Source organism: Rhinatrema bivittatum, chromosome 17 (genome assembly GCF_901001135.1).
Source record: "Rhinatrema bivittatum chromosome 17, aRhiBiv1.1, whole genome shotgun sequence".
Lineage (NCBI taxonomy): Eukaryota > Metazoa > Chordata > Amphibia > Gymnophiona > Rhinatrematidae > Rhinatrema > Rhinatrema bivittatum.
The window spans coordinates 6,928,762-7,072,374 of NC_042631.1; the positions used below are offsets into that span (position 1 = coordinate 6,928,762).

The window sequence follows — 143,613 nt, forward strand, 5'->3', positions numbered from 1 at the left end:
TTTATTTTACAACCCACTGAAGCCAGCGACGAGATCTCTAAAGCAATCATTACAGAACTATTTCTCAGGTCTGAATTTCACAGGCTGCATGGAGCCCCAGTTGGGAAGCCAAGGAAAGTCCTGGTGATGGGTTTTCCGTCACTTACGCCGAGCACAGCCTGAAACCGAGAAGAGGGCACATGCTGCCTGCCGCAAGGTATGAGGGAGGCACACGTGGGCACCCTGATGTATGCAGCCTGGCATGGGCAATTACAGACCTGAACAGAGGGGGGAGACCTCCCTAGTCCTCAAAATGCTACTTAATATTTCCATCCTGTCCATAGCACTACTAGGCCTATGCGATGCTTTTGGTCCCAAAAACTTCTCACTGGAGACATTACTTTATTATGCTTTATTAATGCTTGGAAGGGACCTCTACTGGCCAGTTTTAGATAAGTGTAAAAGGTGACTGACCAAGTTGGTGCATCAGCAGGGGCCTAGCCCCCACCAAAGGTGAGCTGAAAGAGGATATTTTAGCCAAAACATCTTCATTCAAAAACTGGAAGAAGGATCCATCAGAAGAACATATGTTTTATCCTAAGTATTGGCAAGTTAAATGTAAGATATTTATAAGACAGGCTAAGAGAGAATTTGAAAAGAAGTTGGCCATAGAGGCAAAAACTCATAATAAAAACTTTAAAAAATATATACGAAGCAAAAAAACCTTTGAGGGAGTCGGTTGGACCGTTGGATGATCAAGGGGTTAAAGGGGCACTTGGAGAAGACAAGGCTATCGCGGAAAGATTAAACGATTTCTTTGCTTCAGTGTTTACTGCAGAGGATTTTTGGGAGATACCCATTCTAGAGAAGATTTTCATGGGTAATGATTCAGATGAACTGAACCAAATCACGGTGAACCTGGAAGATGTGGTAGGCCTGATTGACAAACTGAAGAGTAGTAAATCACCTGGCCCGGATGGTATACACCCCAGAGTTCTAAAGGAACTAAAAAATGAAATTTCAGACCTATTTCAATTAATTTAAGAACATAAGAAAATGCCATGCTGGGTCAGACCAAGGGTCCATCAAGCCCAGCATCCTGTTTCCAACAGTGGCCAATCCAGGCCATAAGAACCTGGCAAGTACCCAAAAACTAAGTCTATTCCATGTAACCATTGCTAATGGCAGTGGCTATTCTCTAAGTGAACTTAATAGCAGGTAATGGACTTCTCCTCCAAGAACTTATCCAATCCTTTTTTAAACACAGCTATACTAACTGCACTAACCACATTCTCTGGCAACAAATTCCAGAGTTTAATTGTGCGTTGAGTAAAAAAGAACTTTCTCCGATTAGTTTTAAATGTGCCCCATGCTAACTTCATGGAGTGTCCCCTAGTCCTTCTACTATCCGAAAGAGTAAATAACCGATTCACATCTACCCGTTCTAGACCTCTCATGATTTTAAACACCTCTATCATATCCCCCCTCAGTCGTCTCTTCTCCAAGCTGAAAAGTCCTAACCTCTTTAGTCTTTCCTCATAGGGGAGTTGTTCCATTCCCCTTATCATTTTGGTAGCCCTTCTCTGTACCTATCATTAAAATCATCCGATGTACCTGAAGACTGGAAGATGACCAATGTAACCCCAATATTTAAAAAGGGCTCCAGGGTGATCCGGGAAACTATAGACCAGTGAGCCTGACTTCAGTGCTGGGAAAAATCATGGAAACTGTTATAAAGAACAAAATAACAAAACATTTAGATAGACATGGTTTGATGGGACACAGCCAACATGGATTTACCCAAGGGAAGTCTTGCTTCACAAATCTCCGCCATTTTTTTGAAGGGATGAATAAACATGTGGACAAGTGCGAACCGGTAGATGTGGTATATTTGGATGGGATAGGATGCGATGTCCTTTTGTGGATTGAAAGTTGGTTAAAAGTCAGGAAACAGAAAATGGAATTAAATGGTCAGTTTTCACAGTGGGAAAAGGTAAACAGTGGTGTGCCTCCGGGATCAGTATTGGACCGGTGCTTTTTAATATATTTATAAATGATATGGAAAGGGATGCAACGAGTGAGGTAATCAAATTTGCAGATGACACAAAATTATGTAGAGTAGTTAAATCTCAAGCGGATTGTGATGAATTGCAGGAGGATCTTGTGAGACTAGAAGATTGGGCATCCAAATGGCAGGTGAAATTTAATGTGGACAAGTGCAAAGTGATGCATATAGGGAAAAATAACCCTTGCTGTAGTTACACAATGTTTGGTTCTATCTTAGGAACGGCTGCCCTATGAGGAAAGGCTAAAGAAGTTAGGGCTGTTCAGTTTGGAGAAGAGACGACTGAGGGGGGATATGATAGAAGTCTACAAAATCATGAAAGGACTTGAACAGGTTAATGTAAAATGGTTATTTACTCTCTCAGATAACACAAGGACTAAGGGGCACTCCATGAAGTTAGCAAGTAGCTCATTTAAAACAAATCGAAGAAAATTCTTTTTCACTCAGTGCATAGTTAAGCTCCGGAATTCATTGCCAGAGAATGTGGTTACAGCAGTTAGCGTAACTGGGTTTAAAAAAGGTTTGGATACATTGCTAGAGGATAAATCTATAAACTGCTATGACAGTAATTAATAAGCAATAGTAGTTTGTATACTTGCCAGGTACTTGTGACTTGGATTGGCCACTGTTGGAAACAGGATACTGGGCTTAATGGACCCTTGGTCTGACCCAGTGTGGCATATTTTATATTCTTATGTACCCATTCCATGCATAGAAAAAGGGGCAGAAGGGATGCCCACTTGCCTCCTGCCCTATTGACATTCCTTAAAAATAGCACTGTTTGACTGTGAGACTGGCACCATAGTCACATCAAAATGGCACCAGTCTCAGGGCCGGCCGACGTCATTTTGTTGATTGGCCATACAAGGAAATGGCATCAGCCAGCTTTGAGACCGGCACCATTTTGACCCCAGAGAAGCTCCAAAGATGCATCAGGTCAGGCCCAGGGTCAGTGCAAAGGTATTAGGCACCCTAGGTGAACTTTATGATCTTACACACACTCTCTCCTCCCCTCGCACACAAAATATTATGCATTTATAATAACAGATTTTACATGAAAAAGGATACTGACAGTACATTCTTCCGAGGCAAAAATATTACTTATATCATATGTTTATTATATTTACATGCACTGTTGGGTCACCCAGAAGACCCTGCCTAAAGACACTTGGAAGCCATATAGTATTAGCACTATTGTAATGTGTTTTGGGAGTGGGCTTGGCCCTCAGAAAGCCATGAGGAAACTGAGTTACAATTAAAACATATGCCAGCACTGGAAATATTACACCAGGCCCTAAACACCAACACACCTCCTGTTAGAAAAACAGAACAAGCCAGACTCTAAAGATCCCTACACAGAAACTACACGCTAGCAGAATACCTCATCGCAGTCATACATGTAGAACGACTGACCTTACTTTGGGTACCTACATTGATTCTTTATCTGATGATCTGCGTTCAAAATTCAAAATATAATTACTTCTCAGTGTTTTCGTGGAAATTTGCTGCTAAGATAGGTAAACAAAAGGCAGGAATTATTCTAACATCACAATGAAAGATGAATTTGTTACTTGATATGAGAAGGGTTGTAACTGTATTTGTTTATTGTTCGTTTGGGAAATTAATAAACATATGATAGGAAAAACTCATAGAAAAAATGTTCACATATCTGAATAATTTTATTGAACAGGCCCAAATAACATCCAATAATTAAAACAAGGATTAAAAAAATTCCCCACTCTCCATCCTGGGAACGTTTGATTTCCAGATGCCATGAGATTATCTTGGATTAGCAGAAAAAGAGAGAGGATTGTTGCATACAAACTTTCTCCTCTCCCTCTCACATACACACTCTCACTTTCGCTCCCACTCTCTGGCTCTCATACACACTCTCACTTTTGCGCACACACACACTCGCACAGTCTCTTGCTCTCATACACATGCTCACACACGCGCACTTGCCCTCTTGCTCACACACACACACTCTCTCTCGCTCTCTCTCACCCCACTAGAAAGACACGCAGCAGCAGCCTCCTCATTAAGCTCTCACCGACGATGGGAGCTTTCTATTTCTTCAGGCCGTGGGGGCCACAACTCTGCTCTTCCTCCTGCTGCTCCCCAAGCCACAGCTGGGTCCCGCGACCCTCCCCCTTCCCTTCTGCCCCTAACGCTGGACGGGCCCCATAGCTCACCGTTTTGCTGCCCCTGCTCCTTACTGCGGCGTGCTCGTGCTGCAGGTCCCGGTGGTGCGCAGCGGGGGCCACACCATTTCCTCCTTCCCGCCTGCAAGGGCCCATGCTACGCTACTTCCACTTCCGGGCCCGCACAGGCAGGAAGGAGGAAATGCCACGGCTGGCACCAGCCCCAGAGCAATGGCTCCAGTGGAACTTGGCGGCGCACGGCCCTGCGCTTTTCTCAGTTGGCGACGCCTGTGCACTATGGACGGCATGCCCATGGTCTTAGGGCGTGCAGGTGCCAGGCTCTGAAGGGAATCGTGGTCCCTCAGCGGGGGGGGGGGAATCAGGGGGCAGGGGTAGGACAGGGAAGAGGACGTGGCAGAAGGAGCAGTAGGGGTAGGGGGTAGAGCAAGAAGGGATGGGAGTGAGGGAACGGCTATTGGCTTCCGAGCTTCCTTGGGTTTCCAGTTCTAGCTCCCACTGCTATTCGTTGGAGGAAACAAAAGTAAATAAAGACGAGCAGTGAAAAGAGAAAGGGAACATTTCACCAAAATTCCTTCCTTTACACATTTCCACCTCTGGCATCCCCTCCCCCTCCCCCCTCCCCACTGAACCGCGCTGTTTCTCCACCGATCTGAGGAGGAGAGAACTCCTGAAAACCAGTCACAAACGTTTATTTGCTTAAATGTGATCCCTTGCCCTGACCTGGCGGCCCAGAGCGAGTTACAAAAACATCTAGAAGCGCGCAACATAAAACAAGCAAAACAACCCCCACACCCCCCTAAATTGCACCTACCCAGCCCAGCAAGAAACCCTCACCTACAGCTTTGCTTGTTGCCCCCTAACTCTACCTAAAGGTAAAAAGCTCAGATTTGTCTGCAATCATTTTCACAAATCGCCAATCCTTTGTGATGCCGATGCCATGAAATAAATCTTCGGCTCCGCAGCCTCCCAAATCTTCCTCCGAGGTCTCCGGCACAGCTGGTTTCCTTCCCAAGCATGGACCTCTGTCCGGGCCGGTGAGGGCCGTGGTGCTCCCACTTCCGTGGCCTTCCGACATGATCGGGAGAGGAGGACAGCTGGAGGCGTTCACATCTGCCAAGCTTACCCACTCCCAGAGGGAGACCTTCTGGTGGCACCTGTCATGCCCGACTGCACCCATTCAAACCAGCACTGCATGCCCCATAAGGTCAGAAACGCAGGACTGGCCTAACATCTCCTTCCTGGAATTGGGTAACTTGGCAGCTCCGGACATGAGGGAGAGAAGATTCTGGAAACGTAACAGGGGTTCATCCTGCAGACCATTTTGACGACTGACTGCTGTCTTGTGACGGATTATAAACTCTGCTTCCAGAGAGCCAAAGCTGACGCAGGAGGAAAGAGTCCAGTAAGCCATTATTTAATCTACACCTGAAGTACAGAGGTCCCCGGACGAGGAGGATCCGACCCCTGAGGAAACGTTCAGTTGCATCCTCGCTGCTGGAAAAAAACAAAACAAAGACAGCGAAGTAAACTTAAGAGGAACACAGAGAGGAACAGGAAACCAATGAAGAGAAGCAGCACAGCCACATCTTGGATAGAATAAGGACAACATTAGGTGTTGTGGGGCGATGGCGGGAACCCCCATGTTAAAGCCCCAATTGCATCCTGTGGAGCTCAGCGTGGACGGGGAGGAAAACGCCAGCCAGGCAGCATTTAACTGGTTAACTATTCCGTTTCCCAGCTCCAGACTGCCTGGGGGCAAAAATGCAGCAAAAGCCACGGCTTCCCTGTCTGCTTATTCCTGCGTGGAGCCATTGGTTAGGAAAGGAATCAGTGTTATAAGAGACACCAACGCCTGTAACATGGCACCACATTTATTTATTTATTTATTTTAAATTTTTATATACCGGAATTCCTGTATGCAATACAAATCAGTCCGGTTTACAAGTAACGAAAGAGGTTGCCCTGGTCTGGGAAGTTAGACCTGGGTTTTTTTTACATAGAACATGGAACAATAACAATAAACCATTGAACATTATTACAAATAACATAGAGTGTAACAATAGCGTTTAACAGATTTAACCTTTTTTACAAGGAACTTTAGTAGCGAATATGGTCTGCAGTAGACGGTTATATAAAGGTGAATAATGACTGTTAGAATTGTGAATAAGCAATTACGGTATGAAAATTAAGTGGCAAGGTGTTGGTGATACCCTGCAATGGTTGGATCTGAAAGTCAGGAGGAGGTGCCTATTGGAAAGCTTGCCTGAAGAGCCAGGTTTTTAACCTTTTTTTGAACTCTAGTAGATTGGATTCGAGTCGAAGGTCTGGTGGGAGCGCATTCCATTGGTGTGGTCCCGCAGTGGAGAGTGCTCTTTTTCTTAGTGTTGATTTGGCAGGAGCTGCAGCTAATGTGCCTTTGTAGGCGCTTCTGATGGGTCTGGAAGATAAGTGTGGACGAAGTTGGGTTTGTAGAGATATAGGTGCGACGTTATGAATTGCTTTATGAATGATGGTTAATGTTTTATATAGGACTAGCCGTTAAGCCCGTAACAACGGGCTCGGTCCGTTTCCTTCCCACTCCCTCCCCCTCATTCTCCCTCCTCCTTCACTCTCTCACCCCCTCCCTCCTCCTTCACTCTCTCACCCCCACCCCCTCCCTCCCTCACCTCCTCCCTCCCTCACCTCCCTTCCCCTCTCTCACACCTCCCTCCCCCTCTCTCACACCTCCCTCCCCCTCTCTCACCTTCCCTCCCTCTCTCTCTCTCACCTCCCTCTCTCTCTCTCACCTTCCCTCTCACCACCTTCTCCTCCCGCTCCTGCCGGCAGATCTCGGGGGGGGGGGGGTGTCACTCCCGCGATCGCGCGCGGCGCTGCTTCTCCTGCCGGCAGATCTCGGGGGGGGGGGGGGTGTCACTCGCGCGCGGCGCTGCTTCTCCTGCCACTCCTGCCGGCAGATCTCGGGGGAGGGGTGTCACTCGCGCGCGGCGGCGCTGCTTCTCCTGCCGGCAGATCTCGGAGGGGGGTGTCACTCGCCTCTGCTCCTCCTCCCGCTCCTGCTTCGCGGCCGCCGCCGCTCCTGCGGCCCCACCGCCATGTTTTTTGTTTCGGGCACGCACGGCTCTGACCAACGTGCTGGCCCGCACATGCGCGGTAGAGCTGCTCTCTACTGCGCATTTGCGGGCCGTCGGTCAGAGCCCATTTATAAGGTAGATTCTCTGTTTGATGGGTAGCCAGTGGAGGTTGCTCAAGATGGGGGTAATATGGTCTCTTCTCTTCGTGTTAGTTAGGATTCTGGCTGCGGCATTTTGTACTATCTGTAGGGGTTTGATGCTGTTGGAGGGGAGGCCAAGTAAGATTGAGTTGCAGTAATCAAGTTTCGAAAAAATAATGGATTGAAGTACGAGGCGAAAGTCATTGAAGTGAAGGAGTGGCTTTAGTTTCTTTAGGACCTGTAGTTTAAAGAAGCAGTCCCTGGTGGTTGTGTTTATGAATTTTTTTAGGTTAAGTTGATTGTCCAGCCATGCTCCTAGATTCCTGACGTCAGCAGAGAGCTCAATGTTTAAAGATGTGGTTTGTGTCAGGTTAGGTGTGTGGGTGTTCGGGTTGTGTGAAATCAGTAGCAACTCTGTTTTGCTGGAGTTTAGAATCAGGTTCAGGCTGGAGAGTACTTGTTTAATTGGTTGAAGACAATTCTCCCAGTAGGCGAAGGTTTTTTGAATAGATTCTGTGATAGGGATGAGGATCTGGATGTCGTCTGCATAGAGGTAATGAGTAAGTTTAAGCTGTGATAGCAGATGGCAGAGGGGGAGGAGGTAGACGTTGAACAGGGTGGGAGAGAGGGAAGAACCTTGAGGTACACCTTGGTCTGATAGGATGGGGTTAGAATCCTTGTTATTAATTCTGACCTGGTAAAACCTGTTTGATAGGAATGATTTGAACCAACTGAGAGCTGTGCCTTTAATTCCTATGTTTGATAGTTGTTCCAAGAGTTGTGAGTGATTTACCGTGTCGAACGCTGAGGATAGGTCTAGTAGGACCAGTAAGAATGATTGTTTTTTCTCAAGGTTCAAAAGTAAATTATCAGTGAGAGAAAGCAAAAGAGACTCTGTGCTTAGTGATTTTCGAAAACCATATTGTGCAGGGGAGAGAATGTTGTATTCCTCGAGATAATCGGAAAGTTGTTTGTTTACGGCTTTTTCCATCAATTTGGAGATCAGGGGCAGGTTTGCAATGGGTCTGAAGTTAGCTGGGTCCGTTAGTGATGCATTTGGTTTTTTCAGTAGGGGTTTGATGATTGCAAGTTTTAGTTGGTTAGGAACTGTGCCCATGGCCAAAGAGGTGTTGATGATTTCTGCAATAGGTTTTGCGACGGTGCTAGGGATGGCAGTGAGCAGATTGGTAGGGAGTGGGTCCGATGGATGTGCAGATGGTTTAATTTTTTTAAGTAAATTTTCAATCTCCATGGCGGATGTGGGCTCGAATGACTTTAGTCTAGAATTCAGAGTGGGTTGGTATGAGCTATGAGGTATTGGTAGAGTTTGATGGGTTGTGAGGGAGCTAGTGAGGTTTGAGATTTTTGTTTTGAAGTAGGTGGCTAATTCGTTGGCCTTGCTGAGCGCTAGTTGGTCTGGAATGGATGGTGGTGTCGGTTTGGTGAGAGATGATACGTAAGAGAATAACGCTTTAGAGTCGAAGATGAAGTTATGAATTCTTTTTGCATAGAAGTCCTTTTTTGTTTTGTGTATGGCGTTTCTGTAGGTGTTGAGTGTGGCTTTGTAGTCCAGTCTGGATGTGGGTGTAGGGTTGATTCTCCAGCTTTGTTCTTTGTTTCGTAATTTTTGTTTTAGGGCTTTGAGTTCCGGGGTGAACCATGGTTTTCTGTTGTCTCGTGCCGATTGGATTACTTTTGAGGAGGTTGGACAGAGTTGATCCGCTATTTTGTTCGTGAGTTTGATCCATGAGGTGGTGGCTGTGTTGGCGTCTGAGAGGTCTATTTGTTTGAGATCTTTGGCGCAGTGTTCTGAGAGTAACTCCAGAGAGCATGGTTTCCTGAAATGAATGGTGGTTTTGGAGATGTTTGGAGGTGGTGAGTTTTTCATTTTGAGGGTTGTGTCTATGATCTGATGGTCTGACCAGGGGATTGGTGTGCAGGTGGGATTGGTATGGATGGACCAGCTATCGTTGATAAATATGAGGTCTAATGTATGACCTGCTTTGTGGGTGGGCCCGCTGATTATTTGTGAGAATCCAAGATGACTGAGGGAGGAAAGGAAGGTTTCGCAGTTAGAAGATTGAGGGATGGAGTCCACGTGAATGTTGAAGTCTCCCAGTATGATGGTTGGTTTGTCTGAGTTTAGGTGTTTGGCTATTATCTCTATTAGAGGGGAGGGGTTAGCCTCTAGAGTTCCTGGTGTGGCGTAGATGAGGAAAATTTGTAGATGTTGAGATTTGAATATGGAGCATTCAAGATTTGAAGTGGCGTAAGATAGTTGTAGGGTTATGCCCAGTTGTTTTTTTGCAGCAAGTAGAATTCCTCCTCCTTTCTTTTTTGGTCTGGGTATTGAGAAGAGGTCGAAGGATTGTGTAGGTAATTGGTTGGTTAATGATATGTCCGTGGGTTTTAACCAAGTTTCTGTTATTGCACATATGTCAGGGTTGTTGTCAATGAGGTAATCATTGAGAAGGTGCATTTTTTTGGAAAGTGACTGTGCATTGAATAAGGTTAAAGTGAATAATGAGAGGCCTAGAAGTTGTGTAATGGGAGATGTCATGATGTTGATGAGTCTTTGTTGTCTGGGTGTCTGAATGGGGTCTGGTGGAGAGTTATTTCTGGGTTTTCTCTTGAGTATGGGGATGGAGTGGCAGTGTGTCATTGTATGCTGATTTGCTAGTGTTATAACAGGAAGGTCTGTGACCGGTTATGTTCAGAATCTGCTAGGATGGATGCTGGAACAGCTGGAGTGGAAGCTGGAACTTGTGGAATGGATGCTGGAACTACTGAAGAGGATGCTGGAACAGCTGAAGAGGATGCTGGAACCTGTGGAGTGGATGCTGGAATAGCTGGAGTGGATGCTGGAACCTGTGGAGTGGATGCTGGAATAGCTGGAGTGGATGCTGGAACGCAGGAGTAGATGCTGTGAGGGCTGGATAGCATGCTGATTTGTCTTGGTGGACTCTGGTGAGATTGTAAAGGGTGCAGTATTTTGGCTGGAAAGGAATGGTAGAGATGTTTGGAAGTGGTTGGTGCGTGCTGGCTTTATTCGTTCCGAGAACTCCGTTTGTCCATGGTCGTTGGCATTTGTATAAGTTATATTTTCCTCTGAGGATGGGGATAGTGGCTTCCTCGGGGCTGAGACGAAGGGGCGAGACAAAGGGGCAGGCCCCTTTGTCGCGCTCCTTAGGCGCGCGACGCAGGCGCGCGGCGCCGGGCTTAATCGAATTTAAAGCCCCTCTAGGCTGGTTCCTATTGGAGGTTGGCTTCGGCGGTTCGCGATTGGCTGCGGTAGGTTGCTAGAGGCGGGTCTATCTCCCTCTATTCAGTGCGGATGGAACGGCGTCTGGCCGGCGCGGCAGGCCTCGTGGTCGCCCACGGACTCAGCGGGGGGAAGGGAGAGGTTGACTGGCCTTACCCCGATGGGTCTGTGGCGCCGACCGCGCAGGCCCTCCCTCGATCCCGAGAGCGTTCGTTCTCCCTGAAAGCGCTGCTGCAGTAGGAGTTCGCCGGGCAGAAGAGGCAGGATTTGAGCGCGGCTGGATTTTTAAATGCCCTCTGTGCCGTTCGCGATTGGCTGCGGTAGGTTGCTAGAGGCGGGTCTATCTCCCTCTATTCAGTGCGGATGGAACGGCGTCTGGCCGGCGCGGCAGGCCTCGTGGTCGCCCACGGACTCAGCGGGGGGAAGGGAGAGGTTGACTGGCCTTACCCCGATGGGTCTGTGGCGCCGACCGCGCAGGCCCTCCCTCGATCCCGAGAGCGTTCGTTCTCCCTGAAAGCGCTGCTGCAGTAGGAGTTCGCCGGGCAGAAGAGGCAGGATTTGAGCGCGGCTGGATTTTTAAATGCCCTCTGTGCCGTTCGCGATTGGCTGCGGTAGGTTGCTAGAGGCGGGTCTATCTCCCTCTATTCAGTGCGGATGGAACGGCGTCTGGCCGGCGCGGCAGGCCTCGTGGTCGCCCACGGACTCAGCGGGGGGAAGGGAGAGGTTGACTGGCCTTACCCCGATGGGTCTGTGGCGCCGACCGCGCAGGCCCTCCCTCGATCCCGAGAGCGTTCGTTCTCCCTGAAAGCGCTGCTGCAGTAGGAGTTCGCCGGGCAGAAGAGGCAGGATTTGAGCGCGGCTGGATTTTTAAATGCCCTCTGTGCCGTTCGCGATTGGCTGCGGTAGGTTGCTAGAGGCGGGTCTATCTCCCTCTATTCAGTGCGGATGGAACGGCGTCTGGCCGGCGCGGCAGGCCTCGTGGTCGCCCACGGACTCAGCGGGGGGAAGGGAGAGGTTGACTGGCCTTACCCCGATGGGTCTGTGGCGCCGACCGCGCAGGCCCTCCCTCGATCCCGAGAGCGTTCGTTCTCCCTGAAAGCGCTGCTGCAGTAGGAGTTCGCCGGGCAGAAGTCCCCTCATGTGCCACTAACTGCAGAGAACGAAGCAGAAGCACTCAGAGAAGTGAAAATAAAAATCCCTCTGGATGGCATTGCAATTGCCTTGCATATTTTGTTTTACTGAGAAAGGTGGATTATACATTTTTAATAAATAATTTAATATATACGGTCGTTCTTTATTTCTGTCCAGAAGAGTGAATCAGAAAGCAGCCTCCACCTGGGATCCACCAATTAGAAAGTTGCCCAGTCTTCACTAAGGTCCAGCGTGTGAAGCCCTGCCTGAGGGTGACGCTGCGAAACATCAAAACCTCGCCCGGAACGAGGGAACCACTGCCCTGAGCTGCTGCCTTCTCTTTTACAAGGTAAAGGGCAGTGGCACAATCTGGCACTTTGCTTTTTTAAATCTCACGCCTGCCGGTGCACGAAGCGTGCACTCACAGATACTGCGGAGAACCTGAGGAGGGGACTCCCCCATTGATTGCTCATGGAAAGGAGAAGGAATGTGAACTCCAGAAACAGGAACGAGAGGGCAAAGCTCCCCATGAATCAGAGTCCGCCTGAGGCGTGAAAGGCGACGAGCCAGCGCTGGCCTGGGGGGCAGATTCAGGCACGTCCTGCCGACCTGAGGGAGGGAGCAGCCACATCTGGCCACCAGCTGGAACTTAGCACCCACTAGAGATGAGGAATTAAAGGCCTCCCTCCCAAGAGGACACAGAGGTTCTTTGTGCAACGCGTCGGGGGGGGGGCGGACTGAAAGCAGATAAAGGGCCAGTTATTCTCTCCTGCTGCCAGGGGTGGGGTGGGCTGTGTGTCGGGAGGGTGGCAGAGGGAAAGGGAGAACAGCACATAACTTCAGCCACTTATACACTGCTTTAATTAATATTCTCTTGAATTGAATAAACTGGATTTGGCTTGGTTTACATTTTATTTATTTGATTTGGGCCTTTCAGCCACTTCAAAGCAGATTATATGCAGGTACTGCAGGCGTTTCCCTGTCCCCAGAGAGTTTACAGTCTAAGGCTATGGGAGAACGGTTTGGTAAATGATCCCCCCCTGAGGCAGCGGAAGGTAAAGGGACCTGCCCAAGCCGATTTTGTATTTCTCTGTGGAGGCTTCAGGACTACCACTTTAGAAATATCCATGCAAACCCATGGCCACGTAAGTGCTGGCGAAAATGCATGAGCAAAACGTGGTGGCAGCTGGGCCCGTCCAGGGCAATCCCGGGCCCAGCTGTGCCAGAATCCACTTCCAGCAGCACAGTTGTGCACGCAGGGGCTGAAGCAGTAAAGGGTGAACGGGTTTGCAGACGGGCACAAAAGTGTATCTCAGTGCACACGCATGTTCTCCCCCTTGCCAACCCGTTTGTACAACTTATGCAAAATCGCCAGTGAGCTATGAAGTCATGCAAACCAGCTCATTAGCGATTACGCACAAACTGAGTGAAAATTGTGAAAATGGGCGATTTCCATGAAAGCTCAACCTTAGGGAGGCAGAGTGAAGCTTATTGTTTTTATTGTTTTGCAAAAAAGCTGCTAATTTTTTCACCCAGAAGTCCCCCTGGAAGCCATCTGCATATTATGCAAATGGACTGGCACCAGAAGAAAAAACATCCTCACGGCACTGGGATCATTCCTGCGGAGACCTGCGCGGTTAGCACATCAGCCCCTCCAGCATTCAGACTGTTTGAACATCTGGGCAAAAACTCTCAATTCTGCTGCCCTTCCAAGGGAAAATGTTCAGGCAGATCACAGAAGCAATTCTTTTATTTTCCTACCACTGAGTTCTTTATCATCGCACTTCGAAGGCCTTCTCTTTGTAATCATTTTTAGCCTGACTTGTAAGACTGGAAGTCATTGCTCAGATTTATTACACTTTGAAATCTGTTTCCGGAGATCCTTTCCTGTTGTCATGTTTCTGTCAGCACATTCCTGTAATTTCGGGGCCCTATGGAGCTCCCGTTGGGTCGTGACCTGCTGCAACTCCATTTGCTTTTTTTTTGTTTTATAAAGAAGCACAAATACCTGAGATGTCCCCCGTAGGGGCCCATGAGCCCGTGTCTGTGTCCTTCACCAGGGGCCATTAGCTGAGGGAGGGTCTTCAAAGCCTCTGTGGTTCTTCCCCGGGAAGGGAGGATCCGGGGGGGCTCGGTCGTTCCTGTGAACAGAGAATTGAAAAGTGTCATGGGGCTACTCCAGTCCCACGAAGAACCACGCGTGGCCGCCAGCACGACTTCCAGAGGTGGCGCGGGCTGCTCTCTCGTCTCCTCACCCCCAGGTTGTCTGCCACTTGCCTGTGCAGTGCATCTCACACTACCAGAGTTTAAGCAATCAATGCACTCAAATGTGGAGGAGGATTTAAGAGGAAACAGCAGCCCAGGGGTCATCACTTTCCTCACTGAACCGGCCAGCAGCGGCGGCTGCCTGCAGTATCTGAATGAACGTGACAGCATTTAAGCCTGGCTGGGACTGATGCAGAGGTCAGGACAGAGGTGGACAAGCAGCAGGGACCCTAAAACCCAGGTTCCCCACCTACCATATATCATTTCTTCTTTCCACTTTGTCATGTGCTCGGTAAATACGAGAGAGGGGGAGAGGAGAAAGTGAACGAGAGTGGAGGAGGGGCGAGGGGAAAAGGAGAGAGGGTCTGTGCAAGGGCAATAGTAGTCCAGGTGACCCTTCAGCCATCCCTGCCAGAGATTTTGATAACATCACCCCTCCAAGAACAATCCTGTAAAAAGTCCCCACATAACTGGACCTCATACTTTTATATATTAAACTTCATATATATAAACACCCAGCATTTTTTTTTTATTGGTTTGGATTTCACTCATATCTTTTCATTGCTAGCTCAAGGCGAGTTAGGGAGTTCACAATCTAAGGGCCTCATTCAATAAAGGTTTTCCCCCATGCTCTGTCTGCTCAGTAAATCAGGCCCTGAGGCAGTGGAGGGTGAAGTGACTTGCCCAAGGTCACAGGTACAATCAGTAGGATTTGAACCCTGGCTTCCCTGATTCAGAGAAGGAAGGGTATGGGGGGGGGGGGGGGGGGGGGGGGGGGGGGATAGCAGGAGGGGAGGGGCTGGATTAGGGAGCAGAGGAGCTCTTTTCCACTCTGCTCCAGCCTCACCCCTCCCCTCCTCTGCACCATACCCTGGGAACAAAGCTGTAAGCTCAGGTCCTGTCAGGGGTGTAAACACAAAGTGAGTAAAACTCCTTAAAAAAACAAAACAAAAAACCATGAAGCCTAATGCACCAAAACAAAGTCCTGGTGAAATGCAGTGCTTGCTGTGGCTGTTTTTCTGTGAGTTTGTGCGGCTGTGAGGACCCTCCCCTCCATCTCCCCCCATCCCTAGTCTAGGTTAAGGGACTCACTCCCGCCAGGAGTCTTTTCTTTCCAAAAAAGAGGCCATAGAGAGCTGAAATGATGGAGGAAGCCAAAAGACCAAGAAGCGATGAGGAAACATTGCTAACGCCTGACGGAGGGGACGAGGCGAGGCAGGAGTGGTGGAGTGGCCGAAAGCACGCGGCAACTGCCTTTCTCCTCGCCTCCTTGTGCTGGACTCCACAGGGCCCTGCAGGCAGCACCGAAGCCTGGCTGCAGTGCGATCCCATCCTGCAAAACCTCCCCCATCAGAAAAGGATAAAAAAAAAAAGGGCCCAGGAATACCTGTACAATGGAATAAAAGCAAACAACCGTAGACCCTACCGAAGAAGAAAGTCGCTCTCAGACCAAAACCTTGTGAGCAGCTGAGCCCGGCTTGGCTTTCAGTTTCAGGACATTTTGGGGTTTGTCCAAATATTTTCATGGTTCTGGAAATGCAAATCCCACTGTTTTAATTAAAAAAAAATTAACAATTTATGAAGCCAGATACGTCTAGCCTGACGGGAAAATGCGCTTCAGTCCAAAAGTTCGGGAAAGCATGAAGATGCAGAGGTCGTTCCCCTACAGCTGCAGCTCAGGCAGATGTCACTTCTCCAGTCCCTGTGTCTGCACTTCAAGGAAAAGGTGAAGAGAAACCAACTTTTATCTTTAATTGGATTTCTCACCTGCCTTGGGAGCTCTAGGCAAGTAACAGCCAAATAAATGCAGCAAAATACAGAGAGCAAGCTGGATGAACAACATAAAACCGCCAATAGTAAAGCAGAGGGTATCCAACCAATAAAACAATCAGCACAAGAAGCAAACAATCTCCTTAAAACGGAAGCACGAAATCTCCTAGAACCAACAGCAATAAACGGTCAACCATAAGAGTAGAATCAACTAAAAGCCTGGCTGAAACCAAGTTTTAAGTAAAACCGCCTAAAGACCTCAGATCTGGTGCCAGATGGAATTTTCTAGAATGATTACCCAGACATGCGACCGCATCTCGCGGCATGAAGATACTTCAAGCTGTTGGGGATGAAGGAGCTTTCTTTACAACTTGAAGCCTTGCTCCTGAGGGTGCGTGCAATGCCTGTTGCAGGCAAAGAAGTAGGCGGGAAGGGGTCAGCAGTCCTACTACGCTCCTTGGTGCCCAGTGACTCTCATGGAAGGGACAGAGAGACGAGGGCAGAAACCTGCTAACCACTTTCACCCGTACTAGCAACAGCAAAATAAAAAAATCAGTTCTGACGAAACAGAACCAACGCAATCCTCGCCGCAGTGAAAACATTCAACTTTGTCACAAGGTCTAGCGCAGAACGAGGGGGTTCAGTTCTTGCAGCAGTGTCCATCTGTCAGGCTTTTCCCAACTAGAGAGCCCAACGCATGCTATTTATTTATTTATTTAAGGTTTTTATATACCGGCAATCATGAGCACATATCTTGCTGGTTTACATGAAACGGGAGTGCATTAGATACATCAACTAGAACTGTGGTGATCGAAGGAGCAGTTACAAATAATAGGGGTAGCAGAACTTGGATAAGAAGGAAGAGATAGGAAAGAATAAACGGTTAAACGGTATATAAATAAATTAAATGCTATGTATAGATGGCATGATTAATGGCTGAATATTTTGAAGTCTTTGGTTTGAGTCCGTGACTTGTGACATTAGATTGTGTCTGGGAAAGCTTGCTTGAATAACCAAGTCTTAAGTCTTTTCCTAAAAGTTAAGAGGCAGGGTTCCAGTCTGAGATCTGTAGGAATGGAATTCCACAGGGAAGGGCCAGCTGTGGAGGTGGCACGATCTCTTAGAGTGATGTGTCTGGTCATTTTCGCAGGAGGAACTTTGAGGGCGCCTCGGTAAACATTTCTGGTAGGTCTTGTCGAGTTGTGTACTTGGAGGGGGATTTGTAGATCGAGGAAGATGCGTTGATGAATAGTTTTGAAGATGACACATATGGCTTTATACATGATACGGAAGTGGACGGGTAGCCAATGTAACTCTTTCAGAATGGGTGATATGTGGTCTCTTTTTCTTGCGCCTGTTAGTAATCGGGCTGCTGAATTTTGAACCATCTGTAGTGGTTTGGAATAGGATGAGGGCAGACCTAGCAATAGGGAATTGCAGTAGTCTAATTTTGCAAAAATGACTGCTTGGATGATCGTTCTGAAGTCTTGAGCATGGAAGAGAGGTCTTATCCTCTTCAGAACCTGGAGTTTATAGAAGCAGTCTTTGGTTGTTTTGTTGATATGTGCCTTGAAGTTTAGCCGGTTGTCTATTAACACTCCTAAGTCTCTAACTTGTGTGGTAGGTAGGTTGGTGGGAAGAGTAGTGTTGGAGATATTGTTTTCGGGAGAGATGAGTAGGATTTCTGTCTTGGAAGAGTTTAATATGAGGTGTAAGTTGTTTAGTAGTTGTTTGATTTTCAGGTGGCATGATTCCCAGTAGTCAATAGTTTTAGAGTATGTGTCTTTGATGGGGATGATGATTTGGATATCGTCTGCGTAAAGGAAGTACTTTAGATTGAGGTCGGTAAGAAGTTGGCAGAGAGGAAGAAGATAGATATTAAATAGGGTTGGAGATAATGAAGAACCTTGAGGGACTCCTATGACAGAGTCAAATCTTGAGGATTCCTTGTTTTGGATTTTAACTTTGTAACCTCTGTTATTGAGAAACGTTTTGAACCAGGATAGGGCGGTACCGCTGATTCCTATAGACGAAAGCTGGTTTAGGAGGATGGTGTGGTTGACCGTGTCGAACGCTGCTGAAAGGTCTAACAAGATCAATAGGAAAGAGTTTCCTTTGTCCAGGCCCATTAAGATATAATCTGTCAACGAGGAGAGGAGGGATTCTGTGCCTCGATTTTTTCGGAAGCCGTGTTGTGGGGTGAAGAGAAGATTGTTGTCTTCGATGAAATCTGAGAGTTGAGAGTTCACTAGTTTTTCCATGATCTTGGCAATGAATGGGAGGTTAGCTATGGGACGGAAGTTGTTGGGGTCCTTCGGGTCAAGGTTGGGTTTCTTTAGGAGCGGTGAGATTGAGGCCATTTTGAGGTCATCAGGGAAGGTTCCTTGGGCTAGAGAGCAGTTGATGATGTTTGTCAAAGATGTTGCTATTGTGTCTGGAATAGATAGAAGTAGTTTGGAAGGGATGTGGTCTGCAGGATGAGATGAAGGTTTCATTTTTCTCAAGATGGCTAGTATCTCAGTAGAAGCTACAGGTTCGAAGGTGTTTAAGCTGACGTTTTTGTGAGCAGGTTGTTGATATGTCTGGAGAGCGGCGGTGTCGGGAGGCAGTTGTATTAAGAGATTGGAAATTTTATTTTGGAAAAACTGAGCGAGTTCATCAGCTTTGGATTGAGCCATGTTGCCGGGGATCTTTCGCGGTATGGTTTGAGTGAGGCTGGAGACATAGGCGAAGAGGGCTTTGGCGTCAAAGACCAGGTTGTGAATCTTAGATGCATAAAAGTCTTTTTTTGATTTTGAGGTGAGAGAATTGTACTGGTATAGTGTAGATTTGTATGAAGAGATGGTGGTGTCGCAAGGGGTTTTACGCCAGGTCGCTTCTTTTTTTCTTAAACTTTGTTTAAGTTTTCTGAGTTCGTTGGTGAACCAAGGTTGTCTGTTGGCTGCATTGGTGTGAGATTTTTTTGTAATAGACGGACAGAGCTTGTTGGCTATATTTTCTGTTATATTGTTCCATGAACGAATGGCAGTGTTCGGGTCGGTGAGGTCTAATAGGGGGAGCTGGGAGACTAATTGGGTGTTAAGGTCTTCTGGAGAGCATCGCTTTTTGTAGTGGAATGAAGGTGAAGGGATGTTGGGAGTGTTGGTGTCTTTCAGTGCGAAAGAGGTGGAAATGAGAGTGTGGTCTGACCAAGGGATCTTTTTGTTCTTCGAGTTGGAAATATTCGTAATGCCTTTGTTGACAAAAATCAAGTCCAGGGTGTGACCCGCTTTGTGTGTGGGTTCATTGACTATTTCCTGTCAGTAAAAATAGCCAAGGGCTCGGATTAGGGCTATAAAAGACTCGCTGCCCACTTGCCAATATGCCTACCATGGGGTGGGTGCGATGGGACCGCCACACAAGAATTTCAGTACATGGTGCATTTTCTTCAAACCGCTAACCAGGAAAGGACTGAAAACCTTACTTTTTCAGGAGGCTTTCCTGTGCATTGCAGCTTTTGCTATTTTATGTATTTTTAAAAGATTTATTAGCACATTTTATCTACACTTGATTGTACAGCAAAGCTGACTTAAAAATCCACCTCCTTTTTAAGAACTCCAGAAAGACGTTTCTAAAGGGCCAGGCCAAGAGCACAGAACGCCCTTTCCCCGGTACTTGACAGCCGGCAATAAATAACAAGATCCAGCTTTTTAAGATGTCCCTTTCTAGCATTCTCCTGTCTTTCACAGAAATTCTCTGTAAACTTTTCGTGCTTTGATGTGTGTCTTCTGCATTTCTGCACATGAGAGGAACAGTCCTCCTGGTTACTTCCCTCTGGGTGCACTTTGCTGGTTACCAGGAACGGTTCATCCCCTTTTGCTATGGGGGATAGTTAAATTCTGAAGAGAATTTGATGCATTCTGGCATCTGGACCAGCAGCCTGCATACTCCCACAGCCACAGAAACAAAGATAACACTGCAGTTCTTAGGAAGGAGACCACCGCCTCCTACACAACACCCCCCGTTCCAGCCCCTTCCTCTGCACAGTTTGGGCATGTATGGTCTTAATCTGAGCTTGACCTGTAGCTGAACTGAAATTTCACAGGCGAAGGAGAATAACCCCGTCTTTCTCAGTAAGTGACCTTAATGAACACCCGAGAGGAATGCAGAGGTCACACAGCTCACAAGAGGCCCAATTCAATAAGGAGTGCAAATGTGTGCACACACATTCCTGCTGGGTCATGCATACATCTCTTTAGTACATAAACTTTACACCCAATTTAAGGAGTTTTCCGTATCAAAATCTGTGTGTACCACCTGGTGCTAACCTTTGCACCCAGCCTCTTTCATGCAAAACCCATGTCAATCAATTCATTAGCCATGATACCACTCAGCATAATACACCATCACTGACCAGGAAATGCACAGGACACCACTCACAGCATAATACACCACCACTGACCAGGAAAAAGCACAGTTCTTGCAGCAATGTCCACCTGTCAGGCTTTTCCAACTAGAGAGCTCAACGCATGCTACAATTTCATGTCAGTAAAAACAGCACTCACAGCATAATACACCACCACTGACCAGGAAATGCACAGGACATCGGACCCACCGAATGAACCACCAGAACCATCTTCGCCCCAGAGGACTTATCCTACTCTAAGTTTATTGAGAAGGTGGGGACACTTTTGAAGATCGAAACCAAAAAGGTGCCAGACCCAAGACTGAAAGTCTTGGGGATTTTAAAGATTGAAGTTCCAGCTGAGCCTACATCCTTGCCCTCCCATGCAGTCCTGAACTATGTAATGGACAAGACCTGAAATCTCCCTTCTCAGGTCCAGCAATGTCCAGGAAAACTGACTTTAAGTTCCAGATGAGGAAATCCCCATACTACGGAACAGTGCAACTGCCATATGTTTCTGTAGTTGTAGAATCAGCCATGAAGAAGCCTAAAAAAATATAGGCTACACTCGAACTCCCACCGTATAGGGACAAACCGTTACTTGGATGAGTTTGGACAGAAAGCCTTCCAAGTGGCGATGTTGAATGCCAAGATTCAACAACATCATTTCTACATCACTCAATACTTGTATGAGTGTCTACAGTCCCTCAAACCACACTTCACGGCTGACATGTCAAACAAGGCGTTGCCTCAGCCCTTCATGGATCTGGAGGAAGGATTGCGCCACCTCCTTCACTCGGTGTATGAGGTATTTGAAAAATCGTCCTGCACATCGGCGTTGGCCATTGAGGTCCAGAGAATAGCCTGGCTGAGGGCCAGTGCCATACATGAGGATTTCCACGAGATGTTGGCAGATCTGCCGGGTAAGGGAGACAACTTGTTTGGAAACAAGATCCCAGCTTAAGGAGAAGAACGTAGCAGGCTTGTCCCTAGCTTCCCCAAAGGAACAAAAGTCCTCTGCCATGAAATATTACTCAACCTACAAAAAAATCATATTACCAAAGGCGCCCTTTCAGGACGTACACACCCTACTGTCCAGTGGCGTACCAGCAGCCCTAGCAGCAGCTACAACAGTCACAGCCCAGGAATAGACCAAAGGGCCAATGTCAACAGAGCAACAACAAAGCACCAACCCAAAGCCATAACAGGGTTTTTGAGGAGGGTCTGGCCGCGGGTACTGATATTTGTGGGGGGCAGAATATCCAAGCTTTACGATTCTTGGGAAACAGTCACATTGGATTGTTGGGTATTGAGCATCATCCATTAAACTTCAAAAAGAACCCGTCTCTCCCATGGCTGGTTCCTTCCCTGTGGGACTGCATGCAAGCACAACTATTGCAAAAAGGAAGTGGACTCACTACTACAACAACAAGTAATCCAAGTGGTGCCTTCACATCAGTGCAACAATGGCTTCTTTCCCAAAACTCCTCATTTTAAAAAAATTGGGAGGTCTCTATCTAGTTTTGGATTTACGGGCTCTCAACAAATTAATTCGCAGGGAGACGTTCAAGATGACATCCCTCAAATCCATTCTGCCTTTTCTATAGCCCAACAATTGGATGTGCTCGCTGGATCTCAAAGATGCTTACTCAGATATTCCAATGCCCCATTCTTCATGGTGCTACCTGTTTTTCCAAGTCAATGCACGGCATTACCATTACAAGGTTCTTCCCTTTGGACTATTGTCTGCCCTGAGAAAATTCCCAAAATGTTTAGCGGTAGTGGTGGCCCACCTGAGAAGGGATTAAATTGTTCCCTTATCTGGACGATTGGCTTCTGGTGGCATCAGAGGCGACTTCTCTTCAAACACACTTGATGGACACGATAAATTGCTTAGAAGGGCTAGGCTTCATAATAAACTACGAGAAATCCAGCCTTCAACTGACGCATAGGAGCCAGTATAAACACCATCGTGGTGAAAGCATTCCTGCCGGGGGACAGGGCTCAAACCCTTCACACTGTAACTACACAGTTGAAAAATTGTGCACGCCCCTTTGCACATCAAATTTTAACCCTTCTGGGTCACATGACAGCAGCGATATATGTGGTCCCAAACATTTGACTACATATGAGCTGTTTGCAGTGGGGACTAAAGGCCCAATGGACCCACTTTACTCAACCATTGTCAAAGACAGTGACACTGACCCGGGCTATGAGAAGGGACATTGCATGGTGGCTGTCCCCAATCCTTACTCTAGGAGCCCTGTTCCGCAACCTGGCACATCAACTAGTTCTAACCACAGACGCATCAACAAGAGGTTGGAGAGTTCATTTAAGGCATGTAAAGACTCAAAGTCTATGGACACCATTGGAGAGAACCCAACAAATAAACCTCCTAGAGTTGAGAGCAATAAAGAATGCCCTCCATATGTTCCGCGACCACTTTCAAGGAAGAAACATGACCCACACAGACAACCAGATAGCCATGTTTAAATAAACAGGAAGGAGGGTCAGGTTCCTCGATCCTATGTAAGGAAACAATTTGGATCCTGGAATGGGCAGAGGCATGCTCCATCTCATTGAAGGTGACTGATCTCCCAGGGATTATGAACAATAAAGCTGACAGACTGAGCAGTATATTCCATCCGCATGAGTGGGCTCTCAACCAGAAGGTAGCGAACAATCCCTTTGCAGCATGGGGCCTCCCATGCATGGACCTCTTCGAGCCAGGAGCAATTCGCACAAGATGCGTTCCTCATTCCTTGGTTGGAAGGACTCTACTACACTTATAGATACCGCTGATATCCCTAACAATCCAGAAATGCATTGTGGACATCGCGGACTGATCCTCATCTGTCCAGCGTGGCCAAGACAACCTTGGTTTGCCTATCTAGTTAGGCTATCCATCACTCCTCCCATCTCATTGGGAGACAGCGTGGATCTGCTGACTCAGGAAGGGGGCACACTGCTACACCCTATATACTTCTTGCTTCATCTCACCCGCTTGGAGATTTAAAGGAAAGTATTAGACCACCTTCAGTTGTTGATAGGAGTCCAAGGCAAGTGGCAGCATTACACAGCTTGGTGTACTGGCAAGGGAATAGACCCATTCTCCTGCTCACCTGAAGATCTATTGGAATACCTGCATACACTCTACCAATCAAGGTTGGCGATGGCATCCTTGGGTCCATGTGAGTGGTATACCAGTGTATCATCACCCATGCAATGGCCTTCCCATGTCGAACCATCCTTTGATGTCACACTTCATGAAGGGGATCTTGAAACTGAGGCCACCTATAGCAAAACCTTCGGTTCCTTGGGACATAAATCTGGTTTTGGAGCAGCTCATGCTCCCACCCTTTGAACCCATGGACGCTGCACATATGAAATATCTCACTTGGAAAGTGGCGTTCCTGGTGGCACTGACTTCAACAAGATGAGTTAGTGAGCTACAGATCCTAGTTCACTACACTACGTATTTGTAGTTCCACCGTGACAAGATTGCCTTGAGAACTCATCTCTCCTTACCAGAGGTAATCTCGGCTTTCCATTTGAATCAAACCATCAAATTACCTACCTGTTTTCCGAAGCCACGTAAAAATAACAGGGAGAGACTCATCCACACCTTAGACTGTAAAAGGGCACTGGTTTACTACAAGCGAAGGATGCAGTCAGAAGGTAGAACTTCTCATCTTTCTGTGTCCTTCAACCCAATTGCGCCAGGCTTCCGGTTGCAAAGAGGACTTTATCAAACTGGATATCCCAGTGCATTCACTTTTGTTACTCAAGACACTTGACACAACTTTCAGACGCATCAAGTAAGAGCAGTAGCAACTTGAAATGCACATCTCCATTGCTGGATATTTGCAAAGCAGCCACGTGGTCATCTCTGCATACTTTCACATCACACTACTATCTGGACCAGCAGGCATCTTTGGATGCAGCTCTGGTTTCAGCAGTATTGAAGCACGAGACAAGGAAATGAGGCTGATCACGGGCACTGCGGGTTGCTCAAACATGCACAACTACTTCTCTGAGGGGTAGACACCCACTCCTATGTCGGCATAATACAGTGTGCAGAAGTCAACCCTGAGCTGGGGACTCTCAGACAGCATGGCTAATTCAGCCTGCTTATGGATGGGGAAAAAAGCAAGTTTGCTTACCGTAAACAGTGTTTTCCATAGATAGCATGATGAATTAGCCATGCTAACCCACCCACCTCCCTGGACAGCCTCTCCACTCCCACTGTGCTGGATAAGCTATGTTACAGACTGAGGAGAAATGGCATTCGTGCCGGAAGACCCACGCAGGTGCACAGGGTCAAAGCTCTGTGATCCTGGAGAGAAGCTCCACCCAGAGCTGCCGGAGGCCCCCCACCCCCGACAACATGGCTAGTTCATCCTGCCATCTACAGAAAACACCATTTACGGTAAGAAAACTTGCTTATTTCATCTGAGATCTGAAGCTAGTTCTGAGAGGGCCCTCAGTCTGAGCACTGGCTGATTAAGTGATTTTCTCAGGTCATGTAAAGATGCAGGTGGAATTGGAATCTGGATCTCTAGGTTGCCCAGCACCATAAAGTGAGCAAAAGGAAAGCCAGAGATTAACTGGAGTCTAAGGCATTGCACCAGAAGTGAAATTAGGCAGACATGTATTGGGCATTAGGATCCCTCTCTCTGTCACTTTCTGTCCAGATAACCACATATGCCCAGGAGCTGGTTATTTGACTCTTGAGGCTCCAGAAGTAGCATTGCCAGTTACCCTTCAGTTCTCCAGCCTCTAATCAATGGGATCTCCTCATTATAACTTTTATAGACTAGAAATTCAGTTGCAGATTGTTTGAAATGGTCTCCCATTCTGAATTCATTTGGTGTTCATTTTGTTGATTGTAATGGCACAGTTCATAATGAACTCATTTGGCATGCATGCGGATGTCATTAGCACTTTGCATATAATTTAAGTCAGTAAATGAAGGCTTGGTCCATGACCCAAAGGGAAATGTGTGTTTGTGTGTGTGGTGCAGGGGAAGGTGGGTGTGATTAGTGGCCGGGCATTCAGCGATCCATTTGCCATTCACTTTGGCAGCTGTCCTACAAGTGACAGGTCTATATCTGCATGTTCCCTAGTCTGCTGAGATTTAGCACCCGATACCTCAAAGGCAGCACTGTGCCTGAGCTGGCCCTATATTTATAGTTAAGGAAGCACAAGTACTGTTTGTAAGGCACAAGCTAGCAAAGCTCCTAATTGTGCTGTTTCTGAACGCTGGATCAAGTCGGAGGGAGTACCCTGAAGAGTAGATGCTGGGTTGCAGTGCACATATATAATATTTATAGGACTAATGGGCCTATGCAACAATGTATAGTGATGGTAAGTACTCAACCAAGATAAATCCCTACTCAAAAGTGCTTGCAATCTAAGGGGGTCCTTGAGGCAGTGGGAGATAAAATGACTAACCCAATGGGAAGGAGTGGGATTTGAACCCTGGTTTCCCACCCATTGCTCTAATTGCTAGGCCATGCCTCCTGCAGGAGCAGATCTCCATCTCCTCAGATCTGGGTGAGAATGTTATCACAGCCTCGTATGTGATCTGTGTCAGAAGTACACAGCTCTACCCCTGGCATGGGCTAGAGCAGAAATGCACTGAAATGTATATCTGATTTTTAAGGGCTAATGTTACCAATCTCCATCCTGAAAAGAGCAGAGGAGGGAGCACGTAGGGCAGCGTGGGGATAGGGAGGAATGTTCCTGAGGAAAATGTCTACATGTGTGTCCATCACAGATTGGAGATTACCCCTGCTTCTCCCCGGTTTTTCCAACCCTTCTGGCTTCAAACCAGGGACTCTGCCGCGGAGTCGAAGGAGCAGCTCCCCTAGCTGAGCTCCTGGGAGAACCTGATCTGCTCATCCATCCGCTTATGACTGCCTTCTCTTCCCAGTGTCACGAGCTTTGCTCCCTTTGCAGAAGGATCTTTCCTTCCCGTAGCTGAATTTTCCCTATTGCACTGTACTGATAAGTAAAAAACATTCTACACAGTGCTGAGGCATTCACAAGGCTTTTAAAGCATAAATAGTAGCCCTAGGAACATTTTCCTCCATTCCCTGAGCAGCCAGCCTCCTGTGAGTGTCACAGTGGGAATAACTTCATAGACCATTAGTGTGCATAGAGCTTTCCAGAGTGGCAGTGCAGAGTCACTCCTTCTACAGACATCTGTCACCTAATTATTTCTCCTCCTCGGCCCTCTAGAGATCAGAGAACGTTGAACAGCAAATGGCAACAGGAAGGACAGATGGCTGAGAAGAAAGACCATGAATTGCTCAGAGCCAAATATAACAAGGATAATATCAAATAAAGTGTTGTGTGGGTGTCATCTTTTTTTTTGCTTCCCCAGTAGGATCTCTGCAGGGAATGGGAAGCAGTGGGCCATGTTGTGCTGGATACAGAGACAGCACCAGCATGATATGGGCAGGGCGTGAGTCAGCGGACACCAGACAGATGAAGGGAAGCTCTCCGCATCTTCCCCCACTAAATCCCATGCTCATATCTTTCATGGTACCAGAAAAAAAAAATACCAAGAGGCTGCAACAGCAAAAGCAGCCACCCTTACTTGTCCTCTCCCACAGCTCCTGATGCAGTTAGGAAAAAAGCAGCACAGATAAATGTGCCGAGAGGCCATGCCCCTAATGCACGTAAACCATCTTTAACAGAATAACAATCAGTGGCGTGAAACAGAGATCACAACGGCAGATAAGGACTGCAAGGTCGAACAAGTCTACCCAACTTTACTTCTGGTGCAAGGCCATAAACCACAGCAGATTTGTGGAGAATGTCCACCCGTGCGTTCCGCATTTTACCAGTGGAGTTTCCTCCAGGAAAACAGGAGTGGTATGTTAGTGTCCTTACAGCGGGCATTCGGTGCATCTGGTGTTCGAGTGGGAGACCTTGCCAGGACCCACGTTCTTCTCTTTACGAAATTCACTTGCCTTCCTCAAGTCGGTGGACTTTTGTATTCCCTGTCAACTTCTCGTAAACATTGGTTTGTTTTTTCCATGGTATCACATTTGGACCTGTTTGTTGTCTACACTGGTATTATTCAAGCTCCTTGCTGGTCAAGAGTTGTCCTGATGGCCTAGAGTAGAGGCTCTGCATTTAATTTTTTCATGAATAAGTTTTAATATACTAATCGTCATCAGTGGCCTCACGGTGCTTCTAGTCAGGCAAGTTCAGGGAGGGAAACCCAGCACATGAAGGGTTAGTTGTGATTTTCAATGCTCTTGTTGTATGTTCCTTTTAGAAATGGTAGTGGACCTGTGACAGGAACAAGAGTGCCTCCAGCCCTGCAGAATTTACTGTGGCAAGAAAGATGTTTTTCTAGACAGCTCCTCTCACCTAGAGATCTTCTGAGAGAAGTAGAATGTTCACTTGGCATTCTCTGGAGCTAAAGCAGAATAAAATGTCTCCCTTGACAGCCCTACGACTGTTCCCAGTGCTGGCGGCGATGTCCTGCCCTCTTGTGAGCCCCTGCCGACTGCTAGCCAAGACCCAATGAAAGCTCTCAGTGCAAGACAGAAGCAGAGCCCGCTCTTCCCCGACGGGAGCCCTGTCACTAGAAGGTGCGGCGAAAAGCCGAGGGAACGGCCCAGCTGCCCTCCTCCTGCATTCCACCAGGAAGGCACCGATAATTAAGGTGTCCTGAGGTCTCCCCTGGAGCCCTTTGCTTCTCATTTACATTTCCAGGACTGAAGCAGTGCAGTCCTGGGCTATCAATCAGTGCAGCTTGCAGGGTTTATATATTTATACAGGAGGGACATCAAGCTCAGTTACTGTCACTGTCATGACGTCTCAAGGACTCGGGCAGGCAATGATTTCTCTTCTCTGAATAAAGTCTTGCGGCTGCCACACGCTCGACTGCGTCATGTGCGTCATGGATGGATGCTTCGTTGTGTGGTCCTGCATCGTCTTCCGCTTGGGAGGCACCTGTGTTCATGTGAGCGGTGCTTGCAAGCCATGCTTTGATGCGTTGTGGCTCTGCGTTGTGTACCACCCTTTTCGACGCAAGTACGGGATTGCTTTTGCGTGGAGTGTCGTGCTTGCCCTGTTTCGACACCTGCGTCGGTCCGTGGGTTTCGATGCTGCCGACGGCTGTCAACACTGTTTTTGGGCACAGGTCTTACCAACACATCCCCCGAAGCCTGTTTCCTTGGGGCGTGAGGGAGTTCCAGTGCTGTGGGAGCATGGCTCTGCCCTGCTTTTCCACTAGTGGCACTAGTGAGGTGCTCTCCTTGTCTGTTCAGCCTACTTATCGACAGGAAAACATTTGAGACATCACTGCCGACCAGCTCTAGCATGCGTGATTGCCATCTGTGGGACTTCTGTGAACCTGGCTGGTTCTCCAGAAGCTGAAGGAGTCGGCCAGATAAATCCTATTTTTATAGTGAAGGCCGGTGTAGTGCTTCAAGCGGTGACGCTGTGCACTGGCATATGGAACATCTAAGTTTATTTCCCGGGTCAGACTTCTCTTTGCTGGGCTAAGGCTAGGGATGCTGCAGAGGCAGCGTTTACAGCCTTGGTGGTGATAGGGAGGCGGAGTCCCAGTCATCACATAACAGCAACACCTAGTGACAAGACTTAGGGTTTATGTTACCCAGGTTCCAGAGGGAGCTGGGGTTTGTGGCTCCCATCCCAGGACTGAGCTAAGCTGGAGGTGAGGGGTAGCAGTGAATGAAGGGTCATGCCACCTTAGCCTAAAGGAGCAGGAGGAAATCTACCAAGCCACAAAACAAAAAAATCATAGTAAAGTGTAAAAGGACTATTTTATGTCTACTTTGCAGGCCCTGTGGTCACAGTGGGAATCAGTAGTTGAGATAACCGAGGGATGAATTGTTCTCTCACGGATACTCATGTGACCTCTGGCAAGTCACTCTTATCTCATTTTGTCTTGGTTTACTAAGCTGCAATTTCTTTATTTATTAAAAAATGTACATAAGAAATTGCCATGCTGGGTCAGACCAAGGGTCCATCAAGCCCAGCATCCTGTTTCCAACAGTGGCCAATCCAGGCCACAAGAACCTGGCAAGTACCCAAACACTAAGAAGAACCCATGCTACTGATGCAACTAATAACAGTGGCTATTCCCTAAGTATAATTGATTAATAGCCATTAATGGACTTCTCCTCCAAGAACTTATCCAAACCTTTTGCATGACCAATAAATTATACAATAAAAGCAGTTTACAGATTAAAACACGCATAATAGAAGAAAAACAAAAGCAAGTCACACACACAACATAAAAATGATACCAAAACACTCCCAAATTCCAACCTTGCTTTCTACCATCCTGTCAATCACCTTCAACAATATATAACATCCCTCTTACAGATCCCCCTAACATAACCAGCCCCGCCCTAGTCATCTAATACCTTACTGCCATACCGACAATCAATGTCAACAATATGTAAATCCCCCTGACAGATCCCCCCCCCCTAACATAACCAGCCCCGCCCTGGTCATCCAATACCTTACTGCCATACTGTCAATCAATGTCAACAATATGTAAATCCCCCTTACAGATCCCCCCCCCTAACATAACCAGCCCCGCCCTGGTCATCCAATCCCTTACTGCCATACTGTCAATCAATGTCAACAATATGTAAATCCCCCTTACAGATCCCCCCCCCCTAACATAACCAGCCCCGCCCTGGTCATCCAATACCTTACTGCCATACTGTCAATCAATGTCAACAATATGTAAATCCCCCTTACAGATCCCCCCCCCTAACATAACCAGCCCCGCCCTGGTCATCCAATACCTTACTGCCATACTGTCAATCAATGTCAACAATATGTAAATCCCCCTTACAGATCCCCCCCCCCTAACATAACCAGCCCCGCCCTGGTCATCCAATACCTTACTGCCATACTGTCAATCAATGTCAACAATATGTAAATCCCCCTTACAGATCCCCCCCTAACATAACCAGCCCCGCCCTGGTCATCCAATACCTTACTGCCATACTGTCAATCAATGTCAACAATATGTAAATCCCCCTTACAGATCCCCCCCCCCTAACATAACCAGCCCCGCCCTGGTCATCCAATACCTTACTGCCATACTGTCAATCAATGTCAACAATATGTAAATCCCCCTTACAGATCCCCCCCCCCCTAACATAACCAGCCCCGCCCTGGTCATCTAATACCTTACTGCCATACTGTCAATCAATGTCAACAATATGTAAATCCCCCTTACAGATCCCCCCCTAACATAACCAGCCCCGCCCTGGTCATCCAATACCTTACTGCCATACTGTCAATCAATGTCAACAATATGTAAATCCCCCTTACAGATCCCCCCCTAACATAACCAGCCCCGCCCTGGTCATCCAATACCTTACTGCCATACTGTCAATCAATGTCAACAATATGTAACATCCCCCTTACAGATCCCCCCCCCCCCTAACATAACCAGCCCCGCCCTGGTCATCTAATACCTTACTGCCATACTGTCAATCAATGTCAACAATATGTAAATCCCCCTTACAGATCCCCCCCCTAACATAACCAGCCCCGCCCTGGTCATCCAATACCTTACTGCCATACTGTCAATCAATGTCAACAATATGTAACATCCCCCTTACAGATCCCCCCCCTAACATAACCAGCCCCGCCCTGGTCATCCAATACCTTACTGCCATACTGTCAATCAATGTCAACAATATGTAAATCCCCCTTACAGATCCCCCCCCTAACATAACCAGCCCCGCCCTGGTCATCCAATACCTTACTGCCATACTGTCAATCAATGTCAACAATATGTAAATCCCCCTTACAGACCCCCCCCCTAACATAACCAGCCCCGCCCTGGTCATCCAATACCTTACTGCCATACTGTCAATCAATGTCAACAATATGTAAATCCCCCTTACAGATCCCCCCCCTAACATAACCAGCCCCGCCCTGGTCATCCAATACCTTACTGCCATACTGTCAATCAATGTCAACAATATGTAAATCCCCCTTACAGATCCCCCCCCCCTAACATAACCAGCCCCGCCCTGGTCATCCAATACCTTACTGCCATACTGTCAATCAATGTCAACAATATGTAAATCCCCCTTACAGATCCCCCCCCTAACATAACCAGCCCCGCCCTGGTCATCCAATACCTTACTGCCATACTGTCAATCAATGTCAACAATATGTAAATCCCCCCTTACAGATCCCCCCCCTAACATAACCAGCCCCGCCCTGGTCATCCAATACCTTACTGCCATACTGTCAATCAATGTCAACAATATGTAAATCCCCCTTACAGATCCCCCCCCCTAACATAACCAGCCCCGCCCTGGTCATCCAATACCTTACTGCCATACTGTCAATCAATGTCAACAATATGTAACATCCCCCTTACAGATCCCTCCATAAAATAACCAAGCCCACCCCAACATCTTACTGCCATCTCATCAATCACCTTCAACAATATAACACCCCCCCCCTTTCAGATCCCCCTAACATAACCAACCCCTTTTCGATCATCCAACACCTAAAAATGTAAACAGATAAGCTTTAATCGGCTTCCTAAATTTAAGGTAACTGAACTGAATAATAAACATTGCTCCCTCTCCCATTGGAAACCAAGGACTGGAATTAGATCCCTGCACTGGTTCTTGAGGTTCTGGTACCAATGTGTCTGATATAATCCTAAAGGGCCAGATAGATGTCTTCTGCAGTCTTTTGATAGATTCATCAAGGTCATTTCCCACAGAGACAGAATAAGAACAAAATACCTTTGTGAATTGGCCCCAAAATGGGAAAAAGCCTTTACTACATTGGCCCAAAGTGCATTGGGTTTCTGAGTGGAGGAAAATGCAAAGAATTATAATTATTCTATAGAAGCCTAAATTACAGGAAAGACTTTCTGAATTATGAGTTTGTCGGAAATCAGCTAGCAAATCAAATGCTAAGGTTTTCTCCTCACTCGGTTTCTCACGGGAAAACTCCTTCTGGTCTGACTCAGACCCAGCTCTGTTGTTCAGTGGTGCTCAAACACAATGTTTGATTTGACATAACCCTAATTGCAGTAAATTGTGCTGCAATTTTAAGAAAGCTAATTTTACCGCTTTTTTGGGGAGTGGGGGGAGGGGAAAGCTAAAAGTATTGCAGAGGGGAGGGGGCATAACCAAAGGATTTGAGAGACCCAGGTTACATTTACTGCGGAGTTTGAGTTGATTGACTGAAGGTTTACACTCGTCCAATGAGGATCCAGACTTTGGTTTTCACTCATTTGCGTGAGAGGTACGTGCTGTTAAGAGTCAAAAAGGTATGGAAACTGCAATAAAAACACAGGCTCAAGCTTTGATATATCACAGGGATGTGTTTAAGCAGAAAATCTGTAAGACAAGTGAATTGTCTACCCTTCAAATCCTTGTAAAATGTGGCGGCAGGGTTACTACAATGGCTAGAACAGGGTTCACAGCGACTGCTGACTCTTCTGCCCCCTCCCGGTCTCCCCCAGGGTTTGGGGTACTTCTTGCCATATGCAATAATGCAAGACAGTGAACTGTAATTTAGTGAAATCTAAAGAGAGGCTCGGGAGGTCTGCTCAGCAAGAAAGCAAATGCCACGGAACATGCGATGAAATGCCTTTTGCCGGAAATCGTACGTCAGACCAGGAAAGGGAATGACTCTGTCAGCTGTCCATTCAGCTCCGCCGGTGGGCAAGATCTGTCAGCACCCAATGTTACGTGGCACAGACCTTCAGAAAAGATTTGGTAAAGGAAAGCTGCTATTTGGATTCACAAAATAGCTCTATGTGGCGTTGACCTAGATGCCCAAGGACACGCTCAGTCCCCTCAAAGAGTAAGGAAGGCCCTTAAGGGATGTTAGGGAGGCCCACCCGGCCTTGCACTGCACTCCAGACCGAAGCAGCAGGGCATTGGGTTTACGTGGACACTCGCACTTTAATGGCGCTTCTGGAACTGGCTCGTTTCGTTGCTTCTCATCCACAGAACACTCAATAAGCTCTAAAGAGTTTTGCGAGTTAAAGCAGATGCAGAATCTACAAATTAGGCGATGGATGGGCCAGGTGGTAACACTGAGATACCAAACTTGTCCTTCCGTCATGGATGTATCCTGGAGCCAAGGTGCTTGCATGTGTATGATAGGATTATTTCTTTTGTTTTCAAGGCCATTAATTAATAAGCAGCAACCTTTGTCCCGATGCACCCTCCCAGTTGTCTGCTAACCATTTGTATAATCACCATTTCCTGTCCCATGGAATATTTTTGAAGGGGGAGGGGGTGAATGGGTGTAGCGGTTCCTCTGATAATGGAACATAAGTATGTGTGCAGGCTGCTGCTATATCTGTCTGCTTTGCAGATAAAACCTGTGTCTTCCTGCCAAAAGTTAATGTCAAATTAAGAATAAGAGTTGTGTGCGCAGAGAAGTTAAGCCTTGCTTGTTAGAAGACCCTCCTGCAGTGTAACACTGGCCTCAAACACTTCATTGTGGTCTCACTCAGGGATATCATTGATTCTGATTTAAAAATAACATTCCCCGGGGAGCACAGCTGAGTGCTGAGAACGCAGACCTCAGAAGCCTGAAGCACAAAACTCGAGTCTCCTCTCCAGTACTTGGTACAACCTGGCGAAACCCATCTACCCTTTCTATACTCAAACCCAAGTGTAGGATTTTACACTTGGGTTTGCCCGTTGTCTGCCAACATTAACCCTGGGGTCATCAGTTTGCACCTGGTCAGTAAATACCAGGAGTGACCAGAAGTCATTACCATCCAGTGGGCACTCCAAATGGAGTTGGCTGCTGCAGTCTGGTTCCCAGTGAACAGATCTCTACGGCATTCACAAATGTACTTACCACGCTTATATGGCGCTTTATCCAGGGCAAAATAAAAGTCTTGCAATATAGTTATTGATAGTGAACTAAAGACAGAACAAATGCTAGGCTTGGCCTTTATATCACAAAAATACCCTCATAGCATTTAGGGGGGTCAATTTTGCTTGCCCATGGCAAGTACCTGCAGACCTTGCAGCAACTTCTGCGAGTCGGTTGTTGCTATTTATTGTTTTACTTTGAAGTAATTTGATATGCGTTTTACTTTGTGTTACTGTTTTTAATTTGTGTTTAATCATGAACCTGCTTTGCAAGTTTCCTGGATCCTCCGCTTGGCAGGGGCATCTCATGAACATGATAGGTAAATACATTCTACCCCGCTAAGTTTCTCTTTGAAGACTGCCTGCAAGGTCCGTGTGTACAAAGGTGCCCATGAACGCCGCATCTCCTGTTTCCACTGGCGGCGGAACGAAAGCAAAACGTCACAACCTTTGCCTGGTATTCCCCGCTTCTGACCTATCCCTTTTCTGCTGTGGGTAAATATACCCAGTTAGTGAAACTAACCCTGCTCCGGGGCTGACGGTTTTCCCTTGGCAGAATCTAGGAGGGTAACTCTTCGGTTACTCCGCTGCCCTCCCCCTGTGCAGGAAAACGGAGCCACATCTCGCCCACTGAGGTGCCCCCTTCCTGCGAGTGGTCCATAAGAACATAAGAAATTGCCATGCTGGGACAGACCAAGGGTCCATCAAGCCCAGCATCCTGTTTCCAACAGAGGCCAATCCAGGCCATAAGAACCTGGCAATCATCCAAACACCAAGAAGAACCCATGCTACTGATGCAATTAATAGCAGTGGCTATTCCCTAAGTAAACTTGATTAATAGCCATTAATGGACTTCTCCTCCAAGAACTTATCCAAACCTTTTTTGAACCCAGCTACACTAACTACCTTCTCTGGCAACAAATTCCAGAGCTTTATTGTGCGTTGAGTGAAAAAGAATTTTCTCCGATTAGTCTTAAATGTGCTACTTGCTAACTTCATGGAATGCCCCCTAGTCCTTCTATTATTCGAAAGTGTAAATAACCGAGTCACATCTACTCGTTCAAGACCTCTCATGATCTTAAACACCTCTATCATATCCCCCCTCAGCCGTCTCTTCTCCAAGCTGAACAGCCCTAACCTCTTCAGCCTTTCCTCATAGGGGAGCTGTTCCATCCCCTTATCATTTTGGTTGCCCTTCTCTGTACCTTCTCCATCGCAACTATATCTTTTTTGAGATGCGGCGACCAGGCACGAGGGCAGGGGTCCCGTGTTCCTGTCCTGGGGAATCAGCAGAAAACTTCCATTTCCAGAGCTGTGTGGCCGGCGCCTTTCACGGGCACAACTAAGTCTTTGCGGGTACCCATTGTACCCGCAAGGACCTCCACTCCCCGGTTGATATCCTCTCCCAGCTGCATTAAGTATCCGCTATTCTAGAACCGCTCTTGTATATTAACATGGCAATTGAATCTCCATTATGTAAATATGTATTTAAGTTTAACAGAGAAGCAACCGCTCCTTGCTGACTGACTCTTCTATACGTTTAGAATTGAAATTGTTAATCTATCCTTTTTCTTCAGACAGCCATGTTCGATTTCCCTGTTTTAATGTAACTTTTCGCTTCCTATGTTAACTGGTTCCCCCCCTTGTTTATTGTAAACCGGTACGATAAGACCTAGTCTTGAGCATCGGTATATTAAAAGAACTTAAATAAATAAATAAATAAATAAATAAATAAATAAATAAATAAACTAAGAGCTCCCTGGCATGAGATGGAAGAAAGTCATTGTTATCACACAGTGAGCAAAACACAGAGTAAAATCCAACTCTGCCTCGCAAATATCATCCCGGGGGGTTTCTGCATTATGACTCTCGATAAAAAGCACAGCTAATGAAGGCTCCTTGAAACAGTACTCTCGATAATGCTCAGGGAAAATTACATTTTCTGAGTAATTATTTTGTCAGTCAAGCGCCCCTAACTGGAACATTAATCACTGCCCTCCCAAACTCGCCAGGAACTCGCTCTTTTGGCAAACGACTGAACAACAGGATGGAAAGAGGGTTTTACTAACGCACCGCTGCCAGGCTGTTCGCCTGCTGGAAATCAATCCTTCTAAGCGCAACCTTTAAAAGCAGGGCAATTCTGCGTTTCCTGGCTGCTGCTAGGTCTGCACAGGGCTGTCGATAATTAGCAAAAGGTCCCAGGGAAGGGCAGCAAGGCTTCCATCTTCCTGACAAAGGAAACACTTCTTCTGCAAGCATCGTTCTCTTCCGTGCAATTTCAGAGCGACAGAGGGCCTCTGGCAGGGAACTAATCTTACTGGCCACAGAAGCAGAATTTGACGGTGCTGCAAGGCCCATCCAGTCTGCAATGACAGAGACCAAAGCTCAATTCTAGCCCATGCTCTTCACTCCCCCACAGCTAAGGATCCCCTGTGCCTGTCCAGAGCTTTCTGGAATTGTGTTACTCTTCTTGCCTCTACCATCTCTCCTGAGAGGCCGTTTCAAACATGCACTTCCCTTTCCGGGAAGAATTATTTTCTGACGTTACTCCCAAGTCTGTCCCCTTGGGGCCTCACATCGTGACCTCTTGTAAGCGAGCCTCTTTTCTGCTGAAAGAGATCTGCCTCTTCTGCATTATTCATACTTTTCAGGCATTTAAACGTCTCCATCAAATACCCGCTGTCTCTCACCTCTGCTTTACAGCTCAATTATGAATGCACAAAAATCATAATTCACTGTTGCATCATAAGGGCAGATAAATAATACATTTCTGCGCCAAACTTTCATTCAGCATGCTGTGCATCTGCTGGATTTCGCAGGCACCACCCGGGGAAAACGTTTCTCTGCTGACACAGCTGAAAACCTGCTGGCGGATATTAAAGGATTCATTCAAGAAATGCCGCTTCAGAACAATATACAATGCACAGGACTGCAGTTCTGTTTTATTTCACGGCCTGCCTGGTCGCAGTTTCCATCATCTCTGTGTCTCCTTGCTCAGCAATACAAAACCCTGATCCTGGCAAGGGTTTTTTTTCCCACCCACGTTTACGGAGGAACATCCCTGTCTCTCTCAGCCTGGCAGCTCCATGGGGCAAAAGTGGCCATTTGGCGAAGCTCCCATCCTCGCTGTGACATCCTCCGGTTCATTTTGTGAAGACAGGGAGGACGTGTGTCGTGCTTAAGCACGCATGTAGAGAAGGAACATCCAGGAATATATGCGAGGGGAATATACGCCTTCCGGGTCCTTGCGGCACGCATGGGATGACTTTGCTCGTGCGTTTCATGCACAGAGGAGAGGGGAAAGAGCTATTTCTGGATACGGGAAATTAAATAGTTTCCTTAAGAAAGGTCCACTGCATGTGCCCAGTGCTTTCTGCCCTAGGAGATATCTCGCCTGTACTTCTCCCAGCCTGAATGCCTGGCACAGACTGTGGCAATTTTCAAAGGCCCACTTACACGGGTAACGGGCATTTGCACAGGTAAAACCCAGGCCCGCATTGACTGTTTGTACGCTCACATCTGCAATGAATGCATGAGGGAGATGGACAGTCTGCTCTCACGCTGAGCCCCTGTGCCATCCCTCCACCTTCTATAATTACCCAGCCTCACACTTCCAGCTACCCTTATAAGCTCTCCTCCTCCCCCCCTCCCCAAAGTTAATTATCAGTTCTTGGAATTAAGCTGCTTCCCTCGCCCACGGTTGCCATGGAAACCGTTTGGCCTGCATCTGCCACAGGGTGAACACTGGCACTTAATTTAGCCAAAAGTAGTCCAAACACCTGCCAAGGGCGCCAAGCAGGCAGCAGGAAGCCCGGCGCACATGGCAGGCTAGGAAGGAGGGGAGGACACAGACACAACACGATTATTTTGTGAAGGTTTCTGTTTGAAGGGCTGACAAGGCCCTGTGGCGATTCCGCCATCGCACACTGAGCGCCTCCCGCTCGCTTGTCTGCGACGTCCTCCCAGCCAGGAAGGGGGACGCCGGCTCATCCACCGGGCCAATCGGGCTACAAATTACCGTCGCCCAGGCCAACCCGGCCTTGGACCTCTCTTGCCGGCAGAACCAGGAGCCGAGGCAGCCGCGCTGGGCCCTGAACCCCGCCCGTTGCCGCTCGCTGCCGGCGTTTCTCGGGAGCAGAGGCCGCGGCTTTTCCCTCACCCCGCAGGCTGCAGGTTTTCATTCCTTGCAGACAAGAGGCCCAGGCGCCGGAGGGCAGAGGGGCCTTGGGTGAAAGGTCGTCCCCCGCCGCCTCTCGGTCATTCTGCCGCAGCAAACAAGTCCTGCAGAACAGAGAATTAATTGTCTGGGGTCCCGCCCCCAGCTTCTCCCTTTTAGTGAGGGATAGGGAGAAGGCCCAGCTCATTATGCCCCGCTTAGCGCAGGAGATGAGGAGGAGCTGCAGACGGCGTTCTTGACCTTTCAGTTTGACCCCCCCCAGGACAATAGATTTTCTGTCTCTGGGCTCAGAGCGCGTCGCTTTCCAAGAAAGCTCGAGAGCCAGCACACATCCACCCCCTGATCCAGTGCCAAGCCGCAGGAAGGTTTCTAACCAAGCTGGGCCTAAGCGAGGATGCAGTGGCTCGTCTTGCTCACCTGCGCCCGGCTGCCCTCCACAAGCCGCAGAGATGCCCTTCTCGGCCCTTCTCTCAATCTGACACACAACTGCTGTCAGGGGAGGAGATTAAATCTCCAGCCGGGGATATGAGGATTAACTGATAGTTTAAAAAAAAACTGTCCAAGCTGCCTTTTTTTTATCCCGATCACCCTGCATGGCCGCGGTGTTTGGTGTGGAGAGAAAAGGTGTCAATGAAAAGAAAAAAAAAAAGAGTTTGAGAGACGTCAAAGGCAACAGTGTAAACAGAGTGCTGGGGGTGCTGATCGACTCCTGCAGCTTCCCCCGGGGTCGGTGAGCACCGGGTTGCCTCCAGCTGTGTTTGGGTAGGGGGTTGTTGGCTGACTCCTGCAGGGCTCGGGCATGTCAGGATGGTTCTTGGGCTGTTGGAGCTGAGGTGTCAGCTTGCTGGGCTCAGAAGCACTGGGTCGGCTCCAGTGGGTTTTTTCTCGGGGTGGGGTAGTGACTGAAGTGATTTCCGCCAGGGCTGGAATCTGCAGACTGGCTCCCATGGTGCTGGGTGAAGCAAGCAGGAGGGCAAATCGATTCCCCTGGTATTTGGGAGATGTCAGGTGATTCCCCGCGGGAGTGATGAACTTGTTCCAGCGGGATTCTTCAGTGTTGCAAGGCCTTTTAGGCGCACAATAGAGCGGCTTCTCCGTGGCCGTGATCCTGAATCCATCAGATCTGCTGACAGTGGAAGGGAGTCCAGTTCTCAGTGACTGTCTGGACTGGAGTAGCAGGAATAAAACACACATCTCAGTAAAAGAAGAGCCGTCACAGCATACCCTCCAATTTGAAAAAAATATCACGACAGCATCGTTGTCTGCTCTTAAACTGAACCTACTGTTTACAATATAAATGAGGCCGATATTTAGACGGATAACTGAAAATCTGTATCCGGCTAACTTAACTAGCTGCTCTGCGGTGAGAATGGACCTCAACAATTATGATTTTAAAAGAAAAAGGAACACCCCCCCCCCCCCCCCCCCAACAGAATATGAACGAAAACCATCAGAGAAATTTCAGCCTGCCTGTGAAGAATTGCATCCTGTGCGATCCAGGTCAGGGGCCTGTTTCTTACAACTCCTCACCGCAGTGTACATAAACACGCCAAACTAACCATACCGGTACCTAATGCACCTCATTACACAGGAATGCCGCAGTGCTGTGCACGATGTCAGGACCTGAGGCTCAGCTCAGCAGCAGCAGCATGAGGAAACACTTCTTCCAGACAGGGCGGTGGCTGCCCGGGACGCCCTCCCAGAGGAGCAGCCGCAGGCAAAAGCAATAAAGGAATTCAAGGAAGCCCGCGACAGGCACAGAGGAGCCTTCGTTATAAAGACGTGAAGGAAAGCCAGTGAACCACTGCGGACCAGGTTATTGCACCAGAAAGTAAATCGGGCAAACTGGATGGGCATTGCGGTCCTTATCTGTCGTCGTATTCTGAGCTTCTCTGTTTCTATGAGATGTGGCCAGAACCAGGGCCGGATCTGAGATTGTGGCTCCCATAGGCAGAGAAGCAGGGTGTGGAGGTCCCACTGGAGAGTGGGCAGCAGGGGGAACACCCCTCGAACACCAGAGAGCGGCAGGGGGGGCCTACTCCAGATCGCCCATGCCTAAACCTGGGCCTGGTCAGAAGCACTGCGATCCCCTCACATCTGGGCTTCAGAAGATTAGTATCAGTGTCCCCGCTGGAGGTCAGTTTGGGGAAGGAGGTGATCGTGGTTTACTTAAAGTAATGAGGAGTTGTTTATGGAGCGTTTCCTGGTTTCTGACTGGCTGAGGAAAGGTTGTGTTCTTCTGCACTTCACAGGGTACCAGCACTGGGCTCCAGGTCCCTGGTTCCAGGTCTCCAGGCAACGCCTGGATGAAGGGTGGGTGTCCGGTAGCGACAGCGGCCATGTTCTGACCCCCATCTCTGCACCACGGTTCTTACATCTCGCAGTCGTGGCAGCCACAACCTCTTAATGCTCTGACTATGGAACCTTTGCAGGATGTGAGTGCTGTTCCCAGGAGGCTGAAGCTACCTGCAGGAAACAAAGCATCCTTTCCCCCCATAATTATCAGCTTCCACCAGATGTGGTGACAACACCTTTCAAGTGCATGTCTCACTCTCGCAAATAACGAACTCCGCGGGCCTGTGAATGAAAGAAAACCTCAAACAAGTCAGAAATGAACAAAGACACGGCACACAGCAAAACTAAAACGTTTTGCAACTTTCAGCCTGAAAAATCAATGATGCTTGGGGCAAACCTGCCTTTTTTTATCAGGCACTTTCAGGTTTTCAGGCCTCCGGGAGCGAAGCCTCGATTCCTGATGAGGACAGGACAGCTGGGTCTGTCCATCGACAAAATGAGACAAAGGACAGGCGCAGAGGTCTTAGAGGGGCTCACAGGGCCGCAGGCTGCATCGACACCGTGTATGGACACTGCCGTGGCCTGGCAGTGTAAACCTCTTGCAGAGGCTGGCACCGGAAATGGCCGTGCGGGCCTGCGTCTTTTTATTTTCCTAGCACTGCTTTCCACACTCAGGGCCTGCGTTACTAAGGCTTTTCTCCCATTATGGGAAAGGGCCATCTCTTCCTCACCCTAACATGATTCAACCGCGGCAAATTTTGTCACACAAAGGACCGAAGCGACTGGCACACACCGAGAACAGGAATTATTTTTACAGGCATAGGACATCCCCAGGAGCTGTGAAACAGGTCCTTGCAGCTTCATGACTCCGTGTGCAGGGGTTCCGGGTACACTAAGAACGTGTTGCTTCCCAGGGGAATAATTTCTGTTATGCTGGACTTATAAAAATCCCTCTTTATCTTGTCCCAGCTCCAGCCGAGCTTGTCCTTCCTTCCTCCTCCAACCGGGTGATACCGAGGTAGCGGCTCTCGATTATTGGCTACCTGTGAAATATTTGACGGTAGAAAACATGCCACACAGAGCCGAATTGGAGAGTTTTGCCATTTTAAGGTCTGTAGAGAGCTTTATAATCCCTGTATCATTAAGCATTCCAGTTCCTTCTGTACTTTGGTGGAACATGGCACAATAAAAAAGTTAATTACAAACCTAGAGCCATTTAAGATTCTTGAATCCAGGTTCTGTGTTATTTTAAGCAGCAGGATCTTCGTCACTTCATTTTCCATGCGTGCCACGCTCAGCAGAGAACATTCCTGCTCTCTCTGCAAAAGGATTCGTCACTTTGGCTCTCAGTGATGGTGAGAACTGTCATTTCGTACAAAACAGGCCTGAAGGCTACCCATGTGTCACAGTGCTGCGACTTCCCGTCTGGATCTCCCCAGCTCACCGCTTACAAGGGCTCTCGCCGCACAGGGAAGACGGGAGGCTGACACTGAGATGTGTCCCCTTCCGGCACCCGTGTCAGTCACCACACCACGGTTCCATCTAATGAGCTCTGTGCAAACACTTTTTGAGTGTGTGCATTTCATTGCCTCGCTCGCTGTGACACTATGAGCGCAGGAAAAAACATTTCTGCAGTAACATCTACTTGGCAGCCGGCATTTGTCTGTTTGGTGCGTTGTTGTTAATTGCGACGGACTTTTTGTCACATTTGGAAGCTGGCACCCTTCATCAACAGGTACGAAGAGCCAGGGCCAACCCAAGAGCCCACTGTGCCGTGTATTCCCAGAGCTGGGCCGCGTGCTTTCTATTTCAAAACATCAAAGTATCAATACTGACTGCAGCACAGCGATCCCCCTTTATAAGAAGCAGGCTGGAGCTGGCACATCCCTCCCTCGTAACAGAATGTGGCTACTGTAATGACTGGCTATGGCTTACAGAGCGTTATAAGGAGGCCCACTGCTCACAGAGGTGAGTTTTCCCTATGCTGTTCACCGGGGCTGACTCTAGTAGGGTGCAGGGGCTGGGGAGATTCAGCCGGACCAGATCTCCCCTCACCCAAAGATTAAGGGAGCCCCCCCAGGGAAAGGGGTACTACACATCATGGCCTGGTCCTGAAATCTCTGCAGCTTCTAGCCCGCTGGCACTTCTGAGTGATGTCAGGTAATGAAGATGGGGATAACGCAGCAGTGCCGGGTCCAGGGCTGTCAGCCCGGTTTGCCCTCACCCCTTAAGGACAGCCCTGGTTGTTCAGTGACATTACAACCACCCATTTATTCAGACTCATCAAAATATTCTATTTCAATTGATCCTTAGCCTATGCACCATGGCAGCCTCACAAGTACTCCCGCCACAGAATTATCCCTCCTCCAAAAAAACCAAAAAAACACCCATAAGTATGCAGTAAGCACAGACCCAAGGAGACAGTGTGACACGGACAGAGCATGGGAATCGTGTCCAAGAGTAAGGCAGACACCTTCCCGGGGCGTTGGCCGAGCTGCACACGTACCTCAACCTTGTAGCTACTTCCAACACAAATACTGGCAGAAGTATTGAGAAGGGCTTTAAAACTAGGATCATCAGGGATGGGCGAACATAAGTAAAACATTAAATACTCATCTAGAAATGGGAAATATGGGGTAAAAGGTACACTAATAGTATGGGACATAAAGTCCTGGATCTAGAAGCAGCTGGACTCAGAAATAGTGGCTGTCACGGAGACCTGGTACATGGAAAACCCTGCCTGCGATATGGTTAAGCCCGGCTACAATCTATGCAAGAAGGACCGAGTAAGAGGGAAGGGAGGTGTGGCACTATATAAAGAATAATATTAAAGCAACAGAACCGCAGGGCTTTCGAGGTAAGGAGGCGGCCCTGTGGGTTAATCTGGAAAGAGGGAATGGAACATCTATTTATACTGGTGAGATACACAGACAGAGGAGATGGATAGAGATTTAATGGAGGACATTCACAGGCTTGCTGGGAAAGGGAAGGCGCTATCGCTAGGGGATTTCAATCTGCCGAACGCTGATGAGGCATCCCAGCTGTGGTATCTTCTAGAAGCAGGGAGCTCCTGCATTCTCTGCAAGAATTGTTCTGTCAATTGGTAACGGAACCCGCACAGCAGGGGGCAATACTGGACCTGGTGTGGAACACAGGAGGGATTTAGTGAAGCTTCAGGAAGGGTCTAGAGTCTGGAGGCCAAGATCTAATGCTAACAAAATACAGAGCTATGCATCAAGGAGTCAATTTTAAAAGCGTTGCTCGCGCTAAAATGTGGGTAAGTGTCTGGATAAGGGGGCAGCGCATGGGCGGTCCAGGAAGGAGCCAATCATTACGCACATAACTTTGTATTTTAAACTGAGAGGCCGCAGCGCGTGGCAGCTTGTTAGCCAAATATAACTTTACTGCTGCTCCCGGTGAGGAGCAAGGCTGCAGATCTCGTGTTTTGGGGCTTACACGACAGGGTGAGGGGTCCGGGTCAACTGGGGGGCGTGCAGGATAAAGAATCAGAGGAGTCTAGATGACCTCGAGATTGACTGGGCAAACTGGTGGAATAACTGGGAATGCCCCTCATGCGAGCGTATTTTAAAATCTGCTTACATGCGTGCGTTAAAGCGGCAAAGTCCTATGGGAGGTACACAGAGTAGGCTTGCTCGTGTACCCTCTTAAAATTAGGAGTCTACTTACCCGCAGGACGCATATTTTAAATTACGCGGACAAGTGCGTGCGTGGTTTAAAATTCAAGCATATGTCCGCTCGCACGCCGACAGGCAAGCGTATGGTGACATGCACGCTCGTCTTAAAAATCGCCTGTTAGGAAGCAGAAACCGGAGGGAGAGGTACAGCATTGGGGGTGAAATACTCTTAAGCACAAAAGAAGAGCAGGATCTGGGGGCGATGGTACCTGATGATCTTAAGATGGCCAAAGAGACGGATAAAGCAACAGCAAAAGCCAGACAGATGCTTGGCCGCACAGGGAGAGGAACGGTCAGCGGAAGAAGGGAGGTGACATTGGTTTTGCTCACGCTGGAAAGCAGAGAAGCCGTGGGCGAGCAGGCCATTCTGTAAAGCCTCCGACAGCAAACGTAACTTGGCTTGTCGGCGTCTGAGAACCTGTTCTGGGTAAGCCAGACAGAGAGAGAAGGTGGCCTGACAGGACGTAGCCCAAGACAGTGCTGACAGACCGGCGTTTGGGGTCTTAGCCCGGGATATTTTAGTCGTATGTCCCCTGGTTCATGCAGAAAGAAAGGGCTGGTCGCCCAGACTAACAAAATATCAAAATTGCGGGGGCTGGCCCGGTGACTCAGTGGGTTTGACACCCAAGTCAGGCAGTTAACGGCTGGGGATGCTGCGGAGGGAGTCGCAGCCGTCGCTTGAGAGCAACACCTGGAAGCCAGAGCCGGGGTCCGCGTAGATCGGGTGCAGCTCCTGGGCTGAGAGCTAGGGGGATACAACAGCAGCAGGAAGGAAATCTCCAGGCACCGTTGTGAGCGGAGGCGGAGGAGGCCGGAGCCTGACAGAGAGCGGTTCTGACTCAGCTGGAAGAACCCAAAACGGAGGGGGTTTACTGAGCTTCCGTACCGCAGCTTAGCAGACTGCGCGGCGCTTTCCCCCGAGTTACTAACAGGGCCCAAGCAGCTCGAATGAGAGAGAAAAACCTGGTGATTTCCCAAAAACTCGGAGGGTCTTGTGAGACTCCACCACCTTTAGGCACTAAAAGTAAAAAAAAATATATCTTAAAATTCAAGTGGCAAAGGCCCCTCCCCCTTTCCAACTTCAAGCCTATGACACAATGAGCCCCCTAGCCAGACCCCTCCCGTCATACCTTAGTGTCCCTGCTGGCCTAGCGGGGCCTGGAGCGCCCCCTAGGCTCCGGGCCCTGCGCCATCTGATGGCCATCAGGGACACTAAGGTATGACGGGAGCTGGGAAGAGGGCAGGGGCCTTTGTGCACATTTTTATTTTGTGCCTGGGGGGTGCCACTAGAAGTGGTGCGACTGGGATCTCACGAGACTCCCAGGTTTTAACAATCTTTGGCCTGGGGGTTCATCCAGGTCACTCAGGTCCCTTTAACTGACAGCCCCGGGGGAACGTTAGCTACGAGTTGCAGCTAACGTTCATTAAAACAACGCTGCTTGCAATTTTTCAGGCGAGCTGCGATATTTTATTTGAATGCCACTGCCTAGAAATGAGCTGCTTTGCATCTCATTACCATACTTGCACTATTAGGGGTAAGATAACATGTGCAATTTAAAATATTGCACATTATTGCTACCGCACGGCCTTTAACATGGGTTAAACTTCTAACCCGGCTTGGGGAACTGACCCCCCCTGAGTTTGCAAACTTGGGTATTTGATCAGATCTGTGTTTGGTTCATGAAATGAGATCAAAGGAAAGCGTGCCCGAAATTCATGCCCATTCCCCAGTATTTATTACTTTGCATGTTAGCAGCAAACCTATTACAAGATCACAAATTCTGGGTTAACAGCAGCATGAATAACAATTTACTATCCACGGATCACACTCAGTGGCAGCTTTCACAGTGACAAGACATTGCAATCAATGGCGTGTGCCCTTTTGTAACCTTACAATCCCGCCTGGATTCCAACTAAAGATATTACGGAAGGGCTTAGGAGAGGAAAAAAAAAATCACATTTTCTCTTACCTGGGGTCTTGTTCTCGGCTCTGTGGGAGAGAAAACAAAATTAGCAACGCAGGAGATGTCGCTATTACAGTTCATCTGATGCACTTAGCTCAGAAGTTCTCCAGATAGCCCTTCCCCCTCTCCAGTCTCTTCCACCGCGGATGCCTCAGCAGGGAGTGTGGCCTGGGGCATCTTTCCAGGAAAAGTGGCTGAATTCCCACCAGGATCCAGCTGGTTTGCTTCCAATCACAAAGGACCCTCCCTTTTCTCGCCCTGTAGGGATGCACATGTTGTGCTGCTTTGTGTCATTTCCAAATAAATACAACTAAATGTTCCCTTCGTGTTGTTTGGGGCTTTTTGCATGCACTAAAACTCAAAACATAGCAAGAAAAAAGCAAGAGCCCAAAACACAAGGAAATGAAAGATTTTGCCCTGCATAGCCCTGTCTCTCCCTCAGAATACAGCTGGCTGCTAAAACGTGCAAACTGGGGGAGACCGATGGCGCGGACGGCACCGTCTGATTAATAATGTGGGTGGGAGGGGGCAGGATCCCTTAGAGCAAAACCTTCTGCAGTGCAAGCAGAACGCCCGGCACGCTTTGAATATGTGAATGGGCTCCCTCTGGCATTATTTTCAATTTCTAAATATCCCCAAACCTACCAAAGTGGCTTCCTATCAGAGGCCTTGCAGGTCCTTATCTGTTATATATACACAGCACTCCCAGATACAAGAGCTGCCCAAAGCAGTGTATAACAATAAACATCAAACAAACATCAAAATAAGAAAAAAAAAAAAAACCTTAACATCAATTAAAAAACATATTTTACAAAATTCTGATCCACCCCCATACAATAATTAGCATAGCGCCAGAAATATAATGCCTGCAGCCTTATTTCTTCTGCCCTTATTCTCCACACAGCCATTATCTACCTAAAAATAGCCAGTTTTTACTTTTTTTTCTAAAACCCAAATAATTTGATTCCAGTCTGACCTCTAAAGATGCTAAATTCACAGTTTAGGAGATGTCCTATGTCTCAAGAGAACCAATCAGGAGCAGAGCTGCCCAGTTCCAGCACCTGTACCACTGGCTGACAGGGCTGAGGGGCACATTTGGGACTGGTGGGTTCTTTCCTGATGCAGGGAAAATTACACTTTCTCCAGCCCGTGCAGATCTACCTCATGCATATTCATTGTGGATCTCCTGAAAACCAGGCCTGTTTGTGGCACTCCAGTTGTCTACCCCTGCACTATGCACTAGCTCTTAAGAGAATGGGACTTTCCTCATGCTCTCCCCTTCTCTGGTGTGCAGGTCCCTGTACAGTAATGGAGCTGCAATACTCTCCTGAACAGAAGAGACTGAGCTAATTCTTCCTACTCAGCAGCTCTGAAAGTAATCTCCCTGTCAGGCAGTCCTCAATCGGACTCCCAACCAACATCCACTCTGCAAACCTTAAGGATGGGACCAGTTCCCCTATCACTACTCTCCAACTCTTCTGATGTCTTCTCAATTTCAGGATCTTCCTTGGACGTATGGCCCGAGGGCTCTGACCTTGAGCTTTAGTCACCTTCTCAAGACAGAACACTGGGCGAAAGAGAATACGAGTCAAAGTGGCTTCCTGAGTTTTGTAAAACCACACTCCTTAGCAAGGTATCTTCCACTGGGGAGCGTCAGGGAACAGTACACATGCCAGCGCTCTCCGACATCACCCATCTAGCCTCCTGGGAAGACTCCAATGAATATGGTGAGGGATGCTTTAATGACCACCCCCCCATACACACTCTTACATCAAACAGCCATAAACCTGGAGGGTTTCAGCACAGGAATTACAGGAGCAGGCGTGCAGCAGAGGATGGAACATCCTAATCCAAGCCCATGCTCCCAGCAACTGCTGAACTGATACCCTGGATCTGAGTATACTCTCCTGGGACAGCATGCTGCGTTTCAGGATAGGAAAGCTGCCTGTCAGGGCCTAGCAGCACAATACTGAGTGACTTCACAAAGCAGGCTGGGAAGCCCAGATGAGACCCTCACAACTCATTAGCCGCAGGCTGGGTTTAACACGGGGTCTCCAGGGGAGACAGCCAGCTCTTTGCTGTTCTGTAGAATCAGCCCCGTCTCTCCAGCAGCTGTACTTCTGATGATTATATCAGCTTTTTCCCACTGGAATTAAGAAAGTTTTGCAGTTCTGCACAGGGTGTGTAATGGATGCTGTAGACACAAGAGACTTGAAGCCAAATGGCAAGAGTTGAATCAGCAGGAGCTGATACTCCGTGACTCCACAAGGACCTCCTGATCTCTATTTCTGTCCCAGATAATAGAACTAATCATCTATAAAACGCTCATTTTAATGATGTTCTGACCCGCACTCGTGCTTGAAAAACTCCCTGTACTGTTCCTGAACACAGCTATTTATTTGTTGCTGACTAGCATCTACACAACTTGTTAAAATAATGCTGTGACATAGCACAGTGAGCCGCTGAGCTACTACACTCCCCCTATGTGCAAGAGGCAAGACGGAGAGACTGGTGTTCAGGATCCCGCTCTGCACCCCATCCTCCCTAGCCCGGCCTTTGAAAGCGCTGGGGGAACAGCAGAGACTGAACACTAGTGTGCAGAATGGAGGTAGGGCCGGATCTGGGTTCATTTTACAAATTTATGGACAAATGTAAATTCTGCTCAGCCTCACATCAATTTCAAAAGCTCAGATATGCAGAAAAATGGTTGAGTTAGCACAAATTTAAAATGGGGGAGGAGCTTCAACTTTAGCTGCCAAATGGCGCATCTGCTCACAAGCTTCACACGAGTGCTAATTCAATCACTTTTCTGCACGTGTCACCATGAGGACAATGCATGCGCATGTCCTTGACTAAATCATACATAAATGATGCTCGTAGGAGGTGCTAGAAAAAGTGGTTTATCAGCATTTTGCGGAAGGCAGGAGGTCTGCGACCCTGTCAATCTGCTTTTAGAAAGGGATTTAGTAGGGAGACCTGGCTACTGGCTTTACTGAGTGATGTCAGGGTGCAGGCAGATAGTAGCCAGGGTTCACCCGTGCTCGACACAGTGGATCATTCCCTTCTAATAGATCACTGGGGTGAAGGGTCTGGCCTTCCACTGCCTGATGTCACTTTTGTTGAGTAGAACTCAGAAGGTAGTATGAGGAAATTGTTTTATATTCTATTTTTTCAGACATTTCATTCAGCTAATGTGGATCAAGTGGAGGCCATGGATAATCTGAATAGGTGCAAGAAAGCAACAGTCTATTGGTTATTTAGCAGGGGCAGATCTATCATGACGCAGGGCGAGGCGGCAGAATTTTGGAGCATTAAAAGGTGCCCCTGCCAAACACCCCTGCCACGGTGGCCCCCTCACCCTGCCTCCAAAGACAAAAGCAGTACCTAATGATGGACATCCCGCAGGGGGGGCTGGGAGCAGGCGGGAAATCAAGAACTGCGATGGCGCGGTTTCAGTGATGTGCCCGCAGGTTCCCACCCTCCACGGGGAGAAGAAAAGAAACGCAGCAGCGGTGTTTGTGGCCTGCAGGGGTTCCCATCCCCAACGGGCAGGAAGAAACAGTGAGGCTAGGCATTAAAAGAGGAACATGAGTGAGAGAGAATGGCTTCCTCTTCCGTCAGCTCAGCCCCCTTCCCACCCTTCTTAGTGAGAAGAGAAGATAAGAGGAGAGTGAGTACCCATCTCCTAGCTCAGTCCCTCTTCACTTCAAATAGCTCTGCTTCCCCTCCCTTCTCAGGCCGATACAGTACAGTGCGCACTGTTAGCCGGCATTTGGATGCATGTTTTCAATGCGCTAGCTTTACCCCTTATTCAGTAAGGGGTAATAGCGCGTCCAAAACACGCGTCCAAACCCCCGAACCTAATAGAGCCTGCAGCATGCAAATGCATATTGATGGCCCTATTAGGTATTCCTGCGCGATACAGAAAGTAAAATGTGCAGCCAATCCGCACATTTTACTCTCAGAAATTAGCGCCTACCCAAAGGTGGGCATTAATTTCTGCCAGCGCTGGGGAAGTGCACAGAAAAGCCGTAAAAACTGCTTTTCTGTACACCCTCTGACTTAATATCATGGCGATATTAAGTCGGCGGCCCCCAAAGTTTAAAAAAGTAAAAAATAAAAAAAATGTAAAATTTATAATGGGCCCGTGGCTGGCGGGTCGAAAACTGGACGCTCAATTTTGCCGGCATCCAGTTTCCGAACCCGTGGCTGTCAGCGGGCTCGAGAACCGATGCCAGCAAAATTGAGCGTCAGCTGTCAAACCCGCTGACAGCCGCCGCTTCCGTCAAAAAAGAGGCGCTAGGGATGCAGTAGTGTCCCTAGCGCCTCTTTTTACCGCTGGGCCTAATTTTAACAAATTAAAATACTGAATTGCCCGCTCGCCTGCGTTTTTACTGTATTGGCCCGTAAGAAAGAAAGGAGTGACTGAGTGAGCAGGAGGAGAGAAGGGCATGGCGCACAGAGTGGGGGGGATGGGAAGAGAGGAGATTTGAATGAGGATAGGGGAGAAGAAGGAAGGAGGTGTAGGGGAGACAGAGGGGAAAGAGAACAGAAGGAGGTAGGAGAGAGATGAGGAGGAGAGTAACGGAGGTGGAACAGCTCCCCTATGAGGAAAGACTAAAGAGGTTAGGGCTGTTCAGCTTGGAGAAGAGATGGCTGAGAGGAAAATGACAGAGGTCTATAAAATCATGAGAGGTCTAGAACGGGTAAATGTGAATCGGTTATTTACTCTTTCAGATAACAGAAGGACTAGAGGGCACTCCATGAAGTTTGCAAGTAGAACATTTAAAACAAATCAGAGAAAATTATTTCACTCAAAGCACAATTAAGCTCTGGAATTTGTTGCCAGAGGATGTGATTAGAGCAATTAGTGTAGCTGGGTTTAAAAAAGGTTTGGGATAAGATCCTGGAGGAGAAGTCCGTTAACTGCTATTAATTGACTTAGGAAATAGCCACTGCTATTACTGGCATCAGTAGCTTGGGATCTATTTAATGTTTGGGTAATTGCCCTGGCTTGTAACCCGGATTGGCCACTGTTGGAAACAGGATGCTGGGCTTGCTGGACCATTGGTCTGACCCAGTATGACAACTTCTTATGTTCTTATATGTGCACCCGCTTAGATAGGAAATACTGTGCAAGTGTAATCATTCTTTTCTGAATCTGACATGTCATGCATCTCCTGCTAAATGGAGAGCATTGCTTGCAGCAGAAAACTCTTATCCTCTGCCCTGCTCATGGACTCTCTGCTTTTCTTGTATTCTCAGAGATTGTCAACCTTCCACATAAGCAACTCGGATGCCTGCGGCATCAGAAAAGCAAAGCGGCTGATGGGCTGACCGTCTCCTTTGGGTTTATTAAAGATTCTCCTGGCAGGAATTCTGAAGGGTTTTTGTTTTTCTGCTGAACAGAAACGTGAGGAACTTGAAAGAGCACTGGACTCAAGAGACTGAGGCCTTTTTTAACCAAACTATCGGCAATCTTTTAGAAGCATTATTATTCCCCTACTCAGCATGTCTTGGTGTTGTGGTCAAACAGTGTCCTCTGTGCACAAATGCAGTTGTGTCCAAGAAAGTCATCAAAACACTTGATTGGTTTCTATGGTCAGGAAATATGAAGAATGTGGCCTGGCTTGAGACCAAAGTTAAGAGGTTCTCCCATCCCTTAACTACAAGCAACCTGACAAGGAGAAAGGTGGTTCCCGTGTCAATTAGACATCTCTTTGGAACTCATCAATTATCCGTCTAATGCATCGTTTCAATACAAAAGCAAACCATAGACATCCTTTGTTTTAACTTTGCTTCAGTACCAATGATAACATAATTCAAATTCTCAGGGATTATGAAGTCAATGTGCATTCTTTGCATTTTTTTGTGAAAGGGACATGCCGGAATATTCACAAGTCACTCTCTATCAGCCCATGGTGTGATATCATTGGAAGACAGCTTGACACATGACCTGGCTCATGACCTGGCACTGCCCTAGTTTTAAGGTTTTTTACCAGACTGGGTGCCCTGTGTATCTGCTGTGCTTACCTCAGGTTTCAGCAAGGCTAATTCATTGAAGGTGTTCAGCTGCCTGGTTATCTCGGCCATCTCGGTCATCAACTTTCCTATCTGGACTTTCACTTCTGCCAAGACTTCCGACATGTGGGCACTGGCCACGGCTTCCTGCAAGTCCAGCAAGTGGAGGGCCCGTCGTTCTTCCTCACGGGCCAACTGGCGCATGTTGTCAAACTCTTGCACAATAATATCCTTCATCTCACTCCGGGTCACCTATGTGGCAAACACACAATTGACAAGAGGAACATTGTATTAAAAAGAAAGGTGAACCGTGGCTAGAGCACACTGCATTATTATCATCCATCATCATAAAATGCCGATGCAGGGCCCCAATGGTATCTTACACTAAAATGTCTGGGCTAGCAGCAAGATCAAACGGTAGAGTAGAGGAATGCACCATCTTTCCAGAATAGCCTCCAATGGTCCACTCCCAATTCTAGATTGAATTACCCCTCGTGTTTGACGTTGAATTAGAGTTTAAGAGAGCAGGAGCTTTTATATCTCCAGTCCACAGCAAGAAATCTCAGGCCCAGTGCCTTGGTGAGGAAGCTGGGCCTTGGCTGAGGGATTTGCTGCTAGCTCACACCCAGTGGCTGGTTATATATTTCTCTCTGTGATTTTGTCCACCCTTCCTGTCATGGAGAGAGGGCAGAGCCTGGGAAGTATTTTTGCTGGTGAGGAGTTTTATATTTGTGGCTGGAGGTTGCCTTTTAGGTAACCTGACTGGGCACCCCTGTGTCCCTCAGTACAGAAGAAGCAGAAGTGGGGTGGAGAACTGAAGGAGAAGAGCTACTGATCTGGTGCTCACCCAGTGGAGAGAGAGGGAGCAGGCGAGGACAGAGGAACATCAAGCAGTGCGGCCCACGTATGGAAGGAGAATCCTTTGAAGATGAAGAGGAGCCTGTTCACAGGATACCCAGGGATAGCACTAAATGTCTAGAAAAGAATGGAGGGGACCCAGGGAAGAATGTAATGGATTATGCAATAACTGTTCCTGAACATCAATGTGACAAGAAGAAAATGTACACAGCGCCTAATAATTGCCATTTAACAAAGAAATCTTGTACTCTGGATGGCTTATTGGCACTTAGAAGGATAGAGCACATTTAAGGCCTGATTTTCAAAAGGATTTACATACTTAAAATTGTAAATGCACCTTAACCGTATAAGTGGGCTTCTGAAAATTGATATATGCCATTGAATTGTCAATAGGTTTCACCTGTGTTAAGAGCACTTAATGCAGGTAAATTTTTTTTGAAAATTGCTCCCATAGTGTATTACATTTACATGCGTAGCTCCTTTGAAAATTCTCCTGAATAATGCCTTGGGCTTTACTGGTTTATCCCTCCCCCCACCCTCCCCTCAGCAGGACTTGCATTCAGGAAAGACAGAGACAGAGAGAGTCAAGGGCTTAGCTGCAGTTCTGAGTGTGAGCCCCTGTTCACCTAAAGTGTAGCCCAGGTAGGCGTTATACATGCTAGAAAGACCCAACTGAAGACCCACATCTTCTGTGAAAAGGTTCACCTCCCAAACTCCTGTGGACACGCCCTACCTCAAACCCTTCCGCTCTGCCATATCCTTTTTCACCGGCCCCTTTATCACCCTCCACATATCTATTTACTAGCAGTGACTGTGCTGCCTGGAGCGGTTGATGGTCCAAGGTGAAGCACCAAATCTGCTTCATTTTTTTTTTCAGGTAATTTGTAGATTCTGATAACTTTCGTTAGAGAAACATCACTTATTCACAGATGTTCCTACACATAAGCTGTGAAGATCCCATAGGTCCATTTTGCAGAAGTGCTCTACAAAGCTCGCCTACCGCATCACCTCTGGATAATTCTTATGTTGGTCCAATAAAACAGGTCACCTGCTGTGAAGAATCCAGGTTTGTCTGAAAAATTTGCACCACATTTTTTAAAGGTTTCTTTATTGTAAGGAAGAATCGTGACATGTCCCATATCACTCAACCACAATTAAGCTCTGGAATTCATTGCCAGAGGATGTGGTTAAGGCAGTTATTGCAGCTGGGTTTAAAAAAAATTTTGAATAAGTTCCTGGAGGAGAAGTCCATTAACTGCTATTAATCAATAGGATTTAGCCACTGCTTATTGCCAGCATTAGCAGCATGGGATCTATTTAATGTCTGGGTGCTTGCCAGGTACTTGTAGCCTGGATTGACCACTGTTGGAGACAGGATACTGGGCTTGATAGACCCTTGGTCTGACCCAGTATGGCAGGACTTATGTTGTTAAGTAATGTATGATTGCATCTGTAAAACAATTAGGAACTAGGAACGAGTTTGGTTGAAAAGAGGGTGATAATAATTATAGAGCTTTGCTCTTTTGTGGAGTCCTTCTCAGCTCCTTTCTTTATTATTAGCCAGGGTCCCAGCCTATCAGGATGCTGGAAACCAAACCAAATATTTTATCTTCCTTCTACAGGAGAGTACAGAAAAGCAGAAAAAACTGCTTTTCTGTACACCCTCCAACTTAATATCATAGCGATATTAGATCGGAGGCCCCAAAAATTAAAAAAAATTAAAAATCTGCTCGCGGCCCGCGGGTTGGAAGACAGATTCTCAATTTTGCCGGCGTCCGTTTTCCAAACCCGTGGCTGTCAGCGGGTTCGACAACCGATGCCGTTAAAATTAAGCGTCGGCTGTCAAACCCGCTGACAGCCGCCGCTTCTGTCAAAAAGGAGGCGCTAGGGACGCGCTAGTGTCCCTAGCGCCTCCTTTTTACTGTGGGCCCTAATTTGCATAACTTTCTGGCCTGGGCGTGCATCGGGAGAGCGGGTGCTTGCCTGCTCTCCCACGCCGTTTACTGTATCGGCCCGCATGTTAATTATTCTCTGGGTAGTCACGCACTTCTAGAATTTCTAACCTAGTACTATATTGTATTTTACCTATAAAAGAAGGATCAGTTCATGTATACAAGGAGATGCTAGTGATCAGTTTGTTAGAGAAATGGCATCAGCATCTCCCAAGAATACTTATATTGATCAATAAAAAATTATACTTGCTACAAAATCTAAGTGTTCTTGTATCCCTAGATATAAGCATCATAAAGAATGGCTTGGCACTTAACAAGAGTTGTCAGGAAACAAAAAATGACAGGAGTCAGGGTGGCACCTCATAGACTAACCAGTTTATTGAAAAAATGAGCTTTTGAGGACAGAGTCCACTCCTTCAGATGCATGAAGTGATGTACAGGAAATGGGTAAAATATACACAGAAGAAAGAGAAGGCACTGGATTAGGCAGGATATTATAGTATAGCCTACTGACAATAGAACCAATAGAACATTTCAACCTTCCAGGACATTCTCTATCTGACCTTAAGGTTTCCATACTCCTACTGCTGAATTGGAACTCATCCAAAACTTAACACCATCATCCTAGGTCTGAACAGAGACAATGGTGTCACAAGTCAGTACAACCATCTATGAACTTAACTGTTCTCAATCATTCTGTCTTTTCACACTTACCTCAATTGTCAGTAGGCTATACTATAATGCTCTTAACACTCTCTCCACACCATGTCCTGCCTAATCCAGTACCTTCTCTTTGTTCTGTATATATTTTAGCCATTTCCTGTACATCACTTCATGCATCTTATAAAGTGGACTCTGTCCTTGAAAGCTCATTTTTCAATAAACTGGTTAGTCTATAAGGTGCCACCTGACTCCTGTCATTTTTTGCTACACTAGACTAACACGGCTATCCCTCTGAGTAATTAAGCCATTAATCTGAATAAGCAGGGATTGCTGTCCAATATTATAATTAGGACTTCTGATTTTAGCTCTTTATAAATTGGAAATGTATTTTCCAGATAATTAGGGGCTCTTTGGGTGTATCAACAATTGGTGTTTATTGGCGTTTTCGCAACACAGGTACTGTTGTTGGGTATCTTTTCCGGTTGAATCAAACACAGAAACTTGTTCAGCAAAGGAATCATCGGTGCAAAAAGGCACAAAAATTGCATGGAAGATGTAAGGCAGGCAAGGGGAGAAGTGAGAGAGTACTAGGGGAAGAGGCGTCTTTCTGGTGTTTATGTAATAAACTTCTTTTTTTTTTTTGTTAAAACCTAAGATGAGAAGCACTAATTATGTTTTCCCAAAAGTGTTAAGTATTTTGAGCATTAACTGAAGGAACTTCAGAAAATCAGACGTAAGCTAGGGGTCTCTTCTTAAAGGCATTTTCATCATGGGCAGACAATAAAGGGAAACCCATTTTTCAAAGGATTGACCCAAAATGCCCCTCCCTCCTCCAAGATGACAGTGCTCTGTGTGCTTGATGCCCAGAAGAGGGTCAGACTCAGGCGACAGGAAGGGGCCCAACAGGTGTTCTCGGAGTGCCAATATACTCTTACAGAGCCCACTGGGTGTCTGACTTCAGCACCCAGAGCACAAGCAACCTGAGAGACCCGGCAGGAGCCACCCGAAGGAGAGAATCAGCTACCTGTGTGCTCCAGCTCACAACACCTTGCTCTGTCTGCTCACAGTCAGATGGGATACCCCAGCTGGACAATTCAGGATCAATGCCCTGTTTGTGAGTCATTCTCCATCCAGCTACAGCCCATCTGCATTTCCACAGATATCTTGTGTCTCTTGCCTGAACTGAGTCTGCTGCTGACCCCTCGCCTACTGTCAAATTAATCTCTCTTTTTCTCAAAAGCAATCTTATAAAAAGCTGTAAAAACAAAAAAAACACACACACTTTGGGATGCTCTTCAGAATCTTTTCAAGCCCGCAGATATAAAAGATGCATCCATCAGGGCCCACGAGCTAGAGTTAACCCTCATCTCCAGAAGGAGAATTCAGTGTCACTCAAACAAGATACTTGATGAATAAATTTGCACTCCCTAAATAGAATATTTAGCATAAAGCGTATGGGATGTAATGCATTTTCCCCTTGAACACTTCTTTGTGATTTAGATAGCTAAATACAGTACAGATGTTTGCAGCTGTGGCACAGAGAGACACCTTGGCGTAGCATTTCTCAAATCCATTCCTGGAGAATGGTCAACAGATTTGGATTTTCAGGTGACCAAAATGTGCAGGTTAACCTGGATCATGGACTAACGTATGGAAATCTAATCTCTCGAATATTCACTGATCACTTCCTGGTGAACGTTCTCAAGGACCAGATTTAGCATGGTAACGACAATGGGCAATTCACTTCACTCTCCGCTGCCTTACGGCCCTGTTTACTAAAGTTATTTTCTCTTTCATTCTGAGCCTCTGGGGGCAGGGAAATAACTTTGGCAGCTGAATGTAAGTCGCTTTGACATGGCTGAGCAGACATGAAAGGTGAAATATAAATTACCCCCCAACAGATCCTCATTTTATCCAAGGATGGAGAAGCCGGGTGCACCCCTGATGAGTAAACCTTCATTTTCAGGTGTCCTGAGAGCTAGAAATGCCCCTCTGGAGGCCCTCGGGGGAACCAAACTGGACCTGCTTTCCAAGGTCGCCCCCAATGAACCTGAGCTTTGCTTGCTGCAGCCCTGGTTCAAGGTGACTTCCCTTGGCCTTGTTATTCCGAAAAACAGACTGGTGGGCATCCCTCGGAGGACCAGGGTAGGACTACACACATGAAAGGAGCCCAGAGATGCCCAAACAGCCTGTGAGGTCTAACAGGGGCTCCCCCATGGGGTCAGCAGAGGGTCAGAAGGCAGCCAGATGCAGAAAACCCCTTCTCCCCCCACAAACACATAAAAAGGTAATTTTACTTCTAAGGGTGCAATTTTAGGGCTCCGTATACCGCAGAGTAGCATTTTGGTTCAGGCAGACTGAGTAGAAAACTAAAAATTAAACTTCTGAACTGGATATGGGCATGCGGACAGTGGTGCACTTGTATTATCCACATTCCAGTCATGTGAAACCTAGCACATGTATAATGTTACTGCTAACAATATTTGTGCTGCAAGCCAGTAGACTCCAGCAGGAGAGGAAAGCTTTGATGCCTGGAGGATGAAGGCCTACACACCCGTGCCTTTGTACCAAATTATGCATCTGTGTGACAGAACAAGTAATACGACATTCAGGCAGTGAAAGCCACTACCAGCAGGCTTCAGAAACCTCTTACTTTTAATTAGAGCGCATGTCAGGCTGTGAATGGGGCCTGCCCTGCCTGCGGAGAAACTCCTCATTAAAAATGCTCGCAGGAAGTGCAGCACAAAAGACAGTGGAGGGGAGGAAGGAATGAGGACCGGGGAGGGAAGAGTCAGCCCCACGCAGCCTGAGCTGGTTCACTGGCGCTCACTCCCATCAGCTAGGGCTTCCTGCCAGGGAACGAGGGACAGAGAGGAAATTTTAAAACGAAGAATGAAAAACCCAAATGTAGCATGTGACGGGCCCTCTGCGGAGTGAAATTTTAAGTCTGCCTCTCTAACAGGTGCAAAGCTCTGTACAAAGGAGCTGGGCGTTATTTCTGCTTGGAATTTAGGATCAGCTCTTGCACGTGCATCGCCATCCCCGGGTCTGCACTGATTTTCGGAACGAGTCACCCCAGTGACTGCGGCAGGCTGAACCAGTGCGTTACTCTTACAAGATAGCAGGCAAAGACCCGGTGTTTGCACACAGCCCAGAGTGGTTGGGGAGGACCACACAGGCAGCACTCGGCAGATCACTCCAGTGCCACGTCCTGCCCACCAGCACCGAGTGGCACTGCAGAGTCCTTCAAGAACTTAGTCCTTCTGGCTGACAGGACAGTGCTGCGACGTAACATGCAAACAGGGCCAGAGAGAAGGGGGTCTTGTAGGGAAGAAAAGCAGCCATTCAGAAGCGTCACGGAAAGTGCCAGGACATGCCATGCAGTATCATTACTTGTTATGCTTATTTCCAACTTGATCTCCCCCCCATGACAGTTTTGTATCTGTGTAAAGCTCTGCATATTCCTGGTTGCTGTCTACAAATAATAATGCAGTTGTAAGCAAAAGTTTAGGCATCCCCCAGTCAAAGTGCACATTTTAATGAATCTTTACGTGAACAGAAGTGGGCACAACCACCACATGATACCATGAAAGCTTCCTGAAATATTTAATTCAAAATGACTAGTTATTTGCTGACATTACAGACTGAAAACAATAACAAAGTAAATATGGCATATGCAGAAGTTTGGACTGCCACATGAGTCATTACTCTTCTTGATTGACTTGTTAGGTCTTCAGTTAGCCAGGTGAAGACAATGCCACGTCTCACCCTTCCATAGGAACCCTCTAAGTCCCCACCATCTGTTGGATCCCTAGTTTAACCCCTAGCCTAGGATTAGGAAGGAGGTAGGAGTTAGCAGACCATCCCCTAGAGGCTCCTCCGGTGAGGATGCCTGGACTGGTCAGGCAGAGCCCAGAAGTAGTGGGGCGTTCTGGGCTATGTTTGGAAGAGCATAAGAGAACTGCACTGTTTCCCCATTTATAGGCCCCACAGCCTGATATGAGGGCAAAAGGCAGATTCCTGGCCCAGCGACCAAACAGTCTAGCAGGGGTTGTCTCTGGGAGTTGGAGAAGAGTCGGAGAATCTGATTTTATGGACGAGGCTATTTTTTGGTGTGGATCTTGGTCCAACCTCTGGGAGGATTTTCCTTTGCCTGGAGGAAGTCAAGTAAGAGAGTTGTATTTCCCTGCCTATACTATAAGGAGAGACAGCAGTATCTTATAAACAGAGATGAGAGTTGCATTTTTTTAGAAGATTTTTATTCCTGTTTTAGATGGGTGGATTTTTTTGCACAACTATTGAAGAGGAGAAAATTTTTGCTGCTCCTGTCATTGTTGGGACTTTCTAACCCAGATGTCCAGATCTAACACCAGTGAAAAAGACAGGAGATCCCAGTCTCCACTAAGAGCAAACCTTCTATTACTGAGGAGCAGGACTGAGACCAAAGGTTCTTTTTGGATTTTTGAGATCAACTTGAGATTTGTTGGTGATCAGTTTGAAGATATTTTGGGTTTCTGCAAATTACTGTGGGAACACTCCATAAGCATGTCCATCGTGTTTTTGTGAATACGAGGTAACCCAAAAGCAAGGACATTCCAATTTTAAATACATCTGTGAGAGAAAGACTGGTAGACACCTTCCCCCCTCCTCCATTTGCCTTGGAGGTTTATTTTCATCCTTGCTAAAAAGGATCCCAGCACCCGGGGCCCATGACCTGAGAAAGAGAGAGAAGGAAGTATGTGGCTCAAGGATACCATGTACCCCTGTATTCAGGACACCCACTGAAAAGGGAGGTTCATTTTTAACCTCTCTGGTTGTGACTGTTGTTCTGGACTACTTTCAACAACCATGGGCTCCTCAAAGCAGCTGTCTGAGCATTTGAAAAGGAAGATAATTCACAAATTACAAAGCAGGGGGAAACTATACAAAAAAATCTCCAAATGTTTACAGCTAATAATTTCAACTGTCAGAAACATTGTTAAGAAATGGAAGTTACATGGAACTGTTGAGGTCAAGGCAAGATCTGGAAGACCAAGACAAATTTCTGATAGAACTGCCCATAAACTGGTCAGATCTGAAAAACAGAACCCATAGACCATTGCTGAAAATTTAGCTACTGGAGTAGTTGCGCAGTCTACAGTATAGCATTGCTTAAACATCAATGTTCTGCATGGGAGAGCTGTCAGAAGGAAACCTTTTCTACGACTTCATTGTCTAAAGTATGCAAAAAAAACCCTTGATATGCTAGAAACATTTTAAAACATATTCTAGAAGGTAATGTCCTACAGTCAGCGAAGAAATTGAAGCCAAAAAGTGGAGAGATATTTTAGCAAGACAATGATCCGAAACATAGCTCAAAATAAACCATGAAGAAATGGTCTTTACAGCTCTAGACTTGGATACTATTGAAAATTTTGGGGGAATTTGTGAGGAGTGCATAGAAATAGACCTAAGAATATATCTGCACTGGAAGAGTTCTGCAAGGAAGAGTGAGAAAATTCCAAAAGCAAGAAAGACTCTTAGCTGGATGCAGGAAACATTTGTAAACTCTTATTTCTGGCAATGGAGGACCTAAGCCGCCTCTTAAGATTTCACGCACACACACGTGTGGTGGGGTATTTTAAATGATATGCACATACCTGTGCATATGATATAAAATTGTAGCATATCCCCGCTCACACGACAATACGTGCGTTTATGGGTGCACAAACGTCCCTTATAAATTTAGCCAGATAATGTTTAAGTTTGTGCAGTACCATGTAGAGGTTGTATCAGCTTCTGCTCATTTAGACATTCATTGAAATACAAAATTTGAGCAGGGGTGCCTACATTTCTGCATACAAACAATGGCTACTCGTTACTATTCCTCACTAGCTCCGGGATTTCAGAGTGTTACCACCATCTTTGACCATAAGCGGACAATTTTCAAAGCCTTTTCCGTGGATAAATAGCGATTTACAGAAGTGACTTGGTCATCTGAAAATGGCCTACCCTCAATGCGGGAATGTAAGTCTGCTCGGTGGACCACCATGTGCATACTTTTAGTCACATTTAGAGGAGGTGTTCAGGTGGCAGAATAGATCGATTTTTCAAATCTACACATATTTTCCATGAAAAATGTAGAAGCAGTTGCAAATGTCTGCGGGTAGCTGGCCTCTGGGTCAAGTTTCAAGGGGAGCATACATGTGCACTTACTCTGTGAAATTTGGTGCAAAGACCATGGGCAGGATTTGCCCCATTAATCCTTATCCCCTAATCACCCACGGCTTGACCTCCCTATGATGTATCAGTCCATCGCTTGTTTCTTAATCTATGGAACCAGGAACTCCAGAGGATCTCTCAGACGTGAATTAGATTTCTAATGCAACAAAGAGCAATTCTGCCAGCAGGGATAAGTTTAAGTTACTACCAGCATTCTCCAAGTCAAATGTGACCTCTACTACAAATGCAAGGCTACGGGCTGCCATCTTCCAGTACTCTGAATCACTGACTATTCATATAAATCCAGGTTAAGACAACCTAAGCAACTCTTAGAACATAAGAACATAAGATATGCCATACTGGGTCAGACCAAGGGTCCATCAAGCCCAATATTCTGTTGCCAACAGTGGCCAATCCAAGTCACAAGGACCCAAACAATAAATAAATCACAAGCTACTATTGATTATGAATTAATATCAGTTTATAGATTTTTCCTCCAGGAACTTATCCAAACCCAGTTAGTTACACTAACTGCTGTAACCACATCCTCTGGCAATGAATTCCAGAGCTTAACTATGCGCTGAGTGAAAAAGAATTTTCTTCGATTTGTTTTAAATGAGCCAATTGCTAACTTCATGGAGTGCCCCCTAGTCCTTCTATTATCTGAGAGAGTAAATAACCAATTTTAAAAAAGCAAGGGAGACTAAACCATGCCTGGATGTGGAGGGCTTTTCAATGCACCTTCATTCTCAACAGAGTTAGCTATTGGACTATAGGAGACCTTCATCCTGAGTTTTAAGCCTACCTCTGCAGTTTACGGACAGTTATTCCTCCCGACAGATGAGCACACAAACAGATTGTTTCGTTACCTACACACTCTATTACTGCATTTTAAAAAGTGCAAAAATGAATCTTATATGAACTAGGTTGAATATGATTAACTCTGAGTAACTTTATGTCCAATATTCACTGATCACACGAGTCTTATGTTCTGTTCAATAGAGTACACACAAGCGAAACAGTATTTGTTCATTTAATTTGTCAGTAAAGGAGACGTGAAGAAATAAGGGTAGAAATCAATTAAACTGTGTTTTGTATTCCCAAGAAGGTTGGTCCAAGTCATAGTATGATGAAATTAAGAAAGAGGGAGTGGGAAAGATGAAGCAGGGCTAGTACCACAGTGAATTCAAATCATCAACAGCAGCAGTAATCAACAAAACAATTTTCTCTTTGGAGTAAAAAGCTGAATTGTGAAAAGTGGAAGCATGCTTTTAATTGGATCTGATTCATTTTGGGTCAAAGAGGAAAGTTGTATATTCAACCAAAGCATTCTTCCCTCTGTAGAAACACTCTACAGCTTCTCGCGCTTGTAATCATTTGCAAGCATAAGTAATGCTCTGTGACGTCTGCTGAAGAGACATGTGTGCCCGGAATCACTGAGCCCCTGATGACTCCACATTGTCGCTCCTGCATGCTGGCTTCCAAAAAAGCAAAGTTACGTCCTCTGCAGTCTGGGTGAATGCTACGGTTGACGTGCTCGAGCAGCTTACTGGAGGGACGAGCTTCTGTTGGACTTGACTGGCAGATTTATTAATCTGGTGCACCAACGAGTCAAGGTCGCGCCACAATCCAAAAGGCATTTCCCTAGCCACAGTAGCGGTGTGACGCCTAACCTAAGGCGTAGCAACATGGGAGGGACAATTCGGCCTCAGAAATCCCTGAGGTGACCCGTTTCCTTAACAGAGATCAAACCCTACAGCTCATACCGAACACCAGATGAGGAGGAACACCAGATGAGGAGGAAAAATAAAATATCAGTTATAATGCTGTTCTGCTATATTGCTAGTATCACAGTAAAGATTTACATCTAGACCACGGCATAACAGGCAAGGCACAAAGATATTTCCATTCTTTTCTTTTGTCTAATTTCGGATGGTATACAAATGCAGAAAAGGCAAAAGATGCCAGCAGATGAGAAGTGCCCAGTCTGCCTATCAGCGCCTGCCTATAATGCTGCCAAAGGTCTTAATCTATTAATCGCTTTATTTATCACTGATTTTCCATTAAAAAATCCTTAAGGCAAGCACAACAATACCAAAATCACAATTAAATCAGTTAACAGTAAAACAAAGTCAATGAGTCAATCATAAAAATGGGCAACATAAAATGCTACACAGCAGTAAAAAATATAAACACCTTCAAATACAATATCATAAAACAAAATAAAAGAAAGGTCACTTATTAAAAAAAAGCCTGTTGGAAGAAGCAAGTTGTGACCAGCTTTCAGTCAGATGTGTTCCCTGTGACAGAAAGATACAAAGATGTACTTAGAGAAGGCTCTGCCCTGAGTTGCATCGAGTCTTAATTGAAGACACTGAGGGGCGCACAAGAAGAGCACCATCTGCAGACTGTAGATAGTGAGTGGAAGCGTAATCTCTGAATGTTTGAATGCTCTTATCACACCTCTTCTGCTCTATTCTCGTTTTCCTAGATGGTACATCTTTATGTCCGTCAGTCTCTCCATGCACCGGTGGATCCCCTTCCGACTGTGCTTTTGTAGATGTGGTCTCCAGAACTCGAGGTGGAAGCCTCGCTAGAGATCTGTGCAGAGATAACATTACTTCCCTCCCTTAATGCACCCACGTATACTCGCAGCTTTCTCAGCAACCTTAAAGTCATCAGAGATGAGCCCCTAGGCTCTTTTGTCTCCTGGCTTTAAGAAGAGATGAACATGGACCGCGTTTTGGAAATGGCAAACCATTTCTTTTTCATTGTACCGTCTGCCTTAGATTTCTGATTTGTGCTCCAGAGAGGTCCGTAACCAGGGACGTGTCCTGCATAGGAACAATTCACCCAGCAGCATCCATATATTGATTTTCTGCTTTTTACTCTTATGAAAACCGAAGCCAATTATGTGCTTTCCTGGGGAAGGCATCCATCCACACCATTAACTAACAGTAATTTCCAAGCATTAATGCAGACTCTTTTGTCGCACGCTGCCTGGCTACTGGGACCCAGTGCTGTGCGCTGCCTCCTGTTACACAGTTAGCAAGCTCTCGGAAGATTACAGCTGCAGACTTCAATTTTCTTTTTTTATATAACTGCTACAAAATTAAATTGCACTCTGGGTTTACCAGCACTGGGGGGGAAATGGAAACATAAATATTAATACAATATTTGTAGGAATGGAGACAGAAAGAAGCCTTCTGCAATCTGCTGCCTGGGAAGTTACCCGTCTGGAGTTACAGCGCATTTAAGATTCCGCTCGCTGGCGTTCGCAGCCGAAGGTCTACCTAACGGCTCTCTTTTCAAGCTAGAGTGGAAACATCTATTATGATCGGTTTCCGGGGCAGAACATTACTGTAAAACATGTCAAGGCAAGCCCTCCCTCCGCTCTGCTGCAGACCCCCGGTCTGCCTGGAAAGGTGGTCTGATTGAAGAGTTCCCGCACTTACAGGATGGCGGGCGCCAGGTGCTGCACATCTGTACGCTGCAGTCAGCCACGCTCTACTAAGGCAAGCATTGCTGGGCTCTTCTGATGGGGAAAGGGCAGGAAAGGCTATTGGAAGACCGACGCCCGAGAGACCTTCTGACTTGGCTCTGCTCGGCCCAGACTAAGAGAGGTCTGGATCCTATCGTTAAAGCATTTAGATGGGCTTCACAGAGATTTATGCGAAGGATTGATCATGGAGGGGAACCAGGGGCTGCGGGCTGAAACTGATCCAAGAGAGATTTACTCTAAAATCAAGGCGAAGGTTTTATGTATTATTTCTGCATGGACATTTGATATTCTACCTTTTCCCAAAGTTAGTCCCAAGGCGGATTACAATAAAATTTAAATGAACAGAGGCAGAATGAAAAGATGAAAGGAATCTCTGTTGGGAGCCAAGGGGCAAATCTCTTCAAACTAGCTGCATTTGCGGATGACATTTTAGTGCACATCAAAAGCCCTCAAACCTCTATACCAGTTCTGTTGGAGGAATTTCGGCTTTAAAATAAATTTTGTTAAGTCGGAGAACCTCTCATTACAAGAATCAGCCATAGCTGCATACGGCCCCAACTTTCCGATGAGATGAGCAAAAGATTCATTTGGGCATATATTTTCATAAAGATCCCATGAAATTACAAATGGTGAATTTCCAGAAATTACTGCTCACAACTAGAGACATTTTGTACAATGGCATGGATTTTCCTCTCTCCTTGGTAGGAACGAAAATCCAGATGAAGATTCTCACCACGTGGCTCAATGTTTTTCAACTGCTACTGATCTATTTAACTAATAAAAAATTAGAGAAATTGGAACGTCTCATTCATCAAATTCTTTGGCAATGTAAGAAACCGCACATAGTCTTTTCGACCTTGACAAGGACTCGGGATAAGTGTGGATTAGGTCTAGCTGATTTAAAATCATACAACACAGAATGTCTCCTTTGACACTTGGGAGAGTGGCTTATGGGAACTGGTTTTTACACTCCACTTTCACTGCAACAAGATTTGTCCGATCCTTTGGGCCTCAGGTTTAACACACCCAACTCATTTGGTTATCCCAATCATGAAAACATAGGCAAGATTATGTACCAAATTGCACTGCATCACATTTTCTACCGTTTCAAAGGTAATACAAACTTTACTCCAGGGTTTCGTTCCCTTTTTTTTTTTTTTTTTAAGGATTGGGGACAAAAGAGCGTTCAAGTTGCATAACATCTATGGGGGATAATGGCCAGGTTGCTTCCTTTCAAGATTTACAGCAACATTTCCTAATTGCAGTTCTTTGCATATTTACAGGCATGACATTATGTGTCTTCTTTCGATAAAACTGAGCTCACTGTTGAGAACAGAATTCTTAGCTGATTTATTTGTCCTGGAAGATCCATCCAGGCATATATCTCGTCCTTATACAAAGCACTCAAGAAGAGCGGCACACATATCCACATTGCGCTTCCATAATAGATGGGTGGTGACAAGAACTGGGGATACAGTTAACTCCTCACAGTTACCTTAAAGGATCTGCTAGGCTCCGAACTCTAACAAGAAATATTGCCTTCAAGGATACTCAGTACAAATTTCTTAAGCACTTTTATTACCCTCAAAAGCAGGCACATTTAATGAAGACTGTCACTTCGAATAGCTGTGTTAAATATCAGAGGGAGGTGGACACACTTGGCCATCAATAAAAAATGTCTGGCAGCAAGTAAAGCAATACACGTTCAGGGTAACACTTTTGGAGGCCTCCATATTCCTTTTTGATAATATACTAAATATTTCTCTGATAAATACAGAAAATTGTGGGTATGAAAAGTATTTTTCTTGGCAAAAGAGGCCATCTTACTGAAATGGCTAATGGTAGATCCGCCTTCCTTGACGCAGCTTAAAAATCTTCTGTTTCATATATGTTGTATGGAAAAATATGTGGAGCAGATTTATATCTTTAAAAAACGAAAGCTGTTGGGACTTATCTGTGTTCATTACTGCATGGAGCCCGATGTTGAATGACATGGCATGCTCTTCACTGTTGTGGTCTGTAACTCTATGGATATGGGGTCGGGGGTCTAAGTTACATTGTTTAAGCTCTGCATATGGTTCATCTGAGATGCTGTCTTTCTGCCTATTATACAGCTTTTTGTATTGTATCAAATCCCAGGATGGTGAGCAGGAACCACTCCACCATCTGGGGCAAGTTTGTTCTTGTCTATGTAAACTAAAATGACCAGAGGCATTGAGTACTAGCTTAAAGTACCGATGAGATCTGGCATGCAAAATCCATTTGAGAATAATGTAAGACCCAGCTGAGTCCCTGTTGTGTTTAATGCAGTCCCTCGATGGGAGGTCAGGTGGATGGGCTGGAAGAAGCAGGACGTAGGGGAAGGCCTGGGTGAAAAGTCATGCCTTTGCTGTTTTTTTCTGAATTTAAGGTAACATGGCTCCAGGTGCAGGGTTAGTGGCAGTTTATTCTAAATTTCTGGTGCACAGAAATTGTCGGACAATCTGGCAGCAATCAGCGGAGGAGAGCCATTTGGGAAGATCGGAGTTCCCTTGAGGCCCTGTAAGGGTAGAGAAGTTCGGGGGGGGGGGGGGGGGGGCTTGTTTATTCAAGCATTTGAAAACAATGCAGAGTGTTTTGAATTTTATCCGGCTTTCCACGGAGCCAGTGAAGTTGTTGTAGAATAGGCTTGATATGATCAGTTGCTTTTGCATCTACCAGAATTCCTGTGGCCGTACTCTGAAAGAGCTGGAGATGCTTGTGTGAGGCCATTGTATAGAGCAGTGGTTCTCAACCTTTTTTCTGTCGGAAAACACCTGATAGATGGTTCTCGCATGCGTGACACACTGAACACATGATAGTCACAAGGCTAAATGTACACTTTACATCCACAGGAACCCCACACCCAGCCTCGACCCCCACCAATGGGTATAAAGCAGAACTAGAATATTCCCCATACAAAAGAGATATTCTGGTGTTATCTCAATAACAGCAACACAAACTCTCTCTACTACCAGGCACAATAGCCCTACTTATAAAAAGACAGCAGCTCACCACCAATGCATGTCCTCTTGAGAAAACACAACAAATAAGGTGAGGTATTTTACTAGCCTACATCTAGTTACCTCGCTCACACACAGAACTGACCTTCACCAAGTACAGAAAGACCACAAATTACAAATACAGAGACAGAAACTCGAAAGAAAACCCAAAAAAGCCAATCTGCATGCAGTGCAAACTTGGAGAAATGGAAAGAGAACTATAGCACCTAACAGTCCCAGGATCTGCAATAATGCACACTGACTAATCCGCACAAAGTTACACCTGTATTATGGATCACATAACAACCCTATCTATGAAAAGGCAACACTACAAATATTATACCAGGCCCTAAACACCAATGCACCTCCAGTTAGGAAAACAGAACAGCCAAGCTGCTATAGATCCCCACACAGAAATAGCTATAAAACTATACTAATAAATGTTTCAAAACAGCTGATGAACAGAATAACATCCAACAATTAAAAACTCTTAAAAATTATTAAAAATTCTCCAAATACCAATAAAATGTTTCAAAACAGCAGACACATCACATAATACCCAATAATTAAAATGGCAGTCAATCAAGAAAAATGAACTTTAAAAGCCACCTTTACTTGCCCTGTCCAGGAGTTCTCCTACTCCTTTCCCTTGCAGGCCACACCAGAAGCAGCAGTAGCTGCTGAAACTGTCCTCACGGTCCTCTTCCTTAGGGATCACAACTAGTCTCTGTCTCTCAAACACTCACACCAGTCACACCCTCAGGGCCAGTTTCTGACTCTCACACACCAATCATCTGCCTAACCAGTCTCACACACTAGTCACTTCCCTGATCATTCTCTCCCATACATACACACGTCACCTCTTTAACCACTCTTTCTCAGTCACACACGTTTTCTCTATCTCACTTATACACAGGCTCTCAATCACCCAATCATCCCCTCTCTCTCTCACAGCTACAGCCAGTCAGAAACATGCTCCATCTCTCTCTCTCTCACACACACACCCTCCTCCTCACACACCACACACACGCCCTCCCCCTCACACATACACACCACACACACACACACACACACACAGACACACAGACACTCACTGGCCCCTAGCTGAACAGCTCAGATCTTCGGCCCCGCCGGCTGTGGGTAGCATGCAACACTCCTGCCTGTGCTTGGCGACACCCTGGTGAATGGAAATACTCAATAAGATAGGAAATTAGAGGCATCCCAGCAGTATTGCAAGAGAAATAGCCTGTCTTACGAGTGATGTTTGCTCATGTCAAGGTATGCGCAAAATTAACCCATTTGGAGACACCTCCGTAGAGAAATGTACACATTGCATCCTATGAGCTCTCTTTGGCACAAAGCAACATGTGCACTAGCAGTAAATCTGAGTGTCTTGAGATAGTGCCCACCCTACCCTGGCTCACTCCTGTCATGCTATTTCCAAAACTAACCCATTTCCCATGAAAGAAAGCCTAAAGACGGCACAGGAGAAAGGCAGACAATCTGTAGGAGGGGAGTGGGAAGGGGAAGAGGGAGAGCAGAGTATCCATGGCAATAAGAAATTGGTACCAGAGGCTCCCTCGCATGCTTGCCTCGCATCATAGTGGCCGGCTCACTTTTAACGTCTACCATTGGCCACTGGACTTGGGCCACCTTGATGAGCACAACAAGGCAACATGACAGAGCAGCGCCAGACAGAGCCTTTCACCTCTCCAGGGCAAGAGGGTGTGGCATTCTGCGAGCCCTCTCACTTTCACTGGCATTTCCATTTCCATTACAATTCCAGCTCTGCACACTGTGCGCCTGCTTCAATTCCTGGACCAGGTTTTCTGCACTCTAGGCCAGCTGGGGCTGGGAGTCGCTCACGGTTATCACCCGGCGGCCGTATTTACAGCCCATGACACAGGGGTCTGGCGCATGGCTCCTGACCCCAGAACCGTTGCTGCACAGTCCCAGGTGGGTCCATGAAAACAGGGGGGAACATTTCCAGGTAGTTGTGAATGAAGAGTTATGGTTCTGATTAAGCTGGAAGTACAAAAGGAGAAAGGAAGAAATAACTACCAGGCCAAAAAAAGAAGAAATTAATCTTTATACGGTACAAAGGGAAGGATTTACGTCATACACAGCAGAAACCCAGGCAGTGCTTGCTCTATCAGCCACTGCGTCCCGGTGCCCTGGAATAACTCTGCCCTCCTGCACCTTTAATTAAAGAGATGCAAGGAAACCGAGGAGAGGAAAAAAAGACGCTCAAATTGTTGGAATTCATCCAAGCCCTTGCTAAAGAAGTGCTGGGTTTATATTAGAACTCATAAATCTTCATCTGCTCTCCAAAGAGCTCTAATCCTAAAAATAACCGCGGTGCCAGTGGAAGCTCAGCATTTGTATTAATCAGGTCTCCTGGCAGCAGGAGGGGTGGTGGAAGAGAGGGACGCTAGGTGACAGGGAGAGGGCTGGAGCGGTGGAAGAGAGGGACGCTCGGTGATAGGGAGCGGCTGGAGCGGTGGAAGAGAGGGACGCTAGGTGACAGGGAGCGGCTGGAGCGGTGGAGGAGAGGGACGCTAGGTGACAGGGAGCGGCTGGAGCGGTGGAAGAGAGGGACGCTAGGTGACAGGGAGCGGCTGGAGGGGTGGAAGAGAGGGACGCTAGGTGACAGGGAGCGGCTGGAGGGGTGGAAGAGAGGGACGCTAGGTGACAGGGAGCGGCTGGAGGGGTGGAAGAGAGGGACGCTAGGTGACAGGGAGCGGCTGGAGGGGTGGAAGAGAGGGACGCTAGGTGACAGGGAGCGGCTGGAGCGGTGGAAGAGAGGGACGCTAGGTGACAGGGAGCGGCTGGAGCGGTGGAAGAGAGGGACGCTAGGTGACAGGGAGAGGCTGGAGCGGTGGAAGAGAGGGACGCTAGGTGACAGGGAGCGGCTGGAGCGGTGGAAGAGAGGGACGCTAGGTGACAGGGAGAGGCTGGAGCGGTGGAAGAGAGGGACGCTAGGTGATAGGGAGAGGCTGGAGGGGTGGAAGAGAGGGACGCTAGGTGACAGGGAGAGGCTGGAGGGGTGGCAGAGAGGGACGCTAGGTGACAGGGAGAGGCTGGAGGGGTGGCAGAGAGGGACGCTAGGTGACAGGGAGTGGCTGGAGGGGTGGAAGAGAGGGACGCTAGGTGACAGGGAGCGGCTGGAGCGGTGGAAGAGAGGGACGCTAGGTGACAGGGAGAGGCTGGAGCGGTGGAAGAGAGGGACGCTAGGTGACAGGGAGAGGCTGGAGCGGTGGAAGAGAGGGACGCTAGGTGACAGGGAGAGGCTGGAGCGGTGGAAGAGAGGGACGCTAGGTGACAGGGAGAGGCTGGAGCGGTGGAAGAGAGGGACGCTAGGTGTCAGGGAGCGGCTGGAGCGGTGGAAGAGAGGGACGCTAGGTGACAGGGAGCGGCTGGAGCGGTGGAAGAGAGGGACGCTAGGTGACAGGGAGCGGCTGGAGCGGTGGAAGAGAGGGACGCTAGGTGACAGGGAGCGGCTGGAGCGGTGGAAGAGAGGGACGCTAGGTGACAGGGAGAGGCTGGAGCGGTGGAAGAGAGGGACGCTAGGTGACAGGGAGAGGCTGGAGCGGTGGAAGAGAGGGACGCTAGGTGACAGGGAGCGGCTGGAGCGGTGGAAGAGAGGGACGCTAGGTGACAGGGAGCGGCTGGAGCGGTGGAAGAGAGGGACGCTAGGTGACAGGGAGCGGCCGGAGCGGTGGAAGAGAGGGACGCTAGGTGACAGGGAGAGGCTGGAGCGGTGGAAGAGAGGGACGCTAGGTGACAGGGAGAGGCTGGAGCGGTGGAAGAGAGGGACGCTAGGTGACAGGGAGAGGCTGGAGCGGTGGAAGAGAGGGACGCTAGGTGTCAGGGAGCGGCTGGAGCGGTGGAAGAGAGGGACGCTAGGTGACAGGGAGCGGCTGGAGCGGTGGAAGAGAGGGACGCTAGGTGACAGGGAGAGGCTGGAGCGGTGGAAGAGAGGGACGCTAGGTGACAGGGAGAGGCTGGAGCGGTGGAAGAGAGGGACGCTAGGTGACAGGGAGAGGCTGGAGCGGTGGAAGAGAGGGACGCTAGGTGACAGGGAGCGGCTGGAGCGGTGGAAGAGAGGGACGCTAGGTGACAGGGAGAGGCTGGAGCGGTGGAAGAGAGGGACGCTAGGTGACAGGGAGCGGCTGGAGCGGTGGAAGAGAGGGACGCTAGGTGACAGGGAGCGGCTGGAGCGGTGGAAGAGAGGGACGCTAGGTGACAGGGAGAGGCTGGAGCGGTGGAAGAGAGGGACGCTAGGTGACAGGGAGCGGCTGGAGGGGTGGAAGAGAGGGACGCTAGGTGACAGGGAGCGGCTGGAGCGGTGGAAGAGAGGGACGCTAGGTGACAGGGAGAGGCTGGAGCGGTGGAAGAGAGGGACGCTAGGTGACAGGGAGCGGCTGGAGCGGTGGAAGAGAGGGACGCTAGGTGACAGGGAGCGGCTGGAGCGGTGGAAGAGAGGGACGCTAGGTGACAGGGAGCGGCTGGAGCGGTGGAAGAGAGGGACGCTAGGTGACAGGGAGCGGCTGGAGCGGTGGAAGAGAGGGACGCTAGGTGACAGGGAGAGGCTGGAGCGGTGGAAGAGAGGGACGCTAGGTGACAGGGAGAGGCTGGAGCGGTGGAAGAGAGGGACGCTAGGTGACAGGGAGCGGCTGGAGCGGTGGAAGAGAGGGACGCTAGGTGATAGGGAGCGGCTGGAGCGGTGGAAGAGAGGGACGCTAGGTGACAGGGAGCGGCTGGAGTGGTGGAAGAGAGGGACGCTAGGTGACAGGGAGCGGCTGGAGTGGTGGCAGAGAGGGACGCTAGGTGACAGGGAGCGGCTGGAGTGGTGGCAGAGAGGGACGCTAGGTGACAGGGAGTGGCTACGGCAGCACTGGGGCCATCGACACAGAGTCGGGGGGGTGGCAGGAAGAGAAAAAAAAGAGCCACCAAAATTTACAGGAGGGCAGCTGACGGCCCTGTTTGTTAAGTGAAAGTTATATTTCGTGTCAGCGGATCTGCAGTGCAGCACAACAGGACCGCTGGGCGGCATCAGGACGGCCAAAAAAAAATAAATCCTGTTTCCAAGCAGGAGTTTGATCCAAATATTAAGTTCCCTTGTTCTCAGTCCTAGCTTTCCTCTTTCTTCGGTCCCTTTTCTCATCTGTTTTCCCGACACGTTTTAGTTCTTCAGAATGACGTGCACGGTGGTCAACTCCCCTCCCCCGTTTAAAGGCGGCAGTGCTTTGCCTAAATCAGCTGTTTTCAAACTTTTTTTCACAGGACTCGGTGGAAGAAAAGCGACCCCTCCCAGCGCGCTCACATGTACATTCCCAGCCCCCCCTAGGCAGCACCCACTACTCATTTTCACCACCCCCTTCCTCCCCAGCCCCTGGTACTCACTGACCCCTACGCTCCTGCTCCGTGCAGCTCAGCCACTTTCATCCTCTCGGTGGCTGCACCCTCGGTCTTTTCAACCTTCACTGCGGAGAGCACGGGTCCCGAAAGTTTTAGCGAGGCAATGCCCGTCCTATCAGCGCCACTGCGACGGGGACAGGCATCGTGCGGCTCGCTGGCGTTCAGCTGCGCAGAGCAGCAGTTTTGGGAACGGGGCTGTGACCATATCATTGCCGTGGCACAAACCACTTGAGGGTTGGAAAATACCGACCTAAATAAATAATTTCAAAGTGTTGCCTGGGGGAGCTGAATTAAGTGAAAGACCTGGAAGCACAAGGAGATAAAGTCACTTGCTCAAAGTCAAACAAAGGACTTTGACTTTGAGCAAGTGACTTGCTGATTCATATTCCAGTGCTATAACTACAAGGCTTTTTTTCTCTCTCCTGCTGCTTTGGGCCTCCAACTCAATTGGAACCAGGCCCAGAATCTGGCACCATAAGACTTCATTCACACACTTCTATGCCCCCAGCATACCTCATCTGGTCATTGCAGTGGCAATCGAGTGGGAACATTGAGAGGAGAAGTTCATCTTGCAGGTGGCTGAAGAAGATCAGTAAGTATTGCTATACTCCACTATTTCACCTCTCCCCCAAACTTTGTATTTTAGGACTTACAAAGTTTGGGGGAGAGGTGAAATAGTGGGGTATATTCTATAGTGTATGTGTGTGTGTCATATAAAAAGCAAGCCAAAGGTAGTTAATTCTAGTGTCTCTCTTTCCTTCCTTCCTTCCCACTCCCACCTGCACCTGCAAAAGACACTTTCATTTTAAAAAACAATTAGGCTGTTACTTAAAACACAGGATTGTCCCAGCCCTTATCAAGAGTTTAATTATCCCCTTGCAGGTCACTACCAGATTAATAGTGAAAACACCAATGATATAAAGGACACATTCCTACTCCCTTAGCAACCTAAACTTAACTCAGAACTCAACAATCCAGCAATCCAACTCAACAATCAACAATCCAGCAGCAAGAGGGGGGCCTTCCGGCCGGATTTACGCAAGCAGGAGGTTTAAAATCCGCCCCTTAGTGTTTGGGCACTTGCCAGGTACTTGTAGCCTGGACTGGTGACTGTTGGAAACAGGATGCTGGGCTTGGTGGACTCTCGGTCTGACCCAGTATGGCATTTTCTTATGTAGTCCTTGGACATGGGTCATGTATCGGGGCTCCTTCTGGAAACCACACTACCAAGGGCCTTGAATCACCTTTGAGTGATAACCATGGTTCCTCCCTGCACGACCCGAGGCGTGAATAACCCAGTTCAAGAGTTGGACCTGTAGTCCACCTGCTTTTATCCTGGCCCCTTTTTTTCCTTTACTCGCTACATACTTATGTTTCCTTTCTGCTTTTTGGAATTTATTAGATTATATTTTGGGGGATTATAAGGATTGGAGGAAATTTACAAAGTCCAGACTCTGTTTTTAAGAAATCTCCCTCCACTGAGATTCTTAAATCCCATGCAGGACCCTGATTCATAAAGGAGAAACAACTTTCAAAAGCACCTGGGAAACCCCCCAAAATAATCTGAAAAATAGAGAATGGAATAATTTTAATTACCAACTGAAGTATCTAAAGAAAACTTCTGCTGTCAGCTGAAATTCCCCCTTCCAAGCTCTTCCTCTGCTCAGAGTTCTCCTCTCTCTTCAGATCAGAATTGTGTTTCATTACGCTGATTGACAGCTTTAATTAAATAACAATAACATGTTCAGGAGAAAGGGAGCCATTATCCACAGGCGGCGCAAACAAAGAGACAGGAACAGCAAAAACTTACGTTGGAGTCTGTGCACTTGTCCTTTAACCTTGCCACCATCTCCAGCATGGCCGCCCTGAGGTCTGCGGGCTCTCTGTTCTACAAGGAAGGAAGGTCAGATGAAGGTCATTAGAAGGAGCTCTCAGGATACAGAGAAGCAGCAGCAGCGGCGCGTTACCTGATCCCCTGGGAACGTGGTGCCTTAGAGACACCCCAGCGCCTCTGCGCGCTGCAGCCACGAAACTTCCAGATTCAGACAAGGCTGAGCGTTCAACCAAATGTTCCCGGTCACAGTGTACAAAGGGGAACAAGGATTGCTTTCCTCCCACGTCTGGGCTTTCGTAAATTAGACATTTTGTTAGAGATTTCTAACATGGGGGGCCTTTCATGTAAAAGCAAGTTCTCTTTCTAGCAACAGTCATATTGCAGGAGTTGGGGCTGCTAGAGAAGAAACTCCAGAATCTCTCAGAAGTGGAAAGGCAGTGCGCATTACCCTTCTCCTGAATCAGAGAAGAAACTCCAGAATCTCTCAGAAGTGGAAAGGCAGTGCGCATTACCCTTCTCCTGAATCAGAGAAGAAACTCCAGAATCTCTCAGAAGTGGAAAGGCAGTGCGCATTATACTTCTCCTGAATCAGAGAAGAAACTCCAGAATCTCTCAGAAGTGGAAAGGCAGTGGGCATTACACTTTTACTGAACCAGAGAAGAAACTCCAGAATATTTCAGAAGTGGAAAGGCAGTGGGCATTACACTTCTCCTGAATCATTGAAGAAACTCCAGAATCTCTCAGAAGTGGAAAGGCAGTGCGCATTACACTTCTCCTGAATTAGTGAAGAAACTCCAGAATCTCTCAGAAGTGGAAAGGTAGTGGGCATTACACTTCTCCTGAATTAGTGAAGAAACTCCAGAATCTCTCAGAAGTGGAAAGGCAGTGCGCATTACACTTTTACTGAACCAGAGAAGAAACTCCAGAATATTTCAGAAGTGGAAAGGCAGTGGGCATTACACTTCTCCTGAATTAGTGAAGAAACTCCAGAATCTCTCAGAAGTGGAAAGGCAGTGCGCATTACACTTCTCCTGAATCAGAGAAGAAACTCCAGAATCTCTCAGAAGTGGAAAGGCAGTGCGCATTACCCTTCTCCTGAATCAGAGAAGAAACTCCAGAATCTCTCAGAAGTGGAAAGGCAGTGCGCATTATACTTCTCCTGAATCAGAGAAGAAACTCCAGAATCTCTCAGAAGTGGAAAGGCAGTGGGCATTACACTTTTACTGAACCAGAGAAGAAACTCCAGAATATTTCAGAAGTGGAAAGGCAGTGGGCATTACACTTCTCCTGAATCATTGAAGAAACTCCAGAATCTCTCAGAAGTGGAAAGGCAGTGCGCATTACACTTCTCCTGAATTAGTGAAGAAACTCCAGAATCTCTCAGAAGTGGAAAGGTAGTGGGCATTACACTTCTCCTGAATTAGTGAAGAAACTCCAGAATCTCTCAGAAGTGGAAAGGCAGTGCGCATTACACTTTTACTGAACCAGAGAAGAAACTCCAGAATATTTCAGAAGTGGAAAGGCAGTGGGCATTACACTTCTCCTGAATTAGTGAAGAAACTCCAGAATCTCTCAGAAGTGGAAAGGCAGTGCGCATTACACTTCTCCTGAATTAGTGAAGAAACTCCAGAATCTCTCAGAAGTGGAAAGGCAGTGGGCTTTACACTTTTACTGAACCAGAGAAGAAACTCCAGAATATTTCAGAAGTGGAAAGGCAGTGCGCATTACCCTTCTCCTGAATCAGAGAAGAAACTCCAGAATCTCTCAGAAGTGGAAAGGCAGTGGGCATTACACTTTTACTGAACCAGAGAAGAAACTCCAGAATATTTCAGAAGTGGAAAGGCAGTGGGCATTACCCTTCTCCTGAATCAGAGAAGAAACTCCAGAATCTCTCAGAAGTGGAAAGGCAGTGCGCATTACACTTCTCCTGAATTAGTGAAGAAACTCCAGAATCTCTCAGAAGTGGAAAGGCAGTGCGCATTACACTTCTCCTGAATTAGTGAAGAAACTCCAGAATCTCTCAGAAGTGGAAAGGTAGTGGGCATTACACTTCTCCTGAGTCAGTGAAGAAACTCCAGAATATTTCAGAAGTGGAAAGGCAGTGCGCATTACACTTCTCCTGAATTAGTGAAGAAACTCCAGAATCTCTCAGAAGTGGAAAGGCAGTGCGCATTACACTTCTCCTGAATTAGTGAAGAAACTCCAGAATCTCTCAGAAGTGGAAAGGTAGTGGGCATTACACTTCTGAGTCAGTGAAGAAACTCCAGAATCTCTCAGAAGTGGAAAGGCAGTGCGCATTACCCTTCTCCTGAATCAGAGAAGAAACTCCAGAATATTTCAGAAGTGGAAAGGCAGTGCGCATTACCCTTCTCCTGAATCAGAGAAGAAACTCCAGAATCTCTCAGAAGTGGAAAGGCAGTGGGCATTACACTTTTACTGAACCAGAGAAGAAACTCCAGAATATTTCAGAAGTGGAAAGGCAGTGGGCATTACACTTCTCCTGAGTCATTGAAGAAACTCCAGAATCTCTCAGAAGTGGAAAGGCAGTGCGCATTACACTTCTCCTGAATTAGTGAAGAAACTCCAGAATCTCTCAGAAGTGGAAAGGCAGTGGGCATTACACTTTTACTGAACCAGAGAAGAAACTCCAGAATATTTCAGAAGTGGAAAGGCAGTGGGCATTACACTTCTCCTGAGTCATTGAAGAAACTCCAGAATCTCTCAGAAGTGGAAAGGCAGTGCGCATTACACTTCTCCTGAATTAGTGAAGAAACTCCAGAATCTCTCAGAAGTGGAAAGGCAGTGCGCATTACACTTCTCCTGAATTAGTGAAGAAACTCCAGAATCTCTCAGAAGTGGAAAGGTAGTGGGCATTACACTTCTCCTGAATTAGTGAAGAAACTCCAGAATCTCTCAGAAGTGGAAAGGCAGTGCGCATTACACTTCTCCTGAATTAGTGAAGAAACTCCAGAATCTCTCAGAAGTGGAAAGGTAGTGGGCATTACACTTCTGAGTCAGTGAAGAAACTCCAGAATCTCTCAGAAGTGGAAAGGCAGTGCGCATTACACTTCTCCTGAATTAGTGAAGAAACTCCAGAATCTCTCCGAAGTGGAAAGGCAGTGCGCATTACCCTTCTCCTGAATCAGTGAATGTTTGGGTTTTTTTTATTCTTTTCTTCCCTTTCATATTCAATTATTTGAAGAATATTCTTACCTAATTTAATATTTACTAACTTAAAATATAAATGGCATCTTGGTAGTTATTTTTTAAATAATATATCTGCAACCCAGCAACACAGAAACATGATGGCAGAAAAAGACCGTATGGCCCATCTAGCCTGCCCATCCGTCCAATTAATTTTGCTTTACAATTCCCATCTCTCCCTCTGAGATCCCCTGTGTTTATTCCATGTTTTCTTGAATTCAGATAACACTTTTTTCTCTACCACCTCTACTAGGCGGCCATTCCATGCATCTACCACCCTTCTGTATAGAAATATTTCCTAAGATTACTCCTGAATGTATCTCCTTCCAACCTCATCTCATGACCCCTCATGCTAGAGCTTCCTTTCCATTGTAAAAGGCTCACCTCCTTTGAGATATTTGAATGTCTCTATCTCGCCTTTCCTCCAGGGTGTATATGTTTAGATCTTTAAATGAGGGATGTGCATTCATTGTTTTTTTTAAGGCCATCTGTTTAATTCGTTTTGCAAGTTGTGCATTCGGCATGCATGCGCACGAAACCGCTGGGATTTATTTATTTGTTGCGTTTTATAAACCGTCATTCGGTGAAGCCATCACAACGGTTTACAAGATTCAAAAGGTAGCGCATGTGGGCGCCTACTCGAACGTGTGTGCACAATCAGTTTTGTGTCCGTGCCTTCCGATCGGGAGATACATGCTATACAGCCAAAACGAATGAAACGAATGGCTCAACAAATGCACCTCTATTATTTTGCCTTTCCTCTAGGGTGTACATGTTTAGATCTTTGAGTCTATCCCCATATGGTTTAGAATGAAGACCACTGACCATTTTAATAGCCTCCCTCTGGAGTGACTCCATCCTGTTTATATCCTTTTGAAGATGCGGTCTCCAGAACTGTACACATTATTCCAAGTGAAGTCTCACCAGGGACCTATACAGGGGCAAAATCACCTCCCTTTTTCTGGTGACCATTCCTCTCCCTATGCAGCCAAGCATCTGTCTGGCTTTTGTCTTCACTTTATCCACCTGTTTGGCCACCTTAAGGTCATCAGAAACAAATTACCCCGAGATCCCGCTCTTCTTTCGTGCTTAGGAAAATTTCACAATTTTCCAAGAAAGCAGTTGCTTTTAAGAAAACCCCCAATGACATTTTAAAATATGACTTTAATGGGGGATGAGCTGTTTATGTGCGGAGACTGTGGTGCATTATGTACAAATTCCGAAAATGCTGAAGACTCCAGCACAAAGAAGAATACCGGAGGGGCATGATCTCAGGGCTGAGAAGCGTAGGAGGATATACACAGCATAAATAATACCCCCCGCTCACGAGCGAAACCTGGCAAAGCGTGCCCGGAATACTTACTCTCATGGCCTGGTAGGCTTCGTTGAGGGTGATGAGCTCGTGTTGGCGGTGCGCACCAGTCATGGCACAGAGCACACATATAATCTGCTCGTGCTCCTTGCAGTACAGGCTCAGTTCTTGGCCGTGTTCCAGGCACTTCTTCCTGTCCACCTTCTCGTGTGGCTGCTCCTCTCCCGCTGGGCTCCCTTCCCTTTCCACGGAGGTCCCCGGCTGAGCTCCTGCGGGCGGCGGGGCCAGCTCCCTCAGCCGGTGGGCCCCGTACGTCCTGCTGTGCTCTTCGGTGTGCGGCCGGCAAAAGGAGAAGTCGCAGTCCTGGCAGAAAGTCACCGCCTCTGCGGCTTCGTCGGGCTCGCAGGCGTCGCAGGTGCTGTCGGGGACGGCGCGTTCCCCTTGGGCGCACGCCATCGGCACGCTCCGCCGCGGTCCGTTCCCTCTGCACCCTCCTGTGACTCCTTCCTAATGCTTAACGCTGCACAGGAGGCCTCTTTCTCTCCTGTGCTTCTCTGGCTCCTCCGGGGGGGGGGGGGGGCCTCCCCACCCGCCCAGCCTGGGAGCAGAGGTCAGAGAGAGGTCGGGCCCCGCAGCCGATCCGGCAGCGCGAGCGCAGCCAGCCTGCCTTCCACTTTCACTTTGCTGCCTGCCTGCCTTTCACTTCCTGAGTCGCCGGCGGAGGAAATGAGCTGGCGCCGGGCTCCTGCGCAGGGAGGAGGGAGGGAAGCCGCCCGCCACCGGACCGAAACCTGCCCTTTCCCACCTCACAGGCTTCTTTTGGTTACCGACTCGGGGCGTGGGCTTCATGATTTCCTTTCTTTATTCAGCCATTTCAAAGCGGATTACGGTCAGAGGCTGCAGCTGGATCCCTGTCCCCAGGGGGCTCACAGACTAACAGATTGTCTGGCTTTTAGATATTTTTATAAGCATTTTACTGCCTTATCCTTTTTAAGATTTTGCTTTTATATTAATGCCAATTATTTACTATTAATAATTATTTATGTATGCACTTTTAATGATTTAGTGTATTTTCAATGCTTCCTTGTTATATTATTGGAAACCGCTGTGAAGGTCCCTGACTGATGCAACGGTAAATAAAACCCAATAAACTAGAATTAGGCCGCTGCAATATAGTGCGCTCGGCCCAGCGCTTTGGATGCAGGTCCAAACCCCCTTATGCAATAAGGGGATTAGCGCATCCAAAACGCCCGTCTTAACCAAGGCGTAGCTAATAGCGCGCATCATAAGTAAATTCGTGTTGATGAGGCTGTTAGCTCGACGCACACATTTTTACTCTCAAAATTAACGCCTGCCCAGGAAGGGGTTAATTCTTGAGGAACCCCTAATGTTAAAAGAATGGCAGAAAATAAGTCGGAGGAATATCTTGGCAATATTAAATCAGAGAGACTGAAAAAAAGAAGTGAGGGAAAAAAATAATAAAAAAAAAGTCGCCTGCGGTCAGGTTATCCTAACCCGCACTGATAGCCACCTCTCCTGGGTGCCCGATTCAGGAGGGTGGCCTATGCAAATGAGGGCCCACGGTAAAAGGAGGCGCTAGGGACATTAGTGCGTCCCTAGCCCCTCCTTTTGGACAGGAGTGGCATCTGTCAGCGGGTTTGACAGCCGACGCTCAATTTTGCCGGCGTCGGTTCTCAAACCCGCTGACAGCCACGGGTTCGGAAAATGGACGCTGGCAAAATTGAGCCTCCGTCTTCCGACCCACGGGCCGATTTTTAATTTTTTTTTTAAATTTTAACTTTTTTTTTAACTTTTGGTGCCTCCGACTTAATATCGCTATGATATTAAGTCGGAGGGTGTACAGAAAAGCAGTTTTCTGCCGGCGCCGGCAGAAATTAACGCCTATCTTTGGGCAGGCGTTAATTTCTGAAAGTAAAATGTGCGGCTTGGCTGCACATTTTACTTTCTGTATCGCGCGGGAATAACTAATAGGGCCATCAACGTGCATTTGCATGTTGCTGGGGCTATTCATTTCGGGAGGGGGGGGGGGGGAGTTGGATGCTCGTTTTCGACGCGCTGTTACCCCTTACTGTATAAGGGGTAAAGCTAGCGCGTCGAAAACACGTGTCCAAACCTGGGCTAACAGCGCGCTCCACCGGAGCCTCCTCAACGGAGCGCACTGTACTGCATGGGCCTGATATTAAATACAGCACCTGGGAGAGGTGGCTGGGCACGTGTTAGGAGAGAGGGTGCTCGCTCATTAGTGCTTGTTTTACACCCGCACCGATATTGCATTCGCCTGTAAGTTTATTCCTGAGGCAATGGAGGTGAGGTGGCTTGCCCAGGGTCACAAGGTGCAGCAGTAGTGGGATTTCCACCCTGGCTTTCCTGGCTCTAACCACTGCGCTGCTGCTTCTGTAGTATCTGTGAAGGTCCCATCCTCGCTGTCAGGGCCAGGGCCGGGATACAAGACTTAGGCACCTGTAGGCAAAGGTCTGGGGGTGCGCTCCCCTCTGAAGAGTAGGAAGATCTGGGCACCTTACCACTTTGGTACCCTAGGCCAGTGCCTAAATCCAGCCCTGGTCAGAGCTCCCTTAGGTGGGACAAATTGAGGCGACTGTCTCAGCCCTGCCTTTTATGGGGCCCCTGCAGCACTGTGGGAGACCCCCTGCCACCAGCAAGGCTCCTGCCCCCCTGGCCCAGTGCACACAGTGCCGGGAGGAAGCAGGGCACGGTTGTCATCAGACCACTGCCTCCTTCCCGATGTGCCCACAGGGCTGGGAAAAAGAAAATGCCCTGCCTCTCTCTGATGTGGTCCGCGCTGGGCGTAAGAATCACAGCTCCCTGGAAGCTGCAGGCTGTCCTGTCTGCTCGCCTCCCCATCCCCGGGCCTGCGAGATCTTTGGGGTAGGGAGAGCGGAAACCCCCGTCCCGTTCCCCCCCACACCTCCTTCCAATCATAAGATCTTCATGGAGAACTCCCCCACCTCCCAGACTGGTTCATGAGATCTTCACGTGGTTTGGGGGGGAGAGGGCACCCCTCTGGCTCATGTGTGCCAGAACATGTTAAGGGGGCCCTCCATGATTCATTTTTAGGCCTCAGACTCTCCTGGCATAAACTCTGCTTGCAGTGCATGCCACATTGCCACAGCTTATTTTTCTAATTAGGGATCCCTGGATTTCAATGTGCAACGTTCTGCCTTCAAACCAGGAAGTTTATCTATCGCCGCATTATTCCTTCCAGCTCAAGTGTGAAGCAGCTGTCCCAACAGCTCTCATCTGATTCTCTGTTTGCAGTCAGATTCATGATCCCATTCCTGACACCACACGATATGTTCTTAGCCAGAGCATGAAAATAGAGGAGACGTGGCAGTTTCAGTGTGCTGGTTATTGCGTTTATTTACAGGAATATTCACAGCATGGACACGAGCCCAGCTCCCAGCCTCCTGTGTCCACAGTTCGGGTGTTCCCCTGGTTCCTTGGAAGTAGGTCACCTCCTACCCAGCCAGCTATCTATTCAAACATGCCCAGGTTTCCCCCTCTCAGCAGCTTCTTAACGGATCCATGCCCTGCCCTGCCCACCTGGCAGAGGGGTTCTGGTCCTGCCCTCTTCCCCAGATCTCCGCCATTAGGGTTTCAGCAAGAACATGCGTGGGCTCCTGCCAATACTATTTACTTGTAGTATTTTTCTTTGGGGCTGTTTCTATCATGTCTCCTGGGCTGGGTCTGTGCGCCCTGTCACAGGTACATACTGTGGTTTTGGTATTGCATTTTTTTATTTGCACCTGGCAGTTTCTTCGTGCTCTTTAGAGCTTTCGGCTCAATCAAAACTTAGCATATTGTTTTCCAAGACAAATTTTATTCTAGCGTATGTAATCAATACTCAGCCTGCTTGGGTTGCATAGCATATGGGTACTGAAAAGGTACATGATATTCTGTTTATTTTCTAACACAATTTCCAAATAATAAATAATGTTTTGCAGTAATCCAGAAATACAACTCTCCTTGAGTTCTGGATTGGAATGGTGGGTGATTAAATCCAAAATCCAAGTGAATGGGCTTTAGAGTGCTTATGTGCCATCATGTTGTGTATTTCAGTGCTAGAGGGATCTTGCCTTCTGCCCTTTCAGCCACAAGCATTTGCAAGAGAGAGACTATATATATATATATATATATATAGCAGAATAATCCTGTGCGGCTGTGCCTGGAGGCTCTGCAAGGCAGCTGCTTCACATCTCCTTAGGCAGCTAAGGAACCCCAGTTAGATCACCCCAGTTAGACGGTGGAGCCCCTGAGGGGCAGGAGGAATACACATACCATAGGGTTACCGAAATAAAGCCTCCAAGCTCCTCCCTTCCACTTAAGTCCTGCAGTTGCTGTTGTAAAGTTATTACATATCCAGCTACAAGAGTATTCTGATAGAATCAGTCCTCCAGAGACAGTGTGTACAAAAAGACAAACACGGTCTGTGCAACGCAGGAAAGATTACATTTTGATGCGATTTATTTATCTTATGCCCCTCAGAAAGGCTCCTCCAACCACTTTAATTATACCTCCGTCTGTCTGCTACATTTCTTGCTGATATGTTGACAGCATGAGGGAACATCAGAAGACCGGAGGTTTATGATCAAGTGGTGGTGGGGGTTGTGGTGGGTGGGAGGGTGGGAATACAAAGCAGGGACTCAGTTCAGTGCAGTTTTAAGGTGTGAAAATCAAAAATTTCCTGGCCACCTAAATGTGGATGCACAGTATTCCCATTGTCTGCTAGTCAAATGCATATTATTTCCCCAATTTTTAACAAACATCACGTTTTGGAAGCCATTTGGCTGCACCTTCATTTTATGTAAAGGATTTTGGATGCAAAAATTTCAGAGTTTGGCTAACGCCTTGATAAAAACAAAAAACCAGACAGGATGATATTAAACAAAATAGTAAAACCCTTCCATGAGTAGATGCCATATCTGATAAAGTGGAATATTCCTTTTCTCTTTGATGTCTAAGTTCATCTACTTCCTGAAGCTGTCAGACCAGGACACTGTGGTGGGGATGATTCTGTCAGGAGGATTTGTTTCTGAAAGGCCAATGTTTGAAGTTACAAACAGCCTTGAAATGTAATTTCATGCATTAAAATGGCAAATAGCACATGCAAAGATGTTGCAGTGGCGAGGCAAAATATACAGAAAATCAGCTCATTAGCCATCCCACCTGTGGAAAGCTTTGTGCACTACAACTTTTCTGTAAAAATGTCTGGGATTTTGCACAAACATTTGTTGCAAAATTGTGGACCATGACACAATTTGCATAGCATTAAAATAAACCAACAGCATGCAGAATTCCACAAAGCCATTTGCAGCTTTGTGGGTCGCCTGGTGTAGTTACCCTGCCTCAGCTCCTGGTCAAACACAATGGTTTCTTAAGATAGTAAGAAAAGATGTGCGACCTGAGGATGTTTTCACCTTGGTCATGGAGGAGGGATTGACGGAGCAGGGCAATGGAGCCTTGTGGTTGCCGCAGGAAAGTGGAACCAGGCACACAATACCCAGAGCTGGAGGAATCCGTCTGCCTAAATGGGAGGCTGACTAAATCATCAAGTTTACTTATTAGCAAGCTCTCTGGAGCCAAGGATTGCACCTGAAGACTTCCTCACCAAACAGGACTGCTTTCTCCATTTTCTCTTTATTTTCTCAAATTTCTTTTATTTATTTGGATGGTGCCAGACAGAGAGCAGTGAAGACTGCATCCAGGAACAGTGCAGGCAAATTAAGCACCCTGCCCCATTCCAGAACAGGCAGCAATAGTGCACGCTTTCCGTCCATGCAGGCTGATGCAGTACTGCGTGCCGTGGTCAGCACGCGGCTTAACGCACGACTGGATGCACGTTTTGGATGCGCGTCCGTAACTGCCAGTGCAATACAGGGATTGGCACATCCAATTGAGCACGTGGCTAATAGAGCTCATCGCATGTAAATTCCATGAGGATGAGGCTGTTAGCTCATTCCCGTGATACAAAAAAAATTTCCCTTGCGGCCAATGTGCCCTTTGCAATGTGGCAGATTTTATGCCAGCCCGGGGGTGGCGTAAAGGATATGCCACACTCAAGGGATCACCGGAAAAAGAAAGATTCCTGCTTTCTGTGATTCCTCCACTTAGTATCATCGCCATACTAAGCAGAATGTAGCACAAAAAAAAAAAATCTTGAAAAAATAAATTCTGGGCACCCATGATAGGCACAAAGGATAGATGTTCCAGGCCGTGTGTCTTGTGCTGGTACCTTGTGCCAGTGGCAGTGGCAGGGGAAAACGGACCCGTGTGTTGACAGCCCGCACTGACAGCCACCTCTCCTGTGCGCCAGGCGCCAGGGGTGCACAGTTTTCCCCAGCACCTCCTTTTTAGCGTGACCCCGTTAGGAGAGCGGGTGCACAATCGCGAGCACCCGTTTTACGCGAGCCGATATTGCGTCGGCCTGCTAGTGCCCCACTCCAGAACAGACAGCAGCTGTGCAAGTGTCCCCTACGTGCCTTCCCCCACCCCGCAGAACAAGCACGGCACTGACAGAAGCACCACATTCTTCTCCTGAGACGGGCGTAAAACCATCAAATCACGGAGCAGAAGCAATCTCAGGGCAGCACAATGGAACCCATGCTGCCCGGGTGGAGGAGAGCAATTGTGATCTAAAGACACCTCACACTTGTTAACAGCAAAACCCAATGGGGAGAAAATCCACTGTGAGCTGTGCCACAGCATGGCACTTACAGAATGGAAATGAGACGCAACCAAGTGATGGCAGGGAACATCAAAACTGCAGCCGGGAGATTAAGGATGGTACATGGCCCATACATCAGCATCATTCTGCTTCTAGTGCACAGAGAAGAAAGAGGGCAGTCCATCATCGGGTGCAACATTTGTTCCACTAAATATAAGCTCAGTGCAGTAAGCGGGTGAATAATGAAGCAGCCCAAGGATCCCATTGCCTTTTAAAAGCATCATTTTGGTGGCGTCCGAGGGGAAGTGAGTAGCCACCACTACTACTTATCATTTCTATAGAGCTGGCTTACACAGCGCTGAACAAACTGGAGATGTGCTTTCAAATAAAATGACAGGAAAACAATAATATTTTCTTTCACTTTGTTTGTTTCTCATCTGAAATGACACAAAAAACTAATAATATTTTTGTGTCATTTTAGCATGCATTAAAATGCTTTAGAATGTGCCATATCAAAATAAACAAAAGGGTATGTACTGGGAAAATGAAAAAATAGAAACAACATAAATCTGAACTGATATAATGACATGAAGCATGTTTTTCTATGCATGCACACATACACATACGAGACGGGCAATACTCTTGGGGACCTTCCATCTAGTGAAGAGTGAAACAGAGGCTACTGGATAACCTTGGAGGCGCTTCTGTTTCTGTTAAAACAAACAAAATGGAAAAGTATTCTCCATGGTACTTGGGAAGGAGGAGAACTCGGCAAGATTTATTTTTTTCATATTGTTTCCTAAGGTCCCTCCTACTTAGGATCAGGACGAAAAGCACAGAAAAGCAGTATTTTGGGCATTTTTCTGGCTTTGTGGGGGGGTTTTCAGGTGGCTCGGAGCATGTAAAGACTTAATGCCAGCCCTGGCGCTGTTTTCCATGTTAAAATGTGTGCATCAGGTGATCTTTTGCATCGGAGGTAATAGCTAATAGCCTCATCTACATGCATTTACATGTGATGAATGCTATTAGCTACATGCTGGTTTGGACACGCTAATCCCTTTATTGCATCGGGCGTTAGCTTAGCGTATCCAAACCGCACGTCCAAGAGCTCGTTAGCCTCTGCGCTAGGCTCAGCACGCGATATGGCATCGGCCTGTAGAAGTGGTTTCTAACAGCTTTCGGGCCAATGCCATATCGACCCTGATGATTGAGCACCCGCTCTCCTAATGCGTGCCGATCCACCTCTCCCGGGCACGTGACGCAATATTTAAATGAGGGGTGGCACCAAACCGGAAGCGCAAGGGAAAACTGCGCACCCCTGGCGCCTCCTCGGCATCGGGCGGACAGGAGGAGTGGCTGTCAGTGCGGGCTGGGAAAACGGACGCTCAATCTACGAGCCATCAGCACAAGATACACGGCCTGGACCTTCTGCGTCTATCTTGGGCGCCCAGAATTTTTTTTTTTTTCTGAGACCTTTTTTTGTTCTTCAGTATACCTTCGTGGTTCCTCCTGCTTAGTCTTGCGAGGATATTAAGTGGAGGAATCACAGGAATTAGGAATTTTTCTTTTTCCAGTGAGCCTTTGAGCGTGGCATACCCTATAGGCCAGCCCCAGGCTGGAAATGTTTTGAATCGCGGGAATTAGCTAATAGCTTCACCTACATGGAATTTACACGTGGCAAGCGCTATTAACTACTGGTGCGCGACTGGACGCGCTAATCCCCGTATTGCATCAGGAGTTACGGACGCGTGTCCGATCCCGTGTTATGCCGTGCACTGGCCACAGCGCACAGTATGGCATCAGCCTGTTTGTTCGGATTGCTGAGGTCTGCAAAATCTGAGAAAAAGCAAGATTTCCAGGGCAATTTTTGTACTCACACGTGCACACACGTTTGGGGCTGCGCTTATCCACCCGTGAGACAAAATGAAATATCTCTGCAGGAGCATGGAAATGGCACTGCAATGACACCGCAACAAGTGGAGGGTTAAAAGGCATTTACACCGCGCTGATAACACTGAGAAGGCACTGATTAGGAATTACTTGGAAAGGAATAGAGAATAAAACGGAGAATATCATAAAACCTCTGTATCAATCCATGATGCAACCGCACCTTCAGTATTGTGTGCAGCCCGGGTTGTCCCATCTCGAGAAAGATATAGCAGAACCAGGAACAGTCCAGAGAAAGGTAACAAAAACGATAAAGGGGATGGAATGGCTCCCCTGTGAAAAAGGCAAAACAGGTTAGGGCTCTTAATTTGGAGAAGAGGCAACTGAGAGGGGATATGGTAGAAGTTTATAAAATCATGACAGGGCTGGAACCGATAAACAGGAGACAATTATTTACCCTTTCCAGTAGTAATAAGACTTGTGTACTCTCCATGAAACTAACAAGCAGCAGATTTAAAATTAATCAGAGAAATGATAAATATTTTTTCACTTAATGTACAATCAAGCTGTGGGATTTGTCGCCAGAGGATGTGGTTGAGGCGACGAGCCTAGCAGGGTTTGGAAAAGTCCTTAAATCATTATTAGCCCGGCAGACTTGGGAGAACCACCGCTGATACCTAGGAGCGGGCAGCAAGGAACGGACCTGCTCTGTAGGATCTGCCGGGTACTCGTGACCCGGCTGGGCCACGGTCAGGCTGGATGGGCCTTTGCTCTGTGGTTATCAGAGAACCGTGCCCCGGTAACACCGCAAGGGCTCCCGTTAACAAAAGCAACGGGAGCGAAAAGATGGCGATTTATTAAAGCAGGCACCTCCGAAGGCAGTGAACGACAGCCCGCTTTGCACGCGCAGACATCAGGAAAACGGGAAGAGGAACGTCTCCGGCACCCACCCTGCCCCCTTGACATAGCCTCCACATTTTGTGTGTTCTCAGAACATGGAACAGAAAAGATATTGGGGGAGGGGATTGGGACGACACACACACACGTGGTGATCTCCAAGCGACTCAAGGAAAAAAGATATAATGTGGAAAAATACAAAACTGGAGTCATAGCTTTAATTAACTTAATAAATTTGAACGCTAACTGGAACAGTGTAAAATAAATAAAGGATGATGATGATGAAATGCACAAAAAAAAGAAATTATGTAAACTGTGTGTGAAAAGATACAGATGGAAATACATAAAAGTTAAATACCATGTAACTGCGAGCCCAACTATAATTTTCCATTATTTAATATTATTATCTTTGTGTCCTAATTAGCTGGGGATCTTTTCCTCAGCTCAATAAATCTGGAATTAAACCGTCCATTGACTTGTATTTCAAATGGTCTAGTGATGATTTTATGATGATCGTTCAGTTTGCTAGCTGAGTGGTTTTAACATGAGCTTCCATTTCCTTCTTTCAAAAAATAAAATAAAATAAATGGATGCTGTGTTTTTCACACAGTTCCTGAGCACAGCAGTTGGTGTGGGTCTCTTCTGCCATCCTGTTTCTGAGTTTCTGTACACAGCACACCTGCAAAGCGTGCGGCCATGGCTAGTGTTTTATGACCAGAAAAGCCCAGAACCACCCCACTCGGTCTCTACTTTAAGATCTTGGTTCCATTCCTCATGGAGGTATAAAGCTGGGAGTTCTGCTGATCTATCATTCACCACCCATGCCGGGAGGTCTGAGCCAAGGACTCGTAGTGTCACCTGCTGGAAGTAACTCCCCAGTCAGAGGTTTGCAAGGCCGCTCATCCGGCTGGCTCCTCCCTTCTTATCTGCCCAGAATCGAATTGCTACCTCCTCCCTTTGCAAAGCTTCCTGTCACTGTCTTGATGCCAGTAGGTGTTTTATCTGGCCTTGAGCACCACAGTGGAAGGATGAGCTAGAAATCGAAAACAATAAAGAATAAGCACACACTTTTCCCATCCCAGGTTATCCTTCTGTCTTCTCGAATCCCAGGCGCCAAACCTCTGGTGTCACTTTGGTTTGTCCTTTGTAGGGGAGACTAACATTGCAGCAGATTCACAGTCAGTCACATGTGGTCTGTTCAGTAATTGATAGACATGGAAGAGCTTCATTAAACTGAGGATATAAACAAGATTTTGTCGTCTGATCACTCAACTCCTGCTCACCTTTCCATTTGGATCACTCAGTGAAATGACAGTGCCCTCTGACTATCTAACACGTTCCCTGGCCTGCATGTGTATTACTGTGACCAGGACCTCGCTGTGCTGTCCCAGTCTGATGACTAAGATAGAAGACGGTGTCCAGGGGCAGACTGCAGTGCTGGAACTTCGGTGGTGGGGCCTGTTTCAATTACATTTGTGTCTCTTGGCCTCTCCACCAATAAAAACGCTTTGGTGTACCGCTCGCCATTTCTCATGAAGACTGCCACAATATTATAATAACTGTTACAGTGTTCATGATGTAATTCCGGCTTACGAATACAGAGAAAAACTAGTTTTCAGGACACTGGAAAAGAAAGAGTCAAGCTTTTAGGCCACAACTTAGCAATGATTTCGTCTTACGTCACTCAGTTAGGCATCACAAAAGCTTGCTTCGACATTCGTCTATAGCGTGAGCCTACATGAAGAATGCAATTGCTGGCTGCACTGCTAATTCCTCTTTTGTTTCTTTTGTGGCCTGCAGAGAGGATTTCAGGATCATCATATCAGAAAGCGAATTGCTTAAGCCTGATCTTGCTCATTAGCTCTTCGAGCAATGGGATCATTGAAAACTCAAAAGAATCCTGAGCTTGGTTTGGAGGGCCATGGACCTCAGCACATCTTTCTGATGGCGTGGAGCGTCAAGCCTGATTACTCGGCTGTTGAATTCCAGGAAAGCTGGCATGTTATGTGTTACAGGAGCTGAAAACCTTCAGCCTTTCCTTGGCCATTGCCTCTACGCAGATACAGCTCAAGTGCAAAATGTCTCCTGAAAATCATCTTGGAATCCATCTTAAGAAGATGAAAAGGAATTACACCCGATTGGAGATCAGATTGTGGTTGTGTCCTGGAACCTCATTTCTTTGGCCCTTCTATTTTGGAGAGCATGACACAGATTGGTTCATACACATCTCCTGTCCATCCCTCTGATTGTCTGCACCTTGGCAAGCTTTTTTAAGGACAGGAATCCAGTACTTAACAAACATGCATGATAGTTCTCAATCCACGATAGCACATTGCCGCCTATCCCATGACTTTTTTTATTTCCTCATGAGGTTCTTTATCAAACGCTTTCCGGAAATCCAAATATACTAAATCAACTGGCTCACCTTTATTCACATCGTCAAAAAACGTAGCAGATTGGTGAGGCAAGACTTCCCTTGGCTAAATCCCCGTTAGCTTTGCCTCAGTAAAACTATGATTACCTATATGTTCAGTGATTTTGTTCTTTATGATGGTTTCCCTGTACTGCCATCAGGCTCACTGGTCTGCAGTTTTCTGGATCGCCGCTCTAACCCTTCTTAATAACTGGCATTTCCCTGGCCACCCTCCAGGTACCGTAGCTGATTTTAGTGGTAGTTTACAGATTACTAATAGTAAGGCCATAGTTTCATGTTTCACTTCATTCAGCACTCTGGAAGTGAGGATAAGGAGCTGCTGATATATTTATAAATATCATTGGCAACATCTCAGCTTGAATTCAAAACGTATGGGAGGGCTCTTAGACGTGGGAAAGCCATGGACAAGCTGGAGGTCAAGCACTGTTTGCGACACTCCAGTGACTGTCATATTGGATTGGGCAACGCTAGCCATGCTTCTGTTTCTGTTGACTAAGAGGGCGAATTACTGTTTTGTATTACTGCATAGTATGATATGCATGGACGAGCTTTACCCGCTTGATAATCAGATCGGTCAATTCCTCCTTCTCTGACGGGTAAAAGCTGTCCAGACGGGCCTGACGTCTTGTTGCTCTTCTGACCAGGGTCTTCCCTTGGCCGGATACTGCGTGAATATTAGGGTAAGAAAATCCTTAAAACATTACCCTTTCTTCCTATGGGCTCATTGCACAGTACTGTAGGGACAGGAGGTAAAGAAGTCCATAGGAGCAAAAAGCAGCACTTTTAAAGAGACAGGAAATAAAATACACAGAAGCGGTAAGAGGGCCAGCAAAGGAAGAAAGCACACCTGGGATAGTAAGGAGAATTTTCTCCACCCTGGAAGCAGGCGAGCTCCTTCACCTCTGCTTATTATAAGAACATAGAAAATAACCAGGCTTCCCTTTCAGCGAGTGCTACATGGGGAACCCCCTGAACCTGCCCGATTTTTCACACTGCTAGAAGGAATATCTCTCCTCTTCAATTATGTAACCAACTACGCCCTCACTCCTCCTCTAGACCCATCAGAGGAGCATATAAAGGCACACTCTATGTACCTTCAACAAATCCTCGCATCATAAACGTGCCATATCTACAGCAGGCCCCATTCAATGGAATGCGCTCCCACCAGACATTCGGCTTGAGTTCTGCCACTCTTCATTCAAAAAAAAACTTAAAACCTGGCTCTTTAGCCAAGCTTTTCCAGGACCATGATCATCATTTTTTCCCCTCCAACCAGCAAGAACATATCTTCTTCACAAACCCCCATTTTCCATACCACTACCTACTTCGGTATCTAATCTCTTGCTGCAGGACACTTGAGACGTTCTCACTTATACGTTATAATTTTTATGCTCAATAAGACCTGTCAACTTAATTGTTTAAGTCTTTTTTTTTTTTTTCTCCTTTATCTTTTGGTCATCAATGTTACAACGTTATCATTAAATTTTGAACTTATGTACACTGTTCCAAGTTTCATAACCTTGTTCTATGTAATGCCTTTTGGCAATTTTCATGTTCTGTTTCATTGTAAACTGATGTGATCTTTATTTCATATAGGAACACCGGTATATAAAAATCTAAAAATAAATAAATAAATAAATAAATAAATAAATTATAGATAACGTCATGGCTAGCAAGGACTTTAGCAAATAAGATTATGATTTTTTTTTTATTTGGTTCAAAAAAGCAGGTGCCCTGTTCCCTATGCCCAGCTGCCGTGCTGCTGCTGGTGAGAGGGACCAGATGGACCTTTGAAATGAGGCAGACAAAGACAAATAGAGCAGCCGAAATAGGCCGGATGATCTCCTTCTGCCAGCACGCGTCTATGTTTCTATACGTGGCAGTCATTTTTCCTGTTTTCTGGAAGCTTTCTTGTGTGCTGGAAGTACCCATAAATCATGTATCTCAGCGGTGGCTGCATGATTGTATCTCGTTTAGATAAAAATAAACTACCATATAAATGCAAACTGATATTATTTTGCTTTGATTTTCCTGCTAACAGATGATCTGCTCTTTGTAAAACATGGAGCCTTCTGAGATCTGAATGGTCCAGTCTTGGCTGTGGCACGTTATACTGAGCTGCTCCAGTACAAACACGACGGCAGAAAAGGACCATTACAGCCCATCTAGTCTCTGCCCTTCCACACCAACTACTCAGCTTTACGATCGCCCCTGTGCTTTCTTAATTCAGATGCTGTCCTCGCCTCCACCACCTCCATGTAAAGAAATATTTCCTTAGATTAGTGTTACACGAGTGGCCGTCGCACAGCATTATTACCATGCCATTGTGTCGGCCAACATGGCCATCAATCCCTAATCCCTCAGCCTTCTGAAATTAAGCGTTACAAGATCACAAAAGAGAACCGAGACGGCACATTCAGGCTCCCTCAGCCGTCCTTTTTTTTTTTTTTTTATGTGGTTGCTCACTCCCATTTGCTTTGGGCTTCCAGCTGAGTTGGAATCAAGGCTGGGATCCGGCCCCAGGCATCTTCATCTCAAGCACCCCGGATTTTTGTATCCCTTCCCGGCTTTACTCTGACCCAGTCGCGGCCACGACAGTCCTGGGCCAGAAGCCACGAACCAGAGCTTCTTTCATAACCCTGCAATCGTGGGCTCGGTTTGGCCACCAGGGTGGCTCCAGGGGCTGTGAACACCGCCTCGGCAGGAGGTCCCTCCCAGCCCAGGCTGCAGCATGGCCACTGCGCCATCAGCCAATAGGGCAAATCGGGCCTATTTTCAATGTAGTTTGACCCTTTATAGTTCTGCATTTTCGTTCTGGTTTCAGTCCAGACCCGGTTTCTAGGAGCCTGGAACTTCTGCAGCTGTGTCCTGCTCCAAACTAAAATCAATCTGTTCATCTTAAGCAGGGCGGGATTTAGGCAAAGACAACATAGGAGCCTACGGCAACAAACTCTAAAGGTGCCCAGACACTGGGACGACCCCTCCCCCTCCCTCAATCCCAGTCCCCTGCCTCTTACATCCAGCCCTGATCTTAATTACATGATAATGAATTATAGAGCTAGGGGAGCAAGGCCAGGTTGCCCCAGTACTTCAGAAAACATGTTAGCCTTAGCAATATGTGATTTTGCTGTTTAAAAAACCAAAGGTTTAAAATTCATGGATTCTCTTTTTTTTAATAATTTCCTGATCAGTGCCACTAGTAAAAGCCTTTGGAAAGTGGTAACTCATGCTTACAATGTGTGGCTCTAGAGCAGTGCAATGTTGTACACAAGCACCTCATGGGCTGAGCAGTTGTGTCACTTTGCTGTCACCTCTTGCACGGGGGATTTTATATCCAGGGGGTCTTTCATCGCGGCCCCTGCACCTCATGGGCTGAGCAGTTGTGTCGCTTTGCTGTCACCTCTTGCACGGGGGATTTTATATCCAGGGGGTCTTTCATCGCGGCCCCTGCACCTCATGGGCTGAGCAGTTGTGTCGCTTTGCTGTCACCTCTTGCACGGGGGATTTTATATCCAGGGGGTCTTTCATCGCGGCCCCTGCACCTCATGGGCTGAGCAGTTGTGTCGCTTTGCTGTCACCTCTTGCACGGGGGATTTTATATCCAGGGGGTCTTTCCTCGCGGCCCCCTGTTACCTATGGGATGATTTAGCACTGCACAACCCTCCATGATGGAACATTTTCTGAAACCAGACCACGCCTGTGAAAAAAGAAATTCAGAACAATCCAAGAAACTAAGAAATTTGAAATTAAAATGACCAAATACTTCAGTCCTGATGCAAAAGGACTTAAAAAGAGACTTGGTGATTTTAACTCAGCACCAGAAATAATTGTGCCACCTTCTCACTCGTGACTCATTAACCCCCACTACTATTTTCTGGCAGTGTCATCTCTCGCTCTCACCTACTCATTCTGCTTGGGGACCTGAGGAAGGGAATGTAAACTCCAAAAGCGAATGAAGGCTTTTTGTGCCTGAATTATAATAATGGTGTAAGCCAAACTATTAGCCAATGTGACCCCAATTTAGCAACTGCAAATTCACTAGGACCTCAAACAAAGAGGCAGGAGTCTGTTTCCCCTCCAACAATAACTCCACTCCAGCTGATCCCAACCTCCATCCCTTCCCAAGGACCTCCTCTCTCATCCCCTCTCTCAGACTCTGCCCATCGCCTCTCTCATCCCCTCAGACTGTCCCCCACCTTCTCTCTTATCCCCTCTTAGACTCCGCCCAATTTCTGCCCTCCTCAGACATCCTCCCCAGCTGATCCCCTCCCTCTTACCTTGTATCCCCAATCTTCTTTCATGCCCCTCACCTTTTCCAACTGACCCAACCCTCAAACCCCTCCTGCTTCTGGTCCTTCCCTTCTCTAAAATCCCCTGTGCGTGACAACTTGTGGGAAGAGAGGGCAAGCTACTGCCAGGAGCAACATTTTTCTCTTGGGTCGGGTCAGTGGCAGTCTCCGCCACTGGCCCCTGTGCCCTCAGGCCTTCCCTGCCCGGCTGCGCTGCAAGCAATGGCAGCGTTACTCATGAATCCGCAGGGGGCCTGTGAGCTAGTGCAACCTCACAGGCCCTGATCCCTCCTCCTGCAGAGCTTCCCGCTACCACAGCAACCCATGTGAGGCTGGGACCACGGCAGGGTCCATAGGCGCCGGTTCACAGACCCCCAATGCTGACTTCTACTGCTAATGCTGATGCCTGCTGACATTGGAGGTACCTACAACTCCAGCTAAAGGTGTTGTCATCCCCTTTGGGGAGCTATACTGTAAGCTGGCTTGAGAATAATTTGAAAATAAAAGTGTTAGTCCAATAAAACACTAAGCATACGGCCTTTGTTAACCTGAATTTCTATGGACAGCTAAGATTATTGGTGAGATGAAGGTGAGAGCTGAGTGGTTCTCCAGACGCTGCGGGCGGGCGCTGTGATCCATAGCCCTGGTCCGAGGAGGGTGGCAGAAGGAAGGGTAAGAAGATTAAACATGGGTGGGTGAGGGACCTTGAAGGTTGCTGCGAAGGCAGGCTCCAACGACCAAAGCACACGAGAAGTTGCTTCCGACTCAAGGGGAAGCCCCAAGAAACAGAAGGAAAATGCAGACAGGGGTCTGGGCAGGAAGCTCACGAGGAATGCAAAGAATGCAGCCAAGAGCAGGGCGGGAGACGGATCAGCAATCAAGAAACCCAATGCCAGCAAAGCTACCCTTAACGTTTTTCAGCCAGCAGACGCATGCCTGTCGCTCTGAGCAAAGGAATCCAGGAGAGTGCCGCCATGTTTTCCTGAAACTGATAAGACACACAATCAAACCTTGCATCTTACCTTCCTCTCCAGTGGCCTTCATAATGCTCTGCGCAGAAACTGCAGGCTTGTTCATCTTACAGCCCTGTTTCTGCTTAGCAATCACGAACAAAATAGTGAGCAGGCTTCCCCTTGAAAAGTATCATTATTCAGGATCTGCTAGGCGGCAGCAGCAGGTGCTGCTCCCCAGCCCTGCCTGTGGTCAGCCAGTAACCCCGCTGCTCCCCAGCCCTGCCTGTGGTCAGCCAGTAACCCCGCAGCTCCCCAGCCCTGCCTGTGGACAGCCACTAACCCCGCAGCTCCCCAGCCCTGCCTGTGGTCAGCCAGTAACCCCAGCCCTGCCTATGGTCAGCCACTAACCCTGCAGCTCCCCAGCCCTGCCTGTGGTCAGCCACTAACCCCGCTGCTCCCCAGCCCTGCCTGTGGTCAGCCAGAAACCCCGCAGCTCCCCAGCCCTGCCTGTGGTCAGCCAGTAACCCCAGCCCTGCCTATGGTCAGCCACTAACCCTGCAGCTCCCCAGCCCTGCCTGCGGTCAGCCACTAACTCTGCAGCTCCCCAGCCCTGCCTGTGGTCAGCCACTAACCCCGCTGCTCCCCAGCCCTGCCTGTGGTCAGCCACTAACCCCGCTGCTCCCCAGCCCTGCCTGTGGTCAGCCAGTAACCCCGCAGCTCCCCAGCCCTGCCTGTGGTCAGCCACTAACCCCGCTGCTCCCCAGCCCTGCCTGTGGTCAGCCAGTAACCCCGCAGCTCCCCAGCCCTGCCTGTGGACAGCCACTAACCCCGCTGCTCCCCAGCCCTGCCTGTGGTCAGCCAGTAACCCCGCAGCTCCCCAGCCCTGCCTGTGGTCAGCCACTAACCCCGCAGCACGGTTCTGAAACCTATGCCCAAGGTTTAGCATTTTCATGTCTTCATTAGAACAGCCCCATGGAAAGGCCATGATTTACTGTAGAGGAGGACAAAAGAAAGCCAAAGAATCTCAGTTATTTTCTACGACTATATTGTGGATTTGTAAAGAAACAGCCTCCAGACCGGTGGGTTGTGGATTGATTGTTCCCGAGTAGAAAGGCTGCAGACTGTCAGCACAGGCGAGATAAAGGAGCCTGTTGGTTACAATTCACTTGCCTGAAGGCTGCTGTTGGCTGTAGGAAAAGAGGTGTTTAGAAGAGAAGAAACAAAAAAAACCAAACCCCAGTCACTGCTCCCCCATTGACCTGGACAATGGCATCTGCTCGTGTCAACATCTGCCACAAAGGTGGCACTAAGCCACGTTCTTCAAAGGCTGAGGGTTATTGCAAAGGTTCAGAAGCTTATTAGTAACAGATTTTAGGTCAGGCGTGTGATTGCAGGAGTAAACCACTGAGCATTTTATTACAAAAAAAAAAAAAATTGTATTAAAAACAGCTCCCTCACTTTGTACAAGGAACTACTCTGTCTTAACACATTATAAACACACAAAAGCATAAAAGTGAATACACACCCGCAGCTGGTGGGGGGCATGGCTGATACGTCATTATTTAACTCAGTAGCAGATATTTGGATTGTATTCCCAACAATATTCGACACACTGAACACCCACATTTTTTTTTTTTTTATAAAAATAGCACTCTAAAGGTGTAACATTTTTATTAACTTACCAAGTGTGTTGAATTAGTGTTTTATAGCACAGCTTGTGAACATATATACACATAACAGTTAAACTCCACCAAATTTAAAAAAAAAAAAAGGGTAATTCATATTAATTTTTTTAAAAGTCAAAGTGCATGGAACATTGTTTTGTTTCTAGTTCTGTCAAAGTACTGTAAACTTTTATACTAGAAAATTAAAAAAGGACAGTTTTTCCTGCTACATCACCTGTTTAGGTTAAGATTTTTTTTTTCGTTTATAGCTGCAGTTGGACATCAGAAGTCACAGACAGAAAGAGAAACACACACACACACGCATGAAGTGGAATACCCGACAATCGTAGGGCAAAGTGCAGTACATGTCCCACTGCCACTCCAGTCCTCAACACAAGCGGGAACCTTCCCCACTCCTATTGCCGGAGAAATTCACACGCTCCTGTGCCCTTTCCATGGAAAGCAGGTCCCTGCATGGCTTTCAGCGGTCCGTAAAGCAAACACGTGCAGAAGGGGCACGCTTTCTACAGGGGCCAGCCCGGTCCATCACCGGCCCCCCTTGGCGAGCTCCGGCCCGCCGTAGCGGTCCCGGCAGTGCAGCACGTGCCGGTGCAAGAGGTCGATCCGCTGCTGCAGCTGCTGGGCGTGGGCCGGCGACAGGAAGCCCAGCTCGCCGGCCAGGGGCTCCTGCTGGTGGTAGAGGCGCCGCAGCCGCTCGGGGGCGTCGCGGCGCCGGTGCAGCTCGGCCACCCGGCGGGCCGTGCGCCGGCGGAAGACGCAGACGGAGCGCAGCAGCGGCTCGTTGTAGCGGTCCCACATGGCGCGCACCCGGTAGCCGTGCACCAGCCCCGCCTCGTTGTCCAGGAAGATGAGGCCGGCGGGCGCCCGGCGCAGGTTGCGGGTGCCCCGCTCCATGACCCGCGGGTCCCACTGCAGGCTCACCAGGTTGCTGACCAGCCGGTCGAAGTTGGCCGTCAGGTAGTCGAAGGCGATCAGGTCCGTCCACTGCAGCAGGTCCAGCAGCTCGGCCCGGCTGCGGTTGCGCGCGCCGCCCGGCCGCAGGCCCCCGCCACCCGGCAGCAGGGCCGCCGGCGGCACCACGCCGCCCGTCAGGTTGGCGATCCAGGGCGTCAGGCTGACGACGGCCCCCGCGGGCCACTGGGCGGCCCGCAGCTCCTCGCGCACGGCCGCCCAGCGCGGGCCGGCGCCCGCCCGGGCCAGCACGAGGGGCGGCACGTTGCCGATGCCCAGCAGCCGCGCCAGGTAGAAGCTCAGCGCCTCGCCCTGGATCTGCTCCGGGCTGATGCCGTAGCGCACGCAGGCCCGGCTGCCGTCCGACAGCGCCGCCCGCCGGTTGGAGCCGCGCCCGCAGCCGCCCCGCTCCAGCGCCTGCACCCGCGCCGCCCGCGCCGCCGCCGCCCAAGCGCGCGCCGCGGCCTCCGGGAAGGCGGCGGGGAGCAGGCGCTCCAGCCGCGGGCTCCAGAAGACGCCGCCGCCGCCCGCCTCCTCCTGCTGCTGCTCCTCGGGCACGGCGAGCAGAGTCCGGAAACTTTCCCGCTGCCCCGGCGCCCGCTTCCTCGCCGCCGCCCCCTCCTCCTCCTGCCGCCGCGGGGCTCCGGGCTGCAGCCCCATCCAGGACAGCAGCAGCCACCCGCAGAGGAAGAGCGAGAGCCCGGCGGCCCGCCTCATCCCGCCCTCCACTAGCACGGCCGGAGGGGCGGCTGCTGCTCCTGGGCTCCGCCTCGGCTCATCGCCGGCCCTCCCGGCACGGGGCTCCGAGGCTACACGTCCCGGTTCTGAGATCCGGCTCCGATCTTTGCACGCTCCGGGGTCAAGTTCGGGATCTGTGGAGCTGGTCTCGTCCGCCGGCTCCGAGGCTGGGATGCCCCCTCTGCACACCCCGGTTCTGTGATCCGGTTTCAAGTTCGGGATCTGTGGATCTGGTCCCTGCTCACCGGCTCCGAGGCTGGGATGCCCCCGCTGCACGCCCCGGTTCTGTGATCGGGTTTCAAGTTCGGGATCTGTGGATCTGGTCCCTGCTCACCGGCTCCGAGGCTGGGATGCCCCCGCTGCACGCCCCGGTTCTGTGATCCGGCTCCGTTCTTTGCACGCCCGGTTTCAAGCTCGGGCTCCGAGGCTGGGATCCCCCCTCTGCACGCCCCTGTTCTGAGATCCGGTTTTAAGCTCGGGATCTGTGGATCTGGTCCCGGCTCCGAGGCTGGGATCCCCCTGCTGCACGCCCCGGTTCTGTGATCCGGCTCCGTTCTTTGCACGCCCGGTTTCAAGCTCGGGCTCCGAGGCTGGGATGCCCCCTCTGCACGCCCCTGTTCTGAGATCCGGTTTTAAGCTCGGGATCTGTGGATCTGGTCCCGGCTCCGAGGCTGGGATCCCCCTGCTGCACGCCCCGGTTCTGTGATCCGGCTTCCAGCTTGGACTCTGCGGCTCTGGTACTGAGATCCTCGCGCCTCGGGTACAGCGACTCTTAGCTCCGGTTCCTTCCTTCCCGGAGAACGACGGCGGAGACTCCGCCCCCTGGCTCCGCCTCTTAAAGGGGCCACGCCAGGGGAGCGTGCACTTCCCCCGGCAGCGCCGTGCCCCCAGCCAGGGCTCTGCCTGCCTCTGCCGCCTTTCCCGGGGCTGGGAGTCGCGGCGACGGTCTAACACTTTGTTTTACCGCTTATGCTTCCGCCCGTTGTTGCAATAAAAAGGGCCTCTTTAATGGTGGCCACGCCCACGCATCTTTGAAACCCTCTCCTTCCCATGCTTTGTACATGCGTCGGTATTTACCCCAGCACCCGAGCTGAGTCCTGGAGGTGCCACCCAGGCCAGCAGCAGCAGCAGCACACGGGGTCCAAAAGCTGACCGATTATTGTTTTATTAGGAGGTTTTCCATCCTGTACTCCAGTGCCGATGAATAAGTACTAGCGCACCTGCAGGCACAGATTGAATGGTTTTGCGCCCATAGGCAGGGTTGGGAAGTGGGGAGATTGGAAAACAGGGGACCCCCCCATCCCCCAAATCCTACAGTGCTATGGCAGTGCCCCTTTGAAGACAAGCAAAAGGCTTCTCTTTGGCACAGTTAGACTCTTTCGCCTGAGTATTTGGCACCCTGGGCAAAATACTATAATAATTGATTTCAGTTTTCACAGGTACAATCGTCATTTTTATGTTTTTGTGCACAAGTACTGCGGTTTTAAGCGGCGGGTTTGAGACAAAAAGGGAGGTGTCCTAACTCGCATTGGAGTCTGGGAATTTAAGGGGGGTAGGGGGAACCGAAAAAAAAAAATATTTCAGTTTATTCTTAAAAGGGATCACCTTTCCCAAAGCTTAAGAGGAGGTTTACAGTATAAAACAGGAGTTATTTAATATATATATATATATATATATCTTAGGCCGGAGCTGCGGGATTCTGCTTGTAGAGACAGCTTCTGTTGCTGGTGATTCTCTTACACATAGCAGGATGTCTTGCTGCCCTGACATACCAGGCAGTTCACAAGTACACTTTGCACCGCAGGCTGGTGCTGCTGCAGGACTTGCACACCTGGCTGCCAGATACAGAAAGGCCAAGTAACCTCACAGCAAGTCTACATCCATCTTCCCCTTCCTTGCAGTGATTAATACTCAAATCATTTGGCCATATCAACTCAGCAGAACATACTTAAGAACAGTTTTTCTTATATTGAATTCCAAAATAATTAAAGGTGAGGTTCATGGAAAAAACAAGCTCGCTCCCAAGATCTTTAATGAAAGAAATTTAGAACCAAAACTGCACAATTGCGACATTTTTATTGACTTGTCCATATTTGTCACTCAGTGTTTCACAGTAGAAGCTGAAGGATCACAGCAGATAGGCCCTCGGCACCTGAGTCTCCAGTTGGTCTTCTAGTCCTGATGTCCAGGTCAGCAGAAACATGTCAAGATTTTATTGAAGTAGGTGCACGCAGGGCACAGCAGATACCTGGGAGAGCCCTGCTTAGGTTGGGTTAGGTGGGTATTTGCTTCCAGCATGTGTTGGAAGTGCAGGCCTTCCAGTCTGCAGCTTCCATGGGGAGTGCTAAGTTGCAGAGTCCTGCATGCAGCCATAAAGGCGAACGACTGATTCTGGCTCTTCTGGCTGTTGTGTAGACTTTGCCACCTGTTCCTGGGGTATTGAAATGAGCAAGGGGCCATTGCTTCACACTGCTGTGTTGCATCCACCTCTGTTTATGCCTGTAGATCCATGACCGTGTTTGAGAGAGGACGCTGGTGGGGCCTTCATTCATGCATAGGTACGAGCTCCTGCAAGTTTACTTAGGGAATAGCCACTGCTATTAAATGCATCAGTAGCATGGGATCTTCTTACTTTTTGGGTACTTGCCAGGTTCTTGTGGCCTGGTTTGACCTCTGTTGGAAACAGGATGCTGGGCTTGATGGACCCTTGGTCTGACCCAGCATGGCAATTTCTTATGTTCTTATGTTCTTCAATGCATTGTCTCTCTATTCACAGGCATTGCAATTTAAACAGTTTCTGTGGACCCAGTGAAGGGGCTCTGTCTCTCAAACGTTAAGTGTAGGATATTTTGTTACCTCCTCTGAACATACATCACACTTTCCCTTAACGCACGCTGAGCCACCTCTCCGGGGCGCCCAATGCTAAATGCAAATGGGCTGCCGCGGTAAAAAGGAGGTGCTGGGGAAACTGCGCACCCCTAGTGCCTCCTCGGCAGCGGGTTAGGAAGACGGACGCTCAGCTTTAGAGCGTCCATTTTCCTAACCTGACCGCCTGCACGCTTTTTTTTTTTTTTCATTTTTTTTGGGACATTTCTCATATTTTAATTCCTCCTACTTAATATCGCCATGATATTAAGTTGGAGGAAGTACAGAAAAGCAGTTTTTTCTACTTTTCTGTACACTTTTTGGGATCCTCAAGACTTAATGCCAGCTTCAGAGCTGGTATTAATTTTTGGGACTAAAACCGGGCACCTCTGCCATCCCTTTTTTTTTTTTTGGTTGCATGGAGGAGGAATCGATAATATTTATTTATTTTTAACTTTTATATACCGACATTCCTGTATAAAATACAAATCACACCGGTTTACAATAAAACATGACTTCGCCTGTGAGCGTTACATAGAACAATCAACAAATTATACTAAAAAGCATACATTACCTTTGTCAGAAATGTAAAACAATTATAAAGAAGAAATTGTTAACAAGGGATAAAAGATAAGAAGGGGACTATTTAAAACTAGGGGATGCACGAAGGGGTTTGCATGTGATGAGCGCTATTACCTACACAGGCGATTGGACGCGCGTTTTGCATCAGGTTAAACCGTGCGCTGCAGCCAGTGCACGGTATAGCACCAGCCTGTTTGCTCGTTGATACTGCCGCCCTTCACTCAGATCACTGGCGCCATCAGCTGGGGACGAGCTGCTTTCTCTCTCTTGTAAAGAAATTCATTCTGTCACCCTTAGTCCCGTGCACGGATTCAAGTGCAGTAAACCGCTTTGGGCTGAACTTTCGTTCAAGGAAGGCACTGTGTACGTGTAAATTAATATAGCATAACTTTATTCTGTCAACAGAAAACGCATCTTACAAAGCATTCAAAAGCACCTTGCCGTGCAGCCCCAAAAAATGGGATAGAGAAAAAAGCACCCAACCCAAGGCGCAGGCAGATTTATTACAAATGTCAGAAAGTAATAATCTGGGGAGAAGAGGGAGGGGGCTGTGCTCTGTAATCCCCAAAGGTGCACTAATGCACACAGCAGTATTTAAACAGCGCCTCGGTTTCACCACGTACCAGATAATACAGTCAGACTTGATTTTTATATTCTTACCTGCACATGTTCCTTGCTAAAACCTCATGCACCTTCATCTTTCTCATTTTTTTCCTGCTCCCTGCAGGCCCCCGAGCTTTGCTTTGATTGGGTGAAATGATTTGCTCTGTACTTTGGATATGTTGATTAAGACAAAGAGCCTAGATTTCCGCTGTTTTTTTTCATTTCCTGAACATCTTGTTACTCTAAGAACCATCAATCAATATATATTCTTTCTACTGGCAGAAATGTCTGTTCTTCATCTGGGTTACAGAATGTCCCAAAGAGTCCCCAGGGTTAAAATAATTCTGTGTGTAAATAATGTGGAGAAATAGTGAGCGTGTACAATTCGTTTTTTTGTATCCATTCGTTACATGCAGGAATGTAACATGAGTTGTAGAATATGAGAGGTCATCGGAGCCCCTGTCTCCCTCCCTGTCTGGTCCAGAGAGCCACAGATGACTTGCCTCCCAGCTTGCCTCATTTCTTAATCTGGCCCAAGTTACCACCAGAGAGCCTGTCCCTCTCTCGACCCAGTCTTGAGGAGCCGCTGGAAGGCTTGTGTCACTCTTCATCAGGGCTGACCTTAAGAGAGTAGTGGCCTGGGGCGAATCAGCCAGCGTAGGGCCCCCTTAACATTTTTATGGTTTCTAAGTTTCTCTCTGCACCCCGACTAATTTTTTTCTTTTTCTCTCACACACACATTTACACTCTCTCTCTCTCTCTCTTTTCCTTCTTAGCCCTGATGCCAGCACTCCTCACTTCCCTCTTTCCCTCCCTCCCAGAAATCAGCACTCACCCCTCTGCTCCCAACCTGATCATTATCTCCCTTCCTTCCCCCGGCATTTCCAGCCTCTAATCCTCTCAGCCAACTGCTTCTTCCTCCTGGCCTCTGGACTGATGATGCCAGCGGCACGGCCTCTCCAGCATACAGGCTGCCGGATGTGGGTGGGCAGCCTGTCGTGTAGATGGCTCAGGTGCATGATTCCTTCCTGGGCCTGATAACAGCAGCTCTTCCTTTGGATGAAACCTGGATGGATGGAGCCCCTGAAGGCTCAAGACCTGAAGCAGTCACCCAGACTTATCCCTCTCTCTTCCCCCAAGGATGACCCTGCTCTCCATCCAGCACAGAGGAGCCATGGATGGCCTGCCTCCCTGCCCCGAAGAGCCACAGGAAGGAGTTATCTCCCTTCCTCCTTCAGCCACTTTATACCTTTAATAGCTGAAGTACCCGTTCCCTGCCGGGTTAGTAGCTGGAGTGCCTTTCTTTGCCCGGATTATCTTTGTAATTACAGCGTTTATTTTCAAAGCATTTAGTACAAGAAATTTTAGCAAAAATATTATTTTCAAAGAAGATAGCAGTAGCAGTGAAGTAATCCCTAAAAAAGTGAAGTAAAAAATGACTGGCCTATAATTATCTTTGAGTGGCATTCAGTAAGTGTGGCTAAGTGTGGGGTAGCTAGGACCAGCCGTTCTTGAATTGTAAGCAAACACAGGCACACACTTCATTTTATAGATATTGCTTCAAGCTGTGTTTGATTTCATGTCATATCGAGTAGAAGAATCCAGGAGGCTGGCTTTATGGGATCCATTCGGCTGGCACGTTCTGTATTTTAAATAATTAAAGCTGACAACTGTACGTTATAAGAAAGAGAAAGCTCTTACTGCAAAAGCTGCAGGGCAGCGTTTTTTGTGTTGCTTGGTTGAGCAGGATGGCAGGAGTTGGTGGGATGCAGTGAGTTAAAACTGAAGCAATGGCTTATGGAGGTGGTGGAAGCTGATCATAAGAGCAAGGGTCCATCAAGCCCAGCATCCTGTTTCCAACAGTGGCCAATCCAGGCCATAAGAACCTGGCAAGTACCCAAACACTAAGTCTATTCCATGTAACCATTGCTAGTAATAGCGGTGGTTATTATCTAAGTCAACTTAATTAATAGCAGGTAATCGTCTTCTCCAAGAACTTATCCAACTCAGCTACACCAACTGAACTAACCACATCCTCTGGCAATGAATTCCACAGGTGACCAGTAAGTTCAGGGCCAGATGCCTTTTTTTTATCTACTTCAGTATCTTCTGGAAAAAAAAAAAAGAGGCAACATATAGAAACATAGAAATGACGGCAGAAAAAGGAACAAATGGTCCATCCAGTCTGCCCAGTCAGTATGTGCCGTGTAGGTTACCCCATGCGTCTCTGTTTCCCAGACCATAAAAGTCAGGGCCCTCATTGGTTGCTGTTTGAATCCAACTCCCCGTTACCCCCGTGCTTATCAGTATCTCACGCTAGCCCTCGCTTGTTGCTGTTGAATCCAGTTCCCCGTTACCCCCGTGCTTATCAGTATCTCACGCTAGCCCTCGCTTGTTGCTGTTGAATCCAGTTCCCCGTTACCCCCGTGCTTATCAGTATCTCACGCTAGCCCTCGCTTGTTGCTGTTGAATCCAGTTCTCCGTTACTCCCGTGCTTATCAGTATCTCACGCTAGCCCTCGCTTGTTGCTGTTTGAATCCAACTCCCCGTTACCCCCCGTGCTTATCAGTATCTCCCGCTAGCCCTCGCTTGTTGCTGTTGAATCCAGTTCCCCGTTACCCCCGTGCTTATCAGTATCTCACGCTAGCCCTCGCTTGTTGCTGTTGAATCCAGTTCCCCGTTACCCCCGTGCTTATCAGTATCTCACGCTAGCCCTCGCTTGTTGCTGTTGAATCCAGTTCCCCGTTACCCCCGTGCTTATCAGTATCTCACGCTAGCCCTCGCTTGTTGCTGTTTGAATCCAACTCCCCGTTACCCCCGTGCTTATCAGTATCTCACGCTAGCCCTCGCTTGTTGCTGTTGAATCCAGTTCCCCGTTACCCCCGTGCTTATCAGTATCTCACGCTAGCCCTCGCTTGTTGCTGTTGAATCCAGTTCCCCGTTACCCCCGTGCTTATCAGTATCTCACGCTAGCCCTCGCTTGTTGCTGTTGAATCCAGTTCTCCGTTACTCCCGTGCTTATCAGTATCTCACGCTAGCCCTCGCTTGTTGCTGTTTGAATCCAACTCCCCGTTACCCCCGTGCTTATCAGTATCTCACGCTAGCCCTCGCTTGTTGCTGTTGAATCCAGTTCCCCGTTACCCCCGTGCTTATCAGTATCTCACGCTAGCCCTCGCTTGTTGCTGTTGAATCCAGTTCCCCGTTACCCCCGTGCTTATCAGTATCTCACGCTAGCCCTCGCTTGTTGCTGTTGAATCCAGTTCCCCGTTACTCCCGTGCTTATCAGTATCTCACGCTAGCCCTCGCTTGTTGCTGTTTGAATCCAACTCCCCGTTACCCCCGTGCTTATCAGTATCTCACGCTAGCCCTCGCTTGTTGCTGTTGAATCCAGTTCCCCGTTACTCCCGTGCTTATCAGTATCTCACGCTAGCCCTCGCTTGTTGCTGTTTGAATCCAACTCCCCGTTACCCCCGTGCTTATCAGTATCTCAGGCTAGCCCTCCCTTGTTGCTGTTGAATCCAGTTCCCCGTTACCCCCGTGCTTATCAGTATCTCACGCTAGCCCTCACTTGATCGCTGTTGAATCCAGTTCCCCGTTACCCCCGTGCTTATCAGTATCTCACACTAGCCCTCGCTTGTTGCTGTTGAATCCAGTTCCCCGTTACCCCCGTGCTTATCAGTATCTCACGCTAGCCCTCACTTGATCGCTGTTGAATCCACTTCCCCGTTACCCCCGTGCTTATCAGTATCTCACACTAGCCCTCCCTTGTTGCTGTTGAATCCAGTTCCCCGTTACCCCCGTGCTTATCAGTATCTCACGCTAGCCCTCGCTTGTTGCTGTTTGAATCCAACTCCCCGTTACCCCCGTGCTTATCAGTATCTCAGGCTAGCCCTCCCTTGTTGCTGTTGAATCCAGTTCCCCGTTACCCCCGTGCTTATCAGTATCTCACGCTAGCCCTCACTTGATCGCTGTTGAATCCAGTTCCCCGTTACCCCCGTGCTTATCAGTATCTCACACTAGCCCTCGCTTGTTGCTGTTGAATCCAGTTCCCCGTTACTCCCGTGCTTATCAGTATCTCACGCTAGCCCTCGCTTGTTGCTGTTGAATCCAGTTCCCCGTTACCCCCGTGCTTATCAGTATCTCACGCTAGCCCTCGCTTGATTGCTGTTGAATCCAGTTCCCCGTTACCCCCCGTGCTTATCAGTATCTCACGCTAGCCCTCGCTTGTTGCTGTTGAATCCAGTTCCCCGTTACTCCCGTGCTTATCAGTATCTCACGCTAGCCCTCGCTTGATTGCTGTTGAATCCAGTTCCCCGTTACCCCCGTGCTTATCAGTATCTCACGCTAGCCCTCGCTTGTTGCTGTTGAATCCAGTTCCCCGTTACCCCCGTGCTTATCAGTATCTCACGCTAGCCCTCGCTTGATCGCTGTTGAATCCAGTTCTCCGTTACTCCCGTGCTTATCAGTATCTCACGCTAGCCCTCGCTTGTTGCTGTTGAATCCAGTTCCCCGTTACCCCCGTGCTTATCAGTATCTCACGCTAGCCCTCGCTTGATCGCTGTTGAATCCAGTTCCCCGTTACTCCCGTGCTTATCAGTATCTCACGCTAGCCCTCGCTTGATCGCTGTTGAATCCAGTTCCCCGTTACCCCCGTGCTTATCAGTATCTCACGCTAGCCCTCCCTTGTTGCTGTTGAATCCAGTTCCCCGTTACCCCCCGTGCTTATCAGTATCTCACGCTAGCCCTCGCTTGTTTGCTGTTGAATCCAGTTCTCCGTTACCCCCGTGCTTATCAGTATCTCACGCTAGCCCTCGCTTGTTGCTGTTGAATCCAGTTCCCCGTTACCCCCGTGCTTATCAGTATCTCACGCTAGCCCTCGCTTGATCGCTGTTGAATCCAGTTCCCCGTTACCCCCGTGCTTATCAGTATCTCACGCTAGCCCTCGCTTGATTGCTGTTGAATCCAGTTCCCCGTTACTCCCGTGCTTATCAGTATCTCACGCTAGCCCTCGCTTGTTGCTGTTGAATCCAGTTCCCCGTTACCCCCGTGCTTATCAGTATCTCACACTAGCCCTCACTTGATCGCTGTTGAAGCCAGTTCCCCGTTACCCCCGTGCTTATCAGTATCTCACGCTAGCCCTCACTTGATCGCTGTTGAATCCAGTTCCCCGTTACCCCCGTGCTTATCAGTATCTCACACTAGCCCTCACTTGATCGCTGTTGAAGCCAGTTCCCCGTTACCCCCGTGCTTATCAGTATCTCACACTAGCCCTCACTTGATCGCTGTTGAAGCCAGTTCCCCGTTACCCCCGTGCTTATCAGTATCTCACGCTAGCCCTCGCTTGATCGCTGTTGAATCCAGTTCCCCGTTACCCCCGTGCTTATCAGTATCTCACGCTAGCCCTCGCTTGATTGCTGTTGAATCCAGTTCCCCGTTACTCCCGTGCTTATCAGTATCTCACGCTAGCCCTCGCTTGTTGCTGTTGAATCCAGTTCCCCGTTACCCCCGTGCTTATCAGTATCTCACACTAGCCCTCACTTGATCGCTGTTGAAGCCAGTTCCCCGTTACCCCCGTGCTTATCAGTATCTCACGCTAGCCCTCGCTTGTTGCTGTTGAATCCAGTTCCCCGTTACCCCCGTGCTTATCAGTATCTCACGCTAGCCCTCCCTTGTTGCTGTTGAATCCAGTTCCCCGTTACCCCCGTGCTTATCAGTATCTCACGCTAGCCCTCGCTTGTTGCTGTTGAATCCAGTTCCCCGTTACCCCCGTGCTTATCAGTATCTCACGCTAGCCCTCGCTTGTTGCTGTTGAATCCAGTTCCCCGTTACCCCCGTGCTTATCAGTATCTCACGCTAGCCCTCGCTTGTTGCTGTTGAATCCAGTTCCCCGTTACCCCCGTGCTTATCAGTATCTCACGCTAGCCCTCGCTTGATTGCTGTTGAATCCAGTTCTCCGTTACCCCCGTGCTTATCAGTATCTCACGCTAGCCCTCGCTTGTTGCTGTTGAATCCAGTTCTCCGTTACCCCCGTGCTTATCAGTATCTCACACTAGCCCTCGCTTGTTGCTGTTGAATCCAATTCCCCGTTACCCCCGTGCTTATCAGTATCTCACGCTAGCCCTCGCTTGTTGCTGATGAATCCAGTTCCCCGTTACTCCCGTGCTTATCAGTATCTCACGCTAGCCCTCGCTTGTTGCTGTTGAATCCAGTTCCCCGTTACCCCCGTGCTTATCAGTATCTCACGCTAGCCCTCGCTTGTTGCTGTTGAATCCAGTTCCCCGTTACCCCCGTGCTTATCAGTATCTCACGCTAGCCCTCGCTTGATCGCTGTTGAATCCAGTTCCCCGTTACCCCCCGTGCTTATCAGTATCTCACACTAGCCCTCACTTGATCGCTGTTGAAGCCAGTTCCCCGTTACCCCCGTGCTTATCAGTATCTCACGCTAGCCCTCCCTTGTTGCTGTTGAATCCAGTTCCCCGTTACCCCCGTGCTTATCAGTATCTCACGCTAGCCCTCGCTTGTTGCTGTTGAATCCAGTTCTCCGTTACCCCCGTGCTTATCAGTATCTCACGCTAGCCCTCGCTTGTTGCTGTTGAATCCAGTTCCCCGTTACCCCCGTGCTTATCAGTATCTCACGCTAGCCCTCGCTTGATTGCTGTTGAATCCAGTTCTCCGTTACCCCCGTGCTTATCAGTATCTCACGCTAGCCCTCGCTTGTTGCTGTTGAATCCAGTTCTCCGTTACCCCCGTGCTTATCAGTATCTCACACTAGCCCTCGCTTGTTGCTGTTGAATCCAATTCCCCGTTACCCCCGTGCTTATCAGTATCTCACGCTAGCCCTCGCTTGTTGCTGATGAATCCAGTTCCCCGTTACTCCCGTGCTTATCAGTATCTCACGCTAGCCCTCGCTTGTTGCTGTTGAATCCAGTTCCCCGTTACCCCGTGCTTATCAGTATCTCACGCTAGCCCTCGCTTGATTGCTGTTGAATCCAGTTCCCCGTTACCCCCCGTGCTTATCAGTATCTCACACTAGCCCTCACTTGATCGCTGTTGAAGCCAGTTCCCCGTTACCCCCGTGCTTATCAGTATCTCACGCTAGCCCTCCCTTGTTGCTGTTGAATCCAGTTCCCCGTTACCCCCGTGCTTATCAGTATCTCACGCTAGCCCTCGCTTGATTGCTGTTGAATCCAGTTCCCCGTTACCCCCGTGCTTATCAGTATCTCACGCTAGCCCTCGCTTGATTGCTGTTGAATCCAGTTCCCCCGTTACCCCCGTGCTTATCAGTATCTCACGCTAGCCCTCGCTTGTTGCTGTTGAATCCAGTTCCCCGTTACCCCCGTGCTTATCAGTATCTCACGCTAGCCCTCGCTTGTTGCTGTTGAATCCAGTTCCCCGTTACCCCCGTGCTTATCAGTATCTCACGCTAGCCCTCGCTTGATTGCTGATGAATCCAGTTCCCCGTTACTCCCGTGCTTATCAGTATCTCACGCTAGCCCTCGCTTGTTGCTGTTGAATCCAGTTCCCCGTTACCCCCGTGCTTATCAGTATCTCACGCTAGCCCTCGCTTGATTGCTGATGAATCCAGTTCTCCGTTACCCCCGTGCTTATCAGTATCTCACGCTAGCCCTCGCTTGATTGCTGTTGAATCCAGTTCCCTGTTACCCCCGTGCTTATCAGTTTCTCACGCTAGCCCTCACTTGTTGCTGTTGAATCCAGTTCCCTGTTACCCCCGTGCTTATCAGTATCTCACGCTAGCCCTTGCTTGATCGCTGTTGAATCCAGTTCCCCGTTACCTCCGTGCTTATCAGTATCTCACGCTAGCCCTTGCTTGATCGCTGTTGAATCCAGTTCCCTGCTACGCCTTGCCGTTAGAGCAGAGAGCGACGTTGGACTTGCATCGCAGTATCGGTCTTATTGGTTAAGGATGGTACCCACCCTATCAGCAAGTTACCCCCATGCAGAACTAACACAAGTGTGAAACTTGTGCACACTTGCACCGGGCATCTCTCCATTCATGCATCTTTCATATTGATTCATAATGGAATTATCATCACAAATATTAAAAAATCCTCTTGAAAGTGAGCCTGCATCTTCCATTCCTTCACCTCATGCTTGGGTTGGAAAAATTGGGGCATTCTGACTGCAAACACTGAAGGAATTTCCTGAAGATATTTAAATAACAATAGGGGCACAGGTTTGGAGGGGGGGGGGATGGGATTATCTGGTACTTGGATCGGGGAGTGCAGCTATGGGTAAGCATTTGGGATGGAGGACAGAGGTTAAAATCACAAAAAAAGCTTCTAATGAAAGGTCACTCAAGACGCCCCTGGAGGAAGTATAAAACTACATATCTTTAGGTCCCTTGGATGGCCTGTTCCAGGTCTCCTGCTTTTGGCTGACCTCTGACCTCCCACTGCTGGAGAAAGAACTGAGAATTTCTGGCACATACTACCCTTTGGGAAGCTCACCTTGTCGTGTTGATGTAATCGCCTTCTTTCAAAGTATTATACACCCTCAGGAAGGGAGCCGGCATTGTCCCTGCTTGTACACTGCAGACTTTATAACTCTGACCCGCAGAACCTATAGAAACCCCGCTTTTAACCAGCTTATGCCAAGTCTGCGGGGAAAATGTCTTATGCAAGCTTTTACAGATGTGAAGTGCAAAAGCAATTCCATTAAATCTCTGCTGGGAAGTGCCAAAGGGCAGCCTCAAAATAAGGAAAAAAATGTATCAAATTTAGTAGGATTTCACCTAAAACTAAATGTAGAATCATAAATGATTTCTTTAAAGCAGCTGCCACTATTCAAGGAAGTATTCAGAAGGCGGGAGGGGCCATCACGTTTCCCCCCCGCCTGCCTAAGAATACCCGCAGTGTGATAACCCTGCATAAGTGCCTGACTCCCCCTCGCCCTCTCATCTCCAGCCCGTGAGGCTGCTCTGCCCCTTTTGTGATATCGGAACAGAAGGATCCTTTGTATCCAGAGTCACGAGTTCCTCACTCACTTCACCCTTCTGCTTTGCATGTATATTAAGCAAACCTTATTCCCGGCCTCATTTACATGAACATTACATTACCATGAAGAAAGATGTGATTTCCACTCCCAGGCAGGTAGGGTCTCTCTCTCTCTCTCTCTTTCTGTGATCGCCTAGAAATGTGACAAGAGGGCTGTAGGTGGAATGAAATGCCCCAGGACCGTTTCCCCCGTAGCTGCCAGCAGCTGAGAGCCTCTGGGCCCACTCGCCCCTGCTCCATCTCCTCTGACTTTTCGCCTGCCTCCTTCTGTATCTTATCTGATTCCTCTCCCCTGGCATCCACTAAGAGAAGACTTTGTGTTGCTTTGCTGGTTGCATTTCCCCTTCCTTCTGTTCATCCTTCTGTGCTGCCTCGGTACAACAACACTAAGACATTCTCTTTGCTAGGAAGAGTTCGGTTAATTAACATCTCATTTATATAAGAACTGGGGGAGGTGTTTGGCTGGGGAGAAAACTGACCCAGTTTGATGAAAGTAATCCCTGGCAAAGACCTGTTTCCCATGCTCTGTTGATCGGACCTCTTTTCTGGTCAAATGATACATAAAAGCTTGCTCCAGCCATATCATTCTGTTGCATGCTTTGGTGCAATGTTCACCCTATTCCAGATGCTTGGAGCAGTATCTTGATTTGGTGCACAGCTGTATAGTTGGTGCAATAAAATTGCTAAATGCAAAAACCAAAAGCTGCACAGCTGCAGGAGAGATGCTGTGCTGGCGATGTCAGTAGCCATATCTGCTGCCAGCAGTGAGTTCTGTCCCCTGCAACAGTGTTGGTAAAATGATCCTCGTGTGATTCAGAGAGATTTCACTCATTTTGTGCCCATGGCAAATATCGTTTCGGAAACAAGGGCCTAAAAGGTTAAAGCAAAATTGTAAACAGGTTAGTTAAAGCAAACAAAATCATTAAGATCAAATATTTTCATGTCTGTTTTTAATTAATTCCTGAGTGGATCTTGGCATTTAAAGTTTCAGAAAACGCTTTATACTCATCCATTCCCATCATTAGTGGAACTGCTCTACTTATTCCTTTCACACTTGTGCACATGAAGTGTGAATACAGCACAGACATCTGAAGGGCAGATCTTCATCAGAGCCTGAAACAGCATCACACTGATACATGTAAAGTGTGAAGACAGCACAGACAGCTGAAAAGAGGATCTTATTAGATCTCCATGGAGGCGTCACAGTGATACACAGAATACAGCATGGACAACTGTGGGATGGATCTTCATTAGAGCCCCATGCTGACGCACATAAAGCATGAATACAGCACAGACAGCTGAAATGCAGATCTTCCTCGGCACCCCATGCAGGCGTCACACTGGTAATGTGAAGCGTGAATACAGCACGGACAGCTGAAAAGCAGATCTCATTAGATCTCCATGGATACACAGAATAAGAACATCAGTTATGCCATACTGGGTCAGAGCAAGGGTCCATCAAGCCCAGCATCCTGTTTCCATGAATACAGCATGGATCCATATGAGAGTTATCCTCTCTTTATCAGGTCAGTGTTACACTAGGCTTAAATAGTACAGAGGCTGCCGGCATGTGTCATTACAGCTCAGTAAGGGGAAGAGGGGATACCAGAGGCTTTGAGAGAGCAACATTTTGCAGTTATATCTGAAAAGGATTGAGAAATCCAATGTCCTGCTGTGTTTGTTTCATTCTAATTTAAAATGTTTTCACTTTCCTTTAAGAATCCCGATTGTGAGGTTGATAAGGGAATGATGCTCCTTGGATACTGTAATAAGAAGCCCAGCCGCGTGCACTGTTTAACCCGCGAGTGGACGTGGGATTTGGATGCGCGTCCGCAACCCCTTAATTCCATAAGGGAAGTAGCGCGTCCAACCCCCCACGCAAACTAATAGCGCTCATCACTTGCAAATGCACGTGGATGAGGGTATTAGCTATTCTCCCCAGATAAAAAAAAAAAAAGGTGCGTCCGACCCTCGCGTTTTTACTCTCAGAAATTAACGCCTGCCCGGAGCAAACGTTAATTTCTGAGCAGCCCAAAAAGTGTACAGAAAGGCAGAAAATATTCCTTTTCTGTACATCCTCTGACTTAATATCGTGGCGATATTAAGTTGGAGGAACCAAAAAGTTAAAAAAAAAAGTGTAGCGGCGGTCAGGTGAGGAATAGGGACGCTTGTAAAAGTGAGCGTCCGTCTTCCTAACCCGCTGACAGCCTCCTCTCCTGGGCGCACTTTGTCCCTAGCGCCTCCTTGGCAGCGCGACCCCTCATGTAAATATTCGATCGCGCACCCAGGAGAGGTGGCTGGGCGTGGGCCAGGAAGGCGGGAGCTTTGTTAGCTCGGCCTGATAACTGGATAAACTTCACTCTGTCTGCAAAGCCCCCCAGACCCACCCCTGAGTTATCCGGCGAGGTAGCTAACCGGCCAACCTGGCTCGCTGAAACAGGCGGGATTTTTAAAAACCCCTTTCAAAATGGACCTCTAGGTGTCGCCCATGAGTTATGACCACAACTCCTTCTGGCAGGGAACAAAAGAATTAACTTGGGTACTGAAGCGGGGGGCGTCTGAATTATGAATTATACCTTTAAGGTGAACGAAGGGACGCTCAGCAGCCAGGGTGAAAGCCTTGGTGACTGGCGCTGCTGCTGCTGCTCACACGCTTCAGATTTTTGCTAATTCAACCATTGCACTTTTGCATGCACTCAGTATGTCTGTGTGCGTTTTTCCATGTAACTAGAGAGATGTTGAGAATCCCCACCAGACTAGAGACACAGTACTCCTCAATCCCCTAGCCACCCGAGAATCCTCTAAAATTAACCCTTTGTGGCTTGAGTTGGAGTCAGAGTCTAGCTGAGCTTCAAAGGGTTCAGCCAGGCATTATTAACCACTGACAGCAGGATTCACAGGGAATGACCACAGCAGGTGGCCAGGGGCCAGGCTTGTGGCTGGTGCCGTCTAGACTCCCAGCAGAAGCCCAAGGTACAGTGGATGGGATTTTTAGCACTAACAAGCTGTGCTGGCTGGCAGCCAGGGAGGATGTTATAAACCCTCTGTTATTTCTGCTGTCACTTTTGACAGGCGGGACACAGCTCACCTCCCTTCAGACCAGTTCTGTCTACGGGATGCTTGGTCATATATTCTGACAGCGAGCCTCCCACTCATGCTCCTGCTTGCTTTCACGTTATTGCTCAGTTTGCCTGGCTGTGCACCTGCTGGACAGAAAGGGACACTGGTGTACCTGATAAATTGATATTTTTATTTATTTAGATTTATATTCCGCTTTTTGCACTTTTTTCCAGGCAATTCAAAGTGGATTACATTCAGGTACTGTAGGTATTTCCCTAGCCCCAGAGGGCTCACAATCTTATATTCAGAATTAATTAATCTTATATTCAGAATTAAGTACTAGAAATAATTGATTTTAATCCCAGTTTTTTAAAATTAATGTACAAATCAATTGATTGTCGCTTACTTTTTCAGCCAGATTCAGTTTTTAAAACGGCGTGTGCGACAGGAGAAACAGACCTTTTCCTGAGGGTATTTTTTGCTAATTGTGTCTTTAAAGTGGTGGTGCCTGCAGTGTAGAGCAAAATCCCCAGCGGGGTTTTTGGGTTGCACCTCCGCAGAGAGGTCCTGAAAACGCGGTTACATCCCAAACTGCCGAAGAGCCTAAAATGTGTTCTATCCAAACTCTGTCCTTCCCTTGATCAACGCTTATCCACTCTCAGTACCTGCTGCTTGGACACCTGCGAGCTGCTGCTCTCTCAGAGAACCAGCTCTCCCACCTCACTACAATCTGTTATCCACTCTCAGTACCTGCTGCTTGGACGTGTGCGAGCTGCTGCTCTCCCAGAGAACCAGCTCTCCCACCTCACTACAATCTGTTATCCACTCTCAGTACCTGCTGCTTGGATGCCTGCGAGCTGCTGCTCTCTCAGAGAACCAGCTCTCCCACCTCACTACAATCTGTTATCCACTCTCAGTACCTGCTGCTTGGACGTGTGCGAGCTGCTGCTCTCTCAGAGAACCAGCTCTCCCACCTCACTACAATCTGTTATCCACTCTCAGTACCTGCTGCTTGGACGCGTGCGAGCTGCTGCTCTCCCAGAGAACCAGCTCTCCCACCTCACTACAATCTGTTATCCACTCTCAGTACCTGCTGCTTGGACGCGTGCGAGCTGCTGCTCTCTCAGAGAACCAGCTCTCCCACCTCACTACAATCTGTTATCCACTCTCAGTACCTGCTGCTTGGACACCTGCGAGCTGCTGCTCTCTCAGAGAACCAGCTCTCCCACCTCACTACAATCTGTTATCCACTCTCAGTACCTGCTGCTTGGACGCCTGCGAGCTGCTGCTCTCTCAGAGAACCAGCTCTCCCACCTCACTACAATCTGTTATCCACTCTCAGTACCTGCTGCTTGGACACCTGCGAGCTGCTGCTCTCTCAGAGAACCAGCTCTCCCACCTCACTACAATCTGTTATCCACTCTCAGTACCTGCTGCTTGGACGCCTGCGAGCTGCTGCTCTCTCAGAGAACCAGCTCTCCCACCTCACTACAATCTGTTATCCACTCTCAGTACCTGCTGCTTGGACGTGTGCGAGCTGCTGCTCTCTCAGAGAACCAGCTCTCCCACCTCACTACAATCTGTTATCCACTCTCAGTACCTGCTGCTTGGACACCTGCGAGCTGCTGCTCTCTCAGAGAACCAGCTCTCCCACCTCACTACAATCTGTTATCCACTCTCAGTACCTGCTGCTTGGACGCCTGCGAGCTGCTGCTCTCTCAGAGAACCAGCTCTCCCACCTCACTACAATCTGTTATCCACTCTCAGTACCTGCTGCTTGGACACCTGCGAGCTGCTGCTCTCTCAGAGAACCAGCTCTCCGACCTCACTACAATCTGTTATCCACTCTCAGTACCTGCTGCTTGGACACCTGCGAGCTGCTGCTCTCCCAGAGAACCAGCTCTCCCACCTCACTACAATCTGTTATCCACTCTCAGTACCTGCTGCTTGGACGCCTGTGAGCTGCTGCTCTCCCAGAGAACCAGCTCTCCCACCTCACTACAATCTGTTATCCACTCTCAGTACCTGCTGCTTGGACGCCTGTGAGCTGCTGCTCTCCCAGAGAACCAGCTCTCCCACCTCACTACAATCTGTTATCCACTCTCAGTACCTGCTGCTTGGACGCCTGCGAGCTGCTGCTCTCTCAGAGAACCAGCTCTCCGACCTCACTACAATCTGTTATCCACTCTCAGTACCTGCTGCTTGGACACCTGCGAGCTGCTGCTCTCCCAGAGAACCAGCTCTCCCACCTCACTACAATCTGTTATCCACTCTCAGTACCTGCTGCTTGGACGCCTGCGAGCTGCTGCTCTCTCAGAGAACCAGCTCTCCCACCTCACTACAATCTGTTATCCACTCTCAGTACCTGCTGCTTGGACGCCTGCGAGCTGCTGCTCTCCCAGAGAACCAGCTCTCCCACCTCACTACAATCTGTTATCCACGCTCAGTACCTGCTGCTTGGACACCTGCGAGCTGCTGCTCTCTCAGAGAACCAGCTCTCCCACCTCACTACAATCTGTTATCCACTCTCAGTACCTGCTGCTTGGACACCTGTGAGCTGCTGCTCTCTCAGAGAACCAGCTCTCCGACCTCACTACAATCTGTTATCCACTCTCAGTACCTGCTGCTTGGACACCTGCGAGCTGCTGCTCTCTCAGAGAACCAGCTCTCCCACCTCACTACAATCTGTTATCCACTCTCAGTACCTGCTGCTTGGACACCTGCGAGCTGCTGCTCTCTCAGAGAACCAGCTCTCCCACCTCACTACAATCTGTTATCCACTCTCAGTACCTGCTGCTTGGACGTGTGCGAGCTGCTGCTCTCCCAGAGAACCAGCTCTCCCACCTCACTACAATCTGTTATTCACTCTCAGTACCTGCTGCTTGGACACCTATGAGCTGCTGCTCTCTCAGAGAACCAGCTCTCCCACCTCACTACAATCTGTTATCCACGCTCAGTACCTGCTGCTTGGACGTGTGCGAGCTGCTGCTCTCCCAGAGAACCAGCTCTCCCACCTCACTACAATCTGTTATCCACTCTCAGTACCTGCTGCTTGGATGCCTGCGAGCTGCTGCTCTCCCAGAGAACCAGCTCTCCCACCTCACTACAATCTGTTATCCACTCTCAGTACCTGCTGCTTGGATGCCTGCGAGCTGCTGCTCTCTCAGAGAACCAGCTCTCCCACCTCACTACAATCTGTTATCCACTCTCAGTACCTGCTGCTTGGACGCCTGCGAGCTGCTGCTCTCCCAGAGAACCAGCTCTCCCACCTCACTACAATCTGTTATCCACTCTCAGTACCTGCTGCTTGGACGCCTGCGAGCTGCTGCTCTCTCAGAGAACCAGCTCTCCCACCTCACTACAATCTGTTATCCACTCTCAGTACCTGCTGCTTGGACGCGTGCGAGCTGCTGCTCTCCCAGAGAACCAGCTCTCCCACCTCACTACAATCTGTTATCCACTCTCAGTACCTGCTGCTTGGACGCCTGCGAGCTGCTGCTCTCTCAGAGAACCAGCTCTCCCACCTCACTACAATCTGTTATCCACTCTCAGTACCTGCTGCTTGGACACCTGCGAGCTGCTGCTCTCCCAGAGAACCAGCTCTCCCACCTCACTACAATCTGTTATCCACTCTCAGTACCTGCTGCTTGGACACCTGCGAGCTGCTGCTCTCTCAGAGAACCAGCTCTCCCACCTCACTACAATCTGTTATCCACGCTCAGTACCTGCTGCTTGGACACCTGCGAGCTGCTGCTCTCTCAGAGAACCAGCTCTCCGACCTCACTACAATCTGTTATCCACTCTCAGTACCTGCTGCTTGGACACCTGCGAGCTGCTGCTCTCTCAGAGAACCAGCTCTCCCACCTCACTACAATCTGTTATCCACTCTCAGTACCTGCTGCTTGGACACCTGCGAGCTGCTGCTCTCCCAGAGAACCAGCTCTCCCACCTCACTACAATCTGTTATCCACTCTCAGTACCTGCTGCTTGGACGCCTGCGAGCTGCTGCTCTCTCAGAGAACCAGCTCTCCCACCTCACTACAATCTGTTATCCACTCTCAGTACCTGCTGCTTGGACGCGTGCGAGCTGCTGCTCTCCCAGAGAACCAGCTCTCCCACCTCACTACAATCTGTTATCCACTCTCAGTACCTGCTGCTTGGACACCTGCGAGCTGCTGCTCTCCCAGAGAACCAGCTCTCCCACCTCACTACAATCTGTTATCCACTCTCAGTACCTGCTGCTTGGACACCTGCGAGCTGCTGCTCTCTCAGAGAACCAGCTCTCCCACCTCACTACAATCTGTTATCCACTCTCAGTACCTGCTGCTTGGACACCTGCGAGCTGCTGCTCTCCCAGAGAACCAGCTCTCCCACCTCACTACAATCTGTTATCCACTCTCAGTACCTGCTGCTTGGACGCCTGCGAGCTGCTGCTCTCTCAGAGAACCAGCTCTCCCACCTCACTACAATCTGTTATCCACTCTCAGTACCTGCTGCTTGGACACCTGCGAGCTGCTGCTCTCTCAGAGAACCAGCTCTCCCACCTCACTACAATCTGTTATCCACTCTCAGTACCTGCTGCTTGGACACCTGCGAGCTGCTGCTCTCCCAGAGAACCAGCTCTCCCACCTCACTACAATCTGTTATCCACTCTCAGTACCTGCTGCTTGGACGCCTGCGAGCTGCTGCTCTCTCAGAGAACCAGCTCTCCCACCTCACTACAATCTGTTATCCACTCTCAGTACCTGCTGCTTGGACGCCTGTGAGCTGCTGCTCTCCCAGAGAACCAGCTCTCCCACCTCACTACAATCTGTTATCCACTCTCAGTACCTGCTGCTTGGACGCGTGCGAGCTGCTGCTCTCTCAGAGAACCAGCTCTCCCACCTCACTACAATCTGTTATCCACTCTCAGTACCTGCTGCTTGGACACCTGCGAGCTGCTGCTCTCTCAGAGAACCAGCTCTCCCACCTCACTACAATCTGTTATCCACTCTCAGTACCTGCTGCTTGGACGCGTGCGAGCTGCTGCTCTCTCAGAGAACCAGCTCTCCCACCTCACTACAATCTGTTATCCACTCTCAGTACCTGCTGCTTGGATGCCTGCGAGCTGCTGCTCTCTCAGAGAACCAGCTCTCCCACCTCACTACAATCTGTTATCCACTCTCAGTACCTGCTGCTTGGACGCGTGCGAGCTGCTGCTCTCCCAGAGAACCAGCTCTCCCACCTCACTACAATCTGTTATCCACGCTCAGTACCTGCTGCTTGGACACCTGCGAGCTGCTGCTCTCCCAGAGAACCAGCTCTCCCACCTCACTACAATCTGTTATCCACTCTCAGTACCTGCTGCTTGGATGCCTGCGAGCTGCTGCTCTCTCAGAGAACCAGCTCTCCCACCTCACTACAATCTGTTATCCACTCTCAGTACCTGCTGCTTGGACGCGTGCGAGCTGCTGCTCTCCCAGAGAACCAGCTCTCCCACCTCACTACAATCTGTTATCCACGCTCAGTACCTGCTGCTTGGACGCCTGCGAGCTGCTGCTCTCCCAGAGAACCAGCTCTCCCACCTCACTACAATCTGTTATCCACTCTCAGTACCTGCTGCTTGGACACCTGCGAGCTGCTGCTCTCCCAGAGAACCAGCTCTCCCACCTCACTACAATCTGTTATCCACTCTCAGTACCTGCTGCTTGGACACCTATGAGCTGCTGCTCTCCCAGAGAACCAGCTCTCCCACCTCACTACAATCTGTTATCCACTCTCAGTACCTGCTGCTTGGACACCTGCGAGCTGCTGCTCTCCCAGAGAACCAGCTCTCCCGACCTCACTACAATCTGTTATCCACTCTCAGTACCTGCTGCTTGGACACCTGCGAGCTGCTGCTCTCCCAGAGAACCAGCTCTCCCACCTCACTACAATCTGTTATCCACTCTCAGTACCTGCTGCTTGGACACCTGCGAGCTGCTGCTCTCTCAGAGAACCAGCTCTCCCACCTCACTACAATCTGTTATCCACTCTCAGTACCTGCTGCTTGGACACCTGCGAGCTGCTGCTCTCCCAGAGAACCAGCTCTCCCACCTCACTACAATCTGTTATCCACTCTCAGTACCTGCTGCTTGGACGCTATGCGAGCTGCTGCTCTCCCAGAGAACCAGCTCTCCCACCTCACTACAATCTGTTATCCACTCTCAGTACCTGCTGCTTGGACGCGTGCGAGCTGCTGCTCTCTCAGAGAACCAGCTCTCCCACCTCACTACAATCTGTTATCCACTCTCAGTACCTGCTGCTTGGACACCTGCGAGCTGCTGCTCTCCCAGAGAACCAGCTCTCCCACCTCACTACAATCTGTTATCCACTCTCAGTACCTGCTGCTTGGACACCTGCGAGCTGCTGCTCTCTCAGAGAACCAGCTCTCCCACCTCACTACAATCTGTTATCCACTCTCAGTACCTGCTGCTTGGACGTGTGCGAGCTGCTGCTCTCCCAGAGAACCAGCTCTCCCACCTCACTACAATCTGTTATCCACTCTCAGTACCTGCTGCTTGGACGCTGCGAGCTGCTGCTCTCTCAGAGAACCAGCTCTCCCACCTCACTACAATCTGTTATCCACTCTCAGTACCTGCTGCTTGGACGCGTGCGAGCTGCTGCTCTCTCAGAGAACCAGCTCTCCCACCTCACTACAATCTGTTATCCACTCTCAGTACCTGCTGCTTGGACGCGTGCGAGCTGCTGCTCTCTCAGAGAACCAGCTCTCCCACCTCACTACAGAATTCCGGCTTCTGACCCATCTTCCTCCATTGTAGCTCTGCTGTTGTCACCCCTCTTCTCAGGTCCACCTCTGCATACTCCTGGCTCCACATTTCTCCCCTTGAGGCTCCGCGTCGTGCTCCCTTTCTGGCCTTGTTCAAAGCCAGCCCAATTGAGGCTGCTTTAAAAAAAAATCTTAAACCCTGGTGCTCCCAGTCGTAGCCTTGTCGATTTTAGTGCAAAATAACAATTCCCAAAGCTTCTTATTTGTCTGGACTGGACGGTAAGCTCCAGGGAGCAGGGACTATCTCTTATGTGCAATTGTGCAGTGCTGCATGCATCTAGAAGTGAGTGTAAAGAATGATAGTGATAATGACAAACAGAATAAGCTCATTTAGAGCAGGACTGCGTGACAGCTGGTTTCAGTCGCTGGTGGGGAAGCCCTGGTCCTGAGGAGTAACTTTCTGCAGGAAGCTTCATCTGAGGGGGGTTCTGTCACAGCCTGGGGTTTGAATACATTAGCGATGCAGTTCTGGGATTCACGGTGGTAGGTGGGGCATTGTCTCTGTCCTGCAGTGGGGGTCTTTAGCTCCCCCTTCAGGCGGGATACTTTGTCATACCTTTAATGCCACAAATATTTCGTTATTTAACCAATTGCATGTGTTTGAGTGCAGAGCCATGGGGATAGCTTTGTATATTTTCGGAGGCATTGATAAGTATTTCCCTTCTTTCTCCTTAGCAAGATAGCGCGTCTTTAGGCCTTAAAACACAGTAGTGGAGTTTTGCCATCCCCAAGTGGAAAAAAAATCCTCTTTTTAAGGAGGCTGGTGAGCTTGTATCTTCAGCTATACTCCCTAATTTCCCCTGAATTAGTCTCCTTTAGTACCCATTTGAATAGGCGGTGGATGGCAGACATTGGAAGACCCGGGGTTAGAAGCAGCCGGAAGCTGGAGGGATGCACCGAGTCTCTTTCCTTCAGGGTTGCGATTTCCTGCAAACAAATCCGCGTGACAACTGTGCGTTTGTCCTTCAGCGCGCCACATGCCCTTACTGGCTCATCATTTCTATCCCATTGAGGGTTTTTTTTCCTTATAAACGTCTCTAATAACATCGGCTTCCAGGACACTGTCGATAGAGCGGCAGAGGGGTTTCAGAGTCCGCTGTTGGGATACAAAGCACATTGGTTGAAGACATTTCATTCGGAAGTGGGTTCCAGTCTCGTTGGGTTGGAAAGGTGAACGCGGACAGGCCTGCCCCCTGCTGCTGGCTCCTGTGGTGATCCTCATAGGCCTGGGCTTGTGGCCATTTTTGGAAAATCAGTAGTGATAGGCGGGAGCGACCGGGGAGCGCTCCTGCTCTCTGAATTATCCGTGGCACTGGGAGGCTGGAGCTGAGCCCAGCAATTGGGGTTTCTATTTTTAAACTTTGGTGGCAGGGGAAATGAATGAGTAAATAAAGAGAACAAAACGAAAACCTTTTCTATGCCCACCCCCTACTGAGAAGAGAGCCCAGGGCAGACCTGCATTCCCTTCCGCTCCTTCCCACGTGGACGCACTCTCCCGATCTGCTCTTACTAATCAGCCCTCCGATGCCCGACAGGTGCTGAGCTAAATGCGACGGCACTGAGGCTATTTTGGTTGCATCTCTCTAGCTTCACGCCTACTCTCCAGCCTGACTCAGTCTCGTTTATATCCGTCCTGCATCTCATTGTGAGTTTCACTGCCTTCTGCTGCGGTTTATCCGCTCATCCTTCCTGCAGCTTCCCTCTTCCCTTAGGAAGCGGCCATGCACCTGAGGCCGGACGTTGCACCCCCGAAGTGGCTGCTTCTGCAGTAGAGTCCGGTGTGCCTTTGCATTCCCCTCTTATGAATCTGGCATGCGCCGCATTCATGCTTCAGATATATTTATTCAGCTGAGCTGTGCAAATGAAATGGAAAGCCCTGATCCACCCCATTATATGGCATTCGTGACAAGGATGAGGTGGCCGCTTTACTTGGCTGATTTCCTTTCTCTGTTGTAATTCAGTTGTGAAAAGAAAACAATGGGATCTTTATAGGTATTTTGACCTCTCACTGCCCAATCATGATAATGGGGAAAGGCAGGCAAGAAAGGCATGAGAGTGTGCGTGAAGGTGACATAAGAAAAGGCATGAGAGTGTGCGTGAAGGTGACATAAAGGCAGGAGAGTGTGCATGAAGGTGACATAAGAAAGGCAGGAGAGCGTGCGTGAAGGTGATATAAGAAAAGGCATGAAACAGTGCGTGAAGGTGACATAAGAAAAGGCAGGAGAGTGTGCGAGAAGGTGACATAAGAAAAGGCATGAAACAGTGCGTGAAGGTGACATAAGAAAAGGCACGAGAGTGTGCGTGAAGGTGACATAAGAAAAGGCAGGAGAGTGTGCGTGAAGGTGACATAAAGGCAGGAGAGTGTGCATGAAGGTGACATAAGAAAGGCAGGAGAGCGTGTGTGAAGGTGATATAAGAAAAGGCAGGAGAGTGTGCGAGAAGGTGACATAAGAAAAGGCATGAAACAGTGCGTGAAGGTGACATAAGAAAAGGCAGGAGAGTGTGCGTGAAGGTGACATAAAGGCAGGAGAGTGTGCATGAAGGTGACATAAGAAAGGCAGGAGAGCGTGTGTGAAGGTGATATAAGAAAAGGCAGGAGAGTGTGCGAGAAGGTGACATAAGAAAAGGCATGAAACAGTGCGTGAAGGTGACATAAGAAAAGGCAGGAGAGTGTGCGAGAAGGTGACATAAGAAAGGCAGGAGAGTGTGCGTGAAAGTGACATAAGAAAAGGCACGAGAGTGTGCGTGAAGGTGACATAAAGGCAGGAGAGTGTGCATGAAGGTGACATAAGAAAGGCAGGAGAGCATGCGTGAAGGTGACATAAGAAAAGGCAGGAGAGTGTGCGAGAAGGTGACATAAGAAAAGGCATGAAACAGTGCGTGAAGGTGACATAAGAAAAGGCACGAGAGTGTGCGTGAAGGTGACATAAGAAAAGGCAGGAGAGTGTGCGAGAAGGTGACATAAGAAAGGCAGGAGAGTGTGCGTGAAAGTGACATAAGAAAAGGCACGAGAGTGTGCGTGAAGGTGACATAAAGGCAGGAGAGTGTGCGTGAAGGTGACATAAGAAAAGGCACGAGAGCGTGCGTGAAGGTGACATAAGAAAGGCAGGAGAGTGTGCGTGAATGTGACATAAGAAAGGCACGAGAGTATGCGTGAAGGTGACATAAAGGCATGAGAGTGTGCGTGAAGGTGACATAAGAAAGGCAGGAGAGTGTGCGTGAAGATGACATAAGAAAGGCAGGAGAGTGTGCGTGAAGGTGACATAAAGGCACGAGAGTGTGCGTGAAGGTGACATAAAGGCACGAGAGTGTGCGTGAAGGTGACATAAGAAAGGCAGGAGAGTGTGCGTGAAGGTGACATAAGAAAGGCAGAAGAGTGTGCGTGAAGGTGACAAAGGCACGAGAGTGTGCGTGAAGGTGACATAAAGGCACGAGAGTGTGCGTGAGGTGACATAAGAAAGGCAGAAGAGTGTGCGTGAAGGTGACAAAGGCACGAGAGTGTGCGTGAAGGTGACATAAAGGCACGAGAGTGTGCGTGAAGGTGACATAAGAAAGGCAGGAGAGCGTGCGTGAAGGTGACATAAAGGCAGGAGAGTGTGCGTGAAGGTGACATAAAGGCACGAGAGTGTGCGTGAAGGTGACATAAGAAAGGCAGGAGAGTGTGCGTGAAGATGACATAAGAAAGGCAGGAGAGTGTGCGTGAAGGTGACATAAGAAAGGCAGAAGAGTGTGCGTGAAGGTGACAAAGGCACGAGAGTGTGCGTGAAGGTGACATAAAGGCACGAGAGTGTGCGTGAAGGTGACATAAGAAAGGCAGAAGAGTGTGCGTGAAGGTGACAAAGGCACGAGAGTGTGCGTGAAGGTGACATAAAGGCAGGAGAGTGTGCGTGAAGGTGACATAAAGGCAGGAGAGTGTGCGTGAAGGTGACATAAGAAAGGCAGAAGAGTGTGCGTGAAGGTGACAAAGGCACGAGAGTGTGCGTGAAGGTGACATAAAGGCACGAGAGTGTGCGTGAAGGTGACATAAGAAAGGCAGAAGAGTGTGCGTGAAGGTGACAAAGGCACGAGAGTGTGCGTGAAGGTGACATAAAGGCAGGAGAGTGTGCGTGAAGGTGACATAAAGGCAGGAGAGTGTGCGTGAAGATGACATAAGAAAGGCAGGAGAGTGTGCGTGAAGGTGACATAAGAAAGGCAGAAGAGTGTGCGTGAAGGTGACAAAGGCACGAGAGTGTGCGTGAAGGTGACATAAGAAAGGCAGGAGAGTGTGCGTGAAGGTGACATAAAGGCAGGAGAGTGTGCGTGAAGGTGACATAAGAAAGGCAGGAGCGTGTGTGGGCAGGAGATGGGGTGAGAGAGAATTCACCTCTGGCCCCACATGCCCTTAGGTTTGGCTGTCCCTGGCCATGAGTTGGAAGCTCAGGCATCCTAAGCCATGACCCCTTCTGCCTTTCCTTACATAGATACATGGAGACGATGGCAGAAAAGGACCAAATGGTCCATCCAGTCTGCCTAGTAAGCTTATGGTAGTTTGAGCTGTGCCCTGCTTCTCTGTTTGCCAGACCATACAAGTCAGGGCCTGCGTTGGTCGCTGTCTGAATCCAATTCCCCTTCTCCCCCTGCCGTTGAAGCAGAGAGCAATGATGGACTTGCATCAACAGTATGAAGGCTTATTGGTTAAGGGTAACGACCAGTGCTCCAGCAAGTTACCCCCATGCCCTCTGTTCCTCATTCCCATCCTCTAGCCTTTAGGGATCCCCACAGAGTTTATCCCATGCTCTTTACAAATCTTTCGCCACCTCCTCTGGAGGGCATTCCAGGCCTCCACCACCCTCTCCGTGATGTCCACATCGTATGTGTCTCCCCTTGTGGTTTGTACTTTGATGAGATGTGTCAGGGTCAGGAGGCAGTGCTGGGTTATAGGCCACACTGATGCATACAGCACAGAACAGTTTGTGCTGAAGCCATGAACCCTTCAGAAAGGAGAATTACAGGCTCTCATGATTGGCTGAGTTATGGCTTTCCCTCAATCGTTTGCATTTTACTTGTGGCAAGTGCATAATTTTCACGTTTAATAAGGCATAAATGTAATAAAATTCAGCAGCAGGGCCAACCAGAAGTGCATATGTCACACTTAGATCTGGCACTGATTTGTACTTTTCACAGTAAATTATTTTTGTTTCTCTGCTTAGTAGGGAGGGGTTTTCTTTGGAGGAAATAATTCATATTATGGTGCCTGAGGTATAAAAGAAATGTTTCATTTCCCCAACAATTGGCTAGAAATGACGATGGATTATTCCAAAGCCACCTGGAGATAAAGGTCTGAGCTGTAGATCCGTAAGGTCAGAATCACCCTAGAACTCAACCTGAGCCCTACAGGGCCTGTTCACACGCTCACTCGGAGCCCTGTAATTTCTGCTCCCGGGCTCACTCACAATCCTACAGGGCCTGTTCACACGCTCACTCGGAGCCCTGTAAGTCCTGCTCCCGGGCTCACTCACAATCCTACAGGACCTGTTCACACGCTTACTCGGAGCCCTGTAAGTCCTGCTCCCAGGCTCACACAGAATCCTACAGGGCCTGTTCACACGCTCACTCGGAGCCCTGTAAGTCCTGCTCCCGAGCTCACTCACAATCCTACAGGGCCTGTTCACACGCTCACTCGGAGCCCTGTAATTTCTGCTCCCGGGCTCACTCACAATCCTTCAGGGCCTGTTCACACGCTCACTCGGAGCCCTGTAATTTCTGCTCCCGGGCTCACTCACAATCCTACAGGGCCTGTTCACACGCTCACTCGGAGCCCTGTAAGTCCTGCTCCCGGGCTCACTCACAATCCTACAGGGCCTGTTCACACGCTCACTCGGAGCCCTGTAATTTCTGCTCCCGGGCTCACTCACAATCCTACAGGGCCTGTTCACACGCTCACTCGGAGCCCTGTAATTTCTGCTTCCGGGCTCACTCACAATCCTACAAGGCCTGTTCACACGCTCACTCGGAGCCTGTAAGTCCTGCTCCCGGGCTCACACAGAATCCTACAGGGCCTGTTCACACGCTCACTCGGAGCCCTGTAAGTCCTGCTCCCGAGCTCATTCACTATCCTACAGGGCCTGTTCACACGCTCACTCGGAGCCCTGTAAATCCTGCTAACATTGGTCTGTTTTGGCCGCTGCTGTTGTGAGTCTCATGGGGCTGGTTGACCACAGTCGGAATATGCCTCAGGAATTTCATAGCAGTGAGCTGAGGCTCCTGTTGGCTGCGTTCTGCTGGAATCCCAAGTCTGGGATTTGCGTTGGTGTTATGAAGTCTGGAAAAGAAAAACCGGCAGCATGGAAATAATACTGAACCCCATAGCAACAAAAGCAAAACACGTCTTAAAGGGACTGTTCTGTTTTTCTAAAGAAACAGCTACAGTCATGATGACTTTGCCTGTAGTGTAATCATTACAATATCATATACATGAATAAAAACACCCAATACCTGGCACAACAGCAAGATGCACATCACCAATCTCACATGCAAGGGCGATTTGGCAAGAAAACTCAAAAGCCACAGGCTCTCTGGGACGGCACCTTCAGCTGATGCTCTGCATCTGACTTTGGAGCCCAGATCAGCTGCAGGTGCCCCCCAGGAGAGTTTATCCTTTCAGCTAGCCGTAGGCACCCGCACCAGAACGTGTATGCTTTGCTTTCGCTTGCCATTCTTTGCCAAAATGGCCTTGAATGCCAGAATTTGCTCTCAGGAGTAGGCACTTCCAGCTGGCTGAACGAAGCTTAAGCTCCCTGGGGTCGGCATCTACAGTTAGACAGGACGCCAAAGCTGCACGCACGGAGCGTACGCGGGAAATTAAACTCCTGCGTCTGAGCAGGTGTAAACTCACGTTTCTGGTGGTCAAGTTTATTCTATTGCCGTGTCCAGTCCGGTAGAAGCAGCTGGACACTACCACACTGGGCACAGCATTATATAACATGGCCACCTGCTCTGACCCAGGAGCGTGAAGAAAATGTGCTTTAAGCTGTCTGCCCTTTAACGCACCTTTCTGCATTGCTGGGGAATAGCTAATGCCTTTTACGTGGGATCTGCAGGACCGGGTGCTAATTTTAGCTCTGTTTTTTTATTCCTGATTTAATGCACATTTTTTAGGAATTAAAACAAACCCCCTATTACATATCAGAGTTAACTTACTGCCTGCTAAAACAGGAGTAAAATCTTGTGCTAAGATTAACGCACCTTATTATATCAGCCCCAAGGTGCGCAGAAATATTAGTAAAGTTGTGCTCACAACTTCGTGTGCCTTCGTGCAAATCCAGTGTTAATTAAGGCATTCGCTACTTCTCCCCACTGCCGAGATGTGTGTTTTTGTAATGCTGGATATTTAACTCCTGGGGATTGGGGCACATAAACATAATTTGCACACATTTTGGGGTTAGCCTGCTTTTTAAAACTCTGCATGCATTAGCATGCCATTAGCTTATTGCATCACGATTTAGCTGTTATTAATAGGCGGGGAGAGAAAATGCACGCTGAAGTTCAACACCCACTTCTTATCCATGGGCCTTAGTTTGGTGGCTTCAGTCCACCTATTGATCACAAATCTGGATTTGCACTCTACAAATTCCTTGTCCTGAATAAAATCAAAAGTGCCAGATTTGATTATGGCGATGATAATCCAAAATCCCATCTATAATGCAGGCATTTCTCGTGATATGATGAATATAATAGAACAGTATAATATTTGTGTCTAGGATCTCAGCATTTATTCTCCAGTTTCCTTGGATTATGGCTAGCATTTTGGAACCTGGGTTTTTTTTAAGCCTCTCTCTATACATCTGGTTTTTAATACATGTTAAGGGGTAATTTGTTAGCTGTGTAAGGAGTCCAGCCCTTAAAAAATACCAGTTCACGATATCTGGAGGTTTCAAAGCAAGGAATACAGCTATCCAAGAGACGTGCAGTTTGAGTGATCATTAAGAATTCAACAAACTCTGAAGGTTGTTCAAATGTACATTATCTGTACTGAGATTTTAGGTGCTGATCCAGATGTGCTGGCTGTTTTGGTCCACTTGGATCGGTAGAAGTCTGAGTCAGCAAACAGGCTCTGTAGGTGAGACCGAGAGCTATGGCCAGGGCATAGATTTGTGTCCAGAGCTCTTGACAGCTATTCAGAAATGTATCCACCTTAAACTTTTTGTTTGACCTCCATCTCTAGGTTTCCACTTATTTTTGTCTTCCCATCGGTCACTGCTAGATGGCTGTAGAGAAATAGCTGAGGAAGTTGGATACAGAGTTTTGTGGACTTTCGTAAAAAGAAAGTGACTGCATATGCTCCAGAGATTGCTGAAATGAAAATTAAGGAATGCGATTTTAATTACAGGCAAATTTACTCTGTTTTTCTTAGAATAATCATATTTCTTCTCTGGGGTTTTGCTGTGGCATAGGTTAGACAGTGATTGGAGGGTGGCGCACATTAGATATCATGCAGTAAGTAAAGAGATAGGAGAAAGCATGTCTTAGCAGCAGGCGTTTAAATGTTTAAAGCGCTGTGCTCAACTAATCCAAGAATGGGTGCTGAGGCTGCCAGAATGAAAGACAAAAAGTGCTTAATCTGAGCTGCTGGAAGTCCTAGCAGAAGTGCCAGGGCTCAGATGCCTGGATCTGTCTGGCAGGGCTACACAGGGGCCCTAGGAGACTCGCTAGGATAATGGCGGCCCTGTAGAAAGGATAACGAGAAGACCCGAACAATGCATAGAACTGGGACATACATTTAATGATCTGCATTTTTGTGCACTTGCTCAGATTTCTCAGAATTGACTTCTCTCGCCACCTGACACAGGTGGAACAACAATGGATTTGCAGGTTAAAAACTTTAGCCCTTGAAGCTTTGAATTCTGAACTGTATCTTACTGTCTTTCTGTAACATCTTTGATTTTTGATTCTGTAGGACGTGTGACAGCTTCTGCCTGTATCTGTTTCACCACATGTGGCTAAGTGTATGCCAGTAAAGTTTCTTTCTTTCCGCTGATGGCGTCAGATGTTTTCCGACTTCGATACCAGAAAAGTGGCCATCTTTAAAAAGAGCGTGTCGGGCTAAGTCAGCTTGCCGTTTTTTTTTTTTCTAACTTGCTTTCAGATCGGGAGATCCACACGGAGCAGTTGATATTAAGGAAGAGCATCACATGATTCAGATGTCCCCCCTGATGCAGGAGATTCGAAATGCTAGCTGACGGCAGGGTTTTGTATGTTTCTTTTATCATGTCGATTTTTCTGAGTGTTTCACCTGTAGGTGTGTTTTATGTGCATTTGATAAACATTTAAACGTTTTTGTTAACTCTTGTACACTGCTGTTTCTATACTTCTCTTGGGTGAATGATCGAGAGGTCTTGGCTACCACCTTACAGGTGGTCTCTCACCAGCTCCCACCTTGCTGTCACCCTTATAATTTGTTAAATAGCTTTATATTCTTACAATCTGCTGAAGAGCAGTCCACTGTTTACTGTTTTTTGATACTTTGATGTGGGCCAGGTTCTGCAGGTGCTTTGTTGGGATATTGCTGTCACGCATTAGATATTCTGCGCCTTGTCTGCTACAGAAAGATCAGAGGGGCTAAGACGTTCCGAGTTCTCCCCTTTAGAGCCGGGACAGGCTGGGAAATGGATTTCTAAAGCGGAACTCTTTGCGGACCGTGATGCCTTGTATTGGGCTAATGTCTGCGAATTCTCCACAAATCTTGTCATGCGCAAGCTTATGGAGACCACATTGACAGCCAAAGAACAGACCCACATGCTTTCCAAAGCCCATCCAGGGCCAGTGCTTCCATCAGGCAAGCTAGGCCCAAAGATGGGAGTGCTGTGCTGGAACTACGGCTGCCGGCAGGAGGAGGGGACCCAAAGGTTCGCCTAGAGTGCCAGACACTTGCACCGGCCCTGAGCTCGTCCACGACAAAACGACAACATCTTCAGCTAATTCAGAAGAATCCCGGGGGTTCTTTTCCAGGATCCATATGGCTACCAGAATCTGTAAAGCAAATCTATGGAGGGTACAGCAAAACTCTGTCCTAATCCATGACTGTAGGGCAGAAAACAATCCTTGAATTCCCTTGCTCCGGTGCAGCTGTTCTTCCCCATCTCCTTCCAACCAGAAGCATATCCTGCTAGCATTTTAGGAAAGCACGAGTTTGCTTCCTTTATGGAGAACAGAGCTCTGCGCCTGATACTGTTGTCATCTAACCAGTCCATCTCTCCCTGTGCATGCCTCGGCTTTCTTCCATGGTGGAAGGGCACAGAAGCCACTCTGAGCAGATTTCAGATGTATGCAGCACCCTTGAACATCCCTAGCAACTTGGCTCAGACCCATGGGGCTAGGAATCGCTTATAAGGCTGGATTTTGGCCTTTGTTGATGTCTTTGTGCCGTGCCTGCCTCCCTTCGACCTCCAGGTGGACCTTCCTTCCCCTGCACAGACCTATGATTATAGACCCAACCCTCCCCAGGACCTGACATCCTTTGCATCCTGCTGCTCCTCTGCAGACCTCGGGGGCTGTGGCAGTGAATGAGGGGCCTGAGGCAGGCCCTGACCTCTTCAAGGAAGCCCAGAGGAGGTGGGGGTGGCAGGGTCTGTGAATGCATGGCCCAGCCTGACTGCCTTTTTATAACAGCGGAGCCCGAGCTCGAGCCTTGGCAGAAGAGAAAAGATCATAGATTTGGCCAGAATCGAGTTGGATTGGATCGGATTGTTTCGGGCGGTGAGATTAGAGGTCCGCAGGGCAGAAACTTTGCTGTCCCCCAAATTATGCCATTCTAGGCATAGGCCTGGTGTTTCTGCTGGGAAATCCAGACCTGGTCCAGTTGCGAATCGTTGGACGTTCCAAGATCAGAGTTCACTACTCTGGGTTAGTGCTGCGTGCTTGGGCACGACATTTATTTTAGTTTGGTTTTCTTATTATTGATTTGAGATTTAATAGTTCAAAATTCTTTGAAGAAAGAAAAATGAGCTCAGATTTTTACAGGAAATAAAGAGAATCCCCCAGCTGTAGCTCTTGAAAGATTATATCTTCTTTTAGAAAAGCTGCCTAGCTGCTCTGATGTTAGCTCCCTCTCAAGGATGAGTGGTTCCTGGGTGAAATCTAACAGCAGTCTATTACATCCTAGTGCGCTGTACCACGCAGCTCAGGTTTCAGCTAAAATTCACAGATTCCTACAAAAATATACTGATATATACTCATAATATATCAGGCTTCGTAGTGTGTCCGTCAGTGCTCGCGCATGTTCCCCAGCCTGCCGATAGATGGCGCTATAATATATCGGGCTTGGTAGTGCGTCCGTCAGTGCTCGCGCATGTTCCCCAGCCTGCCGATAGATGGCGCTATAATATATCAGGCTTGGTAGTGTGTCCGTCAGTGCTCGCGCATGTTCCCCAGCCTGCCGATAGATGGCGCTATAATATATCGGGCTTGGTAGTGCGTCCGTCAGTGCTCGCGCATGTTCCCCAGCCCGCCGATAGATGGCGCTATATCAGGCTTGGTAGTGTGTCCGTCAGTGCTCGCGCATGTTCCCCAGCCCGCCGATAGATGGCGCTATAATATATCAGGCTTGGTAGTGTGTCCGTCAGTGCTCGCGCATGTTCCCCAGTCCACCGATAGATGGCGCTATAATATATCAGGCTTGGTAGTGTGCCCATCAGTGCTCGCGCATGTTCCCCAGTCCACCGATAGATGGCGCTATAATATATCAGGCTTGGTAGTGTGTCCGTCAGTGCTCACGCATGTTCCCCAGCCTGCCGATAGATGGCGCTATAATATATCGGGCTTGGTAGTGTGTCCGTCAGTGCTCACGCATGTTCCCCAGTCCACCGATAGATGGCGCTATAATATATCAGGCTTGGTAGTGTGTCAGTCAGTGCTCGCGCATGTTCCCCAGCCTGCCGATAGATGGCGCTATAATATATCGGGCTTGGTAGTGTGTCTGTCAGTGCTCGCGCATGTTCCCCAGCCCGCCGATAGATGGCGCTATATCAGGCTTGGTAGTGTGTCCGTCAGTGCTCGCGCATGTTCCCCAGCCCGTCGATAGATGGTGCTATAATATATCAGGCTTGGTAGTGTGTCCGTCAGTGCTCGCGCATGTTCCCCAGTCCACCGATAGATGGCGCTATAATATATCAGGCTTGGTAGTGTGCCCATCAGTGCTCGCGCATGTTCCCCAGTCCACCGATAGATGGCGCTATAATATATCAGGCTTGGTAGTGTGTCCGTCAGTGCTCACGCATGTTCCCCAGCCTGCCGATAGATGGCGCTATAATATATCGGGCTTGGTAGTGTGTCCGTCAGTGCTCACGCATGTTCCCCAGTCCACCGATAGATGGCGCTATAATATATCAGGCTTGGTAGTGTGTCAGTCAGTGCTCGCGCATGTTCCCCAGCCTGCCGATAGATGGCGCTATAATATATCGGGCTTGGTAGTGTGTCTGTCAGTGCTCGCGCATGTTCCCCAGCCTGCCGATAGATGGCGCTATAATATATCGGGCTTCGTAGTGTGTCCGTCAGTGCTCGCGCATGTTCCCCAGCCTGCCGATAGATGGTGCTATAATATATCAGGCTTGGTAGTGTGTCCGTCAGTGCTCGCGCATGTTCCCCAGCCTGCCGATAGATGGCGCTATAATATATCGGGCTTGGTAGTGCGTCCGTCAGTGCTCGCGCATGTTCCCCAGCCCGCCGATAGATGGCGCTATATCAGGCTTGGTAGTGTGTCCGTCAGTGCTCGCGCATGTTCCCCAGCCCGCCGATAGATGGTGCTATAATATATCAGGCTTGGTAGTGTGTCCGTCAGTGCTCGCGCATGTTCCCCAGTCCACCGATAGATGGCGCTATAATATATCAGGCTTGGTAGTGTGCCCATCAGTGCTCGCGCATGTTCCCCAGTCCACCGATAGATGGCGCTATAATATATCAGGCTTGGTAGTGTGTCCGTCAGTGCTCGCGCATGTTCCCCAGCCTGCCGATAGATGGCGCTATAATATATCGGGCTTGGTAGTGTGTCCGTCAGTGCTCACGCATGTTCCCCAGTCCACCGATAGATGGCGCTATAATATATCAGGCTTGGTAGTGTGTCAGTCAGTGCTCGCGCATGTTCCCCAGCCTGCCGATAGATGGCGCTATAATATATCGGGCTTGGTAGTGTGTCTGTCAGTGCTCGCGCATGTTCCCCAGCCCGCCGATAGATGGCGCTATATCAGGCTTGGTAGTGTGTCCGTCAGTGCTCGCGCATGTTCCCCAGCCCGTCGATAGATGGCGCTATATCAGGCTTGGTAGTGTGTCCGTCAGTGCTCGCGCATGTTCCCCAGCCCGCCGATAGATGGCGCTATAATATATTGGGCTTGGTAGTGTGCCCATCAGTGCTCGCGCATGTTCCCCAGCCCGCCGATAGATGGCGCTATAATATATCAGGCTTGGTAGTGTGTCCGTCAGTGCTCACGCATGTTCCCCAGCCTGCCGATAGATGGTGCTATAATATATCGGGCTTGGTAGTGTGTCCGTCAGTGCTCACGCATGTTCCCCAGTCCACCGATAGATGGCGCTATAATATATCAGGCTTGGTAGTGTGTCAGTCAGTGCTCGCGCATGTTCCCCAGCCTGCCGATAGATGGCGCTATAATATATCGGGCTTGGTAGTGTGTCCGTCAGTGCTCGCGCATGTTCCCCAGCCCGCCGATAGATGGCGCTATATCAGGCTTGGTAGTGTGTCCGTCAGTGCTCGCGCATGTTCCCCAGCCCGCCGATAGATGGCGCTATATCAGGCTTGGTAGTGTGTCCGTCAGTGCTCGCGCATGTTCCCCAGCCCGCCGATAGATGGCGCTATAATATATTGGGCTTGGTAGTGTGCCCATCAGTGCTCGCGCATGTTCCCCAGCCCGCCGATAGATGGTGCTATAATATATTGGGCTTGGTAGTGTGTCCGTCAGTGCTCGCGCATGTTCCCCAGCCCGCCGATAGATGGCGCTATAATATATCAGGCTTGGTAGTGTGTCCGTCAGTGCTCGCGCATGTTCCCCAGCCCGCCGATAGATGGTGCTATAATATATCAGGCTTGGTAGTGTGTCCGTCAGTGCTCGCGCATGTTCCCCAGCCCGCCGATAGATGGCGCTATATCAGGCTTGGTAGTGTGCCCATCAGTGCTCGCGCATGTTCCCCAGCCCGCCGATAGATGGTGCTATAATATATTGGGCTTGGTAGTGTGTCCGTCAGTGCTCGCGCATGTTCCCCAGCACGCCGATAGATGGCGCTATAATATATCAGGCTTGGTAGTGTGCCCATCAGTGCTCGCGCATGTTCCCCAGCCCGCCGATAGATGGTGCTATAATATATTGGGCTTGGTAGTGTGTCCGTCAGTGCTCGCGCATGTTCCCCAGCCCGCCGATAGATGGCGCTATAATATGTCAGGCTTGGTAGTGTGTCCGTCAGTGCTCGCGCATGTTCCCCAGCCCGCCGATAGATGGCGCTATAATATATCAGGCTTGGTAGTGTGCCCATCAGTGCTCGCGCATGTTCCCCAGCCCGCCGATAGATGGCGCTATAATATATCAGGCTTGGTAGTGTGTCCGTCAGTGCTCGCGCATGTTCCCCAGCCCGCCGATAGATGGCGCTATAATATATCAGGCTTGGTAGTGTGTCCGTCAGTGCTCGCGCATGTTCCCCAGCCCGCCGATAGATGGCGCTATAATATATCTGGCTTGGTAGTGTGTCCGTCAGTGCTCGCGCATGTTCCCCAGCCCGCCGATAGATGGCGCTATAATATATCAGGCTTGGTAGTGTGCCCATCAGTGCTCGCGCATGTTCCCCAGCCCGCCGATAGATGGCACATGCGGCTCCCTGTCCGCCTTGGAGGTTCAAACACGCTGTACAGCAGCCATGTCACAACACCAACTACAAGAGGTACTCCTGGGGGAATTCAGTGCTACTGCGGAATGCAGATTTTGCGCAGAATTCCTCCTTCCCGCCGATTTCCTCCCTCACCTCGCCGATTTCCTCCCTCGCTGGAAGACTATTCAAAACCGGAAGGACAGCGGCCATCGCAGGACAGGCAGAAAATAGCAGAGGAGACCCTGGCATGCTGCGAATGGAGCGTGTCCCGTGGCACACGCTTCGTTCGCGGCAAAGATGAAGGCCCAGCGCGCCGTTCGCCGCGAAAAGGGAAGGCCCCCGTGGGCCGCGATCAGCGCGCCCGGGCCTTCATCTTCTCCGCGAATGGAGCGTGTGCCGTGGGACGTGCTCCGTTCGCGGCATGCCGGGGTCTCTGCTGCTATTTTCTGTTCAAGGCGAAAATGGAAGGCCCCCGTGTGCCGCAAACGGCACGCCGGGCCTTCATCTTCGCCGCGAACGGCACGCCGGGCCTTATTCGCCGTGAACGGCGTAGGTCCCACGGCATGCCAGTGAGAGAGAATGTGTGTCGGGGAGGGGAGGGTGAGCGAGAGCAGGAGAGTATGAGAGAGAGCATGGGGGGGGGGTGCCGGTGAGAGCGGTGAGAGAGAATGTGTGTGTGAGAGAGGGGGGTGACAGAGAGAGGGGGGTGGGGAAGGTGTGAGAGACAGCATGGGAGGTAAGAGAGGTGGGGGGATGCTTGAGTGTGGGTTTCAGAGAGAGGGAGCCTATATGAGGGGAGGGGGATGCCGGTGAGAGAGATTGTGTGTGTGAGAGAGGAGAGGGGGTGTGGGGGAGTGCGAGAGACAGCTTGGTAAATAAACTTTGCCAGCCCTGGCTTTAGCAAATGTGCCTCCACGTCCCTTGCCCTGGGTGAAAACAATTTAGTTTTTCCTTTTCAGCTAACGCTTCCATGCAAGAGCAGACGTGCCAATAAAAAGGCTCGCCGCCCGGGCGTAAAACAGGTACAGTTGCTAGTATATATATATATATGTATATATATATATATATATATATACCGATATATGTTTACACCAGATGTTGGTTGAGTGAATTCGTGTACTTTTAATTCACATCTGGACACACAAGTTCAGCTCTTGTGGTTATAGTGAAGAATTGTGAAACCTGAAAAGGCCAAAGTTCAGACCTCAGCTCTGCTGATACTTAGGGCTTGAGCGTTACAAATTCTGAACAATCGGTTCACGACTTTTGTGCCATGTGTTGCCCCAAATAGCACCCTACACTCTCAGCTTGCCTTCTGTCCTTGGCACTCCATCCTGTAAGTCCAACAGCAGTCTCCCCAAACCAGGACACAGTGGACTGCAAGAACTTTCAGAAGGGGGAAAAGGTCTACAAATAGCACCCACCCTCAATAAGGCAAGTCACGAGAATGGCTCCTCAGCTAGGTAAATTACCACCAGAAATATATATCACCAGACACCAGCAATCACTTCTCTCTGGCCACTGCAATGCTCCAGGGCTTTCCTTTTTCTTGGATCGCTGGGAGAGAATCCCCACCCAGAGAGGGCGCTGTTTCTTCCCCATGACCAGGACACCAAATGCTGCTAAAGTTGATGCTGATTAGTGAAAGGATGCTGGGGCAGATGGTCCTTTGTCATGACCCAGTTTGGCAGTTCTGATTTTCATACTGTAGCCGTGTTTTTCCCATGATGAGTCAAATAATTAAAAGCTATAGACTGTGGAATAATTCTTTCATGGCAGTCATGGAGTTCATACAACTTTGCAATTCTTTATACGAGCTATGTTGTTGTAGAGTTATCTCTGTTAACCTGCCTTATGCCTTGGTAAACAGAGTCAAGGATGTCCATTCATCATACCTACAACCCTTCTCTGACTTGCCCAAGTCAAAGATTCATTCATTCATTCAGAAAACTTTTTCTGCAGCAGAAAATACTATGAAAAATTTGTGGTAATAGTCAAAGAGTAAAATGTAATTATACCTGTAGAAAAAAGGATAGTGCAAGCAGTGACTGGTCATTGCTTCTTCTTCCAGCAAGTCAATGTCCATTCTGAGACACGAGAATATTTTCAGCAAATCCAGAGAAGAGTTTGTCAACCAACCATTTCCATAGTTCTATGAATTTTGGAACTTCTAATTAGGTCGTATAATTTGATCACTGCTTAAGAATGTATGTTGTTATTACAAACACATGTACTACACCCAATAGCATAGTCCTTATTTAACTTCTCATGTGTATTTGAATTGCAGTTCCCTTTGAGTTCTGTAATGAGGTTGCTGGATTATCCCACATGGGCACCTAATCAAAGACTGAAATAGAACTGGAGATTCTTCTCGTCCACTCTTAATAACGCTGTCATACTAGAATTCCAAAGCCGTATAATATAGGCCCATCGTATAAGTGGCTGAGTACTCATTATTTGTACTCCAGTACATCTGCTTGCTGGCATAACCAATACTTTAGTGTATAATCATAGGTCCTTATTTCTATAAATTTTGTTTTAAATGCAATAAAAAAAATATTTAATAAATGGCTGCAAACTATGGCTGATAGATTGTTCCAGGACACAAAATACTCACGGTAACTTGCAGCATTACACAATCCCTGAGAAAGTACCAAAATGTAGAAACATGATGGCAGAAACAGATCGAATAGCCCATCTAGTCTGTCCATCTGCCCAACTAACTTAGCTTTACAATTCCCATCAATCCTTCAGAGATCCCCTGTACCTATCCCAGGCTTTCTTGCATTCAGATACTGATTTTGTCTCCACCACCTCCACTGGGAGGCCATTCCATGCATCCACCACTCTCTCTGTGTTACGACCGTCGCTGCCCGATGTCTCCACGCCGCCCTCCTCACCTCCTTCGCGACTCCCTCTTGCTCAAGTGGAAGGTTGGCTGCTGTAGCGTCATTCTGCCGTCTTCCTCCAGCGTCTCCGGAGCGGCTCGATGCTGCAATCCGCCATGTTTCACAAGGGCCTAAGGGCGCGTGTGCGGCGCGGCCCCGACTCATATACCAGCAATGGCGCGAATCTCAGGGGCGTCCCCCTGAGATGACGTCAGCAGTACTGGATATATAAGGTCTTAGAAATCGCTAATGAATCGAGTTAGCAAGGACCAGTTTAGCACTCTCCTAGCTCCTCTGCCTCCTCGGACTTACCAGGGGTACCCGCTCCTCGGGGGCCTCGCTCTCTCTTTGTTTTTCAGGTCACAGTCAGGAACCGGTACTCGCTCTCGAGGGCCCATGTTCCCAGACTGGTTCCTGAATACTTATTCTGCCTGGAAGTCATCGCTGCCTACTACACCAGTGAGTTACCATCTCTCTCTCAGAGCGATCCTTGGAACCAGGTACTCGCTCCTCGAGGGCCTAACTCATTCCAACACCTGGGCTACTTCTAGAGACTGTTGTGTGAGTGTTACCATCCAGGTTCTGTTCCCGAACTCTGCATACCCTGCCTACTCACTATATTCAGTTTCTCTACAGCTCAGTTATCCAGGGATCGCTGATCCAGTATCTGAGGGACTATAGCCCAGCCGGGCACTTCAGCTCACTACTGCCACCTCTGTGGTTCAATATACTGTCTAATAAAAGAACTAGTGTGTGTCTGACTGGTGGTCCCTCTCGGGATCTTTCCCCGGGGGGTGTGGTCATCTGCCACCAGCCCAAGGATCCACCCACAACTACCTCAAACACCAACCCTCTGTGAAGACATATTTCCTAAGATTACTCCTCAGTCTACCTCTTTTCACCCTCATCCCATGACCCCTCATTCAAGAGTCTCCTTTCCGTTGAATGAATGAAAGCTGGTCACTATTGAGTTAATCCCATAAAAGGGCCTTCCCCTGTTTATTTATTTATTTGGTTTATTTAGACATTTTATATACCATCGTTCCATGTAAAGATCCCAACGATTTACAATAATAACATTCCTGTTGACTTGGGTTGCTTTTTGAGTTTTGAAATGTATTGCAGTTAGTGAAAATACTGCAGCGAGGGTCATAATTGGAATGAAATGGGATGAAAGAATAATGCCGAAATTGAAAGAGTTGAACTGGCTGCCCGTTCTGCAGAGGTATCAGTTTAAACTTTTAACTATGGCTGACAAAGCCCTAAAAGGTGAATTTTAAAAGCCCGGCACACGTCAAAATCGGGAGGATGTGTGCACAAGTCAGTCTCCTGCACGCCCCCCAAATTTTCAAAGCCACCCATTTGAGTTGCCTGAAGAGAGAGAGAGAGATTATTTACGTTTCAGGAAGAAACTGAAAGCCATATCCTTCTGCTTAGAATGTGATTTGGTTACTTTTATGTGATGTAATAATTATGTTTTATTGTTTTTAATTGTGTTGTTTCTTTTATTGAGGTTTTGTATGTTTATTGTTCTCCGGTTTGAACATTTCTCCTGCAAATTGCAGAATATAAGAGCAATTAAAGAAATAAATCCCTACCACCTGGTGCTGTTCACTTCAGACCTTTTTAAATGCACAGAAAAGTGAAATGTATTTATTTCATGAAGCCAGATTGCTTCGACACACAGAGCTACAGTTTTTACAGAGTTGTTTTCTGATCAGTGCTCGGGATGAAAAGGTTGCTGGCCACTTGATTTCTGTCACCTCTTGACCCACAGATGACTTTGGTACTGATATAGCAAATCACTCTGAGACATTTCTTGAGCTTTTCCTGGCTATAATAACTTTTTTTTGTTTGTTTTTTTTTTAATAAATTCTTATTCTCATCCTGGTTTTGTTATTGTTTTTTTTTTTTTCTCCTTCAGCTTTGGCTGCCTTGAAGGCGTCCCACAGCCCACAAAGGGTTAAGAGAGTTCAGCAGAGTGGTTCAAGTGTTTGGAGGTGACGTAGTCTGTTCCTGAAGACGTCTGGAGGAGCACTGGGTAGGTAGTCACCAGGCTCACAACACTGGAGTGATGAGAACTGGCTGAGGTTTGTAATCCGAGCCCATTCCAGCTTGGAGCTGGTGAGGGTGAGACGGACTCCAGAAGAAGGAGGGAAGGTGGTGCTGGTGGTGGAG

The 143,613-nt window shown here is 48.4% G+C and overlaps 3 protein-coding genes across 6 annotated transcripts in view; 1 reads left to right on the plus strand and 2 right to left on the minus strand.

Moving 5' to 3' along the window:
• Positions 1-3,955: 3,955 nt before the first annotated feature.
• TRIM44 (tripartite motif containing 44) lies at positions 3,956-81,034 on the minus strand. Of its 2 annotated transcripts, none has more exons than XM_029582576.1 (6): positions 80,286-81,034; positions 75,695-75,772; positions 52,280-52,519; positions 46,253-46,272; positions 13,819-13,951; positions 3,956-5,697 (listed from the first exon to the last, which is right to left on the minus strand). In XM_029582576.1, the coding sequence occupies exons 1-5, from the start codon at positions 80,688-80,690 to the stop codon at positions 13,864-13,866; spliced, it is 831 nt and encodes a 276-aa protein (XP_029438436.1). In that variant the 5' UTR covers positions 80,691-81,034; the 3' UTR covers positions 3,956-5,697; positions 13,819-13,863. The 2 variants fall into 2 exon arrangements, with proteins under 2 accessions (XP_029438436.1, XP_029438435.1); XM_029582575.1 differs by having other exon boundaries at positions 3,956-5,700; positions 80,286-81,031.
• An 18,296-nt stretch (positions 81,035-99,330) lies between these two features.
• Positions 99,331-101,585, minus strand: FJX1 (four-jointed box kinase 1). Its single transcript, XM_029582998.1, has one exon. The coding sequence runs from the start codon at positions 100,748-100,750 to the stop codon at positions 99,608-99,610; it is 1,143 nt and encodes a 380-aa protein (XP_029438858.1). The 5' UTR covers positions 100,751-101,585; the 3' UTR covers positions 99,331-99,607.
• A 41,771-nt stretch (positions 101,586-143,356) lies between these two features.
• The window catches only part of PAMR1 (peptidase domain containing associated with muscle regeneration 1), a 49,898-nt gene continuing 49,641 nt past the window's right edge, over positions 143,357-143,613 (plus strand). For 2 of the 3 annotated variants that reach the window (XM_029582649.1, XM_029582648.1), the window contains exon 1: positions 143,486-143,613. This exon is cut by the window's right edge. The gene's annotated coding sequence lies outside the window, so the exon portion shown is untranslated. The other variant, XM_029582650.1, reaches the window with a different exon arrangement.

What these genes read in the sequence shown, in the direction of transcription:
- TRIM44 (XM_029582576.1), bottom strand. Translation starts at nt 80,690, where the DNA reads ATGGCGTGCGCCCAAGGGGAACGCGCCGTCCCCGACAGCACCTGCGAC. An exon ending in AAGCCTACCAGGCCATGAGA is followed by an intron (nt 75,773 to 80,285) that starts GTAAGTATTCCG and finishes CCTTCCTTGTAG; the next exon opens with AACAGAGAGCCCGCAGACCT. An exon ending in TAGCCTTGCTGAAACCTGAG is followed by an intron (nt 46,273 to 52,279) that starts GTAAGCACAGCA and finishes TCTCTCCCACAG; the next exon opens with AGCCGAGAACAAGACCCCAG.
- FJX1 (XM_029582998.1), bottom strand. Translation starts at nt 100,750, where the DNA reads ATGAGGCGGGCCGCCGGGCTCTCGCTCTTCCTCTGCGGGTGGCTGCTG.